Raw genomic sequence first — 123,729 nt, 5'->3', positions numbered from 1 at the left:
CACTGCTTTACTCTTGAAATAACAAGTTTGGGTTTCATAAGGCTGAAGTAGTGGCAATAATGTCCAGATCAGTGGACCACACGCATACCCTTGGCAGTACAAGAAAGGTCTATTTGCAGGAGGCTTTCGTAAGGTCACGGCAGCAAGGCCTCAACTAAAGTGTCTCAGTCAAAGCAGTGCAGACGCAGGGTCACCTGATGGCCAGTGCCGTCTGTTGCAGAGCGTACTTAACCCTGGATGAGTAGCTAATGAAGGGAGTCATCCAGAGCAGATTCACCTAACCTATTTAAATAGGCATCCACTCTCAAATGCATGGATAAGCGTGGAACTGCTGAGTGCTCCTAAGCCAAAGGTGCTATTAAGGGGACAAAATAACACTCAACAATATCCACAGAAGCTGTTTTGGTGTGCACTGAGCAGATAGTTTAGAAAACATAACGTAAAGCAAAAACATACTTAAAAAGTAAGATTGTTTGATTTTTCATTATTTCAGAGTAGGATATTAAACGTTTGACTGCCTGTGATTGGGATTTTATTGTTGCAGGGAGAAAAAAAAAACAAAGAAAACAATCTAAAATATATTCTATGTAAAAATGAAGCATTTTGGCAAGTGCATATTCACAGAATAGCCTGATTCTGATTTAACCACAATGACAGTAATTGACGTAAAAAGGTGGAAAAACATGCAGTAAAAAACTAAACAACATATTAAATCTGATCGCGCTGTAACGAAAAGCGAGCAGTGATAATAATAAGTTCTGATGGGGCCCTCTTATGGCCCATCGATTTCCAATAGCTGAGATCATAGAAAGCTGGGTGGGTAATTACACTGTGCAAGCAGAGGTCGTCTTGAGCAAATATCATTATCATCAGATTAGAATGAAAGGCTGGCACAGGGGTGAAGGGGACCCAGAGGAGAAGCTTCTCAGCACACATTTCTGACCCTTCATCTGTCTCAATGTCCCCACCTCCATGGGTCAGACCCTTCATCCCACCGACACAAACAAAGGGAGGGGGGGGGGGGCACGTCACCAAGGCACAAACATTCATCAGTGAGAGATAAGGCATATGATGAGAATGATACTCAGAGTAGCAAACAGATAAACAAGGGGACAGCACAAAATGGAAAGTATGCTTGGTGCAGAGCTGATGCAGGGCTGCTACATCAGCAAGCACCAACATGGACAACTGATTGGAGGCTGGATTGTAACATAGTTTTTCCTCTACTCATGTGATCAATCATTCCAGTATGCATAAATAGCTATTACAAATTGATCTCTTTCATTTGTTATGTTAAAAATTTACTCTTAAATTTCAGAAAATAGTGAAAACAGCTTTCAAATGTTCCCAGGACCCAAAGTGGCATTTTAGCTTGGTGAATGACTTAAGAATAATGAATTATTATAATTAGTACATGAATTCCATGCTAATCAACTAAAAGAATTGACTGTTCCAGAGCTAATTTAAGTATTGATTTCCTGTTTGTTGTTTGGTACATGGTTATGAAAGTTTTATGTACAACACAACATATGCATTGAAAATAAAGGCAAAACTGGCAGTGCATACATAGTTGTGATTGTAACTGTTGGTCTGATCCTATCTGTATAAAATAGCATAGAGAAAGAGTGAGTATAAAAATGTACATTTTCCAAAAGGTGCGCACATTAAAAGCAGAACTACCTTCCCTGCTCCCTTTCTCCCCAAGATGTGTGGTTCAAACGAAGTGTGGAGAAGTAGATGAATCATCCATAGATGATTGGGTGGGTGGGAGACCTAGCACCCTGGGTACTCCTCCATGGCCAGTCCCCCCAACAGGCAAAAGCAGAGATCCTGGGCAACCCGGCAAGAGGTTGCGAGTGCCACTCTGACGTCTCTATCTGCGCTGCTCAGTGAGGGAGCTGGCCCAGGCCACCTACATTAACATAAACAAGGCGTGCTGCTGGGGTCCACCTGTCAGGGGCTGTCACCGCCGAGGACAGAGGAGAGACGCCTCTGCATTAACCTCCAGGCTTATCTCGCTCTCTGTGCTCCCCACAAAGAAAGTGGGGATTAGTGCTCAGTCAGGAATTGCTTTTGGGTCCTTGTCACTTCTGCACGATTACTGAACTCTCTCTTCTATGCTCAGACTATTATTCTCATCCTACTCTGCCACTTTCCCAAAGGGAGGGAATCCCAGGGGTTTAAAAACAGCAACTCACAGGATCTGAGTTTCTTTGATTTTGGTGACACCTTTGGTGATAAGTTGTCACTGCAGTGATTTCTGTGTTTACATGAGCGAATGAAATTTATCAATATGTCAATTTTTATGAATCGTTACAAAAGTCTGCAAAGTCTGTGTGCATAGGGTTCTCGGTGATTCTTTCTCGCAGACAAACAAATTCAGCACTCTACCTCCAGTAAAGACTAAAACAGAGATGCACGAAAAATACCCAAAGTTAATTCGACCACATCCAAAAAGCCTTGGACCTGAACAGACCCAGTGAAAGAACACTGGCAGCAGCATGATTCTCCACCAATTAATGAATAACAATGGTCAAAGAATAAAAGAGTAGATTTTCCCTGCATTTCACACTCTCAGTCTCACTGGTGAAAACACATCATTATGACCAGTGAGCAATCATGGATCAAGGTAATTTAATTATGATTATACAACACGTTGTTGTACATTGAAATTAAAGATTATAGCTCCTTCATGCTACACACATAGAACACAACAGATTATTAAAGTTATATTAGAACAGGGTTACATACATATAAAAGAATTAAAACAATATATACTGTGCATTTTTTAAATTTGTGACTAGAGGAATGTAAACAGCAGTAACAAGCTGCTAATGATAATATGGTTTTCATCTTCACAAGTTTGAGAAATGTGGGAAACAGTGTCCATCTTTTTTGACTGTGGTTGAGCACCAAGCTTCATCAATGTTGATCTGGCTTGGTGGAACGTTTCAGGTCCACTGCTCTTTAATCCAAACCCGGCTTTATTTTCTGATGACTGTCTGTCACAGGTAATACGTGTTTCAGCAACAAAGCTGACACAAAAAATGCAGCAAAGTTTGAAGGAGCTTCCGGCCGCTGCATGTACACTCGCCATCAACATGAACTGCGTTACGCGTTACGTATGGACATACCGACTCGAGTGTAGTACAGTATAGTATACAACGGTACCCTACCCTGACCCAAAAAGCATGAATACAATTTGTATTTAGACCAACTTGAAGCCTGTGCCAAGTCTTGGTTACAAGGTCCTGTGAAGACCAACTTTATTTCAATAAAAACCTTCTACTGGAGAAAGTGTTATTTCTCCTGCACTGAACCATACTGCTGTACAAGTTTGGCATTTGTTTTACTAAACACTTTCTACCTTCTTACTGATCTTGCATCTGCGAAAGCAACAAGTGCACCTTGAAAAAAGTTTTTTCATTAAACCGCTGATCACGCGGTCAAGAACGAACCTTCACACTTTGCATTGCAGAAGTTTGACGTTCCTTTTCTTTACCCATGCTGGCTATTACTGCCTCATTTCAAGCCAACTTTTTCAGCGAGAAACACAAGAGTATGATAAATCACAAAACATGACTTCTTTCTTTGACAGGGCTCTCCTGAACTTCAGCTATAGAGTATGCAAAATTATTTTCTTTCTCCTCCATCACTGCCAAGCTAAAAGTACACCACCACAGCCTAAGTATTCATTCAGCAGATTCTTGACATCCCTGCGTTGGTGATTTCCGTGTCCTCCAGCTCCATGGAAGTGCGCACACCGGTGTCACCAACAATGATGCAGTGTGAAAGGTAAATGTGTTCCATGGTGAGCACAGGCCGAAGGTTGTCTGCTTCACTGACAGAAAAAGTAAAAAGCAGCAGGTTAAGTTCTTCCTCTTCTCCACCCTCCTCTTCTTCAGCCTGTATCAGTATGGCCGCATGGCTCCCGGCCAACAAAAGACTGCAGCGTTCTATGGCTGCAACATTGTGAGAGCCTAATCCATATCTCCAGACCTCAGGCCTAATCAAACAGACTGAATGTAGAGAAAGAGTCAATAGCTGCTTAATTACTAACGAGAGTAATGACAATAACAATCACATTCCTTTCCGGCTGACGTAATTAAGGGAGGCATGAAAGGCATACCGAGGGAGAGCTACCTCCAAGCAAGGCAGCAATTAGGGCAGAAGCTGAGGAGGCAGCTTGTGGCGAAGGCGCGAGATGAGCTGCAAACACTGTCTCAGCCTTGTCTTTCGTCTAACACCTTGTTCTCCTTTCAGGCATCAGTATCATCAGTTGGTGCCATACACTGACAGCGCTGGGCTTCATTATATCTGTCCTGCCCATCGGTGATGCGAACACTGTGTTGCTCAACTGGCTTTCTGCAGCACGTCGCTGGCGGCTGCCATGTTTAATGACCCTCCTCCTCCTGTATCCAGCACTCAGTAGGCACAGCGTGAGACGTGGGGAAACACTCAATTTCTGTAATGGCTTGAAATGGAGTAAATATCACTCGCCCCCCTGCATTTGTTACTCATTCAAGCCCCGTTATCACTTGCTGCCTAATTTCCTGGTGCACTGACAAAGGCAGAGGGCGTTTCCATGGAGAGGGAACCCTTGCGGTTTTCGTGCTTCTCTCAACTTGGCACTCTGTTCATTTCACAGCAATTATCCTGAGTCATTCCACACATTCTGCCACAGAACTCAAGGGAAGGACCTTTCAGCTAATTGCTTTCAAATGGAAATAAAAAATAATCACACGGCTACTTTGTCAAAATGGCTCCTGTTATGCAGCATTTGGTATGGGAAATTGATGTGGGATTCCTTTTAATGTCCCATTTACAATGCCCCCCGCTCTATTTCCAGATGAAAACCTTTCTTTAAATGCATTTGGGATGAAGTCCTGACACTGCATACACCACGATTCTTCAGTTTCTCCGAAACCAACATGTTTATGTTGACAACTTTTTTAAAAGCAAGGTCATTTGTGTTTTTTTACCCCTTATGTTTGGGTCTATTTTTGCTGGAGCAGCTCCCGTCTCTGTGGTGTGAAGTTCATTTGTCAATGTATATAAAGGCCAATATTTATTCATTATGAAATTAATATTTAATGATGTGTTTCATAGTTATTGACTTTGCTTTTACCTCCATACAGCATGCAGTTTTTTCTTTTTTGAAATTAATATTTATTGATGGGTTTCCTAGTTATTGACTTTGTCTTTACCTCCATACAGCACACTACTTTTTTTGTTTTGTTTATGTGACTTCTCCAAAGTCTACAAAGGACTTTTTTCCCTGCTAATATACAGTATTCTGTGCAGGAAATACAGATATAAAATGCAGTAATTAAACTGAACAGTCCAGCCACAGTATATCTTTTACTACATCAATTATGAATGAGCTGCCAACATGTGTTCAATATGCTTGTAAAACACAAGTATGTCTGCAAAATAACTAAAATATTTATTGAATTGCAGCTGCTGAAGTACAGACTGCTGGAAGACACCCAAGGGTCTGAAATGCTTCCAGCTATGTCAGTAATTGTCCTTAAGAGTTTAAATATTTATCCTATTAAATAAAATAGCCAATTGCTTTAATATAGTAATCTGTTTTTATTATTTTTCACATAGAGTTACACACTGCCAGTCAGCCACAGTGGCTGGTGGATTCCAAAATCCAAAACTTAATTTACAACCCTAACTGGGCCACAGCCATGTGCATTGGACATCCAGGCTTAGGCTCAGTCTGTGGAGATCTTATATATGTTCAACAACAAGAGCCCTCAATCCTAAAGAAAAGGTCAGGGGACCGGATGGTCCCAGCTCAACTCGCCTCGAATCTACTCGTCTTTTTTTGGTTTTCCACTGGGCAAATCTGGTACCTGGTAGGTGTTTTGGTATCACCTCCGTCGAGGTTCAAGCGTGCTGAAGCAATACCAAAAGGTGACATGAAAACACTGCAGACTACTGATTGGTCAGAGAGAATAGTCACTATTGACTGCATCATCATTGCGCGCTCCAGACGGGGTGTACTGAACAAACCCGCTATTTTTTAATTGTTTATTCAGAGAGTGTGAGATAGTAACTGTATTGATACTATCTGTACTTTATTAATATGATCATTATTAAAGTGTGTGGCACGTGGTGCATGCGGGTTATGGGTGTGTGGCGTCATGGCCATTTGCCATTGGCGTCACTATGACGACCAGCTACATAATTATCAACACATCTAGTAGATGTCACATTTCAACTGATGTGGGAAAACTCTGACTTGTTAGTGGCACTAGAAGAAAAGTAATTTCATGTCAATCCATCTGATAGTTTTTTGATATATTTCGCTAAAAAACAAAACTGTCAACCTCATGATGGCGCTAAAGGAAAAGTGTGATGAATGATCGCCAAAGTCAGTAGGCTTCATCTCTGGGGACCATTAAGATCTCTATAAAATCTAAACAAAATTCATCCAAAAGTTTTTCAGATATTTCACTCTTGACAAAAGTGGTGGACCAACCCAACGCCATCCTAGTCCTCCTTTTCTGCCCCAAAATAAGATTTTCCACCCAATTCCACAACTATTACACAAAACCCTGCTCTGCAAGCTCTGTCTAGCTGTAACTGAGGAATTCACCAGCAAAAGTATTTTTGTCAATACATATCAACCACTGTAATATGAACTGCAGGCAGGCTATTCTTTCAGGTTTAGCAAGCCTCACATTTTTTGGTGTTTGAAGGCAGGCAGGCAGGCAGAGTGGTGCTGATGTGTTGACGTATGGTGGGAGGCAGGAAGAGGCAGCTGCTGTTCATCTCCATGAGAGGAAGGCCACTCTGAGAGGATGAGTGGAGAGGGGCCTTTCAGAAGATCTCTGAGTCAGAGCGAGTGGGGAGGCATCAGGATATTATTAGGGAGGTGTGCCTGCTGCCCTGCTATTATGGCTGAAATAAATGCTTCTGCTGCTTTAGAGCGAGGATACACCTGCCCTGTGTTGTTTCATCAGGTATTACATGTGAGATATAAAAGCGATTTGATATAATTAAACCTATAATTCAAATCAGATTATAGGGGCTAATGACACTTTTGAGTTTTGTGAAAGAGACAAAGGTCATAAGGATGAAACCTGTTCACCACAGATGTAGGTTAATGTAGCTGCTAGCCAACAGAAAGAGAAAGATTTAAGAAAATGAGGAATATGGACCTGAATCTTTGTTTAACATTGACTGCAGTTAATTCTATTATCTTCTTGTGTTCAGGTGCAGTTTATAAACCTGAAACAGCTACAATATATAACAGAACCCCAATAAAAGACACCTAACCACTTTTTTTATTCTCTTGAATTCCTCAGCTGACTGAGGCTCTACAGACTCTGTATTATCTCGAGTGAAACAGCCACACTGCACTTAATCTCTAGTTTAAATGCACTTAAATAAATGATTGAACATATAGCGCGGGAACCGAAATGTCACTGATGAGCTCCTTTTTGAAGCTTTGTGTAAAACATAAAAGCAGAAACGAAAATGTTAATGAATTGTCTGAGGAGTAGAAGATCAGAGGAGCCAAACGAATTTCATATCACACCTAAAGACCTGGCATTTAATTAAAGTGGCCTGAAAAATGGCTGCCTGGTTGGCTGACAACAGTTTCTCTTGAAGCAAATTAAAGAAATCAATTACTGCCGTGTGAAAGTGTAATGCCAGCACACTGGAGCCCCACAGCGCCACAATGAGACACCAGGCCGAGGGGAGAGGAGCGAGGAGGAGGGCGCCTCCACTGTGCCACATCTGACTGGCTCGGCTACAGAGTTTATCACGTCAACCTGTTACAGGCAACAGAGCCTGAAAGGGCCCACGCGCTGGAATGAAGCCGCAAATCAGCCTAGCTGCCTCCACAAGCCTGAGCCTCCTCCACTCTGCTCCCAGCTCTTACTCATTCTCTCACCTTAATTCTCCCTCTCTCTGTCTCTCTCACACACACAGTACACACATATGGTACACATTTTACAGTTAGAGATATTTCAGGGTAATAATGGCCATTTACTACACACTGCATATTGCATGTTGGCTCATCAATGTTGCACACTACTAACATGTAAAGCATTCCTTCCAGGCTAATAGATAGCTATCTGTTAAAACCACAGCTGCAATGCAATTTGGAACATATACATTTTCTTTGCATGTCTTTCATTTATCACTCTATGTTGTTGCCCTGCAAGTCAGGAAGAGGCTCATTTTAGAAGCTGTTCGCCACCATCAAGCCAAAATTTACACGCAAACGTTCAGAGGAAATCTAGGGAAATATTGCCATGAAATGAGAACATTCATGTCCCCAGGATGAACATTCTGCACTCTGGACACTCTTACTGCCACCCTAAGAACAACTTGCACATCTTAAACAACAGAATAATCTTTATGTTGTTTGCTGCGTTTCATTTTGCGGGGTGTAATGATCACTGAAGACTAGGGTATTGGACTGCTGTTTGAAATTGGATACATTAATCTGTATTTTGCTTATAGTCAACAAATCCCATGAAAATACCAAAGCCAATGTTAGTTTGTCTCTTATGGAATAAATACTATCCCAAATATATTGTAGCTGTGTGGAAAGGTTTTGTAATCGAGAAAATGTTTTGTACTTTTGAAAATCTTCTGTAGCTGAGTCAAAATGTTTGAATGTGTATCCCAGTCCCGGCTATTCTCATCTCACCACGATGGTGGAACGAGCAACCACACGCCATCAGAGCAGGGGCGTCCCTCTCTAACTTCAAGAAGCTCTTGAAAACTCATCTCTTCCGAGAACACATCCTCTTATAACACCTCTAACTCCTAACCTAACAGGCACGTCCTGTGCTCTTCTTCTTCTTCTTCTATCCCCTACAATTATCTTGTATTGATTGCACTTTTTGTTAACTGTTTTGTTACTTCCTTCCCTAGGTATTTACCCCATTGATGTGATAGGTACTATGAGCTCTTACTAGTACTTAATGCTGCTCTTACTAGTATGTATTGTCAGTTGCAGATGTGTATTTGATGTTCTATTGATGCTTGTATGTTGTTCCTCAAATGTAAGTCGCTTTGGATAAAAGCGTCTGCCAAATGAGTAAATGTAAAGATCTGAAAAACCCAAAATTTACAGGTACGGATCGATTTTACAGGTACACAACAAACCTACAGTTATAAGTAGTTTTGGGACAGAATTTATTCAATAGTCTCTCAATACTTTCTGAAGACCCTACTACATTAGACTTTTTTTTTTTTAAGTCTGTTGATAAATATATATTTACCAAATGCAGTGAGTATTTGGGACAACAGGGTGTGGGATTTACTCAAAATAAACTACAGTGTCTGTGATGTGTTTTAATGCTTTTTGGATAAAATTCCTGAATTATAAGAATAGATCAAGCTTTGGATACACACACACACACACACACACACACACACACAGCACTTGTTAGTAGCATTTGTTGACAGTAAGAAAAATGTTAAGTATTGCTAACCTTAAAAGCTGAAACACATTTCATCTACATTCAAGGTTTCCTCACCTAAAAACATTGTGTGTATCCTCAATGCCAAAAAAAACGTTGATTGCATTTCCTACCTCATAAAATATGTGTCAAGATGTTTTTGTGTTAAAAACCAAAATTGTGGTCTACTTGTGGTTTTCAATTTATGGGTGCATTGCTACCTGTTTTCGGTGCATTACAGTCTCCAAAACTCAATATACAAACAGTCCTCTACACTCAGGGTGGAAGAGTATCACATTATTCGTGGCATGCATGTAAGTCCTTGAGCACATGCTAATAAAGCAAAAGATCTACAGTACACACAATTAAGAAACCTGCTCATAACATTGCGCCACAATGCCTAATGGGAAAAAACTCCAAAAGGTATCTTCACAGCTGCTACTGAGCAGGTGGACCAGGTGTCCTTAAGAAGCTGCTGACCCAGAAATACAACATGTTTGTTGGCATGAAAATGGTGTTCATAATTAAGACATTGAATATTACAACAAAACGGTGGCTTTTCTTTTAAGATATTGTCATTTATGTAACCCATATTGGTTTAGACACCAGTATCATGCCTGGTTATAAACATGATAAGTTGTAGCAAGGTAAGTCCTAAGGTAAAAGTACAAATAAACTCTTTTCTAAAAGTACAGTATAATCTATATTTATGGCACATTTTATGGTGAAGCATTTAGCTGATCATTAACTAGATTTCATATTTTCCACATTCCAATATACCAGTAAATAACTGCTGGGAACACAGCCTCTGCAAGCAACAAATAGCACGGAAAGAACAGTCATATTTACTCTAGTGAAAAGGAAAGCTATAGGTTAGCCACAGCAAGATTAAAAGATACCAGTTGCCGAAAGAGAAAATGATTACCTGCTGGAGGAAGAGCTACTGTATTATAGGGATATCTGCTGTCATATTCCTGCTGTTCAGTTTTTATACAGTATGTTATGTACCCTGTGCCATTCAGGTGGAATTGACTGCCACCCACTCTAAATGTTAATCTCATTGTTATCAAATCAACGTCAACACACATAACACGAGCAGCATTCACATATAGACTTGTCCAATGATACAGACAGACACTCAAGGTCAGTTTGAGTATAAATTCACTTTGATTAAGTGCTGATATGGACATTAGATGCTTAATGCTACCTAGCTAGCAAGCAACAATAACAATGGATGTGAATGAATGTGCTGCTGCCATCAGCCATTTATGTTCAATGGCAATGCTTAATGTAGGAAGTTGGCACTGAAGAAGTGTTTAGAGGTATAAAGGAGCCAAGTCGGAACAATACGTCTAATGGAGCATGTAGGGGAGTTCACTGGTAAAGAAAATACTTTTTTGCTCAAACCTGGAATAATGCATTTATTTTGGTTCACCTGGGGGGCTGCAGAAACAAGTAGTGAACACAATATTGACATATTCTCACCTTTTGAGTTGTCATAGTGAACTTGTTAGCAAACAGTTGCTTATTTAAGCATCTAGCAAAATTATCATTCATTTAGAGCTGCGTTTGTTGTCGGATGAAGAGAAGTCCAAAATTCACTCTCTTGTGGCTTAGTTTTTGGTATCTACCAGCTCTTCAGCTACTAAATGCTCCATTTTGTATGCTGGTTGGTGCTTAGCGGGTAGTGTACAGTAGTGTACACAACAGTGAGGTTCAGCGCAACACTGAGGTGAAACTCTCCATAAAGATCTGTAAAGCTGATGGAAGATTCAGGTGATAACTCTCTGTATGTTTTTCACTATGAAGGACCCCTTTCACATTGTTCTCACAGTTGTTGTTATAAAAAAATAAAGTAAAATCAGCAATAACACTATGGGGAAAAACCTGGTTAAAAGGCTCTGCATTCACAGGTTTACTGATTGAAGAAGTAAACAAATCTCAACAGTCAAAGGCAAGTATCAGTAAAGATATCTAAAGTGAAAGAGTCAATGTTAAATTACTTGTGCCTTAACATGTTCATCAACAATGAAAATCCTTAAAATTGGAGATGATGAAATTTGCAAAAATGTAGACGTATAAAAATAGAAAGAATTAACATCTCTAAAACTGGATTTAAGAAATGTTGACATGTGTATGTCACCAAAATGTATCAGTTGAAAAATGTTGGAAGTGAACATTTTGGAGATTTGTTTATCATGAATGTTGTGTCAGATTTCTAATGAAAAAAACATTAATTTGGCTGACATGATGTTTCCTCCATACATGTAATTTAGTAAAGACAAAATGCTACATAATGATGGAAGAGGAAATACAATTGAAATCTTATGCACACTTACATGTAAGTCCACACATAAATTGATGACAGCTGAAACGTGTGTTTTTTCAGGTTTACACAAATAGTTTGGATTATGATCAATATTTTATATTGAGGTCTTTCATTGCTGGCTACCAAAACTGATAAAACAACAAACATGGTTTTTCCAGTATGACGGCAATTAACTCTGTTGGACAGACTTAAACAGACTAAAATGTTGTGGTATTAAAGAGAAAGCAGTTATCTAGTGAGAACTATTTGAAAATACAGTGCATCTCCAGTGGAGCTTTCCTGTGGTTAGAAGTTTTACACTTGGACTTACTTGCATGTTACCTGATAATAAGCCATTCATGCATTAAAAGTTGGCTTGCTCACAATTCAAAACACATCGATCTCGGCACGCTGGCTGAACTTGATGGTCTACTTCCAGTCACAGCAGGGGAAGAAGCAGCTTGCTATTCCAACTCCAAAGTGAGCAGAATACAGAGGCAGTTAAGAACGTATTTTCACCTTTAAAGGATGGTTGTGTTTCTGTATTTTACATGTTCAATCAGCTATTCTGATTTAAGAGTAAACATTTTATGTGCACTGTTGAAATTCAAACGGTCAACATTTTGCTTGTTCGTGAGAGGAGTTAGTTTGTTTTTAACCTGACACATGTATACTCATAAAATACTGCATTTAAAAATGTCGTGATTTAGTAAAACCTTTCTGACTCCAAATGTTTAAAATAAATATTGCATTTAGGATGATAGTAGAAAACAGTACAAAAGTAAATTTTATACAAATCTGGACATTTCGATCTATTGCATAAAGATTAGAATAAATCCCTACAGCACTGAAACACTTACACATTACTTACATTTTCTCTGGCTGAAACTGAACAGCTTTACTCTGCATGTTTATTCAGAGACACTTTATGTAAAACTAAATAGGCTGTATCAACATCATGAAAACAAATTCAGATCTCTAGGGAGTAGTCTTAAAAGAGTTGAAAATATGTCATCAAATCTCTGCACACCTGAATGTGTGACAGGTGCATCTGAGCTTCAACAAAAGTTTTTTTTGATTAATGTCAGTTTATTGCTGGTATTATTTTTGTTTCAAGCAACCTTCAGCAGGTATATGGCATGACAAGGACTCTATATATACACCCACACACATATATTCTAGTTAAATAATAGGTAATGATAGACTTGTTATATTATGCCCATATTGACTGTTACTTCACAGCATGAGGTTATTCCACATAATGGTAAACATGCATTCAATAAATTGTGAACACAGGTGCTTGATCATAAACCCGTCTTCCTCTGATTGCATGATTTAACCTACATTTATTTACTGTATGTACACTATATGGAACTGTAGTGATGCTATGTTCCTATCTCTAAGGATTTACTGATATTCAAACGATGTAAAATCTTAGAGATTGACCAATTATAAAAGTTAAACAGAAATCTAAATTAACACTGTTTATTCAGGCTTGGAAATACCATGTTCCTAATGGGTATTACTAAAATACGTGCCCTGGCTCAAACTGTTGAAGTTGTTTTGGCTTTTGGTCTGGGGAGGGTGTACTGCAGTGGTTGTGTATGGGCAGCAGAGAGTGCTAAAGGCAAAAACCTCCCATTTCTTCTTCAAGAAAATGTGAGAATCCCCGTGGATATTCTGTGCAGGATTGAGAGGGTCAGATAAAGTTTGCTTGCCCCTCAAGTTCAGAGTGTGTGTGTTTGATAAAGTTCTCATAGCAAAGATCTGAGACTTGCACCAGTCTCAGCAGTCCAAAACACTCCAAATCTTGCTGACGGTGGACGATGAGCGGATAGAGTTAACATGGGAAAGCTAATGAATATGAATGAGGTAAATGAAAGCTGATGAATGTTATCCCTTATCTCCATAAAGATTGGACAATTCCCTTGAACCTCTGCCAAGGACACACACAATAAAGAACAAATTTGAAGAGTTAGCTTGTCTAGAAATGTGATGGATGTTGATAAGGTTACATCACAATACAGTGATACAATATCTGGATGAGAATTCTGAGTATGATCTGAGCTGAAACACTGAGGAGGGTGCAGTTCACTTTTTAATAGTTTGACCATAGTCCTGGAAAAAAAATCAATGTAGATTTTTTAACAATATCCTGGGGCTAATATACACATTAGAGTTATTAAAATAAATATGTCTCTTAGGGCTTTTTCTTCCCAAGAGACCACTGCTAGCTGACGAAGACATATACACTCTCATTTTCCTCTTCATTTTCCTGGTGTCAGATCAATCATGCACCATCCCAACTCAAGGTGAAAACCATCAAAGTGTCATTCCCCCATTGTCAATGATTCACAGGAAACTCCAACACACAGACGGGCAGGCAGACAAACAGAAAGACAGCATCAACAAGCGAGTTAAGAGGAAACAAACAGCCATGATGCCCGGAGAGATTAATCTGCTTTACTGCCAGTTCTCAAGAGCAAAACAGGGGGGGAAATTCACTGTGAACACAACTCCCGGCCGTAAAATTGGCTCATAAACATCATTGGGCCCCATACAGAAAGTGCTGAGATAAAGTCTGTCCAATCTACGAGATAAGTTGGTTGAAACTTTGCTCAGAAACTGTTGGCTTCAGAAACCTCAGGTGAGATGCCAAGAGGTGGATCCTCTTGTAAATGAGCGTTTTAGCCGGAGGATAGATTCAGTTAAGATCTGTCAAGTGCCTGTGTTCACCATGTTGTGGACTGCAAGTCTCTGCCTCCTCTGGGCCTCGTCCATCCTTGGAGCTCCGGTAAACAAACAGAGACAGAAGGTGCTGCTGATCTCCTTTGATGGTTTCCGATGGGATTACGACCGGGATGTGGACACACCAAACCTCGACAAAATGGCCAAGGATGGAGTCAAAGCCCTGTATGTCACACCTCCTTACCTCACTGTCACCAGTTCTACACACTTCACCCTCTTGACAGGTAAAGTGTTTCATTTTCTACAACAGTGCTTCCAGTTGGCAGGGGATCTGCATATCATGGCGGAATAGGAATCCGCTCTGAGTTTACTTCAGAAGGATTGAAAAAAGCCAAGGGAAAAAGGAATTAGTTGTAATTGAATGTCCCAGGGTCCAACAGCTTTTATAGCTGAGTAAGATAATTATGCTTGGATGACTGAGGGAAGAATTCTGTGCTCCCTTTCTTATTTTGACTCTCAAATCATCAGTGCCAGCTAAAAGAAATTTAACTTCCTTGAAATTAAATTCTTCTAATCTCCGAAGTTGGTCATAAGACCTTGTCCAAAAGCGTCATGCCACTCAGCCCGTTAAGTTGATAGAATTTTTAATGTGAATGTGTCACAGTATGAATAATGAATGCAAGCAGACTGACAGTGATTCTCCTCTGTAGGCCGCTACATTGAGAACCACGGGGTAATCCACAACATGTGGTTCAACACAACCACCACTGAGAAGAAGCCTTACTATCAGACTCAGTTTGTGAATGAGTGGTGGGATAATGGGACTCTGCCTATCTGGATCACAGCGCAGAGACAGGTCTGTGCAGCACAATTTCCATCTTATCACTGTGAGAGACTGTTGTGCTGTTTACAGCACTAGAAACCATTTCTCTTGACAAAACACCTTTGAAAGCCTGCTGAATAATTTCAGGTAGATCACTGCAGTTATATTGCAAATGATTTTGCAGGTATAGATGTTAACTGCATGCAAATGACAGCTGCTGTATGTTTGCCTAAAAGCTTCAGCTGTAGATTTACGAAAATGAATAAATATCTAGCAACTACTGCTTATGTTGCCCTGTGTGTCGACCCACAGTATGAACAGATGAACCCTGGGCACGCTTGTAAACAGTACAGTGCACACCCACGTTTCATATTTATGTGTGATGTTAATGTGCCTGTTTTTCCTACCATTCCAGGGCCTAAAAGCTGGCTCTCTTCACTTTCCTGGCACTGCTTCCAGTTACCAGGGACAGGTTGCTATGGTGCGGGAAGTGGAGCCACTGCTTTACAACTACAAGAACGAGACCTTTTGGAGGGAAAACACAGACAAGGTGATGGGCTGGTTCAGAGATCAGGATCTGGACTTTGTATCCCTGTACTTTGGTGAGCCAGATGGCACAGGCCACAAATACGGCCCAGACTCCCCAGAGCGTCGGGAGATGGTCAAGCAAGTGGATCGAACAGTGGGCTACATTCGACAATCAGCTGAAAAGCACGGGCTAAACGACCACCTGAACATCATCATCACAGCAGACCACGGCATGACTACTGTGTACCGCAATGGTCTGGTGGAGGAGATCACCCTGTCCAAGATCCCGGGATTCTCGTTCAGTGACCTGTCCTTCCACCTGGTGGACTATGGTCCTTCTGGGATGCTGTTGCCAAAGCCGGGCAAGCTGGAGAAGGTTTACAATGCCTTGAAGGGGGCCCATCCACACCTCTATGTGTACAAGAAGGAGGAGATGCCAGAGCGCCTCCACTTCGCCAAAAATGATCGTATCCTCCCCATCATTTTATGGGCCGACCCTGGATATGTGATCAACGGGGTGAGTTGACAGATTACATTTTTTAAATTCATCTTTCTTGCTAAAGAACTGGTTGTTAGAGAAACCTGTGAGACTACAGGCAATCACTAAGAGGCTGCGACAATGATCAGACATGTCAAATCACATGTTTTCTCTGACATCATGGACTTGGGTTTGGCCGGACATTAAAGATGTTGGAACGTTTAAAGCCACAGAGAGACGTGCAGCAGCATAGATTATAGATTTACCTTTTAAAGTAAATAAATACCTCAGGTCGCCATTTCTGCCCCATCAAATTGCCCAGTGCAGCTTTAATACAGCAACAAGATGTGAAAACATTATTTTAACTTTTAAGACCACTAAGAACAAAAGACGCTAAAACACTGACACTTAATGCTGTAATGATATTGGTAACTTATTTACTAGATAGTAAGATAATTAGGCGATTATTACCCGGTGAACTGGTTATATGGACATCAAATGACAAGCACTGATTTACTGATACAGATAAATAACCAGGTAAGCAATCTTTACATGTCATGCAGTTTATTCTAGACCTCAAGACTACAGAAATACTTAAATTATCTGTTGCAATTTGCTCATAGGAAATGGTGAAACTGGACTATTTTCAACCAGAAACAAGGAGGTAAATTCTAATCTTAGAATATTACAATTTTAATCAAGTGGATATGCACATCCTCAGGATAATCCAGGCCCGGCTGATGACATGCAGTGCTCTCACATGCATTCATGAAGATATTCGAAATTAGCGTTTTCATTTTTCATCTCAGTCACTCCACTGTAACTTTGCACATGAATGTGTCAGTGCAGAGAACCATCAATTCATAAAATAATTTAAAGACTAAAATAATTAAATCATAAAATGTTTTCAAATGCTGAATATGGGGAAAATAAATAGTCCTATAAATCCACTGATGAAACGGCTTATCTAAAGTGTATAGGTCACACCCAACCACAATCACGACTCTTTGTTGTCTCCTTTTATAGCCACTTAAAGTCCGTTTAGATGATCTCAGAGAAGGATAAGCACGTTTACACTTACATTCTTTATAAAGTAACCAGGTATTCTACACAGTGATACTTCTAACACATTTTGTTTGTAGTAAACATAATACGCTGTATATTCCTAAATGATCAAAGCACTTTATGAAAATGGAAATTTTAGAGATTTCACAGGTTGATAGCAGTCACAAAGAGAAAACAGGCTTTCATCCTACAGTATGGAAAGGACACGTTCACTTGGCCAATACCTCCCTCTGCTGACTAAATACGAGTAATATTTATGTATAAAAACGAGTAGTCCAAGATGTGTGAACTCTGTTGCTGATAAGGTCATTTTCTTAAAACCATTGCCTTAAGTTACAATTTAATCTAACAAACTGGGTCATGCAAGTTATATTTTCCATTCCTGCGTGTCCTTGCAGTATTTTCCAGTTCAGTTCAACAAGGGTGAGCACGGCTTTGACAACCAAGAAATGGACATGAAGCCCTTCTTCAGGGCAGTGGGTCCAGCATTTCATAAGAACCTGGAGGTGGGACCCTTTGAGACTGTGAACATCTACCCCTTGATGTGTCACATCCTGGGCATCCAGCCGGAGGTCAACGACGGCCACCTGAACGCCACCAAACACATGCTGGTTACTAGCGCTATTACTCCGGGTGAGTTTATATCAGACTAATGAGTCTCTCCCCATGGCCTCGAAAGTGTGTCGCTCCAACACCTGCTCCTTCATTACTAGGCCATTAATCTATCATTTCTGACTTCACATATGTCTACATCAGACATAGAGCTAATTTTTTAAATAGATTTTAAAAAAGGAGGTCTAAAGATCTGATGCCAAGTGTCTGTTATTAAATAATTAAAGAACAGAGCTGGCAACATTCTACATTTTTCATATTGTTAACAAAAGCCATGAGGAGACAAAAGCCAACAATGTTCAATATTTTCTGAGTTTCCTACCCTGTTTGTCGTAATCAGCCCAAAGCCCATTGGTTTCCACTGAAGAAATACATTTTTTTAAGCCTCAGTAATTTTCTCAAACAGCTGGTCACTGTTGTTTTCAGTAAACTTTACTCAAACAGAAATTAATTGTGTATTTGCTGGGGACTATTTTCATCAGCTAGTGGAATCTTCTAGTGAGTATTCCCAGCAGCACGACGGTGTATGTGGGGCTGAGTCAAAATAAACTACAGTGTGTGTGTTCATGGTAATGAAGGAACATGTCACCCCATGCAGCAGTGAGGCTCACTGATGGGTTTTTAATAGTTTTTGGAAAACAATTGCACAGAGGAATAAGATAAATTTGCAATCACACACACACACACACACTCAATACTTCTTAGTAAAATCAATTAGTTGTTGGATTCGCATGGGATTCCTTACAATGCTAAAAATAGAGAATATTGCCAGGTTCATTATTAAATCTTGAATACAGTCAAAGTGAATCTCACACGATCATCCTTCTGATATAGCCAGGCTGTATCAAATCAAAACCAGACATTGTCCAGTCAGTTCCATCTACCTCTGATATCGACATGATCCCTTTGTTAAATTTGTCTTGACTGACCCTAAGTTATCTGCAAGACAATGATGACACTGATGACTGCAGTTTACAATTAACAGGATCTTCTTGCGGCAAGCAAAGATCAGAACATACAGAAGAATTTTAAGTCTTGGCCACACAGTTAAGAAGTTAGATGGAATGTAAAAGCTGCTATAGCACCATCATTTGGTTAGTGGATGCAATTTTAGTGCCTGAGTAGAGTAGAGAGTAGCGCACTTTGGTTGCTTTAGGTTTTGCAGTTTTGGAAAGTCAGATACTTTTAGCCAAAAAGCAGAAGAGTACAAAAAATCACATGGGGATAAATAACATCCTGTTGATGCCCTTTAAAGACATTCACTATCAGAATAAAATTCCAGGATTGTGCAACAACCCTCCAAAAACACATACGTGGAATGTAAATGTCTGTATTTTCTGTTTAGTTTCAGGTGAAGGTTTAAATCTGCAAAATGTCTTTATTGGACTGGCTGCAGTGGCTGGATTTCTTGTTGTAGTTTTTATAGTGATGACATCCCACAAAATACTCAAGAAAAAACACAAAAGGTAATGAATGAGTAATTAAAAACTGTATGTATCTGTTTGTCTCCTAATGTCACAATATGGCAATTGCATTCATAATCACTCTTTGATATGTCCATTGTTTTACTGCAATCATATCATCGCATAAAACTCATTTTCAGCAACGTATACAATCATCATCAACAACAGAATTTTTATAACAATAACAATATGTTCATTGATTTGTCTGATACCATTCTGAAAAACAATAACAACAACATTTATGTCCCAGTCCTGTCCTCTTGAATTTCCTTTTTTTTTTTTTTTCTCCTGTGTTTCAGATCAGGAAGTTCAAAACATATTCCAGAAGGGGAAAAAGCAAAACAAACTTCATTTTGATTATCACAGAGAAAAGCAGAAAGCTTCAGTCTGAGAAACAGCTGCCTGTGGACAGTCCTTCTGACTCATTCTGCTTTATTCCATGTGGGGAAATGCACTCTGTGAATTGCACAAGGAACCAAAGAGTTGTTCATAACCGTTTTGCAAATTATTATTTTTGTTGAAAAATGTGCAATTCAAATGAACAGAAATGGGGAAATAGAATAAAATTAATCAAATAATTTATCAAGCCAGTTTTTGTTTATTTTGTTTAGTTTTTAGTTGAAACTTCTGATGCAGTGTTTGAGTGAACACTGTTTGTATGTATATTGTCATCTGCCAGTTTTACAACATGTTGGAATGATAGCAGGTCTACAATTAATTTTAATATCTTAAATATCTACAACTACCTATGTAATTACATGTTGGCCTACTTGTGATTTGTTTAAAACTGTGCAGTTGCCTCGAATAACATCATCCGAGGAGGCCACATAAAGCAACTATTTATCGGATAATTGCTATTGTAGAATTTATTTATCAGCCTATTTTAAAACCACAATCAAGAAGAAAAGAAAAGTACGAAAAGAAAAGAATACGGAGATAAAAGTAAGATAGGAAGACCTTAGTCTATAAAATGTGTTTTAGGTATGATTTGAGAGAAAAAAGTAGCGATTATTATGTCCAGGCCTCCACTTTCACTTACAGTAAATGCACCATGGATGAGGTGAACATGTTTAGATCAGAGGACGGTGGCTGCCAAGGGACATATCTAAGCAACCGCGTTCTCAGTTGCCCGCCTCTATTCATGTCAAGTTTGCACTGAAGCACTTCACTTCCGGTTAGGGCTTTCAAAATGAAACTTTGCTAGGGTTTTAGAGTAGACGGTTAAAACTGTGTATTTTTTGTATTTCTATTAAATATATATAATATATAAAATTTAGGCTTATAAATTACTGGAAATATTAAGTTTCTATAAGCTAAATGTTCTAATTAACGTATGCTTTGATCATCGTAAGTCTAAATCTTATGGCCAAGACTACTCCCTTACATTAAATGACAACTTCAATCACTTTACTTGCCATTAGGAATGTGTACATACATATACAATTTGCATTATTATTCAAATTTAATCAGGCTATCATTTCAAATCAACTCATTTACATTACAAACTCACATAAATATTATATAACATTTTAATTGAATGTATTTGCTAACAAAAGCTAAAAACAACTGACATTACTGAAGTTAGCTGAGCTCATTCTTCCACAAATGCAACTTGCATGATATTTTTATAGTATATAACATTAATATGAGAAGTTGTCTTATACTTAAGACGTGTATTTTAAACATCTTATCTGGGACAACAGATTGAAATTAGACTTATATTTTAACTCTGGCTTATTTAAGTGTTATTTTCTGCTAATAAATGAGCATTGTCCCTAACAGACTGATCTTTTTATATAAATAAAAATAACTAACTAAACTAAATGTATCAGAGTTGACTCAAAAATATATAAATTAAATGGCACAGAAGCACAACAAGAAAGAACAAAATAAGATTAAAGTAGAATCAGAAAAAAAAAAAAAGAAGAATCATGGACAATATTCACACAGGTAAATTCACAAATATATAAGATATAGACAAACTATACACACTATGTGCAATCAAATATCAATCCATCACTTTCATTTTTCACATTAGTAACTTCACCTCCATTCCAAATTTTCTTTCAGAAGTCAGAAATTGCACATTTCCAATGTTATCTGTGCTTTAGCTGAGACTTTTACTTTGAAGGAAAGACAATGAATATCCGGTCCTGTTCGCGCGTAATTGCGCTACGCTGGACGCGCCTCTGGTCTTTTGATAAAGGATTCTTACTCGAGGTGAAGGCAGACATGGAGGAGCTCAGCGCCGTGGGAGAGCAGGTTTTTGATGCGGAATGCATTTTAAACAAACGACTGAAAAAGGTCCGAGCTGTGAATCATTGTGACTTTTATTCGGGTGTTTTGTAGCGGCTGATTTTTTTAAAAACGTACTTCCGCTCTTGGTTTTTCTTTCAGGGAAAGTTGGAGTTTCTCGTGAAGTGGAGGGGATGGTCATCCAAGTAAGTACAAGTGGTGCTCAGCCCGAAACAATGAAAACAACAACAACAACGTGTCGCTTGTTGCTTTTAGGAAACCTGGAAGCTAAACCTTTATTTTTCTTTGTTAAATCACCGAGTCCACACTGCAACACAGTGTTTTTACCGGCGGTTTTTCCCAATACAGCTCCCAAATTCTGCATTTACATTTGCCTTCTTTTGTTCATAACACCTCAAATTTGGGAAGTTAGCGGAAAGCCGAAGAAAATTATTTTTAGGCTATATGCGTTTGATCTCTCTGTTTTATCATTCTTCTATTCAGATAATCGTGTTGTTTATTCTCGACTTTAAACGAGTTTTATTTGTGTGTGTGAGACTCGAAAACCAAATTTGCGAGGGCTGTTTGCTATATAGATCTTTAACTACCTTATATAATGTTAGGTTCGTTGCATAACTCAAATTTCTCCAGTTATTTTGCTATGTTTATATTCTGACGCTTGTAAGGCTCCGCTCTACCTTCGTTTCTTGTCACTTGCCCTTTCTGTTCAGTCCACATTGTTGCTCTAATCCACCGTCAATGCACACTGCTGCCTGCCAGCTCCATGGCTTTCTGTTAGAACCACATCCTTTGTGTGTGTGTGTGTGTGTGTACGTGTGTGCAGGGAAAGGGTGGGGGTTGATTATTTCACTGGTGGCTGCTGATCAGAATAGGCTATTCAACAACAAGTGATGAGGAGAAAGGTCATTACACATGCAAGTGGCCTGTTATCAGTTTTTAAGTTTTCTTTTCTCCTAAATGTGTTCAATTTTTTTTTAAGACACTTGCAACACAGCTCATTGTGCACCAACACTCAGGAAGGGAGCCAACAGATGCTGTGATTTTTCAAATCTATAAATAAAAAGTATGGTGCAGCTAAAACAAAGCAAAATGAGATTAATATAGCAATAAAACAGCTGGGGCTTGTCACATGGTGCAACGGGAAAAACAGTTATTTTTGCCATCACAAGCACAACAAAGTTTTTACTTCCCATAAATATCAGTCACTTCCATGACCTGAAAGTGTTCTTCCTTCCTGGTGCGTTCATGCTTTTCTACAAAGATGAACAGTCTGGCGTTCACCAGCACAGTCATGCTCACTGTGGAAAGAACAATAACTCAAAACTGAATCTGATTTAGCATCTGTGGGGGAGGCAAGTTGTAAAGTACCTTCTGTGATATTTCAGTGAAATAGCCAAAGTTTCCCAAAAATTCCCCACATATTTCTGTAACAGCCCCAGAAAATGTTTCAAATTCTCACCACACCCCACCAGCATGCAGTCCTCTTTTTAGCTTTGGCAAATTGATCGCAAAGCTTGTTCCATTTCATTCTTGGGAGAGAAATTCAGTGCCTGCCTACTTTCTCGCCTCTGCACAGCTGGGCAGCCGCTGCGTGTGCTGGGCGTGATGGTCTGTTTCGCTTTCAGATGCTGTTAGACGAAAACCGCCACTTTCAGTCAATTCACATGGGTTCAAATCATTTACACTGCAAATCAAGTTTTATGTTACGACTAATATGTTAGTTAAATGTTTGTTTGATTGTCTAATTAGATTATACATATCTGTGGAAACAAGCAGTTGAAAATAGGTTCAAAACCAGAATTATTTTCCCCCCCATGTAAAAAGTGTGATGGGAAATTATGACTCAGTTTAGTCACTTGTTAAGATTATTTACAAGTGTTTTAACTTCTCTTTTCTATAAAGTGCTGCATTATACTGGTCTCTTTGTCTAATTTATAGTATACTTTTATTTTTTATTACTTCTTTTTGTTCTCACCCTGTTTTGAGCTAACTTGAATCCTGCCACTCCTTAATAATATAATATAATTTATGTCAGGTAACATACAGGTTGCCTATAGTAAGTTTATGGCTTCTGGAACAACTGAGTCCTCTGCTATCTAAATTTGGAGTCACTGCTGAGGCTGGAGGGTCCATATATCCTTGCTGGGCCACCGTTCCACTGTACTTTGACAAACACGTGTGACACTCTTTTACAATCAATTTATTTCAGACACAACAGCTGGGAGCCCCAAGAAAACATCCTTGACCCAAGACTGTTAGCTGCATTCAACAAGAAGTGAGTGCCCTTATCGATACATTAGCACACTAACACACATTAAGTGACATGATTTAAGAGACAGTCTTGTTGCATCTTTCCCATGTAAAGGCTTTTTGCAGTTTTTGCTATGATCTTGATTTCTTTACATCACATTTTAAAATCTAACCTACTTAATAAAAGTTAGATGCAGTTGTAATCCATATTCAAATGTGCTATATGGATATACAGTATGTAGCGGATATATAAATTTGTTTGCAATCATCCTGATCATCTAGTTTATGTTTTAATCATACTGACAAAAACTTCAGACAGAAACAGTAAGCGAAAATGTGGAGGTATAGCATTACACAATGAATACTCATTAAGTGTTTGTTAAATGTTTTTAAATAGAGAACAAGAAAAGGAGCTTTTGATGCGTAAGAAAGGGAAAAGGCCAAGGGGACGACCACGGAAAATCCTAGTAAGTATAATCCACAGCAGAATATCATTCTTTGATGGCTTAAGAACACGGTATCTAATTTTTGCTGTTAAATTTAGGAAAATGTGCCCGAGGCTCCAAAGTCAAGCAGCTCTTCATCTGGCTCATCATCTGGATCGTCCTCCGATTCCTCATCCTCGTGCTCCTCCTCTTCGTCGTCATCAGACGACGATGACGACGATGACGACGACGGCCACGCTACACAGGCAAACCCAAGCATCAGAACACGAGACCTTCATCCTGTCCCTCAGAAGAAGGCGCAGATTGTCGTTGCAAAACAGGAGCCCCCAAAGAAACGAAGCAGGAAACCTCTGCCCCCTGACGTGAAGGAATTTCAACAGAACAAGGGCGCTCGCAAAATCCCAAAGTCACCCAAAGATACAGATCTTCCAGGAGCGATCAAGAAGCCTGTTCACCCAGCAAGCTTCACCTTTATGGGTTTTCACCGGGGCTCGCCTAGGGATGCAGTGGGTGGTCAGAACAGGAGCTCTCTGACCCCGGGCGGGGCTGTTAAAAACCCCATGACCTCTGTGGGATCTGGCAGGTCAGTACAATCTGCTTCCCCCTCCCTGAGCAAATCCAGCCAGAGCAAGAATGTCACTGAGGGTAAACTGTCAATGTCCAGTATGAGCAGCGGGACAAGTCTGGATTTAAAAGCAGCTGCTAGTAAATCAAAAGGGGTAGCAGCGTTGAATTTGAATACATCCAAACACCCCATTCAAGGAACCACTCAGCATACACTAAGTTCCCCCAATGGACAAAAGAAGCCCCAGGCCCCTGTGTCAACACTGCAGCGGATACCCAGTACTAAAGCAGTGGCTTCGTTACCATCTAAGAATGCCACCTCCAATCAGGGTCCTGGCCTTCAGCCCCTCAACCTTCAGAACAAACTGGTGCAAAGCAATGATGCTCCTGGAAATGGCACTACTCCAGTCTCAGGCCTGAGAAATGCAACAAACCCAGCGAGGAAAACTACAGCCACACAAAATCAGGAGTATAATGCTCCAAGGAGTCCAGCAACCCTGGGACGACTACTGGCCAGAAAGAGCCAGCCTGGAGCAGACAAGGTCAAGGAGGCACCTGAAATCCAGACCCCCAGAGTCCAAGGCAGGCTGGACGGCGTGCAGAAGTCCTCTACAGAGGTCCAGAGTCCGCAAGAGAGAGCGGCCTCCAAAGACGGCAAGAAAGCCAAAATGAATGACATGAGTACGGGTGAAGACGAGAGCAGCTCAGACTCCGATCAGGATTGTTCCTATGCTGGACAGGATCGCTCTGTAGCGGTCCAGAGCCAGGACTGGAAACCCACACGTAGTCTGATAGAACATGTGTTTGTAACGGATGTCACTGCTAATCTAGTTACTGTCACAGTCAAGGAGTCGCCAACCAGTGTGGGTTTCTTCAGCATTCGCAACTACTGACAGGACCCCAGATACTGCAAACCAGATGGGCTTTGAAGCGAGCAGAGGGGTTATGGGTTCGGAAGGAATTAGATAAACTTTTGGCTGGAGAATTCCCGAGGAATGCATCAAGGAATGGAGGTTAATTTGCTTCATCTTCTTTTAGTAAAAGACCAATTTTTAGGTTAAAAAAAAGTTAACAAAAAGGACAGAAAATCACTTCTTGATTGTGCTTATTTATTTGTCTACACATTGTTGAAGAAATGGCAGTGGAGAAGGACAATGCCCACAGAGATGCAAGAGGCAGCATATTGGTCTTACCTGATGATAATATCAAGTAGATAAATCTTTGTGGATCATTGAGTCCAAAATTGCATTGTTGCTGGGGTTCTGGACAAATGTATTCAACTTTTAAGAAACATGAGAAAACTCCCAACGCTCTATGAATGTTGCTGAATCTATGCGAAATATTAACATTCATATATGTTGCTCTGTGTTTCTCTGATGATGAAATAACCTGTTTTGTTATAACATCCAACACAGCAGATTAGAGGAATATCTTAATGAAGAAAGGGTAGGCAGGAGCAGGAGCGTCTTTTATGGGTAGCAGACATTTAGTTCATAGTGTCACTGTGTTGAATCCATATCAGTCAATAGCTAATGTAAGCCAGTTTTTGATTCTTAGTATAGTATTATTTTAATGTTTCATAAATTAGCTACCTCTTTTTTTTTTTTCACTGTTTTGCTATGTTCTGTATATTCATTTCTCTCGGGATAGGAAAACCTTTCCCTCCAGGGTATACCATCATTGTGTCTATATAATTGTTTTTATATAGTTCTACTGCTGTATAAACTTGTTAGTACCAGCGAGCAGCAGACAACAGCTTCATTTTCTCCACCAGAACAACCTCCGAGGTCCACACTGTTGAACTGTACGCACCATTGTCGCCTCGAAAAGAAGTTTCATTCCACAGTGCAGCCAGTTTATCGGCGCAGTTTTCCCAAACGGACAGAAGCATGCGGGGAATAAGATAGAGTATCTCTGTCCCTTCCCAGCGTGATAAGACTCGGCCCTGGGTGAGGTTTGCTCTTCTGCCTTTGCATCAGTTCCGTCCTTCAAGGTATTCACCAGCAACTTGAATCTTCTTAGACTTGTTATTAATATGGAGAATAAGTGCTTGCGTTGACATGGCAGGATGATCATGGACAGTACACCTGCTGGTGCTTTTCCCTCAGCCTGCCAGAGCTTTCCATGAGACGTTCCGATCGCTGACAGCAATTGGTTTCAAACCACTGTGGTAAAGGTTGGGTGTGGACAATAAACTGTTCGGCATTGTTTGTCGCTGACCACAAAGCACCAGACTTCATTCTGTCTGTTGCAACTGGTGTTTCCTTTCCAGTACATGAATACCAGGTTGTTTTTTGTTTTGTTTTGTTTTTTTCCCTTGCAGCTGCAGACATCTCATTTCACCCACCTGCATGGGTTCAGGAGCTGCAGGCCCGGCCTCCCAGAGAAAAAAAAAGTCTTTATCTGATGTAACGGAAAAGAAACCACAACAATGTGCGCTACTTTCTGCTCCCTTGAGAGGAGTTCTGCAACAAAGCACTTCGACTGAACTCTTCTGTCTAATCCTGCTCTGCAGACTGTGCCTTCCTTTCTCTCAAAGACTAAACACAAAGGCATTACCCCAAAGATAGCTAGAATTTCAGTTTGTTCATGAAAGGAGTACCCCTAGAGCATAGCATGGAGACTGGAACATTTTTGGGTTCCTGTTCATATTGTTTTGAAGGGAAAAATCCCTGCTTGAAGACTTAACACAAATGTATGGAACAAATATTTGTTGCCTTATTGCAACAGTAAGAGTGGTTTAGGTTAAAGGTATAAAGGGAGTTTCCAATCAGCAAAAAACTAAAGGAGTGCATGTCATATTACAGGTGTTAACTGGAAAAAATGGTAGTACACAGCATTTGGTTTCTTCTTGTCAACAAAGCTCCAGCATTTATCTTTTTAAAAGTACATCCAGCGTTGGGTAAAAATTAGTCTAGTCGCAAACAGAATGTCATTCATCGCTACCATGTGATAGGCTATGGGGTAATGCAAGGTGTTTATATATGAAAGTGTTTTTTTATTGCATCTACTTTTTTCTGTAATTGATGAAAAGAACGAACTTGGCATAAATGTTTCCAGTTGTGGTCTTCTTTTTTAGATCTACTAACCATCTCAATGTTATGTTCTCTTTACAATATATTTATTTCAGATCAAGAGCCTTTCAGGGTAGGACAGTGTCATCAATCATTGTATTGTGCCACCTGTCACATTAACAAATAAATGGTACAACCTTTTGTTTGACTTGTTTTTTTAACGTAATTTATCAAGCAAAAATGCCATTTGCTGGTTCCAGCTTCTTAAATGTGAGGAAGCCCATCCTGTTTACTGAATATGTGGGTTTTGTCTGACAAAATGAGCAATTTGAAAACACCACAGTGGATTTAAAATTATTTTACATTTTACAGACTAACCAACCAGTTAAATAAATAAACAGATTGACAATGAAAGTAACTGTTAGTAGCCCTACCTTCAGCAGGTACGAAGCTGATGATGTTTGCTTTTCAAAAAGGTGTCACGGACTTGTAAGGGAGTGGTTTATAATGCTGATCAGAAATTCATCAACATTTACAAGATGTCAATACTGGATTTGATCTTTCATTCTCTCTGAAGCAGTGCAGCTGTAGTCTTCATTAGAAACACTGCTAAATAACAAGATGGTAGAAACCCAGTTAACATGACTTTCTATCTCTTATCTGTGCTGCAAAACTATCCACTTTGACTCATGGTCACATGTGCTGCAACAGCCACAAGATGGCACTGTTGCACTCTAAGGTTGAGACACCCAGGAGTGCTTCAGTTTCTTAATTAACCATAATTATATAATCTGTTAGTTTACACATGAGATTGCAATCCATAAACTCAATGTATTTTATATACGGACAACAGAAACTACATTTTCTGACTTTCTCACATTTAAAGCCCCCAATACAGTAATACAATCTCTAATAATAATAACAATAATAATAATTTTTCACTCAACAAAGGCTCCAATTTTGAGTTATCTACAACCACAGTTTCTAATTTCAAGTGCTTGCCAAGAGAAATGTAGATGTCCTCCATTTCCACTGCATCCCCCTCTGATGATCTTAATAACATTTGAATCCTGTACATGCATCTGGCATGCCAAAACTTTCACTCTAAGTTCAGTGATTCAATTTCAGCATCTCATTCCATTTGATTTGCTTTGGGTCTATGTGAGAACTGAGTGATTGTACGGTTTGGCTGTGCAATACCTTGTGTATCCTGCCCACAAACTTGGGAGTATTTCACTGTTCTCAGAGGCAACCACAGAATAAGTCAGTTCAGTGATTTGGCACTTAATTGTTCAAATCAAATAATCTCTCAGTAAACACACTGACAGGACAGAGGACAATACAGCCAACTTTTATTGGATCAAGCTTCAGCAATCGGAGAATCCGCAGTTTTTCTGTACCTCATATCTCAGTGAATAAGACGCATGCCTTTGGTGTGAGAGACCCGGGTTCAACTCCCCACTGTCACCCATCCACCATTGTGTCCCTGAGCATGGCACTTAACCCTTAGTTGCTTCAGAGTTGCTAGTTGCTATCCTCTGACATAAATAGCAATAGTCAGTCGCTCTGGATAAAAGCATCAGCTAAATGAATAAATGTAAGTGAATCGCTTTGGCTTTTTTAAACTGCTCTGGGAATTTCGAAAAGGCATTTCATATACTAAACAATTGATGGATTAATGCATCATATTGTATAATATGATAATGCAAAATAAGAAGTAACTATAACTGTCAAATAAAGGTACACATTTTCCCAGTGAAATGAAGTGTAGTAGAAGTTTAAAGTACCATAAAATGTAAATACTCAACTAAAGTGCAAATATACCAGAACTGTACTGTAAGTACAGTACTTAAATACATAAATACAAGTAGCAATACAGTCCACTGCTGGTGAGGAAAGTTGTGTAAGAAGCTCATTTTGAAGCATTGTTATTGTTCTGCTGAAGAGACTAAATGAACAAGAAAGCCTGCAGTACCTTTCAACACACACACACCCCTCTCCCTCTTTCACCACCCCTGTATTTACACACTCTTAAAAACACTGTCACAAAGCCTGACTAACTGACAGAAGTTATCATTACACAAAGCGCTCGATTCCATAATTTATAGAGATCCCCGTCCCAGTCATGTGGAATTCTCCCAAAATAAATTCAAGTAAACACTTACGCGACAAAGAGGCACTCACAGTGGCCTGGTATGCATAAACAGTATGAACAGTGTGACAGTGTAATCCCAACCCCACCCCCCCAGCCCAACACACACATATATACCCAACAGCCCAGCCCAGCGCTGACTTCAGGCCGGGCCTGGAAATAAGCCTAAACCCCTTCTTCACCCCCAGTGCCGATGCACCAACCCCAACACCGACACCCACCCCAACCCCACACCTGACTCCTGGCAAAATAAGCCAGACTCCAATTCATCTTCCATCGCAATAACACACACCCCAAACCATGTTGTTTTGAAGAGCATTCAGCAAGTTCATCTCCAGGGATGTTTTTGTTTTTTTCCCCAGGACATCTTATTGTTTTAGCAACACAAGATGCCGTAAATCAATCAGCGCTTTGCTTAACTCTGGCCTTTGTTTAAAAGCCACAAATAAGCTTTTTCCATGATGCATTGTTTAAAGTAAGCAAATGATACAAAGGATGCAACCAAAGACACGATTAGGGTAGTATAGGAGCTTATTTTACTGACCTTTTCATTTGCAGAAAAGATGTTACTTACATTTCAAGGCAGACAATCATTTTTATAAATAAATTAATTGTAGAAAAGAAAGAAAAATATTGTCAAAAAAGGTTCTCTATTCTCAGAAGTACACATTAGTGCTTCTTGTAACTCTTGCATTTGGCCTTTTTATTGCTTTGTGATGGCTCCATACCAAACTAGAGCAATAATTTACCCACTTTTTTAGTTTGGCACGGTCCAGGCTGGATTGACTGATATGGGTGTTTAAAGGCCGATACTGATACTGATATTTAATTTCCTCTGTTTGTATTTGTGTTTGGACTCCTCTCCACCTTGCAACCAAGTGGGACTGGTTGGGTTTAAAACGCCTGGGATGGTTGCTATTCGATTTCAAAGGGAATGTTTAGAAACCTGATCTGACCCTCCAGCGAGCATACCTTCTACACCCACTCTCCCTCGCCCCTCATTCTAAATCACTCCACTGGAGCAGTGTAAACAAACTTCAGTTTGCTCTCTGATATTGAGAGGTTAAGACAAGCGGCAATCCTCCACTATGACAACACAGCCTCAGACAGACGATGTCATCTGTCTTACCTCACTCTCCATCCATCACTACGCCGGAGTCGACATGTCTGACAGTCCAACTCTCGCTTTTCTCGCTGGCACAGGCCTCCACATCTGTCACATTTTCCTCCAAGCTTACTTTTATTACACCACATGAACTCCGCCTCCTTCCCTCTGAATTCATGGACACCTGACGGGCAAGCAGGCAGAGAGAAAACCTATTGATTAGTCATGGTATCTTATGTCATCCTGGCTCTACAAACACTTTTTCACTTGCCACTCCGCTACCTGTAATACGTGAGAGAGCAATGTCCGAGCCATATTGTGTAAAAAATTGCTAATTTGAAGCTTCTACAGAAAGAGGTTTCTGGAATATAAATATAAAGTAACTGAATGAACGAATCATAACTAAAATCAGATTTTGTTAATTTAAAAAAAAAAAGTGTACGTCCTAGCCTCATGAGGAGCGTCAGCAGGGGACCCCTAGAGGATTTAAAGAAATAGTAAATGTTTTAACTTACAAGCACACCCAAGATATTTTTATTCCATTCTCTAACTTTAAAACTAACTCTATTGAAGTTCACAAGCAACAAATATGGTGATTTTAAAATAAAAGTAATATTTTCACATTTTTCCCTCATTCATTGTCAGCAAAAAGTGGGATGCTACAGCAAATTTTTACTATTTAGGGAAATCAGACAAGACCGTAAGCCCTTCTCAGTATTGGCCTGAAAGAAAAATAGATGGGTGGAAATTTTACAATACAATGTTCTTGAAAGTCCTAATATGTCGTTCAAACTTCAAGTAAAAAATGATGAATTATAAAAATATTTCTGCCTCATAAAACTAGGTAGAAATGGCACTGATTGTATAGTTGACCGAATATGTTTTTTCCCATGGAGTCAATAGGTAGTAACACAGTCCTGGTAGAGCGGTAAGATGTTCTTAGACATCAAGAACTATACTGTCTATCTCACACAGTTTAAAAAGTAGCAACCAGGCCTAGTGTTTTGTAAATGGCAAAATGCAGTTGCATAACATTAGCACAGCAGTGTCTCTGGATGACATCACAGAGGGGGAAGTGTTTCAACATTAAAACAATTAAAAAGGACCTAAAACTGAGCCTTGACGCACACCAAATGATATGTAATACTTATTAGACAGGCTAAACTCCAAACCACAAAATCTCTGCTACCCAAGTAGGTAGGTTGTTTTAAATTTAACCCATCTAGAAGATTTGTGGGATTTAATGTATCAGTGATTATCAAGCACTACCACTTGTTTCTTGGCACCTAAATTCATTCAATTTTCTAAAGGGACAATGACACAAAGTTAAAGCTTAAGAAAGAATCATGGAAGAGCTGTGGTTACACGTTAGTAAGGCCAAGAAAGCAAAATTGTGCCACGAATGAACCTTCACATACTCACTGATTCAATGTTACTATAAAAATACTGATTAATGCAAATCTCAGTGATCTTGTGATCTTAAGTATATGAGCCAATGTTTACCTCCATTTTATGACCCACATTAGTAGTTTGTCATTAGGGATGACAGTGTTACAGACTGATATACTGACAAATATGAGGATGGACTGCCATGATGATTTATTTAAAAAACGATAACATTTCCATTAGCCTCACTTTGTTAGTGCTACTTAGCAAATGTTAGTATGTTAACACACTAAACTAAGATGATGAACATGTTAAACATTATAGCTGCTAAACACCACCAAGTTAGCATTAGCATTTTACCTAAAGCGCTACTGTGCAGCCGTGAACAGTCACTGGCCTAGGTGTAGATTCCTGTTCACTAACTGATTTACATACATTATGCTGTAAATCATTTAGACATGGCTCAGATATCTCCATGTCTGTAACAACAACACTGATGATTAAATAATAATACAATGTGGTAAAGCACTGTTAAGAGATAGCAGAGAGAACAGGAGAAAGTCAAATAAAAAGCAAGAAAGAAGGTAGTACGACAAAGAGTCTTAGGAGTTATTGTACAAAAGCAGTTTTTGACGTGAAACCCGTTTCTCTTCCAGCAAGGCGTTTCTTTTGACACCCACAGGGCAGGAATAAGGAGGAATCTCCCTCTGCTGTGAAACTGAGGTAACAAAGTCAAACTGTATCTACCAGACAGAAGGTGCCAGCGGGAAGTTTGCCCTTCTGATCTTTGTATAATCTGCTCTGGGGAGGACACAGCTACTCTCCTTACTGCCTTCAAAGGCTTCTCTCCTTAACTTTCAGCCTCACATCCTAATCTGATTGAGAAGGAGAGAAAATATTGACTATTTGACAGGACAAAGCAGTGTAAATATTTGAAACCATTGCTATGAAGCACTAGTGGAAATGGAGCTCAAATATTGACAATTTAACCAAATGAATTTAGAAGCAACAACCTAAAACGCAGCTTTTAGAAAGCATTTCAACAGATAAGTTACAGGCTAATTCAATCACAGTTATAGGAGTTTAATGTCAAGTTGTTCTGCTAGAACATCTGCAAGCCAAGTTAGAAAAGTCTATCCATACAGATCTTTCCAAGCTTGACATTCACAAATACTGCATTCATTCATTCAAACCTCTGGTCAACCCACATGAAACTCCATAAAGCCAGTGGCACCAGGAGAGGCGCACTGATAAATCAGCTGCAGGCCACGAACAAGGCCCGGTGCCGGCGGACCTGTGTGCAACAGGACAAGTCTATCGGTGAATTTCACAGGTCATTACTCTGGCTCCAGCCATCGCAGCCTCCAGTGGCTCTGGAGACGGCCAGCTTTTTCTCAGAGACAACAGCTTACTGGGCTTTGTGCTAGCTAAACAAGCGTGTCTGTCTCACAGCAGTAGATTAATGTCTAGATAGAGGGTTCGCTCCTCAGGGAGACCTGTAGAGGAGCCATCCTTCAACCTTTGGAGGCCATTACACAATAACAAAATAACAAAATCTAAAAGAGGGGCTCATTGACTGAACCCTCCTCAGGGGCTACAGAGAAGAGGTAGACAGAGAAAGAGGTTTCTGAATTAAGTCTCACCAAAGAGGGGAGGGATGAATTTCCTAAAAACCAAGGGGAGTACATAAAAAACAGTTCTTTATGCTGTGCAAGATCAAACAGCTGATAGCTGATGGATGTAAATGACCAGAAAGAATAAAGTGAAAGTATGAAAAGAGAACCATCATTTAGGGCTGCAGCTAATAATTATTTTCCTGACTGATGAATCTTTCACATTTTTTTCTCAATTAATCAATTTACCATTTTGTGCCCATTACAATTTCCCAAGGACAAAATTCCTGTTTTTATTTGACAAAACAAAGAAACAAAGATGTTGAATTAAATTTTATTTATAGAGCGCCAAATCATTACATAAATTATCTCAGAGCTTTTCATATAGAGCAGGTCTTTATTGTTTATAGAGACGCAACAATTCCCACGCTGAGCGAGCACTTGCCGTCAGTGGCAAGGAAAAACAATTCAGTTTACTATTTTGTCTAATGATGACGAAGAAAAGCAGCAAATCGTGAGGTTGGAGAAGCTGAAACTAGATAGTGTTTGCCTTTTTTGCTTGAAGAAATTATCTAAAGGTTCAATTGATTATCAAAATATTTGCCAATTAATTTCAGCCAGTTGACCAATCAATTAATTATTGCAGCTCTTCAGCAGTGGCTTCACATTGCTGTGAGCCATTATGCAGCACAAAGACCATTTTCAATGAGTGTCATCTGTGAGAAGTTGTGTGTGGTAAACACACAAACCCTCAGCCCTTCACATGAATGACAGTAAACAACACAGGATCTTTGGCTCCCAACTCACACACACACCCCTGAGGAGAAAGGGGTCACACAAACACAGCATCTGACTGGCTCTTAATTTGTTTAAAGCAGCCCATTCAAACAAGATCATCAACAGAGAGAAAATCTCGTTTCCAAGGCTGTCGCCATGGCGCAAGCCGTGTTGTTTAGGAAGGAGATCAGGACGCCGGTGACGACTCAGCTGACTTCCAGCACACACAGCTTCACAGAGGCGCCAGGTTGTAATTAACACTTTGCAGATTACGTTTACAGGACCAACATGGTCTGCCTGAGTTTTATTACCGCCTGGGTTGTACTTCTGCCCTCCAGGGACACAAAACACTCTCTGTTTGACATTGGCCTATCCTGTGTGAGAACGTTTGACAGGTTTTTATCGTGGCTGTTCACTGTTCTTCAGAGATAATGAGAATCTCCCCGTGCTTCTGCCAGTTTTCCAGCTATGACTGGATGAAGACACATGCCGCAGTCTGACAATATTAATCTATTTCTGTCCCGCTATCTGCAGCTTTCATTCATTTATTTGAGCTCACGCTGTTGTTCTAACAGTCTTATTAGAGGAGCAGTGAAACTAATCCATTTCTTGGCAGCAGGTGGCACACAGCTGGGCAGTGAGGAGTCGCAACAAAGTGGCTGTTATAATTGCAGTGTAATCATTTTCATGCAGTTCCTCGGCTTCTTCTCAGACGGCAAGCGGTGCTTCAGGTTAACATTCTATGGTAATAAAAGCAGCCATTAATGTGACAATGACCTCAGAATATGAGGGCCAAGTCATTCAGCTTTCAGCAAACATGCCATTTAATGCAGATTTCTCACAGCCACTAAAAAGGAATTGTCTTCAAACACACACACACAGACATGCGTAGTGTTAATGCATGGAAAATTTAAATGTGAGGTGTTAAAAGAAATCCTCTAAGGTCCCAAGAGCTGTTGACCAAATATTTCGAAATGTTGTGTGCTAATATTAACCCTAGTTAACATGCTGTGCATTTGTGTCACAGCGGTGTGGCAGTTTGTATGTGGTGTCCATCATCGCTGAGACAGGCAGAGGAGGAACTAAATGACTTACACATTCAGTGCAGCTATGGAAAACATCTGCACACATCTGCACCACTAGATGGCAGATATCCCCCCCTGAAATACTCTCCAATGCAGTTTCATATTGTTCAGAACACAGCGGCTGTCATTAATATTCCTTCAATGACAACTGAAAACTGATGGCACCCACTCGTGTCAGAAAAGAAATTCACAGGATGAAAAACAAGACATGCTTCATAAACTGAATCGACATGCAGTACATTACCACTGAAGCCTGTCAACAACTGAAGCCTGTCAACAACTAACTGTGGTAAATACTACTGAGAGAGTTCATTATAGATCAGAATAGAGAGAGGTGTCAGTCTCAATGGAAAAGGCCTGGGTTTCCCATTTATCTCCCCAAACCACACTCATGTGTCCTAAACACTTCACACTGAATTAAAGTGAAGTGGAAACCCGCACTCCAGACTAGCAGCACTTCTTTCCACTCCATGGCTGGGTGATAAATCTGTAGACTTCCATCCTCTGCCGCCTGCCTTCCTTGTTCCTCTCTTTTATAAGCTTTCTTCTTCTCTCTGTGTAGAGGCAGCAGTAGGTTGTTTTCCTTACAAAAGCATGAAGAAAAGACTGAAGGCCAGAGGGTTTGAGAGTTTGAATCTGCAGCAAAACTGAATAAAATCAGCACAAGAAAATGTCCTTGAGCAAAAAACAGTACCTCACATTTATAAATGCCGTGTAGAAGTGCAGATGTACACATTACCTATTTTATCTTGTTGTTAACTAGTACACAAACAGAAATGTAAAAACGCCAATTTTCAGTTTAAGGAGGAAGTACACACTAAACTCTTTCGTGACAAACAATAACTACAGAAATGCCTCAAACACCAAATCTATGTAGTGTGAGTATTAGACCCACAAGGTCAAATGTGAGATACTTGTCAGTCAGGTTTTCCTTTTAAGTAACTGTGATATACACAATAAATAAATGTATCTTTGTGAAATACAAATTTGCTTAAATCTCACTGCTGAAATCTGGGATGATGCCTAAAGTAGGGACCCGTCCTGCCCATAAAACATACAGTATTTACGTGACATGTTTGTGCAGCACCTTGACAGAATGCAATTATATCAGCAACCCACAGGCGTGTTAATGATGGTGCTCTGTAATCAGGATGGAGACGTGAAGTTGGTTCAGTCTCAGTCTCTGGTGCTAGAGGGGTTTTGCTCCTGATAACCTTTGTTTTATGAACTTTTGGGAATCCTTATGAGCAAGGCTGCCAAAACTGTTGTCGCAGGCATTTATAATATTTCTCACTCTGTGACAACCACATAGTTAAACTCTCAGCAGTGATGTGCCATGTCCGATGTCCTTTGGAAGTTTCTGGTCAAACTTAACACGTTTATCTACTTCCTTTTTCCCCTCTTCACTTTTTGTTGCAACATTACCACCTGCCCCTGCAGCAAAACAGCACATAGTTAGAGTAGTCTGTCAGCAGCATGAGTTATTCTAGCAAGCTAAAACTGGGTAATCACTTAAGCTTACTTCACACTACACGATTTTTATCCCGATCGGCGAGCTCGGCGACCGTCAGGCTGTGATCGGGAGTAAATCAGCGGTTGATCGGCGGTCGTCAGTCGTTATGTGTGAACTACTCAACGGCGCATCAAAACGGCTCCCCGACACATCACTGCCACATCGCTGACGTCTGCCAGATATCTAGCATGCCAAATATCTGGAGAAGTCGTCCGACTCCACATCCACATCCAGCTAATGACAGCAGGCAGCTGGCGGAGCAGGCAGCTACTTTTTCACCGCAAAAAACACCTTTTACTCACCTCCAGCTCTCTCTGTAGCTCAGACAATCCCTGCTACCTGCAGTGTGCTAATCCATTCTTTCACCCATATTCTTTGTCTTTATAATTGGTATCTTTATAATAACAAACAACAGCTGTTTCATATGTAGGTTCGCGTAATTTCCCGTTTCACATTTCAGGTGTGTTTTCTTGACAAAACATGGTTTGGAGACCAGCAGTCTGGTGACACAGCCGCTGTCAGCTCGTGTACAGTCACCTAGTGTGAACGGCACAACGACTTCAAGACTCCCATCACAAGACGGCAAGTTGTGTAGTGTGACGCTGAAAGTCGTGTAGTCTGCACGAGCCTTTAGGCGGAAAGGATGACATGCAAGCTAGCGAAAGGCCCATGATGCCAAGCAAGCACAGCTACTACCCTGTCTCAAAGTTTTAGAAGGGCTACATTTTACAAAAATCTTCAGTCCTTCGTACAGCATCCATCCTACCAGAGCGGGACTCCCGGCAGACCTGGACATGATACAAAGACACAGAATGTGGCTGCCAACACACAGAGTAGTGATGCTTCTCAAGCTCCCACATATTAAGCATTCTAAATTCCTGTATAACCAAGTTGAACGTCTTTGAACAACACTTGGAGTGTATCCATGTACTGTTCAATGCCTAGAGAAAAGAGAGAAAGATTCAGCTGAGCCCATCCAGGAAAGCTGCCAAACATATCCCCATGTTCCCAAACCAGACACCTCACCCCCCATCATCCTAATGATGCCAGGAGTCCCAAGTAACGTGAATTGTCCTGAACCATCCTGAACCAAAACCTCTCGCTAAGTATGAAGACCTTAAAACAAGATTCTAGTTACAAAACAAATCCAGCAATATGGGAAGCTTCCAGCTTCCAGCTTCCTCCTGGATATTTGGTTGCTTCTCATGATTCTTTCTTACTAATTTTACATCCTGTTTTTTTTGCTTTTATTAACAAAAAGGTAGTGAATGAAAGACTCATTTGAAGGAGCGATCAGAAGAAATCTCTGACTTGATTCAAACCAATGCTGTGGTTATACCGTGGACCATAAATGTGTATGTGTAAAAGGAATTTGTCGCATAATTATTATAATTACACAATATAATTGAAAATCCTTTAGGCACTGATTGACTGAATGACTCTGACCATTAATTACACATTACAAAAACTTACATTTGCAAATCTAGAAGTGTGTACAACTCTGGGAAAAACACTGCTGTCCAATTCCAAATGTGATGTGTGATTAAACAGCTACATGCTGGTTTTTAATCACTCTGCAACCATCCTGTAGAGATCTCCTTTGGACCTCAAGTTTGATCCGATATCATGTTGTTGTTGGTATCAAGTGAATACTGAATGGTATTTTAGGAACATGAAAAAATATCAACAGAGCAACACTCCTTGGTATTGCTTTCTGTTATTGTCAGTGAGGATAAATCAAAATGAGGCAGACCTGGAACCAATTTGCAGAGATCCTGCTCTATGTCTGAGAGTCTCAAAGACCTCCAGAAATGATCTCTTTGGATACTTTACATCTGATCAAAGCACATGTGAAAGAGAGTGAATTAATAAATAACCTTAGGTGGTTTGTTTATTTCTGCAAGATGACAGAACGATAGGAAAGACTTGGCATGCACTCGGAGAACGGGTAAACCTGAATATGCTCAAGGCTTGAGAGGTGCCAGTGGAGTGGGGGGTGGGGGGGGTGGGGGTGGGGGGGGGGCAAGGAGGGGGTGCTTTAGAGACACAGGAGAGGAATGATGGACGGCTCACACGCCAGCCATTGTGAGAAAATGATAGCAAGGTGCCGCCAACTGAGGCAGTGTGGCAGCCAGCCAAAGCCCTGGGAGAACAAAGGCCCAGGATCCTTGTGTGTGAGTGAGTGCTGGCCTGCCCGCGGAGCCCCAAACCTTCATATTTACATGCGACGCTCAAGAGTTAATTGCAGTGAATTCCTGTGCTGGGTGCAAAGTGGGGGTGGGTTTAATTTTACATAACAAACAGTGTTTCTACTCATTCCTCTCCGTTTCCAAGGAACTTGAACGATGCAAAAAGGCTTTTGCGAATCACACAAACAAAACTCTCAAATTATTAATTAGTTGTTTTTTTGTTGGGTTTTCTTTTAAAAAGAAGCAATTTTTAAAGTTTTATTATAAAGACTATTATGGTGCAAAAACAAATGGAAGCAGTAGGTTAATATCTACTAATATTTCGTTTATATAGTTGGGGTTATCATGGTGCATTTCGTCTTATAAACTACAATGGTGGCTTCCCCCGAGAAAACATTAAAGTTCCACACATTCCTCCAATTACCCTGTGTGTTTGGGAAAAATATTTGTATTTGATTCAGCTTCTCTGAAATGTTAATGTGCGCGCTTTCAGCTGCAGGAGAGCTAAGAGGCCCCTTTAACAAACTAGACCTCATCCTCACAGTAGTTGATGGACAGGAGCCAAAATGTGTCAGGGTTGCTACAGTTCCTGATCTTTCGTAAACGAACAGTGCCCTCTCGACTCTCTAGACTTGGCAGAGCTGGCCCATACACATCAAAGTAGGGTCTGACCTTGCATACCAGATGCGGTTTGGATTAATGAGCTCTGGACATCAAACAGCAGGATCACCCCCCCAAGTCATCAAACCCAGCTTGGTGAAATTTACAGCTTACAAAAATGCAGGAAAAATCAACATCAACCTTGCCACGCATCTCAGTTTGAACATCATGACCAGGACAGGACCATGATATTTCAAAAGCCTCCAATTATCTGATGTGTGGGAGAGCACAATGAACTGGGCCACATGCCAAACAGCATCCTTTACCAAACAAATAAAACTTTTGACAGGACATGTCTGCCTTTACAAACTGTTCATGCGGTGCAGCAACAGACGCTTCTCATAGTCAGTGTTGACTGATTTCTTTTACCTAATTTAGCAAATAACGTTCAGAAGGCACAAGTGTTTAGAGCTCTTTTCAACGGCCATACTCAAAGGTGGGGTGAAAAGCCCCAAAGTCACAGTTACATTTGAGAGGCAGGAACCAGAGAATGTTTGGCATTTTGTCACACTTTTTGCTTGAAAAATAACGATTTGGTTATCACAATTATTATTTTTCTGCCAGCTAATACACTAAACATTTCAGCTCAACAAATAATGAATGGTACTGAGCGTCCAATAGACCCCAATGGCTGACTGTGAGCTTGGTGTTTCAGAGCCCTTAAACTGCTTTGTGCACCCGATATTCTGCCCTCACTATGCATGTAGGTGCACAGCTATGCAGTGAGCTAAAGTTTGCTTTAAACAACGATGGACAACAGATTCTATGATAGTGATTACAAATCAGAAAAAGATGAGTTAGGCCAAAGGTACTGTTTTGTTTTGTTAAACCAGTTTCCTTGTTACTGTACTGTAACTGCAAAATTAGAAGACCAAAGTAGAAACAAGAAACAAAGTATCAAAACAACATTAAATCCTCATGGGAAGTACAACACATTAATTAATCTAGTAAACATCCACAAAAGTAAAAGTAAAAAGAGGAAAACAGTCAGCCGAACAGTGAATAAACAGTTACTTACAAGGTTGTATTAGCAAAACATTACCCTCAGACAGCTGGGAAAATGCTAGCTTGGTTAGTCGCAGAAAAACTAAATCACAAAACAGCTATAGCAAAAAGAGTACAATGCAGATAAAACAGGAATTTGGGGAGTAGATTAAAGATACTTGTGAATATTTGCTTGGTCACAGATCTGACAAGATGGTGGATGTAACAATGTCAGTTAAACAGGGACGGCTATAGAGCCGTGCCAGTACACATAATTGAAACCAACTGCTGGTGGCAGAACACCCCAAGGTCACACTCGACAGGAGTACAAGTATAATTTTGTATTTGACAAAAAGGAGGAGGAAGAAATGGAGGGGGAAAATGAGGCTTTAACCCAGCGACAGGTTCATATCTGAGCTGTGTGAACAACAGAAACAGCTGTTCCAACTGGACTGAACACCTGCCTTCATTCAGGGACGTTCCCTGAGGCCTACAGCCACAGCTGGACATCTGGACAGTGAATGAAAGCAACTACTTTATATTTGATCATATTGACAGATGTACGCAGACAAATCGCTCAGGTCATTAAAAGCAGGGTTTGTCTTTACTGACAAGCTGTGAAATACTAATGAATTGTAAGTTAAAATGAGTAAGATTTGCATTTGTGCGTGCTTGGTCGACTTCTTTTTTTCATCCTTCTGAATGATGTCCGATGCAGGAACACAGCAGACACAACACAAAGTGTCCTAAATATTTTGGAAATGTATAAAGGCACTCATCTCATCTCAAGTCCACGGTTTTATAGACCATCTAAAGAAATTATTCAAAGTAAATTCTTGCTCTTTGTAGGAAAGGTTAATGACATGAAATCAGGAGAAATGAAAACTACTTCCTCAGCAATTGTTCTGTAACTAAGAACTTTAAGAGAAATGCATAAATCATTATAATTCCAGTAGGTTATTATCTAAACTTTAATATTGTTAATGTCCTTAATTTTCTGCCATTTTGTCTCAAATGTGACTTTAAATGCCTATACATTTTGTACATATACACCCATTTTCTTATTTACTTTAATGAAGCGTACACTTACATCTGCAGCTCAAGTCTTTCTCAACAGATGGAGTCACGTCTTTACTTTAGTCATGTGATGACAATTTAATAACGGCGGTATCACAATGACAACTGAGCAAAACCCACCTGCTGAGGAAGACCATGGCATACAGACAAAAGCAAATTTCTTTGGTCATGTCTGTGTCATGTCACCATATTTAACAAACGTTTCCCACAGATAAACTTAACATAGTATCGTTTGAAATTCCAGAGCTTGTCTAGTAACGCCAAGAATTTGAAAGACGTTTGAGTTTGCAAACAGACTTTTTTTTTTTTCAGAAATAATGAACCATTTCACTTCCAAAGTAAAGACCTTTTTATAAGATGCAAAACCGAAGCAAGTGGATGAGAAATAGCTGCATTCTCTTCCCTTTTAAATTAAGTTTGTGAAAATAAAAATACATCGTCTACTTTGAATCTGTTCTGTTTAAATGATGGATGAGTCACACAACAGAACAATTTCTCTTGCCAGTCAAAACTTTCTCTGGGCTACCAGCTTTAATCACGGCATAAAAGTACAAAGCTTTGTGTGTCATATTATTATGAAGCTGTGGTCCAAGTAAAGTGGTGAACTCGTATTGAGAGCTTTCAAACCTGATCATTACAGCACATCCTTTCATGTGCTGAACTGTTTAACAGCATTATTTGAAATTTGTCATTTTCGTTGAGTAAACACCACTCGGCAGTCTGACTCTAACTAAACTAAACTTGCACGCTCGGCTTGTTAATGTATTCAGAATGAACGTGCCACAAAGGCTACCTTTGGTCTATTAATGAGCCAGTCAAAATTATTAAAACTAATTTTATCATCTGTAATGAAAAATGAACAAATTGTGTTTGATATTGTTGGCAAAACTAACAAGGAGAATTCTGCTTTGATCAGGAAAATATCTGAACCCTGTAGGAGAATTTAATCAGCAACAAGGTTTTGGCTTCAGAATATCTCATAGAAAAAAAAGAAAGCTGATTAGGTTAAGGGGGGAGGGGGAGTAGAGAAGCAATAAAATGAGCCCATACCCAAAGAGATCATTAAGTTAATGGATTACTGGTGGCTAAAAACATTACACTGCAGAGATCTGCGGACAGCCGAGGCAGACGAGCACCACGCTGAGCGACGACGCTGAGAGCTGAGAGCCAACTCAGAAGTGACGAAGGGCATTAGCAGCCCTGCATCCTCCAGTCTGCAGCTGGTATTAGCAGGCACCGAGCGCTCTGTCAACACGTATTACTCCACACACAAATCATCTGACCGGCGTCAGCAGTTTGCCTGCACTACAGCAGGAACACTGAGGGGAAGACAGATAATAACTTTAGAAAGGAATAACTTGCGTTTCTCAGATGTGATAAGAAACATGCGGCAAAAGCTTGAGAATATGGTTGTAGAAATAATCAGACAAGATCTTAAAGGTTTACAGTGGGCTGGATTCACAAGCAAATAGAATAGGCTGGGCAGGACAACTGTTACTGTTACAAAATCAGGTTGAAATATGTTAGAAAGTAGAAGTTATAAGAAATTATTATATGATTTTTCAGGGCCAGCTGTTAGCTGTCCAGCCTTTTATCCTTCTGGGAGCTTTAACACCCGACTTTGAGGTGGATATCCATGGAGCTTGTAAACTGTGAAGCCGGACCATCATGAGCTTTACGCAACAGGACAAACGGTATCGTGGAAAAGACAAGAGGATCACTGTCAAACACCGAGGATCCAACACACATGCATACATTAAAGGCTATTTAGTGTGTTGTTGGTGTTTAAGCTGTGGAGTGGAGATCTTCGCCTTTACATTGCTATCTTGTGACAAGTACAGGGATTTGTCTGCTGCATGTGTACGTGCAGAGCTGGCTCTGAGGCTAAGGAGCATCATTACGGACTAAACACAACTCAAACAAAACACAGGCTTTCTGGTGCCCCACAGTCTACCCAACTGAGGCTCTGGAAGAACAGAGGGAGGGGGAGTTGTCTGTAGTCAGTGAGAGGGGGAAGCAGCTACGCAGAACTCAGACGATTAGAGCAACTAATTTATTGAAACTATTATTTTTTACTTCTTCAAACTTTTACATGACCCACCAATGGCTCCGTCTTTACAAACTCATGTTGATCGGCCAACTCAAACCCACAGTACTTTAGATTTCAGGGGTAGATCCTAAAGTTTCCAAAAACAGAAAAATGTCAGTTTGAATTTTGGGGAAGTGCTAAAAAAATAATACACAAGACATCTACAATATTTCCTTTTGATATGATGGTGCGGCCGTTAAAATTATGGTATCATGTGCCTTTAATGAAGTGTTGGAACCAGCTGATACAGAACATACATGTAAATGTGATGCTGGTGTAACTGTGGAAAACTTTTTTTTTTCTAAAATTTAAAAGAAACTTGAGGGAAGAGTTCAAGTAGAAATGGCTATTATGTGGTGTGGTAGTAAAATGAGAGGAAGGTACCTGCCAAGATGTGAAGCAATCACTGATGTTTGAAGCCAAAGGATGTGTGTTACACAGCGGTGGAAGATCTCAGTAAAAGTTGCATTACCACACCGTGAAAGTTCAAAATTACAAGTCCCGCATTCAGTTTCAAATGACTAAATTGAATGATTCAATATTAATAGCAAAATGATTGTCAAAATTGACATGCAGAGCTGACATATTGTAATATTGTTAATGATTCATTACTATGTAAACAGCAGTGTAATGTTGCAACTGGAGGAGGTGGAGCTCATTTCAACAACTTTATACATTATTCAATCAGTGGTGGAGAATAACTATGTCAGTGAGGTACTTTTTCTGCTACATTATACTTCTACACCACTACATTTCAGAGAGAAATGCTGCACATGATCAGTTTATAAAATGATGTATTGCTATAGGTTCGACCAGCCAAAAGTATATAAAGTAGTTAAATTAGCTTCACTTCAACCAGCTACAACAAATTTGGCTTGCATGTTTATACAACATTACAATAATCCAATAATATTATATCACTGCTGGTTATATAGTACAATTATTTTTGATTCTTTACGTACAGTTTGCTGATAATACTTCTGTACTTTTACTTCAGTAAGAATTTAAATTCAGGACTATTTCTATTATTTTCAATATTGGTATTGCTTTACTTGCTGTAAATAAAGTTATGGATACATCCTTCACTGTTTACTTCAGTCTGTAACACTGTCTCGCATAAATGTTCTTATATTATAATTTTTTTGTTTCCATCTTTGCTGCTAATGGCTCATTGTTGTGCCTTTTCTGGACTCCACTTCAATGGATTGCTTGTCATCCCTCAATAAATTAAGTTTGATAACTAATTGCAACTCTTGTCTTTTTCTGCACGGTCTAAGCTTTAATGAACAGCCTATAGGTTGTCTGATTTACATGAAAATAGCAGTAATTCAAATGTATTATATTTGAATGCTTTCTTAAAGATTCAATAAAAAGACGTGTGGAGCATCAGCCTGTACTTCTCTCTGTGGAGTACAGATCTTCTCCTGAGCTCATCTCCTGCTGGGCTGCAAATGGGGAGGAGGGGCTGTGCAGATGAAAGAGTGAGAACTGTTAGCAGCTGTTGATTCCTTCAATCACTGAATCTCTGCTCCTTCCTTTATCAGCATGTAATGGGTCTGATGTATGACTGACAGTTTTATAATGATTGGATAGTGTTAACTGGAGGCCAGGAGAGAACTGCTGACCACATGTTGTCTATAAATCAATAATTTATATTGGGTTATTGTCTAATATATACAATATCCATCAGAAATATCTACCAAATACCATCTAAATTCTATTGACTGTAGAGTTTCGTAGTGTTAAGCCATACATTGTTATGCAGAGTAAACCAGACATGATGGTGCTGTGTATAAGTGCTTGATTGTAAAAGTACATGATGCCTGAACTAGCATGAGAAATGTATTTCTGTATTTCTGCGCTCTGTGGCAGGTGTCTTAAAAGTATCCAATCATTCAGACTGGGTTTGAGTGATCAAAACAAGGAAAAACATTTACAGTCATTTCAGCGTCTTTTATTGTACGAATATAAAGAATAAATAGCACATTTCCTTAATTTACAGGATAAAACAAGTCACCGATACACGGCAGTAACATTAATCCACATTGAATTCTGAGGTTGATCTGCTTCATCCAAATATGGAAAACAGCAAGTCCTTAGGTGGCTCTATGCGCCATATCTCCATAAATACAAAATATATAACCAATATTCTCCACAAATAAAGTAGGCTCTGGTTAGAATAATACTGACTTTGTACAGGGAGCTATATATAACTGCATGTCACCGCATATACAGAAAAATACATTCCTACACTGGGTAGTGCACGTGAAAAAAGAATCACCAAAATAATGAGCTTATAATTTATCTTTTGAGTCTTTTTAACTTGAACAGGAGCATTTGCAGTCTTTGATGATCGGGTACTGAACCGGTATCCACGCGCATTTGAGTGCCCCTTTCTTCGGTAGGCATCTCCATCTCAGTATCGTCAGGTGGGTCGAGTTTGCAGGTTTACACACCATCCCCTCCGGAACCGAACACGACCTTTTGCTCAGGCAGCTGCCCACCCGCACGAATCGCGGCCAGAACCTTTGCCCAAGTCGGTCCACGTGTACACGACCGGGCAGAAGGAGTACGCCCACAGCCACTGCTGCAGCCGCCGCTTCAGTTTCTTACTGGGCTTGTGCTTCTTGCCGAACTGGACGTCGAAATCCAGCGCTCTGATTTCTTTCGGCAGTACTCTACCGGGCTTTTGGATCTCAAAGTCATCGAGCTCGTCGTTCCCGGTGTATTTGTCCTCCACGGGCGGTAAAATAGACAGAAAGCGGCTGTTAAAGTCTCCCAGGACGCTCTTCAGCTCGGTCTCGTTAAGGTCCCGCTCCTTGGGGTCGAAGACGGGGTCTGGGTCCTCCTTTAATTCCACAAGTGGCAGACTGTCACTCGGGATGGGGCGGAGAAGCAAGTAGTGCTGACAAATCCCCCTGTCCATCAGAAGTCCGAGGGAGAGCACCAGCAGATACATGGCTACAGAATGATCCATGTCCGTCCAGTGGTGATATCAGTGCGCACAGGGAGCTGCTAAAAGGCCACTTTCTTGTGCGCAATTACGCGTGAGCGGTATCCAAACCTGCGTCTTGAGTGTCCCTTAAAATTCAGTTTCCCATGATAAAAATCCGTGAAAGAAATAAAAAAGTTCGTCAGTTGCGGCATCAGTGGAAACACTTTTTTATGACAAGCTGCAAGGCAAAGCTCAGATCTCTCCTAGGGCTCCGTGCGCGCGGGCTCGGCATGGTGCTCGCGTTATCTCCTCCACAGAAAAGCGCTGAGCGTCACCCGCGACCTCCGTTATATTCTCCTCACGGTGCGTGACGTAATTCGTGCGCCCCTCTTGAATGTTGGGTTTGTTGTCTAGGAGGAGATCCCCAATACCTCCTTCTTCCACCGCACTGAAGGGGGTGGCGGAGGGGGAGGCGGGGGTTTGCCGGGAGAGGAGACGCCCCCTGTCGGTTTTCCAGACTTCCTTAAATAAGTCTCACAGTGGGAATGATTGTGGAAGTCTTTCATCTGGAGAATCCTTCTGCTTGAACCTCAGTATAAAGCACCCAAAGGTTCCACAAGAGGCCCCGCAGCATCCCAGAACATCCAAAACGTCTTGTAAAAAACAATAACTTGGAACAATAACTATAAATTTTGAGGCACTTCCATTTCCATTCCAGCTTCTCCATATTGTTATCATTTATACCACAGTTCTCCACTGCCTTTATATGACTGCTATAGTTAACAATTTCTTAAAAAAAAAATACAATATGATTAATTTATAAATGTACAATGTAAGTATATTGTAGTTGAAATCAGCTCCCTCACCACATTAATGTCAATGCTGCTTATGTCAATGGATCAGAAATAGTAATCCACTGATAATGTAACACTGACAGTGGCCATACTTTCACTTGATTACTACATTTTTACGAGTTCTACTAATAAGGAGTATTTTCACATTGTGGTATTACACTTTTATTGGCCCCGCCTTTCGCCCGATGTCAGCTGGGATTGGCTCCAGCCAATGAATCCTGTACCCAGGATAAGCGGTTGGTGATGGATGGATGGATGGTATTACACTTTTAAGTAAAGGATCGGCATATTTCTTTCACCACTGGTAAAAAAAAAAAGTGTAGTTTAATTTAGTTTAGACAACAGGCTTCATTTGGTTCAGAGGTCCTGAAAGCTTTTAGAACACAGAGAGACCACCACAGATGCTCAGATCTGAAAGTTGCTCTTCTTTAACTGGGAACTTTTTTGGTAATTTAAGTCAAATTTAACACTAATGACCACAGATTTAATCAAAGGCAAGGATCAGCAAAAATCAGCTTGACGCCAACCTGATTTTTATTTTTAGATGCAAAAAAATTATTGATTAAAAAAAAAAAAATAAGAGGGTTCAAGGAGTGTCATATTAAGACATTTATTTTTCAATTAGCATAAACTTAAATATCTAGCCATAATAATTTAACTAAGTCAGAGATTAAATCTCCTTTAAGCCATTGATAAGCAGCAACCTGCCAATGGGTCAATCAAACTCATGCTATGCAGCCAAACAATGTTCCCACTAAACTTAAATTATTGTAATGATCACAAAGTTTTTTAAAGACGCCAAATATGTCTGGCTGAAATTTGTGGATATGCATGTAAAATGACTCGCAAGACATGTAAAATATGATTTTACTTTTGAAAAAACTGACTTTAAAGTCTGGGTTTTGAACATTTCACTCAGTGTAAACATCATACTACTTCAATAAAGAGCTGAAACAAGCTGGTACAGAATATGATACTGTCAAACAAGATAAGATCATCAGCTACCTGAAAGCACCAGAACTTAAGGGGACACACACAAAGAGAAAGCTGTACGTTAAGGAGATAAATTTCACTTGTTTCCATTTTGTTCACATATTTCTTGATGAAACAAGACACACTGCAAATGAAACAAGCAAAGTTTTTGAGGAACGGCACAATTTACAGCCTGAAAATGAGATTAAGTACACTTTTTGCAGTGTATTTACTGCTTATGTCCAACTGAAGTGGGACAATATTTCTGCCTGTAACGGTGCCACAGCGAGCCTCTCAATAAGGCCAGCCAAATTAGCTCCCAAATAAACAACGCTCACTAACCAGCAGCCATGGAAAGTATCACAATTTGCAAACCTGTCTAAACTCATGCTCAGAGAATCATTCTTTGAAAAATAATTTAATGGAAGAACTTAGCCAGCTGCTACATCAGCCATAAACCATCCGCTTTAGATAAATGCATCTCTGTTTCATTTTGAATGAGCTAATTCACACAAGCACTTGAGCACACGACTCATTTAGTTTACGGTGAAATGATGGTGAAAAGTCTGGAAAATGTCACCTTTATATTTTTCATCTGACCGGCACGTATCATAAAGTATCACTCCCAAAAATGCCTGACAGATAGGATAAATCCAGAGCATTCACATGCAGGATGGCTGCAGGGTAAACTCCTCACACATAGAGATACGTGCAAAACTAACTTCAGCCTCTTAAACAGCATTCAAGAAATCATTGACATTTAAAGCATAATGCCATTAAAGATGAAGAGCAATCACTTATTTTCTTTTTAGCAAATTTAATTTAAGCAGTTGAACTTACTTGCTGTGCTAAATCGCACGCTTGGAAGAAGTTTCTAAATGAAACTGGCATGTTAAATAATATTTCACACGCTGGAATATTTCATTTCTAATGTGGCTGCATGGTCCAAATATGGTTCTCATTAAGTGTCATCAGGATTGCCAGGCTCATTTAACGCTGAGTTGTTTTTGTTTCTTCTAATCCCTTCCTACTGTTTTACCACAGGAACATTTTGATAGTGAAATATTCCTGCTTGAAAAGACAGGCTACTTGAGACAGACGCCTGCTTAATTGAATAGTTTTTTTTATTCTTGAGTTAACCAAACACAGTTCCCTTTGGCTAATAAACCGGCCGATGTAATGACCTTTTTTTCGCGGGGTCTGGTTCTTGAGAAGACTTTTAAACCTGCGCTTAAGGATATGCGTTCAAAATGAATCCCCTTGTTCGAGCCGTGCACAGGTCATTGTAGCCTTCCCTGCTGATTTCTCATTTAGTGAGGAAAAGCAGACTTCTCTCTTGGCAGACACCTTCAGCGCTGGTACCAAGAAAAGGCACGCTCAGGTAGAAACACACACACAACAGAAAGGACTCAATGATTCTGATATCTTTTATCCATGCAGGAGCAAACCACAAAGACCCGAGGTATTTAGAAAGTCTGCTTCGGGAGTCATTTCTTGATACGAAATCATCCAAGCACAGTTTTGAGGCGTGATATCCTTGATATCTGCAGTGGTTCCGTGCAGGGGGTTATCAATGACAGAGAGCAGCTCCAGTGTCATTCAGAAAACACAAAGCACCTTTTACATGCTTTATCTCCCTCTGCACGCTGTTTCACACCTTGGGCTAATTGAGGCCACGTTGCCAAGCTGAATACACACTGACATGAAGTGGGTGCTATTCTGTTTACTCTGGCACTCGGGAGGTGTGCAATTTGCTCGTTTGTTTAGCACTTTTTTCCATTCCTCTGCAATCCAAGAGCACACAATCACAATAATCACTCCTGCTGTGAGCTTAATTAAAATTAATTGCTACTCTGACCACTGACCATGAGCTGGGTGGGAGATTTACATTCTTGCAAATCACACTATTTTGGTCCCATTTCAGAAATTAAGGACTTTGTTACCCATCTATGCATCAACCTGAAACATGAAAATCCAACTGCCTTCTGTTTAGCGACTTATTTTCTGAAGATTGTTAAAATGTTCGTGTATAGGTTTCATTTTATTCATATTTTTAAGATTTCTAAGGCGAGGCAGTAAGATTTTTTTTATTCAAATAACAGTTTTATACTCTTTATAACTCTGGACCTCAAATAATATATTATTCAAATGAGCCCTTTATGTTGAATCTATATAGAGTCATCTTCAGGTTGTACAGAACACTCGGCTTTTAACAAGCCCTATAATTAGCACATTTAGCTCATTTTTTCCCACAGGTTGCAGAGTTGATGCTTAAAGCCTGGTGTGAGTGTGTGTTCCTTCCATTCCTCCATAAAAGTTTTCACAGACAGAAACTCTGCATGCAAACAAAGTCATTAAACCAAGCCTCAGAACAAAGTACACAGCGATTACTCAGGAGACTGAATTTGTATTTAGGTGTACAGGTGACAGACGATCAGTATAATATATGTGAAAAAAAACCTATAAACGTGATAGTGCTCCTCTTTGTTAGTTTAGGGATTCTTCGGGAGAAGCTGAAAAAACATTTTTCTGCCTTCAAATAACCTACAAAACTAAAGACCTTGAGAGATTACACGGTTGACAGGATTCAAATCTGCACTGCTAGTCAGGTATTAAGAGTCACACAATTTAAAGTACAAGTACACAAATGGGTCAACTGGTGGCATTGTAACAAGTATTTTGGTTGTAACTCCTGAACTGTGACTTCTTTTAAATGTTTTCCCCTTTGGCTCATTGTGCGTACTTATTTTCCTTTCTGCATAATCATTTTTCCAGTATCTTGAATTTTATTGATAAAACATTGGAGTTGATCTAAATAAATAATTCAAAATTTTACACACAGTGTAGACTTCCCAGATTACAACTAATACCAAGAATTTTGATAACCCACATTATTTAGCTGTTAAAACACATTTAGATCCAACATTAGACCATGAAAAAGTGCTGCCCCCTCGTTAATTTCAATGGGACCGCTGCATTGGCTCAGCAGGGGTGCAGACACGGAGGGCTCCAGCAAAAAAACAAAAGTTTGTCCAGGAACCTTTGCAAGCCACTGCGGTGGGCGATGAAATACATGCAAGCCCACATTTCTGGTAGATTCTGTTCACCTGCAATTGTCGATGACAATACAGAGTTGTAACAAGTCTTACAAACTATGCTGTTTTACATGTTCTGATAAGCCTGGAGACTCAGATCTGTTACTCAAACTGGACTTCTTAGATCATATTTCATCATGTCACTACCTGAAGCAACACGCCCCCACCAACAAAGCCATTCATATTTTTTAACGAGGGGTTTTCTGTCAGTGCCCACTAACGTGTGGGATGGACTTTTGGTTTCAATCGAAAGCACTACCATGAGGACAATTTTAATTACTTACTTACTAATGATTTAGAGCTTTCAACCAAGTTTCACAGTCTTCATTCAGGAACCAGAGTTGGCTCCGGGATTATAACCAAACTGTCCATTTTCATTTACTTGACACCTCTGTAACACCTCTGTCCAGGATTTTAATAGTGAAATTTTGCTGTGACACACAAGCAAAGTCTATGGTGAAGCTACGCAAAGAGGAAAAAAAAACAACAACTTTTAAACATTTGATAGTAAAACCTCTATTATCACAACTGGTGACAAGTCTAACGTCACTGGCAACTGTCAGATTGTAACATCTTGGATGTTCTATTTTTGGAAAGTGATTTAAGTTTATTGTCAGTGTCAGATTATTGTCCCGTAGATGTGGAGTCCATTAATGTCCACTTGCAGGTACAAACAGTCTCACTGAGAGTCAGTTGTAATTCAGGATCCTCATCGGCTTGCACTGGTCAAACCTTGGTCAGGACTAATACTAACCTGACTACTGACCTGGACTAACTATAGTCCAGGTCAGTAGTTTAAGATCAGCCTTTATTTTACTGGAATCAAAGTATATACTTGGGTTCTTGATGGATGATTCAGCACTCCATCAACCAGCAATGTGATATGAAGCCTGCCGTCCAGCAGAGACACACAGCAGGCGTCTGCTGCAGCTAGCAGGGCATTTAGCGCATTTCAGCGGCCTGCCGAAGCTGAGGCGTTGATACCCACATGGCGATCTGGCTGGATTCCTACAGATCATCAGAAGCCAAAGCTGCAGCCATGCCATAGGCTCCTGTGAATGAGCGAACAGGCCAGGAGTCAGAGCGTAGTGGTGGTGGCTGTGGGGGGATGACGGGAGGTCGCGGTGTCTCCAACCCCTACAACACAGACGGCTGTTTGTGCCATGCAACCCCCCCCCCCTCGCACCCACCCCACCTTGGTCTCAAACTCTCAGCTCCTAATTCACACTTCATAAATCAAGATGACCTGTCCTCATGTGAATTCATCTCTCTCTGTGGTGGATAATAGTGGTGCTATTGTTCCATCGCGAGGATTCATTTCAGTGACATAAACTATCCCCGGGGCCGATGTACAGCCTTGATAGCTATAGCAGCTTCTGGATGTCCACACGGAGACGTCACGGACTGAAATTGCAGTCCTCCATGTCAGGCCATGTCTGGTTGGTTATATTTTCAACTCCTCTGGCAGCTAAAATAGTTCCAAAAATAAGAACACTAATTGGCCAGTGTTTATTTCTGTATGGGAGAAATACTCTAAGTGTTTTTAGCAGGTTGTTTGTGGCACGATGGTTTAACAGTCGGGGCTCTCTGGGAGGTACGGCTCAGTCCACTGAATGGAAAAAGAGCCGACTCTCCCCTTTTTTTAATAAATAAGGTCTTTTATACAAAAATTGGTAATACAGTATAGTTGTGTGTGAGGCTGGCAAGGCAGCGTGTGACATCATGAGTGTTGACTCATGAGCAGATGAGTGATGCACACTGAGCTTTTTGCCTCCTCTCAAACTCATGTTCAGTGCCACAGAAACAGCAGTAAAGCCTCTCTCTACTTCTGTCTGTCCCCCGTCTCTCTCTCTCTACAGCTTAGGGGGATGGGTGGGGGGGGGTCTGGTAATGAAGCAAGTGTTCCTATGTGTTGCGAGGGGGCTGTCAGCTCTACACACAGCAGACTTCTGTCACCTGTTGCCACCAGCGGGAGGTTCGGGCGACAGGCGTGGAGCCAAGCCTGGCGGCCAGTGGCAGGGCCCTGGCTCCACCTATAGACAGCTCAGCGGGGTGATTTACTCTGCCTCCATGCCGAGGTGTCTACGGACACTCGTGTATACAGTTATAGCAGCAGCGGCATACAGCCAGGCCAATGTCTGAGTTTTTACACCACTGCGTCTCATGTTGACATGAAACAAAGTGCGGCGTTCATTTTTGGATAGTTTGGCACAGTGACAAAAATGTAATGGATGGCACAGCTAATTAGGTCTTTCTTCACTGAATTAGGTGGGGATAAGAAACTCTGCATTCAGTATTGAGTAAGGACAGTTATACGGTTCGGTCTTCTTCAAACTAATTTGTACGGCGTGTCGGCGGACCACATCTAAACGAAAAAGTGTTAGCTGTAACAAATGGCCGTGCCTGAAAGCGGCCATCATAGCCTCGTCCTGGTTGCATCACACTGCCTCCCTCTACAATAACTTGCGTGTGCCTTAATGCAATGAAACAGCACACTTTTAGCTCTCCATGATGTTGCACTTCTTTACACACACACAAAGTGACAACATGGTTCGTTAGTTGTTCGAATAGTGGTTAGAGAAAACTTTATATCCTGCACACCTCCTTACCCCCACAACATGGCCACGCACTGTATTTTACAAACAGATGTTTCAGATATATCTGTATGTTCTTAAAAAGGCAATCAAAGGGCCAACTATACTGTCATTTGACTATAACAAAGCAATTTTTAAGCGCTGTTTGGTAGATGGGAAGTAACCATTTGCGGCCAATACGCATTTGATGCATACTGACAAAGTCTGCGCTTGAGGAGTGGATTGCTTTTGGTCATGCAGCTGCCTGATGCTCTCTGTGATTCTGTTGTTGCTTTCAGCATGAGCTGCAATGAAAGACAAAGTGTCTCAGTGACAGTTGAGCAGAGTTCAACTTCATGCAAATAAGCTCCAACGCAGTGCAGCCATGGTAAATACTGTAAGATGACTGTAAAAATGTCTGACGCCATAGCGGATTTCCTTGCACAAGGTGAGTAGAGTCGAGGCGAGTCGAGCTGGTACCATGCAAAGGAAAAGGGGCTCTCCTGTACACATACCTGGCTATTTACAGGGACATCAATAAAAACAAGAAAGCAGAGATAACGTTTTCAGAGATTGTAGGGGCCCCTGGTGTGGTTTTTTTACAAAGACATGCCTTTGTTAGGAATATGTTTTGTAGATAATAAAATGGTGTTATGGTCTAAATGTACCTAACATTATTTAAAATGTAATGCCACTTCCTTGTGCCAACAAGTTACAACAGGACGATGCTCACAAGAGACAACTACTCTGATTTACCACAAAAGTCAGTGTGAGCCCGCAAAGTCTTTCAGGTGAGGCTGGCTGGCTTTCTGTGGCGCAGAAAAGGGAAACAGTGCAGCAGTAGATGAAACGGAGAAATGAAGACTGACAGCAAGAGGAATGGGACTTGAGTTGGGAGGGGGGGTCTGGGGTTTGGGCCTGGCCAGCCGCTGCAGTAGCAGTTAGTGGTGCAGTGGAAAGGGTTAACACGAGACAGTAAAGTGAATCCAGATGTGCGGTTATTATTAATATCTCTGGCTGATGAATGGGAAGGTAAAATTACAGGCGCCAGCCAGGGAGGCCCCGTGTGTTGCCCTGCCACCCAGGCGCTTCCCAGCTCACCTCCACAGCTCTGGCAGCCGCAACAGATCGGGGTGAGACAGTCAGTGGGGTGAGGCTGTCAGCGGACCTCCACGTTGCTTCATGTTTCAGATAAGCCAGAGGCAAAGCAGGCAGGTAGATGGATGGGTCACTTTCCAGCGGACTTCATACGTCCCTTTTATCTCAAGTCAAAATGGACTGACTTCAAACATTTAACTAAAAATAAGTTTCTGAAAGACAATCTACGTGGTAACATGCACATATTTTTGGATTGATACTTAACTACTCAATATCTTTAAATGTGACCCATTTCATGCCACACTGATATTCTGTGTTTATGACGGAAACAAGATTAAGAAGATAGAACTAGAAGTGAAACTGCAGTAGTAGGCGATTACTGGGAGAATAAATCTTTTTTTTTTTTGTAGATTTACTCAGAGAGCAAAACTCAGAGTATATCTACCAAAAAATATTGCCAACTGATGAGATTAATTGACACAGAAATGCTAATCATTTCCTGGTTCCGTCCGCTCAAATTTGCAGTTTCTCTCTGTCTTTTTAAGCCAAATATATATGCAGTTTGAACTGTTAATTAGACGAAACTAACTATTTGAAGCCAGTTTGGGCTCGGAGAAATTGCAATGGGCATTTTTTTAAAATTTCCAACATATAGCCTAAATTACAAACCGATTTATTAAAAAAAAACAAAAAAAGACCTGAATCACCAAATCTAGAAATTAATTGTTAGTTGCAGCCTAGATAGAACAAATAAACTTTGAAACTCAGTGACTGAATTCATGAATTGGAATAAGAATATAATTAGGGCAGAAAAATCTATTCTGTCCACTGCTTGTATGGCTCTACACAAGGTGACAGATAGCTAAACAGATGTCTTAGACACTGAAATGGTTATGTTCTGGGCTGTTTACTTGTTTGTCTTCATCAACTTGCTTTCTTACAGTGTTTTTCAACAACTCTGTGAAACTAAGCGCAAACACACAAAAAAGCTATTAATGTAACTAAAGACAGCGTAGAAATTTACATGCTGGAATTAAACAGATGGCTGCACTACACATGGCAAAAAGATAATGTGATGATCTATAAATCTCACCAAATATGAATTTATACAACATATGCATCGATACTTATCTATAAAGTCAAAACACGTAATGTAACTCACAATCAAAACTTCTCCAGGGTTTGATAAAGGTGGATGCCGAAGATAAAACATAGATGTCCTGAATCACCTAAATTTTCCAAACCAATTGCAAAATGGCCGGTCTGAACTATGACCCTACCCATGTGATCACAATTAACCAATACAGCAATGACATTCAGCTGACAGCAGTCTTAAAGTAACCACTAGGAGGTGCTAGTTGCCCTTAACCTGCATGTAACATAACACTCCCCGCCTGGTATTAAACACGATACCAATATAACAAAATCAATAAATGATAAATTTAATTAAAAAGGCCATAATTCACAGACAGTGTTTGAGCCTCTGTGACAACAGAATCAACATGTTTGTTTGACTATGAGCTGCTGTTGAATTGAACCGTCAGGCAATTCTGTGCGTCTTGATAGGAAGGAACCTATAATCACTTTATTGGCTCTATAAGCTTTTCACACCTCCTCCAATTCACACCTCAGTCAGCCTCTCGTGTTGGTTCAACATCTAACAGTGTTGTTGCTGTGAACTCAAATAGTCGTGGAGACAGACAGACAGGATTTCATACCATTTCTGGCAGGCAGAATCATTTTTTTTCCTCTCTCTTTCCCTTTCATCATAAAACGTGACCCTAAGTCAGTAAAGTTTCTGTGTCCTGTTATTCACAAGGAGCTCTGCTGGTTTACATCAGGAGTTTCTCAAACACATCCACAGAGCCACAGACCCCTACTTTGTAAGAACGTTGTGCTGCAGACTTGCAAGCAGTGAGGTCAGCCTTTTTCTCTTTTTATTTAATTTTATTTAACAACATACTTGCGTTTACAGCTATCTGCAATTGTGTGACTTCAGTCAAACCATGGATTTCAATAGTTAAAGTACTTTGTACTCCATCCTGGATAATTCGGGAAAAATTACAGTATCAGAATTACCGTATTCCATATTTTGCTCAGCAGTCAGCCTCCAACTTTCTTTTGGGGCTTCCAGCCACACTACAGTCGTCCTTTTCCATCTCTATAACTGAGCTTCAGGAGTATGCTCGTCACAGTGGACGCATTTGAAGACTTTAGTGTCATGTTCCCATGTAGACATGGCAGAAATGTGAGAAAGTGATTTCATCGTGGGTGTCAACGCAGTGGCTAAGCAATATCTTATTTAACAGCTACCGTTTTTTTGACCCACAATCAAAACAGAAGTTACACTCATGCAGTCTGACAACAGAAACAGAGCTATATTAATGTGGACACCTGCACCGTGTGTTCAGCTCCACTGACACAGAAAATCATAAAGAGTCAGTGGTGACAGATAACTCTACCCTGATGCTGGTCCCTTCATGCAGTTACTTTCTACACTTGCTTATCCTGTTCGGGGTCACGGCAGGCTGGAGCCCATCCCTGCATGCAATGGGTGAGAGTGCTGGAAAAGCCTTGTCTGTCACTGGATGATGGAGGTTGTACCAAGTGAAAGAGAAAGAAGACTCAGACAACATTTTTATTGGTTTATTGAGACTGGAGTTGGTGTCTTGTCTCCTACCTACAATCAACACCAGGGTTTTTTCAGCCCATGACCGTATCTTTGCCCATCTTAGCCATGCGACAAGTTATTTTCACATTTAGGTGTGAGGGTTTGTTGCAAACTACTAGGAATAAAACCCAATTTCACACATAATCTTTGTTGTTAAATAGATTATTCCACATTATGGCCGATGCACTTAACCCTAGGTGCAGACAATTGCACCTTGAACGCATTAAAAAGCGTCAACTGTCATTGACACCTTTTTCAACTTAACACACTTTATGTGCAACATTGTCTCTGCAAAACTCAGCTACTTCTGTACTTCTATCAGCTCTGATTATGTGGTGCATAACGGGAGATAAATGCGGCTGTAGCTGCTTGTTAATTGGTGGCATATTTTGCTGACAGTGTCCAAAATCTCAGGTAAAAATCATGGTCTCCAAAGTGCTTTTGACTTGTGGTTTGTGGTGCACTTCTGCTGCAAACGTTTATACAAAATGTCAGAAGCTGTTTAAAAGAGCAGAGGCCTGACAGAGGAATAAAGTCTGGAAGAGGAGAAGGTGCCTGGCTGATGGAGGATGGAGCACCCAAGGAGACAGAGGGGAGGGTGTAGCTGAGGGTGGTGGGAACTGAGAAACAAACGTAAATCCAGTAGGGGAGATTCTGACTGGAGTCTGGCTGGCCACAAGGGCTTTTGTTTTAACCATCAGACACATGGCTGCAGGGAGGGAGTGGTGCAGTGGTTGTAGGTGGGATTTGGAGGGGAAGGGGGGGGGTGTCCCTCTCGGGTTGCTGCTGTCCCCAAGCAGTCCTGTGGGAGCTCTCCCAGCCAGCCTCTCTGTCGCTGTATCCCCCCCCCCATCACCACCACCACTACCGCCACCCAGCATGAGGCCCCCACCATCTCTCCACATGACAGCCCAGAAGACAACCTCACACTGGCTTTACTCACACTCCTTTGTGCATTTTCAACACAGGGATACCAGACAAATTATGCTTAATGACCGGCGGTGGTTGCCAGAGGAATGGCTGCTTTGTTGCCAGTGCCAAGTGTATAAATGTTAGGGTTCAACCTTATACAGCCACCCTCAGTCCCACTGAGCAGATGTCCTGTTTGTTGCTGGAGTTAACAGTCTGGACCGAGGGGCTTTGGTCTGCATCCTGAAGACCCCGAGTACATTTCCAAAATTGCTGTGTCAAACCTATACCTTACCAAACCTAACCTAAAGTCTCTCAGATCATCCAACCAATGCCTGCTGGATATTCTCAGAGCCCAGCTTAGTATGAAGAGAGATGGTGCGTTTAAAGTGTTTGCGCCTAATCTTTGGAATAGTTTCCTCTTCAGATAATACAATTCAATTGACAAATTTAAAACCCAAGACGCATCCCCTCCCTTATCTTAAGTGATGACTTTGCACTTTAGTTTTAAGCCTTTTCTTGTTTCGGTTCAATCTAGTTGTTCTTATGCCTATTACTATGCTGCCTATTTGATGTTTTGAGCTCAACTGTTTTAATGTGGAACACTTAAGTTTTGTTTTGAAAAAACATACTAAAAATAAATTTTACTTATTTATAGAGATAAAAAGCAGTCCAGCCGGGATGGTGGTTGATGGCTAATGAGAACCAGTTTGCAGAACAGAAATCAAAGGAAAATCTGTTCTCTAGAACAAAACAAAGCTAACATATAAAGTTTGCTTTGCTTCTACATACCTTAGTAGGCTGTAGATACATTTCCTCCACTCTATGATTAGAACCACCACTTAAAGTAGCCCCCAACAAATGCACTATTTACTTGTGTTTGGTAAACATTTGTTAAAAATGACAGTGGCTAGCAACATACTGAGCCTTATTAAAAATTAGACTTTGTGAGACGTTTTTAAAAGATAAATGTCTTCAGCAGAAAAAATCCTGGTGCTGAGTGCCACAGACAGGGTACAGAAGTCAGCAACAATTGGTAGTTTTGGTCTTCATAATAAATAAGCAACAAGAAAGAGAGAACACCACGAACTTCATCCGTTGAGGATTTCAAAATGTTCTTTTGGTCAGGAGATATGAGTCTGCAGAAATTAGGTTCAAATCAAAATAAATTTCAGAAGCAATAAATGCATTTAATTCACTTAATTCAACATACTCCTTACCGTAAGTTGTAGTGTGTTTATAAAGTATTTGCACTTACAGTTATGTATTGAACTATGTTTACGACAAATATACATTGTAAATATTTCTATATTTCCTGTACTTAAACTTCAGAGCAAAACAGAGAAAGCATTGTAGAGTTTCTGCTGTGCAGAAAATGTTGCAAGCTCTGATTTATCTCCAGTGGAGTTGAATTACAAAGCGACTTTCAAAACAGGAAAATGTTAATTGATTTCTAATCAATGTAACCGAGCTGTGTGGGTAAGGCAAATACTACAAGCTAGGATTTCGACTAATTCCAGGAGACTGAAAAATGAGGAGTGGCAGAGAGAGGAGACTTTTTAAAAAGCTGGAGTCAGTCTGATTGCTCCCCAGGGAGACATTTCCACCCCAGTGTCCCACAAATGACATGTTTGTATGTAACGTAATATGCTTTCTTTAAGAGGTGACGCTTTAGTGGGAGACACATTCTTCCCAAGGGCCCTGCAGTCAAACACTGAATATGTGTTGGTTGTTCTACTTAATCTTATTTTTGTCAAACATAAAAATACTAGTGAGATATCATACCTGCTCAGGTGGCTGATTAAGTTTGATTTACACCCCCTGCCTAATCTCAGAATTCCTGGATAGCCTGCAAGAGCATGAAGAAGTTACCTAATTGTACATTTATCTGTACGTGCTGCATGTTCAAGAAACAAATTAACTATTCAAAGTGGAATTTAATCTGATTTATGAGACACTTTCCCCCCCAAGCTATCAGACTCTTAAACTCTAATTCACCCTCAGCACTGCTCCAGTTTATTTCTGTTACCATTTTTCATAATTGATTCTTTATTAATGTATATTGTCTGCTATGTAACAGAAGGGAGTTACAAAACCCATTTTCACTCAACAGCTTGTTGTATTGTGACAATAAACCCATCTACCTACCTACTTAACTTTGTCCCCTTATTTAGCATTTATAAGCCGTATAAAGAGATTTAATGAAGAGTTTATTACACTGTTAATTAACTGTAACTCTTCCTATGGATACATAAGTGGAAGCTGGTGTATAAACGTATGAAGTGTAATAATGTTAAATATGTCTTCATATGTCTTCATTCAATTTAATTATGACAAAACTGTACATTAATTTACAATTATAACACAGATGTCCTTATAATTGCATACAACTAAGGCTGTAACTAACATGTTTTAATAGTTGATTATTTTCTTGATTAATCGATTACAAAATTGTGAACAATGTTGATTAGTAGCTCCCAAAGTCCAAGATGATGTCCTCAAATGTTTTGGTTTCACAGATATTCGCTTTACTGTAATAGAAGAGTAAAGAAACCAGAAGATATTCACACTTAAGCTGGAAAGTTAGATTTTTCTTTCTTATGAAATTACTCTGACTATCAAAATAGTTGGCAAATAATCTAATAGTGGACAAATAACTGATTAATCATTGCAGCTCTGCATACAACATTACAGTGTGTCTTGGACCATGAATCAAACTGCTTATAAATGCTAAATAGGGGGACTTAAAGTAAAGTGTTACCCTGATTTTTTTCAAGGGATTCTTGTGGGCAAATTTATTGGACTATGAAATAGAACATCTGTGTTGCACACAAGTAAATTAGCAGGCAATTTGTACCAATGAGATCTGTTTTAGTTTAAATTAGACCATCACATAAACACAGAAAGAAAGGCATTTTCCACTGCTTCAGGCTGTGCGCTGTTTGTTTTTTTAAGCATTTTTCTCACGCAGAATGAAATGTAAAGACACCCAACATGGCACCTCTGGAGCACCACAGCGGACACCAGTTTCATTCGTGTATTTTGGCCCTGATGTGGCTGCAAAACTGACTTCTATTGGACAGTGCCCAGATGCATACAGAACAGAACAGATGCATGTTTGAATCTGATGTACTTCAGACAGAAATAAAAGGAAAGGCATATGGACACACAGCAGATGATAAGAAATAACAGGACAGAAGAGTAGTTTGCCTTCACAATATGCTTCCAACAAACAAGATTTGCTAATGTTTTCATTACATGGACACATAAACAGACAAACATTTAACCAAGAACCTGATTAGATCTAGTCTGTCCTGTTTGTTGTTGTTAAATTTATTGTCGAACTGTATATCTGTCTGTCCTATTTGTGAGCACAGAGGACAAAAAATGTTTGGTCTGGTAAATTAAACTGAATCTAATTTTGAATTTCGCATTATTACATTATTTGATATTTGTTACTCTAGCATCCGTTTTCAGGAGGCTTGGAATTTAACATCAGCATTTTGTACTTAATGTGAAAACATTAAAATGTCAAACATTTTGCAAATGTGATTGTAAGATCTGGGACCAAGACCAGAACCACTATGACTTTGCTAAAAAGCGTGTTCGACAAACGACAAAAATGCACCGCACATTATTTAGCATTCATAGGGTTTCATTAATGAGATTTATCAGTTCTTCTCTGTGCTATATAAAAAAAATCCATATGCACTGAAAGTATAAGAATCACCACAAAATGAATTATATTTAGTGTCTTATTGTAAATTAAGATTTATTGCACATACAGGAGAAGATAAGCAAATAAAGCAGTGAGCACGCTCATGCAGTGAGCAGCTTTATCTTTACTCATATTTAGAGAAAGTAAAAGGTGTTTGCAGCTACTCTCCATCATTACTCCAAAATTTAATATTCAAATCTTCTGCCATGTTTAAGGATTAAAAATTAGCACTGAAACGGATAGTTGGATAGTTGGTTTTTTTCATTGAGCATTAAATGTTAGGTCTATCAGATGTCCAAAAATAGATAAAGTTGTCCATCACAATTCCCAAAGAACCCAAGGTGACGACTTCAAATTGCTTGTTCTGTCCAACCAACGGTCCAAACCCAAGATATTAAATTTACAGTAAACAGCAAATCTTAAGATGAGATGTTGGAATCATTTAATCTCTGGTTGTCGTCCACTTTACAAATGGCCTAACTCAATTTGTCAATGAACTAATCAATTAACGGAGTGATTGTTTCAGCACTAGATTAAAGCACAGAAAATAAGTCAGAGTTGTTCTCTGTGCTATGCCGTCATTGTCTTCTTGTAGCATTTCTGATCGGCTGCAGATAAATGTTTCTTTGGGGAAAATCTAGATTGATAGATGGTCTGCCATGTTGTGACATGGCAATTTGGCATGGAATGGTGCACTGTCACCAAGGTCCAGTGATCAAAGGAGTCACAGGGGTCAGCAGGACAGTTCACAGTCTTCACACCCATACCAGCCCTCCTTGAGAATCACTGCATATTTTTACCATCTAATCCCCTGCAGTGTGAACTCTGGAGGTCTGACTACAGACAAACCATTTCTGAAAGTCCCCTTATTTAGCATTTATAAGCAGTATATAAACAATTAAAATATGGTTAAGAACCCATTATAATGTAGTTTTAAGCAGGTATAAGTGGGTCCTCCTGTGGGCTGCCGTATATCAAGGTAATACATGGTAATATAGTAAAACGTAAAAAAGAAATTAAATCTGTCCTCATGGGATAAGATATTATTGCTGAAAAATACTGTACATTCATACAAACTTAAAGGGTCTGTATATGAGATTGTGAGCATTAATATAGCAACAAACCACTATATCTTAACATCGAAAATAGGGCTGGACAATAAAACAATAGCAATAATTATCGCAATATAATTTTTTTCAATAACAATAAATGTTCAATAAATATTCAATAAATATTTGATTTTATTCACTTGAATCATAAACGAATTAGGACTTAATTTTTTATTAAGACGGTTATTTTGTTGAGAAAAAAGCTTTTACTTAATTTTACTCATGCAAGCATACGTGTTCATCATAATTGTTTTGAATGTTCTACCTCAGATTTGTGAAGTGATCCACTGTTTGGCATCAAGTGTTGACCATAAAGACGAGTTTAAACCACAATTAACCATCAACTTTCCCTCAGTAGCAAAAATCAGCCTTTAAACTCAAAAGAAATAAAAATTTGATTCTTATCGTGATTATTATCGATATCAAAAGATATGAAATTTTTTATCGTGATAACATTTTTGGCCATATCGTCCAGCCCTAATCGAAAATCATTAGTAATGGTGTCCTGCGCAGAGAATGACATCACGCTCCCTGTGTGTTACGTGCGGCGCTGTTCTTTGTTTTAGTAGGCAATCTGGCTGCGCGTGTGTGCACCATGCATGTTAGTGCATGTGAATCACTGTAAAGCTGTTGGCTTTGAGGACAGCGATATAACGGCTGGTTCTTTTCTCATACACGAGGCTGCTTCTGGCTAAACAAAAAGGATCTTACTCTTTAACAAAAAAGGTCCATCCCTGTAGGTCCTTTCTATAATGTTTTCAGAACAACAAACTGAGCCTGTCAGAGGCAAAAACAAGCACCTTTAGTTAATGAACTTTGACACATTTGTCCCCAATGATTTACATTGCAGCAGACCAAAGCAGAGTGGGTGATTGCTGGAACAGTGAAAAGATGAACAAAGATGGTTTTGATGAGTTTTATTTTGTTTATGTATAGTTTAAAATATGTGTATTTTACGATGATCTGTGAGGATCTGGTGGGCTGTTTGGGTCTGAGATGCTGGAGCGACATTTAGTGGCAGTGAATGTCACATACAGATTCTTTAAATGACCTTAGCCGTGTACAACTACATTATAGTGTCATGTAAATATACTGCTTATGAATACTAAATAGGGGGACTAAAAGTAAAGCATTATTACTGATTTTGAAGCTGTATTGTTAAATTCTGTTTCCAACTTGATCATTTCTTTCTATTTCTTTCTAGTATCTGTAGGCAGTGCTCATTTCTTGTTGATTATCACAGCTCAGTTCAGAGTATTTTTCCCAGGAAGACCTACCTGACACCTGGTATTTACAACTACAATAAAAAACTTTAATGAACTGGACTCTCATCAAATTGTGCTATTGTCTGCTATTGTAGTAGCAAAACAAATATTTGCCCATTTTAAACTGTTGATTATTCGTCTCATTTTGTTAGTTTTAAGTTAAGCACACGCCATTAACCTGGCAGAGGGAGGTTGTTCAGTAGCTCCGTCAGATACAAGCTGTTTGGGGGATCAAAGAAATTCTCAGCCAGCATGGGTGCTGTTTGACTGTGAAAACTCAACGTTGTGCCCCTGAGTAGAAGGGATTCACTGTGAGATAGAGACGAAGAAGGGATCAGTGGCCTGCCCAGCTGAGGCCAGGGAGGGAGGGGGTTGAAAGCAAACAGCCTACTGCCAGTGTGATATATGTTTAAGCCCAGTGGGTGCAGAGCATAGACACCCTACTTAAGATCTTTAACTCGTCTCAGCAACCAGGATGGTTGATCCCTGCCGACTCTGTGACCCAAGCTGGTGCTTTATTAAAGAAAAACAGAAGCTGTGCTTAAATGCCCATATGAAGGCAAAGACGAGGGCATTTAAAAATCTGTTTAATTTTGATTCTTGGCTACACATATAAGCATGTACAATGTGTTATTGTACCTTTAAAACTAATTTGAGACCCTATGAGAGTTTCCTGGTTAAAGTTATTTTATTGATTCAGTCAATACATTCCTCACTGTCTTTGAAAGGGTTAAATTATGTAACTTCTACTGAGGGATTTTATTGCCAAAAATGTACTACCTTTTAAAAATAATGAGAAAAGAATGTGCATACCAAGTGAAAAGGGCATATTCAAAACCATGTGGAAGTTTCAATGAATGTATGACTTCTGGATGGAATTACAACACTCAAAAGGATATCACTGGGTGATACAGATAAAACCCTCTCTCTTAGCATCTGTAATTTCACATTGTGAAATCAGTATACCATGATATAGTGAATTTTCTGGAAAATCAAATCAACAATTTTGTCTAATATTGTCAGTTTAATACCCAAACAAAGTGATTGACACTGAAATCCTACAAAAACACAATATTGCCCACTATAGTTGCAGCACTGTTTTATAACTGAGATGCAACACTATTTTATTAATAGCTGTAAGAAAAGACAAAACAAACAAAATAAAGGCTCAGTAGAGTAAAAAAAAATGTTTCAGTAAATGTATAACTTGTGGGCTGGCATGAATAATCATTTAGGATATGGTGTATACATGTGATATTTAACCAAATTGCATCAGCTATTTATGGTAAGAAATGACTGATGGCCAAACAATAAAGGCTAATTTTCCTGTCAATCTGGAAAAATATCTTTTAGTCAAAATTTGACTACATTTTGGACTAAATTCCTCCAGAAATTCCCTTCACAATAGGTTGATGCAACTTTAATGTTCTCCAGTCAGTCCGTGTAAACTGATGAACTGGAGGGGTTAAATTGACTGGAACGATGATGCGTCTTTATGATAAATATGACATCAATCCACCATCATCAGCTCCATCTGTTTTTACATTCAGCCCAACATCGCTCTGCTCCGTCCAGCTGCACTGACCGAACTGTGCCGTGAAAATCCATCATAGCGTCTATGAACATTTATTGCTCCTATTCGGCTTCCCAGACACTGAAGTATGAAAATAGTGGCTCAGAGACAGAGGCCCGGTACCTGACCCTGAGAGTGACTCACAGTTACAATTTTGTATTTTTTCCCTTCTTTCAATGTCAGTCCGACGCCGGCTGAGGTCTGCAAGTAAAGATGGGGGGGGGGGACTGCAATTTGCCATCCTGTAACAATTAATTAGGAGTCACTCAGATTACCTGAGTGAATCAATTGAGACTCTCCCACAAAGAAAGAAGACCAACTCAGACCACCCAGATGCCTCAGAGAGCACTGCTCTTTATGTAAATCATTTTCAGAACAGCAAATAAAATGATATGTTGTCAACTAAGGCATTAAAACACCAGCATATCTGTCCTGAAATCTTTTACATCTTTTTTCTTTTACAGCAGCTTTCAGATCACTGCTGATGGCCTGATGTTGAATGTTTGAAAAAGGTAATATGTGCACGGCTTTGTGCAAATATCCATTCTTTTCTGTATAGATTTTTAGTTTTAAATTAACAATGGCACTCAATCTTTGGGCCTCTGCAGAGTTTGCAGGTGAATGGCAGCAATGTAGATCAAAGTTATGACAGTCATAACTTGACAGACAGCAGATCCACATGCTGTACTTCTCCACATGTGATTTATTTAATCTTGTAACCCATTCTCCGCTGCAACAAACAGGCTGATCAGGTGAGGACAGACAGGGAAGTGCTGACGGTGAAAGCTGAGACTGTGGCCAGGTTGTTTTTATTGTTTTTCTGATTCTGCTTGGCGGAGAGCCTGATACGACTTCTACTTCCTTAACATGGCAGAGTAAAGTCTGCGCTTACTGTATTATACTTTATCAGAAAGTATTTTTAGAAAATACATTCAGTATATCTGACAGAGTTTTAGTCCTCTGAATGTCAATCTTTAAATATCAAGTTAATTACAACCCTAAATGTTAGATTTGTTCCAGTTCTTTTGTGATATAGTTTAAAAAGGAGATTATCTATCTTATTTATGTGAAGACTCTGGCAGAGACTCTGTAAACTGCATAAAAGACAATCACATTTTAACGTGTCACTGATGACAGATCTGTAAAGATACAAGGGTCGGCTGCTTTTTTGCTCAAACAGATAAGATAAAAACAACATGCCTTTTACAGTAGATTCGTACCTGTGGGTTTGTAAAATCAATGAACTGTATTGCAAGTAAAACAAATGTACTATTGTGTATGTTGTGTATGAGACTTTATACTTTTACTCAGACAGAAATGTTGAATCTTTAACTCATTAATCAGGCAGCTGTAGTTACAAGTGCTTTCAGATTTCATTTAAATAATTGTAACTGTATTACAATGGGAAATAGTTGAATTAACTACCTCCAGGACCAGCAAAGAAGTTGAAAGGCTGCTTACACAGTAATGCATGAATATGACTCTAAAATGCATCCCTCCTTCAGTGAATATTTCACTTGTGTATTTCATAATAGTTTAATTGTCTAAGACAATACTGACCGATGAACAATATACAAACAAAAGCTAGCATTGGCAACTAATTTCATCTCACTATCAGGAAAGTGTCTGTACTTGTATTTGAGTCAAATTATATGTTTTCCCATTGTAGTATAACTACATTTACTTAGGTCAAGGATCTAAATACATCTTTCACCACTGAGTTAAACATAAAGGTGCAATATGGCAGCTCTAGAAATAAACACTGCATGTTTAATGATTGATTATGAGGATCCGCTATGAGAAACTTTGTTTGCCACTACATTTTGCAAAAAGAAAGTGCCATTGGAACTACATTTAAAACATTAGAGCGAGAGTTAGAGCTAGATTTAAATTATAACGTACCTTTGAGAATATAATTTATAATATTAAAAGGAGGCATTTTATATTATATAATATATAAAATCTCTCTTCTGATAAATTTAACCAGGTGACAGTCTATTGACAGTGCTGTCTATCCATGGCAGAGGACTGAACAGTGGCACTGATTATGAAGCTGAGGTATGGTCTCTGAGGAGCTGACAATGAATGATGTGCTGCCGGTCATTCAGACACTCGGAGATTGGCGTCTCCAAAGGCTTAAGGAGCAGGAGAAACACACTGGGGTCAGACTAAACAAAGCCCTGTCCACCCCAGCTTCTCCGGGGACTACAAAGGGCAAAGCTGCTCCTCTCAATCCACTTCGAATACAGAGCAGCGTTCAGAGCAGGCGGCAGGTAAACCACTTAAAGAGTTCAGATTATACGGTAACGCGTATAATCAGTGCCCTATATTCTTCTGAGGAAATGATGAACGTCCTGTCACTTCAAAGATATACTTATCTGGCAGATCAATGCTTGTTTAAAATAAACATTACAGGTCATTATAGTAATCGAGGCAAAAAAAAAAATGTTAGTTAGAATAACAAAAGGAAATGGAACAGAAAGAAAAAACACTAAACACATTTTTTGTCAGCCCAAAAGATCAACACATGAGGTGAATCTGAACTCTGGAGTACCGCCTTTTTCCCCCCCGACGCTGTTTTTGGAACATGACTAAATGAATTCCTATTTCAATTATTGACAGGTCATTTAAAGGATTTTGAGAAAACAACTGGGCTCATTTACAATCAGAATTAAGTTCCTTCTGAAACAATGAATTTATGTCAAATCTTCTCTCTGTTTTATATCATTGTAAACTGAACGTTTTGGACTGTTGGTCGAACAACAAATCAAGCTGAGGATTGAAGTCGATTAATTGGTTAGTCAACGAAAAATTAAAAAACAAATTCATTAATAATGAATATATAAAATGTTTGACTCCAACGTTCACATAATGGCAGCTGTGGAAATACATTTTTTAAAATGGCACATGTTTCATGATTTAACGTAGCCTGTCATGACAGAAGATGATCTTCACGTGTCCATGTTTAAAGTTTGATAATCTTGGACAATGGTTTTAACATTAAGGTATCAGAGAGCGGGGTACTGAACCAAAAAAAAATAATTTAGACTGAACTTAATTCAGTCTATAACTTATGCAAAGTTGTTGACAGTTGATTGAAATTTGAGAACGTTGGTATCTTGTGTGAAATAAAAAGGGCATTACAAAAAAAGGGCTCATACAGGGGAAGGGTATCACCATCGGGCATCTTATTGGCACTGGCATCAAAAAATGTCAAATGATCCGCAGCCCTTGCTATATATCTAATGCAAGAAGGCAATGAATAACATTATAATTATGATCTAGTCTGAAAGCCAGAAAGTTATCAGTAACTCAAAATTAATAGAGTGAAGAAATATGCTGTTTGAGATAAAAGGGCTGCTTTTGATCTAAGATACAGCATGCAACAGTGAACATGGAATAGGCTGATGTTATTAGACTGTAGTCTCTATCCAAAGTCTATTTAAATTTTGAAGCTCAGATTTAAGATCAAATCATCCCATGCTTCTTGTGAAGATTGGTATTCAAAAGGTGAAGTGTTTCCCTCTCACGGTATTTGTACAATTCAGCCGGCTTTTGTGTGTGTCTGTGTGTGTATCCTTATTTTGAAGCGTGTGTGTGCGCCGCTGACAGTTTATTGCAGCAGAGCTAAAACAAACTACATCATGTGGAATCATCCCCGCATAAGAACCATGGCACCAGACTCATCCAGACAAGCCTAAATGGCAAGCTCTGTGAGAATCCAGTCTGCAGCTTGAATTCCTTCCAGTATTTGTGAGACGGCTTAATAACTGTAGAATTAAACTAATTACAAACACAAAGTTAACGGCGGCAGAGCTTATACGTGCCAAGCTCAGGAAACCCTGAGAGTCTGGACCTCTGCCTATCTCCTGATTCCAAAAACACGCTAACAAAATAACCGGATTAAATTGAGGTAGATTGAATAATTTATGTACACAGGATTCATTTTGTTAACTCTGTTTTGTTTGTTGATGCAGAAGGTTACGGTACATTGCTGAGCCCACGTGAAATCAATTCAAAAAAATATTTGGAGATATGATTCCACTCTGTCACTAATGCCAAACGCAAGTGTGCAGTGTAGTAGATCAAGACTCATTTTTCCAGGAAAATGTCAAATGTGTTGCCATGGCTGCAGCCATTAAAACACTTTCAATTCCTGCCAGTATATGTGGATTCAAGGGCAAAGCCGTAATGAGCAGTGGCATTAATGATACTGCAAGATGTGCTCCCGCCACATCCCGGATTACTGCAGTTAACTGGGTTTGTAATGGGGTAGTTTCTCAGGCACGCGTCCGAGAAGAGCCGACGAAGAGCAGGATTTAATCATATCTAAGTGCATTACTGGAAAGCAGCAAGAGGATGTGCAGTCATTACTGCTGCTGCATAGAAAGATCAGCTCAGGCAAGGTAGAAGGGAGCTTCATCTCAAGTCTCAAAGTGAGCTCAGTGGTCTTCCAACAGGTGAAGATTGCAAATGTGCAGCCTCAGGTTGTAATTCTGACATTTCACTTTTGCTTCTTACAGCTGAACCACTGCATTGTGTTTTCGAAAACCAAATTAAGGGATTTCATATTTTGCAGCAGAGCATGAATTATATCTATTACCAGCGACTTGATAGTGCGGAGTGAACAACAGCGGAATCATAATAATAACAGTAATATTGTCACAGCCATTGTGTGACCTTCCCCAGCTCCCACATTGTTTGTGAAACGCGACGGTATGGGGGTGACTGGCCCTTTGATTCTGGGATTCAGTAAATCAGTCTGCAGGCTGCAATGAGACATCTCATTTGAGGTATTTGTGTATTTTGGGTTTATTGGTCCCAAAATGCTCCCTATCCATGTCTGACCAACACAACATTTTTTTATTTTTTTTTTACTAGGGAATACACTGTTGAGAAGTTTATAGAAGAGCACTTAAGTTCACAGACGGGTTTACTGCTGGCTCCGTGCGCTTAGTGTGAAATAACAAACATTTCTCTTAAAACTGTTTCACTGCTCAATAGAAAGTGCAGGGTTACTGAAACCCAAATAGCAGTGGAGACACAGAGATTCATATCACACACAATTCATGAAACACTTTTTCTTCCCTGGTGTATACAGGTACTGTAGCACAATGTCATTCTTGGCTAATTTGATAATTATGGTGTTGAATGCAACATGCAACAAACCACAGATTGAAGGGCTACCTCAGGCTGAAAAAGATATTTTAAGAAAATTAGTTACAAAAAATGATATTACCATCACATGATTACATGTGGAACAGTAAAAGCATATAAATATGCTGACTGTAACACTCCAATTATCCTGCTTTTATATTTTTATCATCTAATCTATCATCTGTATCTGTAATTACGAGCTAAGGACCATGGATTAATGGGGGCCAAATGGTGCTGTGATTGAAAATTCATTGTATGCCTGACTAATAATTTAAAGAAAATCAAAATGGATAATCCATCATAAAAAGGGACCCTCTGTGAGGTACTTGCAGTATTTGGTTATTAGCCCACACAGTTCTGACACAAACAATCTGAGGATCTCAACTTTGACTACCTTTACAGCAGAATTTAAACACTTCTTTCTCCATTAACTTTTATCATTGCGATTTAACAAATCAGATGGTTCTGGGTTTATGCTCATTTATGTTATTTTAGATTAGGCAGGCTTAAGAATGAGGACTTCAGGGCCAGAAAAGCATAACAAAAATTGCAGGAAGTGTGGATTAGACTGATGCGCATGTATGGGTCGTTTTGAGTAGACACGACTTTTTATTTTTATATATATATATATATATTTTATATACACACACACACACACACACACACACACACACACACACACTTCCAAACAGAAAACTGTCCAAATGTTGTACACAGAGGCATTAAATATCTTATTGTATATAAAAGGGCTTTGAAACAGCGTCACTGATTGTCGTAAGAAATTCAACACCAGGAACGGGTCAAAAGTTTGTTTCATTTTTCAAAGAACTTCACATTGTTTTACTGCAGGTCTATTCCTCTGCTGTTTCTTGAGGGGTATTAGTATGATTTAGTCTAATCCAAATAATCACTGAAGGCAAAACTGTGCTCCAAAAAAAAAGCACTTAAATGGTGCCAACACAAATCATGCTATTTATCATTCCTTGGTAAACATGTCTTTGCATTACATGCATTTTTAACCAACACCCTTATTTTCTGAATGCTTTACACCCTCTGCCATTTAACACATTTCGCATATCAGCACATACTTTGGTTTTATGTGTATGGTTAAGCAAAAGAAACATAATCTGCTGGAGGGGTAATGACATAATGTGAGGTGAGAGATCCTGGAAGTTTTTATTTAGTCAGAGTGATGAATCAGCTCAGGAGCCAAATCGGCAATCACACACACCTAGCGAACCAACACTTCATGAAGAAAATACACATTTTCAAGCAAGTGTTGGGTGTTAAAACACATTGTAGGATACATTTTGCTGCTGAAAGTTCCTCTTCTGAGGAGGAAATGGAGCATGTTGCACTTTGGCTTATCATGAAAGACAAGAAGAACTGTCCTCTGGTGACAAAGAGCGTAAAAAAACTGACAAAGCTCAGAGAGAAAGCACAGATCATTCCTCTCAGTATCCAAAATGAAACGCCTCACCTACTTTATATTCAGCCGTTCATGCTGCTTTGTTTCAAGCTGCTTGGCTGACGGCAGGTCTGGCCTGCTGATTGCAGTGATAGACATAGTGGAATCTGGCAGTGGCTGCCAGAAACCACAGAAGAAAAAGGAGAGGACCCTCAGTCTGCCGTCGGTCTGTGCCGGCAGGGAGAGGTAAACACAAGGAGTCCCTCCTAGGTATGCAGGGCTTATGTTGGCCCAGAGAGGAGCTGCGACTCAGAGGAGGTGCCAGTCTGTGGTATGCTCAGTAGAAAACACAATTATTTTTAATGAACGAAAAGAAAACAGCGCAAAACAAATAGCTGGCATTAACCGTGCAGTCTCAGCAACACAGCCCATGAGCATTACTGTTATGCAATCAAATCCATACTAGCACAGACAAGCTCCCAGTGCTCTGATTACCACTGGTACCACTGTTGCTCTTACTTTCCACATCTTTTCTAGCTCCTCTTTCAGCCCTTGGTATTTCTCAAGCTTCTCGTGTTCCTTCTTCTTGATGTTGCTGTCGCTTGGGATTGCCACATCTGTCACTGCAGCCTTCTTCTGCTGTTTGTCGATCAACACAATGTCTGGTTGGTCTGGATCTCTGGATGAAGTCCCACAGGATCTTAGCTCGGTCATTCTCAACTATCTTAGGAGGTGTCTTCCATTTTGATGTTGGGACTTCCAGCCCATACTCATGGCAGATGTTCCTGTACAGTATGCTAGCTACCTGGTTATGGCGTTCCATGTACGCATTTCCTGCCTGCATCTCACACCTTGCTGTTATGTGCTGTACTGTCTCAGGGGCATCCTTGCACAGTCTGCACCTGGGGTCCTGCCTGGTGTGGTAGACCCCAGCCTCTATTGATCTTGTACTGAGTGCCTGTTCTTGTGCCGCCATGATTAGTGCTTCTGTGCTGTCCTTCAGTCCAGCCTTTTCCAGCCACTGGTAGGATTTCTTGATATTAGCCACTTTTTCTATTTGCCTGTGGTACATGCCATGCAGTGGCTTGTCTGTCCATGAAGGTTCTTCATCATCCTTGTTCTCCCCCTCAGGTCATCTTCCTTGCAATGTGGCCTTCTGGTAGTTCAAGCCCCTCTGTTCTGATCATCTTCCCTCTCTTTGATACCATGCGACCACACTTCAGTCCGAACGACATCCCAATGTCGTTGCTGTAGATCCTGGTAGTGTGGATCAGTGTTGATGGCTCGCTCATTTCTGGCATACAGCTTCATGTCATCCATGTAGAGGAGGTGACTGATGATTGTTCCACCTCGGAACCGGTATCCGTAGCCAGTCTTTGTGATGATCTGGCTGAGGGGGTTCAGTGATAGTGCATCACCTTGGTATATGCCACAGTTGATGGTGAATTGTGCAATTGGCTTCGAGTTGGCCAGACTTGTTTTCCACAGCCCCATTGAGTTCTTGATGAAGGCTATTAATGTCCTGTTGATCTTGTACATTTACAAGCATTCCAGTATCCATGTAAGTGACATTTTGTCGTAAGCTTTCTTGTAGTCAATCCAGGCAGTGCACAGGTTGGTCTGCCTGGTCTTGCAGTCCCGAGTCACTGCTCTATCAACCAGTAGCTGGTGCTTGGCTCCCCTGGTATTACTACCCATTCCCTTCTGGGCCCTGTCCATGTATTGAGCCATGTGCCTACTCCTCTTAGCCGCTATGATGATTCTGCGTGGTTCGTTTGTGCTGCCAGGCGCTCATGGAGTGCAGTTAGTTTCTTCAGCCAGTAGGTTTATTTTCCTGGCTTCTGATTCTCCCTTGTATCTCTTTAGCCGGTCTCCAGAAACTCAGGTATCGACAGCTTGTTGTATTTCTTAGGTAGCCCCTTGTACCTAACCTCTTTATCTCTTTACTAACCTCTCTTTGTGTTGCCTTGGTCTTGGCCTCTAGCCTTCTCCACGGGGGGTAATGCTCCTGAGCTTGTGGTGTTCATCTTATAGCCAGAATCACTGTTGCTGTGGTGTACATCAGCTCATTTGTCTCGTTTATTACTTTAGTAGGGATAGTATGTAGTACTGCATTCACATCTTTCAGAGGGTACTCTGTCACTTAAGCCTAGTTCACACTACACAATTTTTAGCCCGATTTGCCGCTCGGCGAGCTCAGTGACTATCAGGCTGTGATCGGGGGTAAATCAGCTGTTGATCGGTGGTCGCTAGACGTTATGTGTGAACTACTCTATGACACATCAAAACGGCTCCCCGACATATTTCTGACACATCGCTGACATCTGCCAGATATCTAGCATGCCAAATATCTGGTGGAGTCGGCCGACTCGACATCCACATCCAGCTAACGAGAGCAGGCAGCTGGCGGAGCGGGCAGCTACTTTTTCCACCGCAAAACACTTTTTACTCCACTCCAGCTCTCTCTGTAGCTCAGACAATCTCTTCTACCTGAGTGTGCTAATCCATTCTTTCACACAGACTTTATAATAACAAACGTGTGTAGGTTCGCATAATTTCCCGTTTCACATTTCACGTGTGTTTTCTTAACAAAACGTGGTTTGGAGACAAGCGTCGGGTGACACAGTAGCTGTCAGCTCGTGTAGTGTATTGACCCCCTGTCACCGATCAGTCACGTTGTGTGAACGCCACAACGGCTTCAAGACTCCTGTCACAAGACGGCAAGTTGTGTAGTGTGAACGGCACGGCCATCGGCTGACGCTGAAAATCGTGTAGTCTGCACAAGCCTTTAGACTTGGCAATCTTGGTCGGGGTCCAGCTTAGTTATGCGAGTTGCCCTTATGTTGAGTTATTCTGTACCATAACAGCTTGTTGTCACAATCTCTGACTGTGGTGATGATGATAACATCTCCCCGCTGACCTGTCGTCCTGGCTCCTCCTTGCCGTAGCATATTTGTTGTACCTCATCAGTCTCTAGTTGTGATAGGAGCTGCTGTTTGCAGATGTTAGAACACTGAGCTAGGAGTTGTTTCTTTGTCAGTGTTGATGATGGGTTTCAAAGCATCCATATATCCCAGTCTCTGCATATAACCCCTCTCACCGGGATTGCATCAGTCAGTGGCGTTAACCTCTGAGCTATCCAGCTCGCTCGCGCTTTCTCTCTTGCTCTCTCTCTCTCTTTCTTGCTCTCTCTCGATATATATGTATCTCACATGTTGGCTTTAAAGTCACCATGATCCCAAATGTACAGTATAAAAACCTCATACTGACAGTCATACCAGGTGGGTGCCTGAGATAATTGTGTGTGTTTGTATAAGAGGACATTCATTAACCAGGTTCAATATAAGTCTGTCTGCCAGGAATGAGGATGGGAGAGCTGTTTCAAAGATACAGATAAATAATCTTAGAGGTTTGTTTGTTGTATGTTACAGCATTAGGATGACAGAGGTATAAATGGCAGCTGGATATGCAGAAAGCAGTATAGTTCTTTGTTTAATATAAAGTAGGATCTATACTCGTGTTTAAGTGCAAGAGGGTATTTTTTTTAAACCATGGCCTTCTTGTAGTTTCCTAAATGCACACATAGATCATATCTAAATTACACCGCCTGAAGACAACTCCCTCTTTTATAGGAAACCACTCATCTGAATAACCACTTAAGCTTAGTACAGTTTGATGAATTATCATTCACTGAGGTTGAATTACCTCCAAATGTTCAGTGTTTGATTTACTCGGTTGAAGACTGGCGAGAAAAATACAGCTGTGCTACAGTTACTAATGTTGACATCCAGCTGTAGTTGGTCGACTGCAATGAAAGCTGCATTATGTAACATGCGTAGCCTGGAGATAAATGTTAGGCAGGCATCAGAACGTTATCAATGGTATTATCAATCCAAGTGTTTCTCTTGTTTAAATAACTTTATTACATTTAATCCATCTCCAGACAAGCTGTTATTTTTTCTCTTGTTTTTTAGTTGCAACAATGGTGCTAGAGAGGTTGAAAGTTTTGTAGTAGAAGTTGAAAACGCTGAAGAACTGAGCCAAAAATGTCTATGAAACTTACTAAAACAATGTCTATAAACAGTACAGTTCGTACTTTCATTATGGAAAACTACAGAGTGAAGGAAAGCTAAAGGTTTACCTTTTTCATTTAGTCAAAAACACTTGAAAGGAGAACAGATTGTCACAAACTGTTACATGCACTTCATATGAATGTGCCTATTATTAGGGATGCACATTTAATGAACAATTTGAAGTTTAGCACCTAATGCTTGGTCATATTCTAATGTTTGTTCATCCTTTGATTAGATATTCCTTAATCTAAACCAGGAAACTTGTCTAACCTTGGACAATATTTTATTTAGTTCTTCATAATACTGACGCACATGTTTATACCCCACAAACAGATTATGCAGCACTACGAGTGAGATTTTTGCTGAATTCTGGGAAATTCTGTTAGATTTCGATTGACTACACATAAGAGACAAAATGTTGAGATAAAGACCAAGCAGAAAAGTCTGAGCCCGTGTCTGGCTATTTTTGTAGTTCTTCCAAAACAGACAATCCAACGAGTACGACCACTTCACGCAGCCAGGTGGGTGTACGTGAGAAAGGAAGTCCCAGCACTCCCCCCCCCCAATTCTTGGCACAACTACTTCCAGCTTTTTGGGTTTGTACAAAAGAGCGCAACACCATGAAGGCCTTCGAAGATGCAACTCGCGTGGTTACCTCGATTTGAACGAATATCATTCATTCATGACCAATGTACCCCATTACTTGAGATGTTAACTGATGTACTTACACCATGACACTTGTGGTTTGGAAGCAGGAATATCAGACATCACAGGGAATAACAGGATTTTCTTTCATTCTGTGATGGACAACAAAAAAGGAAAGAAATTCAAGCACTGAAATTGGTACCTCCAGTTTTTCCTCTCTATAAAATAAGGCTCACGTTGAGCTTTCATGTGAATCTGCATGCGTAATGGAGCAGGCGGCCTTCCACCAAAATATAGCTGATTAGCACAGTGGAGTGTACAAAAAGAAGAAAACACATAAAAGCCTATGCAGGGTCAAGGATTCCCTTGAGTCCACCAATATCTCTAATAGTAATCTATTAAAAATCACACAAAAAAAACACGTTGAAAAATAAGCTTCCAAGCAGAGCCATTATTTTGTTACCTCTGGCAGACAGAGAGGCACCTGGGAAATCTGAGCTGACGTTAAGGGGGAGCAGCAGTCCAGCAGAAAAACTATATCACTTTCTTAAGCTAATTAGCCCTGTATATTACCAATCAAAAGAACCTCACTCTGAAACACAACGGCCAGCCAAGAAATATATTTGTCTTCCATTTGTGAAAGACTGGCAGTGGAAAGACTCCAGGACTGAATATCATTCACCCAAGACATTCCAGGGGATAAAATGTTGCATTAATCTAAGAGTCTGATTTTTGTCACTGCTGCTACTAACTTTGTTGAAACTAGATTTCACAATTTAAGATCGAATCAGTCAGTTCACATGACATGGCCACTGTAGTGAAACTTTGTTTTTTTGGCATTGTTACATTGGTAACTAACTCACCGTTTGCCGAAAAACGTAGATTAGGCCGGCTGATGATGATGTTACTCTTAGTTAGATTGGTTTGTTTTTTTATTTGTGTCATGCAAGATGTCCTACAAAACTATTTCACAAAACGTACATCTTCCAGTAATACATATACACAGACTCACAAAAAAACGTGCAAAAGGAAAAGGATTACCGCATTTTAAAGCACTTCTATATTCTTTCAGATAACAGATTTTAAAAAACATTTCAGATGAGCTGTACTTTGCTGTATACGGTTTCCATTAAAAGGCCAATAGAAAACAAAATAGAAAAAAAAAATTCTACAGCTCCTTAAACAAACTCAATTTTCTTCTTCCAGACTGACACATCGTCCAGTTTCAACATGATGTGGTAAATACATCTCAGCTGGGCACATGCTCTTTAGATAAAATCATATACAACATAATTCTGTCACATTTTTATATTTATTAATCCTAAATGTACACAGTTTTGGTTTGGTTTCTAAATAACCTCAGCCCATTGCTTCTTGCTATTTATATTGACCAAACCCATAGTTATTCAGCAATGTGCACAAGTCTCCTGACCAGGAGCCAATAATTTGTTTATCCCATATAATTATCTTTCACGTCTGCCTGCTTTCTTCTATATTGAGTAACCGGTTCCATAACTGAGCTATACATGTCTTCCAGCGAGCCTCACGTGGTGTTGTGTTAGTAATTGCATTTCTCTAAAAATGAAAACTTTGTCTAATAAAACAAACGGTAGAAATAAGGAGTCTGAAAACATTTTCCTTTTCAAATTTTCTGCTGTTCAGTCAAATTTCATATGTGGGACTTAAGCTTTCTACTGAGCTTAAACAAGAAACATGCTAATGAATTATCTGTGTTAGCCATTTTACTTAATATTTTCTTATATTTTTCACTTTATTTTGAAGGTTTTTCCTCACCAAAAACAAAAACCACTGAATGCAATAGAGTGTAGAATTACATGGCTTTAGATGATAATAATGTAGCAGGTAATTCCCAAACTGGCTTTATTTATATCATCCAATATAAAGTATAATTAAAGGTAAATTGTCTCATTTCTGATTGAAAATTGTTAGTTCTATTGTATGAAACAGACTGTTTTCCCCCTTGATGCTGGCTGTATCCACCTTTATTATGTACGGACATTTTCTTTAGTTTCCCTAATTATATTGGGATGTCTTTTTGATAGTGTGTTTTTCCATTCTAATTATAGCATATAATTAATAGTAAATGATTCAGTAGCACAGCTCACCTAATGTGGACTTTCTCTCCTTAATACATCTATATCTCTCTCGCTCCAAAAAAGTGTAATTAGCTCTGCTCTTATGCATTAATTCATGCACTTTGTGGCACTTGTGTCAGGTGGAAAATTAACTTTTGTTGACGCACTTATTTTTGAAGGCTTGTCCCTGATGTCCTATGGATTGAACCGTACCTCATTTTTATGTTGCTTAGGACAAAATGAATAAATGTAACTGTAAATAGCATATTGACCCATGAGTCAGACCAACAAATTGAATTTGAAAATATGATAGGACACATTCTTTTATAACAGCATGTACCTTTATCTAACACTAAATATTGCTGAGTGTGTATTCAATATATTGTTAAGTCCTCAACTGTAGAAAAGTGAACCGTTAACGCACCATCATTGCTAGAAGTGTGATTGTCATTGTTTGTTTTTCTTTAAATCCCAGATTTAACAAAATAATTAAATTTTATCTAAACTCCACAGGTATTTTAAGCGTAAAGATATGTTCATACAGCAAAAGAAACGTGGAAGCTGTTGTTGATGTAGTCCTTCATAGAGTTTACGGTTTTAATACTCAACAGCCAATGTACAACATCCACCAGCAGAGGGAGTAAAAACATTAAAGATCTGTCTCAACTGTCAAATGGTTAAAGTCTGGTTCCTTGGTACCTGCGGTGCCTTGTACTGCCTTGTATTTAAAGAAGGAAAAACCTTCATCTGAGAAAAACAGCAATACATCCATGAGCATAAAGCTGCCTGGAAAAGCAAGTTGTTTATACTCTGCCTCTGACTGACAACCCTAAAACAAAATCTCCAAAATGTCCAAATTGTACGTACATTTTACTATTTTTTTTTAAAGAAAACTACCAAGCTGTTTGTAAAATATAACAGCTCTGATTTGTCAGTGTGTATGTTATATAAACAGTTTCAATACTACAGCGTAGAATACCATAAAATATGAATAACTATGTATTCGCCATACAAAAAAACATTTAACATAAGGAAGTGTTGCATGTGCATTATAATACTTGGCCTAGTCTTCATCACACATCATTATTATTTTGGGCCAACAGGTGCCAATATTGATCTTCATCTCTAAACAGATAATATATAATCAATCTTTAAGCTTTTCAATAAATGAAGCTCAGTGAATAGCTGCCATTCATTCATGACTGGTCTGTCGTGCCCAAACACTGTCTTCATCAGTATCACTGATATCAGTGAGAGAGAGTTCGTCACTTTCCATTTTCTGGTGCTTGTTCCCTCACCTTTAACGTTCTTTCAAACTCTTCATGCTTCTTTGTTTGTGCAGTTACTGCAAATTCAACTACAACTTTAAGTTTGCTTTGTTGGAGCTTGGGCTCCCCTGAAACACAATGTTTTGATTTAAATATAACCGCAGCAACAGAGTCAATGTAAAGATCCGGTCAGGGGAATAAAGCCACCAGCAAAGTGACCTCATAGGAAACAACGACCATCTTCTTCCCTCAGGAAACATCTGGGACAACACTTCACTTTCACAAATGATCAGCAGAGAAACAAAACAGGGCAGGGGTGGGAGGGCATGTCAGGGCATGGGGGGAGGGGGATAAAGGTCCCTGGACTGATTTCACTCTTAATAATAATCAGGGGGATTATGGGAGAAACAAGGAAATGACTGTAATTCATTGTTTATCGGCCCTTTAATTAAAAAACATCCACCTCTGATGGAGATGATGCAGTTTAACTGATGAGATGTGATGCTCTGAAGTGATTTCAGCTTTATATTGGGATCCAATTTCAACTAGTTGATTAATTTATTAATATTCAACATTGTAGACATTTGATGTTCATTAATTATGTCAAAAAAATAACACCAAACTTCAGAGAAAAGTGCAGGCTTTAATAGATTAAACAGATTAATGTCCATGGTTTTGGAATGACGTTCAAGTAGCACATACGGCTGTAATGTGCCCACGTGATTTTGGTCATATAGTGTAACTGCCAACAGAACAGCAGCAGCATACCAACAGTCAGTGGTAATACATGTATTGGTTGGCATATGCCACTGAAACTACAGATGTACAGTGTCAAATCACTTTAGATCTCTGTCACTTTCTAACCTGGTGAATGTTTCAGTGCACTTGTGCAGCTGCAGAAGCCACGTCAGCAATGTCAGACACCAACCTTCTCAGGATCTGGCTGTCTGCTTCCATTCACTGTTTTGGTGGAAAGAAAGACGCCATCACAGGATCACCTGTTGGGGAAAGAAGTCACATTCTTGCTGACCCTTCTACATTTCACACTTTGTCTTATAAATGTCATGGAGGGGTTCCTCCTTCAGAAAAACACACCTAAAATAAGCCTTTTGAAGTTCACATTTACTGTATATTGATTATTTTGTAATGCAGAAAAACAGCAAGCACATATGTTTTGGCTGACGCCTGCTGACGTGTGGACGCTCCAATCATCACAGTCACCAAATCAAACATCTGTCTTGTCATTCGAGAAATAATTCAAGCTCAATTGTGAAATATCCTTAAACCTGCTCAGCTTACCTCTCTAACCTCAACTCAGCAACATAAGAAACACGTAAATGCTTTCTTGTATATGAAAACATAAACTAACGGCATACGTTTATTGATCAAGTAACTCGAGAAACTGCTTTAAAATCTATGCAACAAATGAAATATATTTTATTCAAACTGTGACAGGACTCTTTTCTATACTTTGAAAACAGTGTTCAGTGATTTTAAACAACCTCGCCCAAGCTTTTGGGGGATTTATATTCCAGAAGATAATTGATATTGGGCTCTGAGTCAAGTGTAAGGAGAATACATGTAGCACAAAAAACATACCTGCTCATAGTCGAAAGTTATTAGCTTACCAAAAGTAGCAAGGATATCATTAAAGAAGATTAAAACAATGGTACAGTCAAGTTAACCTGCCAGCTTGGCTAACATTAGCAGTCTACTGCCAACAAGTTACACACCTGTTTGTCATCTGTCATCACCTGTTTGTCGAGTCCTACTGCTTTTGAAGCTAACCTGTCACATTAAACTTGCCCAGACAAGTGTAATTTCTAGTGGAGGGTTTATTTTGGGACTATTATTTGTCACAGACAGCAACAAACACAAGTTAGCCAGGTAAAGCTAGCTAGCATGCCACAGCTAACGTTAGTTAAAGTTTATATTTAAACTCATAGCAAATGCCAAGGCTGTATGAATGAATCAATCCCATCACAAATTACACAGTTACTCTATACATTAGTACATGAACATGTTATAAAATAATACAGTCGATAAGTTACACTTACCTGCAGCAGCACCTCCTGGTCAGGATTTGTGAGGCTATAGGGTCCTCCCCACAGAAAGGGGCTGTCTTTATTTGTGCCTGTGCGGGAATGCAACAGTACCTAACTAGCCTAATAAAGAGTTTTCTTCAGATATTTACATTGTAGTGTCCAAGTATACTCATATTTACTATTCTGTGTTTCAATAAGATTGTGTTTGCACTGCAGCAGTTGTATTACAGATGTTTTGAAGTCATTTATGAAAATATATGTGACTATGATGCTGAGCAAATAAACTAAAAGATTTCTGTTTTCCTGTATTGATGTGGAATTCAGACCTTCTTGAAGCATTAAAATGCATTTTGTTTGGGGTTCTCCCGCTGCAGCAGAGAAATTTGCTTTGTAAATTACACTGTGCTCCACTTTGAGAAAAAAATCAATACCAAAGAGAGTGGTGGGATGTGCATTTACTCAAGTACTGTACTTTCTTAATCGACTAATTATGATGTTTTTTTGGATTAAGCCACCCTGCAGTATATAAAGCAGCTAAATTCAGCTACGCCTTTACCAGATGCAACATTCATGATGCTTACATTTTGTTATAATAATTATAATTTAATGATAATATATTCTGAAATGGATCATTCTGCATAATGTGAACTTTTACTTATGGTACTTTAAGTATATTTTAATGCTAATACCTCTGTACTTTTACCTAATTAAATATTTCAGTACAGGACTATCTGAGTACTTCTTCCACCAGCTGTAGCATCTTTGAGCGTAACATTCCTAATTTCTTAAGGCTTGAAGGGCTCACTTTTTGTGAGCTGGACCACAAGCTGTTAAAGAATTTACAATGGGCAAGTGCACCCTATAGATACAGATAGTGTGTGCTAGTGGATGTGAGATGCAAATGCATTATATACTTTACAGTGCAAAATTTCAAATAAAATTTTATTAATTTCAGTAACAGCAATATTACACAGTAATAGCTTTTCATGACCAGATTAAACCAGATTCACCTCTATCAACAGCAGCACTGAGATGCTGCCTGCAGTATTTCTTCAGATACTTTATCTTTGACTATATTCACCCATAATAAATCAGCATAGAGCATCATAACATGATATTTGCAAGAAGCGGGCAACATTCCTTTAAAAGATTTGTCATTTTCACTTCACTATAACAAATTAGTGAATTTCACTTGATTGAAATTGACAATAGGAAGATAGGAAGATAGATAGACAGTAAACATATTTAAAAACGAGGTAAAGTGATGAAATCCTAATCAAGATGCTGCAATTTTAACTAATTATTGTTTCACCACATTGGGCCCAAACTAATAATACAGTACTTTACAGTATTTTGTAAAAACATTAAACTTGGCTTCAAAAAACTGTTCTATGAAAGCTCCTAAATCCATGAGGGACTGGAGCTTACAGTGATTGCACAGGAAAGATAATACAGTATTGGTTAATGCACCATAAGGGAACAGATTGATTTCACACCAGCCTATTAATGAGGGTGACCGGTCATGCCCATCAAGCCTGAGTAAACAGCATGCTACGACGACGAAGTAGCAGACCACACCATGCCCCAAACAAACCCCATACAGAAACATCAAATTTGATCATACAACATCCAAATAGCTCCCAAAACTAAAACAAGAGAAATAAAATTGAGCCCTTGTGCATGAGCCATTGTCCCGTCAGTTGCATTCATTTCTTCTGGCGGTAGCTGTTGTAATTGCTGCAGGCCTTCTTCATGTCTGTTAAGAAACCTGGAACCCCACTCTGTTTAACAAAAACACACAGAGAGCGTTTATCAGTGAGCGTCACGAACACATGTGCCAAGAAGACCCACCCAGGACGGGCAACGAGGAGAGGAGCTGTTGACATCAGCCCGCAACACATCTGCTAACAATAATGATGGAAAACCATAAAGCAGGCGGAGAGATGGAGCTCTACAAAAGCCTGTGAGTGAACCCTTTTAACACCCTCTTTAAAGCCCTCGTCTGAGATCTGTTTGAGTAGGTCAACGATGAATATGTGCACATTTTAAAGATTGTGATGTGCTGTTGGGAAATGGTTTCTTCACAACTTCCACATGTCAGTGAAATGTATGACTCGAGTCTGAATTGATTATATAGTTGAAATATTTAAAGCAAATGTTTAAATTTAAAAGCACATTTCTCTCTCTGTGTTTTGGCCTCCTGTCTACCAGGTGTTGGAATAGATAACTCTAGCCTGATGTTTAAATGTGGACAGATTAAACCGACCTTTCATTTTCCTATTTTCTGCTGTCTGACAAGAGAATTCTGAGTTCAGCTGGTTAAACAAAGTGAAGGGGATGATGGAGAACAGGAGAGAATGGTTCAGAGACACAAGAAGTTGGCTTTGATGCACACAGCTTTGTTCAAGAAAGAGAACAAATGTAACTGCTTTCCTACTGTTGTGGATATAGTCTTAGAATAACATGTGTCATAAATCAATACTCAATCACTTAAGTCATTTTTCCCTTGTGCAGCTAAGGAAGCATAATCCCCACAGGCAGTTCTTAAAATCAAATAAATCCCCTTCTTTGCTGAGAAATATCTCCAGACGAAGCTGATTTACAGAAACTAAACACGTTTCTTAATACTGTAAAAGACGCCAATGTTAGATGGAAAATTAGCAGGTCACTCTATTCTTAATTTTCTTTCAAATCATGAGAATAAAACTGTAAGTGTTCAGCGTGGCCAGTGCCCCTTACGCTACTTAATGGGTTATTCAGGTTAAAAGACATTGAATGTTTTTTTTTCTTTTATGTAAAACTGTAAATGTTTTATGCTTGCATGGTTTGTACATCTTGCTGCAAAATGGAACTTAAAATACAACAAACACGCACTCACCTTAGCTGCCCAGTTCACCAGCCAGGTAGGAATACTGCCACCGGGGTTGTCGAAGTAATTCATGAAAACTGAAACAAAGCAAATGTTCATTCTTGATATTAATCAAATACATTTTTTATTAAAACGTTTCCGTTAAGAAATGTACATTTTTAACAAGTTTCCTGAGCTCAAGATGACATTCTCAAATTGCTTTATTATAACTCATCTTTATCATTAACAAAATTAACGGCTTTTACTGAAAATCAAACAATGCTTAACTTTAATGTTTACGGTAACTCTGGAACAAAGTTTAGATCTATTGAACATGAACTTGATTATTTTATGTTTTTGCATATATTTGCCCTCTCATGATGTATACTACTATTGGGAAATTTTACCGGTAAATTCATATCAGAATATTGATTCACGCCATATAGCCCAGCCCTATTCAAACATATTCAATTTACAAAAGATATAAAACTTTAATTTGAACCTTCACCTTTTTGCCATCTCTTCTGGATAAATGACATCCGATGGATTGTCATATTACTACATTATTATTTTATTCTGTCAAAGCAATTAATCGGCTAATCATTTCAGCCCTGCTTGATATCAATTCATGCACAGTAGCAGTAGTATCATTGTATTTCCTCGTGTGTTACTTTTAGTTCCACAGGCTCCGTCGCTCTCCAGAGCAAGGCTCTGCTTGTAGTCTTTGACCCGCAGCACGCTACTCTTCTCTGCACACTGTGTCTCTGGCGAACTTCTGGCCAGGATCACCCAGATCTTCCTGCCTTCCACTTCCAGGTCTCTCCGCTCCCTTACGTACACATACTGAGGTTTAAGCTGTTAGGGAAGACACTCTGTGAAAATATCCTGTAGGGGAAAACATGCTCTCTGTTCTAACCTGACTTTCTAAGCCATACAATACATGTTCAAATGGAAAAACTTTTAGAGTCTGTGTACTGAATGTATTTGTGTGGACCAGAAGGATACATCTCTGTTTGACAGAGGGAATGGGTATTTTACTTCCCAGTAGATTGCAGTCTGTCCATTGAAGTCCTTCTCATACAGCTCTGAATAAATAAAAAAAACATTAAATAAAGACATCAGCTATATGTAGATTGATACATAGTACACATGCTTTAATCTCTGAGGAAACTCCGTTATGTTTTGTTTTTGTATGGTAAAGTAAGGATATTTTCAAGGCATACACTGGTAATTACTGCCACTAACCAACCTGTATCCGAGAGATCTTACTGACTAACAGAGGAATACATTTAACCAGTGATGTCCAAGACTGAGTTGCACCAGCTAAATCCTTTGCTAAGTTTAAATTTAAAGTAAATCAAGTAACTGCTAGCTAGTTTCAGACTTGTCATTTATTAAAACAGGTTAGACCAATAAAACTTATCTTAACTAGCAAACACTAAACATCTATAGGGCTGTCCAATCAGTAGCAATCAATTATGCAAATAGGATGTCACTATAGCATCACAAGATAGCACCACTTGTGTTTTAGGGGCAGAAAATATATATATTTTGAAATGTAGGAGATAAATGTGTGTATTTTGGGGATTTGTAATTCAAAAGCTTTAGAATTGGCATCATTATTAAACAGCATTTATCAAGTTTCAGTTAAGATATGTCAGATAAGACTCTGCTACCACCACAGACAACAAGAGTACGCTAAAAAAAGACACCCTACTTTGGAGGGAAAATCTACTTAAACTACTACTAACTACACATTATGTGATTCCATATGTGATGGATTTTTGTTTCTAACAGACTAGGCAGCTACAAAACAGAATACAGACTACAGCAACAACATGATACCTGCGGTTTACTGTAGAGGTGCATGAAGAAAAACATAAAATGTTAAGGATTACTTCAGTGCATAAAACCATGCCTGTATGCAGAACATTATTTCAAGACAATAAAAATATCTAAGAAAGCTCATGGAAAAGGCTATGGCAACAGAAGGCTACAAACAAGTTTATCCATGGTGAATTTCAGCAACTTACTAGAGAGCAGAACTAATGACATTTAAATATGAAGACTTGTTCTTAAGCAGGAGAGATGAGGGGAAGTTGACGTGGATGGCAATGACAATGACAATAGTCTTACTGTTGTGGCGTTTTTTTTTACCTTTCACATAGTTATCCCAATCTTTCCGATACGTCAAGTCCATGTAGACATCTGCACACAGCTCTGGAGTGCAGGTGGTGAGCACACCAAAGACTTTGTACTCATAAAGTCCAGTTTCCTGAAAACAGCACATGAAAGTTCTCTCTTCCAAAAGCAGGCTACATGCCACACCCACAGTCTGTGACTAATCCCAAACCACACAACCATGATTAGAGCCAATCTGTGCTGGTTACACCCTTTCTCACTCCAAGTGAGGAAGTGTGCCGGATTTGATTCGAAAAGTATAGAAAGAAGGTCTGGGGATGCTTCTCTCCCACTTGAATGCAACAACCATGACACACACTTCTAGTCACTGATTTTGGGGGCAAATATATGTCTACTTGAAGAGAAAGTAAAGTCACTCCAAGCTCCATTCACAAAAACATCAGTTTGTGGTTACCAATGCTCCCTTAAGGGAGAAAGGGAGGTCCATTAGGCATTAGCATTCTTTAAAACTATGTTTGAAACTTTTGCCTCTGTGGGACAATCTAGTCCAGATTTCAGATCTCAAGGTATAGTGTTTTGGGATCTGGACCTGGTCTAATGTGGTCTACGTGCGAAAAAAGCAGTGAAATCGTCCTTTAAAGCATTTTCACGAATTGAATAAAGGTTTCATAAATCTGAAACTGTGTTTGTTTGAAACCTTAACCTCTGAGGAATAATCTAGTCCAGATTTGAGAGCTCTAGGTATAGTGGTTTTGGATCTGGACCTGGTCTAATGTGGTCTACATGCGAAAAAAGCAGTGAAATCGTCCTTTAAAGCATTTTCAGAAATTGAATAAAGGTTTCACAAATCTGAAACTGTGTTTAAAAGAAATTTTCGTCTCTGTGGAATAATCTAGTCCAGATTTGAGAGCTCTAGGTATAGTGGTTTTGTATCTGGACCTGGTCTAATGTGGTCTACGTGCGAAAAAAGCAGTGAAATCGTCCTTTAAAGCATTTTCACGAATTGAATAAAGGTTTCACAAATCTGAAACTGTGTTTGTTTGAAACCTTAACCTCTGAGGAATAATCTAGTCCAGATTTGAGAGCTCTAGGTATAGTGGTTTTGGATCTGGACCTGGTCTAATGTGGTCTACATGCGAAAAAAGCAGTGAAATCGTCCTTTAAAGCATTTTCAGAAATTGAATAAAGGTTTCACAAATCTGAAACTGTGTTTGAAAGAAATTTTCGTCTCTGTGGAATAATCTAGTCCAGATTTGAGAGCTCTAGGTATAGTGGTTTTGTATCTGGACCTGGTCTAATGTGGTCTACGTGCAAAAAGCAGTGAAATCGTCCTTTAAAGCATTTTAATTGAATAAAGGTTTCGTCTGAAACTGTGTTTGGAAATAATCTATTCCAGATTTGAGAGCTCTAGGTATAGTGGTTTTGGATCTGGACCTGGTCTAATGTGGTCTACATGTAAAAAAAATAAATAAATAAAAGCAGTGAAATCGTCGTTTAAAGCATTTTTAGAATTTGAATAAAAGGTTTCACAAATCTGAAACTGTATTTAAAAGAAACTTTCGTCTCTGTGGAATAATCTAGTCCAGATTTGAGAACTCTAGGTATAGTGGTTTTGTATCTGGACCAGGTCTAATGTGGTTTGCATGTGGAGAAACAGCAGTGAAATCTAAAAAAGTGTTTCAGACAGCATTAAGGCTTTGCCTAAAATACAGCTTTCACAGCAGTAAGAAGTGCAAAACACAGAGAATCGGTCGCTCAGCATCTTAAATTAACTTTCACCTCAGTTTTCCTTAACTTTTCCCTTAACTGCCGAATCGGATGCTAACTTCAGCGTCGTTTCAGTCTGCTGTATTTAGCATAAATTTTATTTCAGTCATTTTTGTTCACTTTCCAGTCAAAATGAATTAAAAGCTACTGCCTTCATCTGTATGCCGACTAGAAGAGTGGGTCCTTCTGATTTCATAAATATGTTCACCCAGGTTCGACAGGGTATTCATATGTGCCCAAAGGAGAGGCAAGATTAAGTCGACAGATTAGTTTTAGGAGCTTGGTTTGACTGGTGTATCCGGTCTCTGAGCTCTCGCTCAAATTCCGGATTGTCCAGTGTCTGCTGTTAGGGCAACACTGTGTACATGTTGAATAAATGCAGAACATCAAAGAGAACAATCTCAAATAATTGCTGTGAAGGACAAGAACTCGGTGATGATTCTGACGCTACACGCTCTGCACAGGAAATCTGATGCAGCTAATGTCAATCATGACTGTAGCAGCCGTGTTCCGGTTGTAAAAGCAGCAGTGTTATTAAACGTTTGTACCTTCTTATAGAGCCGGTAGATTTTGACTCCCATCGTCTCAGTGAAGAGCTCCCATCCTCCCTCCAGCTGCGGTTCGTCCAGCTCCCGCCACGCGCTCTGAAACTCCTCATCTGTAAACTGCAGCGACATGACGGCTCCTCTCACAACTATCTGTCACAAGCAGAGAGTCAAACACCAGGCTTCCGATCACAACTTTCAAAATAAAACAGTTGATGGTCGACGTATGCACAGTGCAGCATTTCTTTGCATTGTTTCTATATCAGTCAGAGATGGAAAGTCTTATAGTACAAATACAATAAGATTTTTGAGATCCTCTAGTAGGGCTGAATGAATTTGAAAAAATGTCTAATTGCGATAATTCTGACTGATACTGCAATGGCAATATGATTTGTGGTCTTTGAGGGAATGATCATTTTTTACACAAGCCTAATTATCACATTTATTCATTTAGCTGATGCTTTTATCCAAAGTGACTAACAACTGCTATATATGTCAGAGGTCGCATGCCTCTGGAGCAACTAGGGGTTAAGTGACTTGCTGACATGTGTCTTATCCACTGCCCCATCACCCATATTATTCTCATTTATTCTCTATATCTTATTCTCATTTTCATTGAAAAAACATGTAAATGATTATGGTGTGATACATATCAAACAAAGATGTTTTTTTTTAAGTCTGTTGAATATGATGTGTAGGTCAGCACATCTCTGCAGCATGACAACATTTAATTTAAAACGGTATTTTGACATATGTTTTGCCTTTAAAAAGACGTGGACTGGCCGTCCACCTCAGTTGTCAGTCTTTAAAGTTTGAGCACTGAAGGGGTAAAGCCTTGTATGCGCATTATATCAAATGATTTAAATTGTATGTACTTCATGTAGCCTGACAGGCAACTGTTTGCCCTGTAACTTTTGAACTACACCAACTAACTAACTAAATTTCCCCAAATTAAATACATCTGCATGCAAGTAAGTTTTACTCTTTTGTTTCAAATATTTAAATTATTTATTTTTCTGTATTTCTGGCATGGTATGAAACAAATCTAATATAATAATGAGTCTTTACCTTCCTTCATATTTAACACGCTCCACTGTCAACTCATCTAAAAGGATTTTTTTTTTTTCAAAATAAAAGCGTCCAAGGAACTGAAAGCGATTGCCACAAATGCTCGCAGCAAAAGGAGAAATATTTTGAAATGCACAACCGGAAAAGGTATATTATACTAATTGTTCTGAACTTTACGCTTCGCTTCAGCCACCGATACTTGAAATAGTTGTACTGAATGGGGATGGCAGTCTGACCAGCGGCTCTTAACCTGAGGAGTTTCTCATGAATGGGAGTCAGATTCCAGCCCGGAGAGAGACGCTGTGTGTTGTTCAAACATAGACTGTAGTCTATGCCTTCAACACAGAAAAGAAAACAACGTTCACTTTTAATTAGATCAATCTGACTGAATATTTTATGAGAGACAGGTTTCACTGCGGCAGAGGAGCATTGTGGAGACTCTGCGACATGGAGAACGGCTGTGAGGTAACTAAACTCTCTTCTTTCTTTACAGAGCTTTGTCGAGCAGGTCAAGTAGATTCACCAGAAATGACAAGCTAAAGCTGAAAATTTAGAGGATTTTTTCAAAACATTACCTAACTTTAATGTTAATTACAGCCTAAACAGACACATGTAAAACACCTGTCAAGAATAGTAAAACAACAACAACATCAAATACTTCTTATTGGCTTTTATTGTTAGAGCTTAAACAGTTTTACAACTCTCTTCTGTTTCACCTCTTGAACCCTTCCCCCCCAAAGTGATAATTTTTCTTTAAATGTTCACAGGCACAAATTCCACTTAATGTCCAAGTAAGTTTAAAAATAAAAGCTACTTTTGTCATCAGGTTTTCACTCTACCATCTGCGCATCTTCCCTCACTTAACAACAGAAAACAAAAATCCACTCCAAGGTAGTCATAGGAATTACAAACCTTTTCCAAATGTTAGTCTTTTCCTCCAGTTTTACCATCCTTAACAGCCTAACAATACACACTGACAACCTCTCATCGCAGGTTGTGTCTATGAGCTGTGAGCAGTTCAACCTGAGACTCTTTGCTTTAGCAGTGTTTTAATAAAATGGCAGAAAATTGTGAGGAATGCACTGTATAAATTTGAATTCCTTGGTGTACCAACAGTCCAACACCCGAAGAGATTAAGTTTCCAATTCCACAGGAAAAAGGAAAACATCAAACCCTCACTCACATGTGTACTTGGTTATCCGTTGTTATTATCTTTACTCTGTCGGGAATAAAATCCTGTTGGGGAAACAGTCGCTCCTTTGTTACTGAATCAACCAATTAAAAACCCACCATGTGTCACTTTTAGTGTAAAATGTAAACTCAGCCCAGCTCGGAAATTATTCTCCAAAATACAGGTGGCATAACCTCAGTAGTAGTTATGGCGCCTGAGCCCCTGTGTGGGAACCACTGGTCTAGTGTGTTTTAAAACCCTGACAACAATGGAAAGTATAACTGAAACTGTACTGCTGTTTTTTGTCACTCAGAGTCTGAATCACAGCTTTCCACGCAGCAGATAAGAGGGGGGGGGGGGGGGGGGGGGGGTGAGCGCTTGTGAAATTGCTGGTGATTTCGAAGCTCCTCGCATTTCACAGACCAGTTTGTAATGTCATATCCTGCGCTCTCCAGGGAATGTCTCAGCTCGTGCGGGCTGAGTGGTCCTGCGTCATTCAGACAACTCCTCTGACTTGGCCAGGAGGTGGCTGGGATTGTGCAAAGAGGTCACTTTAAAGCAGCGTGTGGCGCTGAATTGTGAAATGTGGTGTTGAATGCTAACAAAAAACATCTGCAAGGTCTCATTTTCTCCTGGAAAATTGCGTTGAGCAACAAGTTTGACTCTTTGCATTTTCACTGCTTCCTTTTCACTTAATAAATGGTTTCTTTCTCCACATAGACTGGGAGACCCTAGCAAGGGAAAGAGGTAAAGGGGGCAACAACGAGGAACCATCTTGGTTAACAGACTGCTCCTTGATTCTGCAATGCCAGAAGAAGCAAATAAGGACGCCATGAGAACGCCAGTGACCCCTGATAAGGCAAACAACAACGAGCATCCTGCAGCCCCCGTGACAACGGTAAACATCCCACTGGTCAATGAAGTCCAGCTGACCGCAGCCACCGGCGGGACGGAGCTGTCCTGCTATCGCTGCACCGTCCCGTTTGGTGTGGTGGTCCTAATCGCCGGCATCGTGGTCACCGCCGTGGCTTACAGCTTCAACTCCCACGGATCCACCATCTCATACTTCGGCCTGGTGCTCCTCTCGGCCGGCCTGGTGCTCTTAGCATCCAGCGCCGTCTGCTGGAAGATAAGACTTGAGAGGAAGAAGGAGAGGCGAAGGGAGAGCCAAACCGCCCTGGTTGCAAACCAGAGGAGTATTTTTACTTGAACTATCTGTGTCTGGATGACACACATCCTGGTTTTCTGCGTCTGAAAAGGTCTGATTTTAAGACTGAGTTGGAGAACCAGCTGTGGACAGATGCTGTTCAGCATGTGTTTGGATCTGACCTATAAAAGCTTTGACCGCAGATTCTCAAGGCCCAGAACTCAAAGCTTTGAAGACATTGTAAGGGTTTTATTTGTGGGGCATCTGGTGAGCTGGGAATGCTGCCAGGAGGAATGTATCACAATTAAGATTAATTACCACTGTGCAAAGCGATGTAGAGGAAGTCTCCCATTAATCTGCTGTTGGATGTGGTGGCTTTGATTGTAATGGGAGGGATTGTGGTTTGAAAAGCCCAGGAAAGGAGAGGGAAACTGGAAAATCCAGGACAATGATTCATGCCTCATTTACTGTGCTTCATCTTCATATAACATATCTGTTTATAATGTCTGTTCACCTCACAGGGAATGATTATGAACTGCCTGTTATGGAAGTACGGTACTAGATGTGAGGATTTTGTTTAAAATCTGCCAATATATTCTGTTTAGCATGTCAGATTAGATTAGTACATGACGTTATATATATAGAGAGAATATTTAACCTTAAATATATATTCTCTTAAGGCACTTTACTCATTCATTATCATCAAGTATTAAATGGCATCTATTGACAAATTAAATAAGTGATTCCTCCACAATTAGAGTACTATTGCCTATTTTGGCAAGTTTGGAACAATCAAAATTAATATTGTGTTGGGTAATGATCACTTATTGTCCAGTGTACTTCCATACTCTAAAAAAAATATGAAATGCAGCATATGTTTTGTTTTTATATAATCATTTGCATGTAACAACTGTTACCAGGACATGATGAGATTTAATAAACTCATTGATACAGAAACATGTAATAGTTTAACAGCTGGGAGGAAAGAAGGTCAGTGTTGATTAGAACCCGAGTGATGCTGGATTGTTGGGACAGAAACCAATATTCAAGAGTTAATGCAATAGTTCAGCATTTTGTAGCCTACATGGCTGTTGTGTAAAATAGTTCTAACAGAAACAGTTACTATACGTAACCACAAATTGTTGTTTTCACTTTTTTAATTTGCATACAGATCAGAAAAGGATATGTAACCTAGTGAGCCATAGAGGTGTTACAGGTTTTTTTCCTCTAACTTTGGACGGAAGGGAATTGATATCGAAAGAAGCGAAAGCAAATAAGCTTATTTCCCCAAATGTTCCTTTTTCAAATTTCAGAAATATACATCTGCCGAAATTATGCAGATACACCAAATGTTTTACCATAACCACATAAAAAACAACGTTTTGATAATAAATATTATTTTGATAATTTATTAAATTCAATCAAGAATTAGGAAGATATTCTGAGTGGAACATTTTACAGATAAATAAACTTGTCAGCGCTCACAGATGGACAAAGTATATCTTCAGCATTGCTGTACAGAAAGCCATTGTTCTTACTGGCAGACATTTACACTGATTACTACAAGCCATTGGCACATGCCAGTGAATTGTTTAGGCTTTTAATGTTTACAGGAAATCTGACTCTTGATGAGTTGATGTCAGTGTTTGTATTCTTTAGAGACAGTGTAGGGTAGGAGAGGTGATGAGTTTATATTATATTAACATTCAGCTCTTTGCTTTCAGTGGAGAATTGAAAGGAATGTTTCTTTCTTATGACATCCATGGGTGTGCCTGAGCCTTCACACACAAGTTAACAGACTCTGCCTTATGTTGATTACTTAAAATAATCAAACTGAATGTGGTAAAAAAAAAAAAAAATTGAATTGTGATATCGTTAGAGTTCAGTTAAATGAATAGGTTTCATAAATGCCATCAGATATCACAACTAATTAAACTAATTAAAGTCCGTTCACTGATCTCTAATGGTGTCTTATCACGCAGATTTCGATTGTATTTGCCAACTTGTAGAAATCCATCTGCATCCATCCCAGCACAATGTTGTTCTAGGCATTGAACATTTCTTTCCATAAACATTGTTCCCATTTAGCACCAATTGAAATCCCAGATATATTTCTCTTTAGAGATGGTCACTGTGTCAGATCAGGTGACCAAAGTCATAATTTCTTAAACAAGAGACATGGCAGAGCATACACTTGATCCTGATGAATCGTAGTTCACCGTTTTGTAACGTGCTTAGGTTAAAGGAGGTGGATCAACAACAACATGTTAATGGCACCAAAGAGCGCTCCATTGGTGAAATTCTAAACTTTGCCAAACAGTTTGAGAGAAGGCAAAAATAATAATTTTGTCAGGATGTTGTGAGGCATCCCAGATGCTGCTTTGGTTGTCATTCATTCCCTGTGACACACCCCATGTGATATAATGAGCAATTGCTGTGCTTGATGCTTAATTTCATTCCCCTCCTAAGTATGTAGCTCACATGATAACAGGTGTCCTTATAACTGCTGAAATTCCAAACTTCATTCATGTGATAACATCCACTGATGATGGTCATGAGATGAGAGAACCTCTAGAAATCATTTTGTCAAATTAAAATCAACCTTTAACCTCATTATCAAAGTTAAACATGTGAGTGGCTAGACACAACTCAAAAATGTTGTTTTTCTCATAGTTTAATTCAACTAACCCTTTAACTGGCTATATCCATTCTACATCCATTTTTTTAAAGTCTAGAGTTTGTTTTCCCAATTTTTAGTTGCAGAATTGCATTGTATGTTATATGTTATGACTGTGTTAAGTAACACTCTTTATTCTTCTTATACATTGCCTAAATAATCATCAGTTAATTTGTCTGATAATTAAACATTTCTCCAGATAATTAAACATTCCAGGACATAAATTCCCTCTGGTAAAAGGAAGTTGAACTCTTCTGTTTGACCCTGTTAGGTTTAAAATAGCCTGGACGTGGAAGTATATTTATAGGCATGCATTTGCGTTGCTATGCATCCCTGTGACACCAGACACTACAACTAAATGGTTTTCTTGCGCCAGAAGAGAACCTACAACACACTTTATCACTTTTGCGAGATCACTAACACACACGCAATCAGCCATAGGGTGGTACTGTATGAACTCTGAGATCAGATCAATAACCCATTTATGGGACACATGACACAGTGAGTCATCTCCTGCTTGTTTGTCAGGTTAGAGGGAGGCAGGCTGAAGGTGGAAAAACGGGTGACTTGATATGAAGTTTGACAGGTGCTCCCCGCCAGCGTCTTTACCCTCTTTACACACTGCTGGCACCTCATGCACGGACTGTGTGCGTCACTTTTTGTGCCTCACGCGGTTGTCATTCCACTCAGTGCCACGTAGTTGGGTTAGTTTATCAATAAACAGGAAGTACTTAAATTCTTTAAGTGGAATTAGTTACATCACACCAGAGAAGTATTCTATTACAAGTTTTAAAAGTACTTATTGGTGGATGAAAACCTTGTATCCACTTATGCGGGTTTAGATCAGATAAGGGAGGGAGACAAGGACAAAATTTATTAAAGACAGGACAGAAGGACGGAATAAAGGAAATAAATAAACAGATAAATAATCAAGAAAGACATGAAGGAAAGAGGAGGAGTAGAAAAGAAAGAAATCCGGAAACATGGGAAGGAGAGAAGGAAATGAATGATGAAAGAAAGAAAGACACAAATCAAGGAAGATAGGGATTAAATAAATAAGAAAAAAATTAAGAAACGCAGGAAAGACCAAACAAGATGAAATTATAAGGAACAAACGTACAGACAAAAGTGATATTTTCTGTCATGTTTAATGTAAAATCAGAATTTGCAAAGGGGACACAGTACACTATCAACAGCCTTCAGTTAAATATAGTGGATTGAAAAGTACAAAAATTCCTTCTGAAATGAAGTGAAGGGAAAGAAAGTCTCTTTTAAAATGTTACGTACCAGAACCTCAACACTGTACTTACTGGTAAGTATAGTAGGCTACTATGTACTTTCATTTCAACCTCTCTTTCAACAAAAGAAAAGCAAAACACTGAACAAGCTGAAGTCTGAAATTCCTGACTTCAACACAACTGATTGCACATTGTTCAAATCCAACACAATTAAACATAATGAGTTCAGCATTACAGGGATCCTGGTCCAGTCAGTTCAGTCAGTCTAATAAAACAGCTGTGCAGACAGAGCATGAACAGGCCCAACAGACCTGACCTGACAGCTATGCGACCCAGCTGCCTGGCTTGAAGTGACATTCGGTCATTTTCTGGAACACAGAGAAGACAAAATGTTTCAGAGACTTGTTTTATTTGACCTGGTTTAGGTCGTCTGATTGTTAGCATTATTCTGCAATGCTCTGTTGCCGCAGAAGGAACTAATGCTGTGATGATAAGATCTGTTCCAAGAAAGGGCCAAAGCTGAGTGCATCATGCACTGTACTTTGAGAGCAAAGATACATCTATTGGGCGTCACGAGATGGAGAACAAAACTAAACTCTAGGTAATCCTTTTCATCAGATTGTTTTGCCACTGATTCATATGAAAAGTTTCATGTTGCTTCAAAACCCACAAGTTAGTTGTTAGTTATTTTCCCATTTTTCCACTTCTGTAGTGTGCCACTGCAATTGTCAGAGGTTCTTTGAAGCTGTAATAAAAGCACAGAGGTGCTTTGAATTAAATATGAATGGCTAACTAACATGCAGATGTTTAGCTGGTATATTGTTTACCAAGTTCAACAAAATCAAATACAATATCTTTACTGTCACACAACCATATACACAAGTGCAGCAGCTGTTGAAAATCTTGGGTGCAGTTCCAGCGTCACAGAAGTAGGAAAGTAATAATCATTCAATAAAAATACACTGTACCATGGACATACATCAAACATTAAAGGTTGAACAATAAAAGGACTAAAAGCTGCACAATGAAAGGATACACTGGACTGCTCCATGAAAATATAAAAGGTGTTATGTTAACTGTAAGTGACATGTATTGGGATATTAAGATTTCAAGTGTTCATCATCACAGTTTAACGTGTTAGCATGTTACCGTTTAACGTGTTAGCATGTTACCATTTACAATATTTGTTGAGACATTTCCCTTAAAACCACCAACGCAAACCGCATGGTGACACATGTGGAAAAGTCAGTGGACCACTGGAGTCATTAGGATTTATCCTCTGAGGAACATGAATGTGAACATGAAACATGAAACTTGCATGGCACTCCGATCAATAGTTATTGAGATATTTCTGTCTGAAACAAATTGGTGGACCGATCGGCCGACATCGCCATCTCTAGAGCCACACCACTAGTGTAACAAAACAATCTGTTGACATTGTAATGTTGTAACCTGCTTCAACAACTAAACAGGGACAATGATAACACATTGAAGATCTGCTCTGAGGACTGTAAACATGAACAACAGCTGCAGCAGCAGCAGGGATGTGTTAGTGTCACTGCTGCTTGACAGTACACCGCCCACTGGAAGGAAGTTAAACTCCAGCGTCAGATCTGGGCATAAAGGTGAGCCAAGCTGTATCTATGAAACGCTTCTCAGTCTCACGCACCAGCTCAGCTCCTTCCTGCCCAGAGAGGTGTGTCTGCTCCATGATGCAATAAAGAAAAAAGGACTTCCTGAATGCATAAACACATTAACTTTGAAAGTCCCAAGACCTAAACCTGTACACTGTGGGCCTATACTGTACATTTATCAGTCTATAAAATCAAACAAACAAGCTGCACTCTACTGAATACATAATTATTTGAATTAAGTTTGCAGCAAAAGCAACGGCAATTTGTCTTAATAAATATAAGCTGTTTAAACGAAGGGCTAATTAGTGCTAAGAGTCTTCAGCCATGCTAGTGACTCTGTGAGGCAGTTATTAGGCACAGCTGTGCCTTCCACCACAATGGCAACGCAATGGCCATGTGAACATGCTAATGTTAAACAGATAGAGCTGAGGCTGATGGGAATGTTTTTGGTTTTATAGCTATAAAATTCTGGAGCTCACCAAAGTGATAACAATTTACCCTAAGGGGGACGTCTGCCAAATTTCATAACGATTCATCCAATAGTTGTTTAGCATATCTGCCATCCCTTCAGGACCTGTAGTCCTCCAGGACCCTGAGAAAGGCAGGAAAGATTGTGGCCTACCCCTCTCACCATGGACCTTTTCAGATTCTGATTGTTTCAGATTTCAGCCTGGACCACAGTGGTGGACCGACCAACCCATCAACATTGCATATCCCTAGAGCCATGCTGCTAATAACTGTATATAGTTCAAACCACGCTGATTACTTTAGCCAACGAACAGAAAACATTGCCACTATCAGCAGGAAGACTCTTCCTCAGGTCTCTAAAATCCATTCAGCCCACTGAGGATCATTGTTGGCCTGAAAATGATCTTGTTTCAATTTTGACACACCTTCTACAAGGCGTTTATGTTGAAGTGCAAAACCTCTCCATTTAACATAATAACAGCCAGCAGTATTTTACTGTGTGACAGTGGCAGTCACTAACTCTGCACGATATGCTCTCTCTTGGATTCTTTCATGTGCTGCCAGTGGTTCTTAGAGTGTCTGAAGTGTTGGCTGCCCACAGTCCCAGAGGTACTGTCGACTCGCTTCGCCCTCATTCCACCACATAATAAAGAGAAAGCTCTTCCTGGCCAGTTCCTCCCATTTTTACAGTAAATCCCACTTCAACAGGACTGTGACATAATCCTCAATACAACACTCCAAAAATCATTATCCTTCAAAGTTTTACATGAACTTGACTAAATATAAAATTTATAAATCTTAACCTTTCAGTTAGCTGCTCTCAACAACAGTAATAGCAAATAGCAAATTGTTTCAAAAGCAACAACTGGAAACCATTAACAGCTACTGAAAACAAGACAAAATCTATACTTGACAACTAACTTTTAAATGCTCAACGTACACTGTAGTCTTTATGTAGTCTTTTAGCCTCTTCTGCCTCATTGTTTAGTTTTGGTCCAGTCTTAGTGCTCTCATCAGCCATGTTTCCAGCCGCAGCATTCAGCGTTTTTTGCTAAACAAGCTCTAAGAACCCACTGTAGGCCTACACGACGTACCAAACAGCAGACAGACAAAGTTAGCGGTGAACATAGTGGAACTAAAAAGCCAGCTATTTCCCTCAGGAGATGGTGGAGACCAAAACAGAGCTAAAAGAGGACTGAATACTGGACTTTCATCAGGTGGACAAAAAGACAACTCCAATGAGATGACAATGTTTCTCTGTGTCTGGATGTGTGCTTATATGCTAACACTTTGGTCTTATCAAACTTGGTGGTTGCTAATATGTCAGGGCTGTCTGCCAGAGTCTGCCAACTTCTTGTAGAGTTGTTCTGCTCCCTAGTGGCCAAAGGAATAAATTAATGCAGATTTGAACGTTTATGTGCAACAGTAATTTAAAACAATACTGTCTATAATGTGTCTTACAGCGAGCTACTGTATATTCAGATTTTCTTTAAATTGATTTTAAAATTTGAGTTTCTTTTGATTCAAAAATAAAATCATCATTGAAGACCAAGAAAAGTATGACTTTTAATCATTAAAAACATCACATATTCCACTGTCTGATGTCATTTCTGTTTATTTAACTGATTAGAAGTGTCCACACCCATGATCTGCGTGCTCATAAACTGCTGAGACAGCAGATTAACTTTCAAATAAGCTGCTTTGGTGTAGGTGCTTTTATTCTATTACTTTCTTATCCCTTTGCTATTGTTATTGCAAGGACCTGCCACTTCCTAAATATACCCAGGCGTGTAATACTGTCAAAAACTGTCCTTTGTTACATTTTCCTCCATAAGAGCAGAGATTTAGAGAAGCGTATAAAGCTATCAGGAACACATTTCACCGATATCTGATTTACAGATGAGATTTTTTTTTTACCAATTAAATGTACTACACATCACAAGAAGTAGAACAAAAGTTATTTGTTTAAAGAAAACAGGGCTTGTAAGAACATTTTGTATGAATGTTTTGTATGTAGATTTTTGGACACAGCATCAGCTTTTCTTTGGAGTTGAATTCAACAATTTCATTCACTGCTACGCCACATCAGAATCCTCTTTCTATAGTTTAAAGTTTGTAGTCAACAGCAGAAGAGGAAGAAGAAAGAGGTGGAACACAAAAAAACGACAGAAAAAAAGGAAAGTTAACACTCTGTTGTCAGTCTCATCATGCATCAAGAATGATTGCGTCCATATGTGTGTGGGAAAAATCAGGACCAGTTGCTTCACTAGGACTAGGACTTTTTAATTTTATTTACAGGCAGTTTGTTTGGTTTGTTAGGTTTTTCCCTAGACTGTGATTAGTGTACTCCTCTGACGCACATGCATTGCAAAAGACGAGAACATTGCATACATGGCCAATAAGCTTCTTGTTCATCCTCCCACAAAAGTACAAGAGTGATACTGTAGATGGCTGAAAAGAAAATATAGTAAAAAGCCTGTTATTATAAAGAATATAGATCAAATAAATGTCTGACGAGAGCATGTAAAGCAACTGATTTAAAGAAATCTGTGTCAATGGGCACATATGATGTTGTTTTAAGCTCCAGAGGATAAATGAGTCTCACTTCAGTGGAACATCCAGAGCTTTAGTGTAATAATGATGTGATCTCTTTATTTACAGAACCTTTCTTGACATCTAAAATCAATGAGATTAAAAGACAGGTCAACATTGATCATTTATGGACAACATTTATCACAGAGTTCTAGAAAGTGTGAAACCAGTCCAATTATGTTTCTAAACTTTGAAACAGTGAAAAAGATCTTTTCTGAAGACACCAAGGCTACAATCCAGATCATATGGAGTTAAAAGTCCAGGCCAGCATGAACTTTGTCAATCCCCCTTGTCCCACTGTTGAAGCAGTAATGAACATCACATGCAGCCAAGACATCAGAATATCCTGTTATAACTGAGATAATCACTGCCAGATCTTAGAGGGGTTCTGATTAGGACACGAGTCTTATCGAAAGTGGGAATTTCCATATTCCCCACTGTGTGTTAGACAGGAGGGCGGGAAATTATATACTTAATCTACTAAATACTGTGGGTAGTTTTCCAAGATGTTTGGGCCAACCTACCTGCCAGGTTCCAAGTGTACCTAAAAGAATACTTTATATTTTGTTAATTGATAATATATCATTTTTTCACACCTGCTTAAACTCAATTGTATAATTCTTCATAGTTTGAAAATTCATCATAAGCTTTGTTTATAATCATTCCCTATAATCTGGAGCTGTCAGATAGTTATAAATATTGTGCTGTAAAAAGTACAATATTTCCCTCTGAAATGAGCTGGAGTAGAAGTTTAAAGTAGTTTGAAATTTAAATACTCAAGTTAAGAAAATGTACTTGTACCACTAGAGGCTAAATAAAACAAACATCTTGCTGTAGTGTACTGCACACAGGCACATCCAGTATTAACTGTCACTCTATAATTTCGGAATTTGGTGAAAACGAGGGAGAGGAAATTGTTGTGCACGTACAGGAAGTGCAAGTTTTCCTAACGTTTATTAACAAACTCCTCTCTCCACCTGACTCACGTTTCCACCAGTCTTCCTGCCACGGCTCACCTTTGCAATTGTTTTGATCATTTAATAGTTATTGGGCTTCAGGAATTTGTCACTTTGTTCTGAAATTTTTAAAAACAAACAAGTAGTTGATTGATCGAGTAAAGGCAGAGACATTGATAATGAAAACAACTGTTGCCTTGAGCATTTTAGAAATCGCCTTGTGCTCGTATGATTTTCCTTTGTGTATTTTTTATGTAAATGTTTAATGTCGACTTTGGCTACAGTTTTCCTCACAATCAGTAAGAATATTTAAGACAGGTTGGGAGACAGTAAAGACACAGTATCTGTTGTTTTCACTGTTGTAACATGTATGGACATTTACTGCTACAGGAGCCTCTAAATAAAATATGCTTTGGACCTCCCATAGTCAGATTTCAGATTTTGGAATGAAGAGGGAAAGAAAATAGTTTAAAAGGCATGTGGTATAAGTCTCTAGATGACTTTCCATAAAACTCAAAACGTATTTTGTCAACCTGCAGCTCATTCTTGTGATTATAAAGTTTTTACAGTATCTTCTTTGGTGTTTCAAGGACAATCTTGGTGACTATAACCATTTATACACCCTTGTCTATGAATTAAGTGAATCATTTGAATGGCTGAGGGAGGAAAGAGAAGGTGTGTCTGACTTTCCCGCAGAGGTCATTTAACAAACACAATGATGTCATGGGAAGTAGCTTCTTCACAACATTTTGTTTCCTTTTCATCTGAACAGCTGAGCTACTTTGTAGAGCTGAAACCTTCCTGCCTGAGCCTCAAACCTCCAACTCACTCCACAAACTGTTTCCACGGTCTGTCCAACCTCCTCACACAGTTTATGTACCCAGATCTGCAACACAGTGTGTATTATTGTGACTTCATGATCAGGATACATCCAAAGCATTCGTTCTGGAAAAAAATTCTGCTCAATAGTTCATACTCACATATACAATAAAGAATTACATGCAAACAATCCCACATCTGTTTCCAACAAGTTTCAGCTATAGCCTGAAGCTTTGCTTTCCTAATTGAATTTAAGCCGCTCCCTGCGCAGAAATCACGTCAGCTGTTCTTGTGTTCAATAGTGCTTTTCAAGACAGATTCTGTATTTTTCTGGCAAGTGACAAGTTTGATTGTCCACTTAGTTTAATTGTAAATTTCATGTACTCAGATCATTAGGAAGCATCTTGTAGTAATTGAGTCAGAACCAAAAATATTGAAGCTGCTATGCAGCACACTGATGGAACCAACTAAATGGGTCTTAACTTACCTATAGCCCCTTTCTATTCACGGGGGTGGTGATGGTGCAGTGGATAAAACGCATGCCATCGGTGCGAGAGACCTGGGTTCAATTCCCCACTGTGACACATCCACCAGTGTGACCCTGAACAAGACACTTAACCCCTAGTTGCTCCAGAGGCGTGTGGCCTCTGACATACACTCACCTAAAGGATTATTAGGAACACCTGTTCAATTTCTCATTAATGCAATTATCTAATCAACCAATCACATGGCAGTTGCTTCAATGCATTTAGGGGTGTGGTCCTGGTCAAGACAATCTCCTGAACTCCAAACTGAATGTCAGAATGGGAAAGAAAGGTGATTTAAGCAATTTTGAGCGTGGCATGGTTGTTGGTGCCAGACGGGCCGGTCTGAGTATTTCACAATCTGCTCAGTTACTGGGATTTTCACGCACAACCATTTCTAGGGTTTACAAAGAATGGTGTGAAAAGGCATAAACATCCAGTATGCGGCAGTCCTGTGGGCGAAAAGGCCTTGTTGATGCTAGAGGTCAGAGGAGAATGGGCCGACTGATTCAAGTTGATAGAAGAGCAACTTTGACTGAAATAACCACTCGTTACAACCGAGGTATGCGGCAAAGCATTTGTGAAGCACAACCTTGAGGCGGATGGGCTACAACAGCAGAAGACCCCGCCGGGTACCACTCATCTCCACTACAAATAGGAAAAAGAGGCTACAATTTGCAAGAGCTCTCCAAAATTGGACAGTTGAAGACTGGAAAAATGTTGCCTGGTCTGATGAGTCTCGATTTCTGTTGAGACATTCAGATGGTAGAGTCAGAATTTGGCGTAAACAGAATGAGAACATGGATCCATCATGCCTTGTTACCACTGTGCAGGCTGCTGGTGGTGGTGTAATGGTGTGGGGGATGTTTTCTTGGCACACTTTAGGCCCCTTAGTGCCAATTGGGCATCATTTAAATGCCACGGCCTACCTGAGCATTGTTTCTGACCATGTCCATCCCTTTATGGCCACCATGTACCCATCCTCTGATGGCTACTTCCAGCAGGATAATGCACCATGTCACAAAGCTCGAATCATTTCAAATTGGTTTCTTGAACATGACAATGAGTTCACTGTACTAAAATGGCCCCCACAGTCACCAGATCTCAACCCAATAGAGCATCTTTGGGATGTGGTGGAACGGGAGCTTCGTGCCCTGGATGTGCATCCCACAAATCTCCATCAACTGCAAGATGCTATCCATCAATATGGGCCAACACTTCTAAAGAATGCTTTCAGCACCTTGTTGAATCAATGCCACGTAGAATTAAGGCAGTTCTGATGGCGAAAGAGGGTCAAACACAGGATTAGTATGGTGTTCCTAATAATCCTTTAGGTGAGTGTATATAGCAATTGTAAGTCGCTTTGCATAAAAGCATCAGCTAAATGAATAAATGTAATGTATTCATAATTATGTAGTCCTATTTTTCTGTGCCTATAGATTACATTCTCTCCTGCACTTGTTTGTTTGTTATTTACTTAAATCAATAGGGGACAACGTATTCCACTTTTTTTTTTTTTTTTTTATTTATTTTATTTTAAAAACGTATTCCACTTTAACAGCATTGAGTGAATTTTCGTTACTTTATTCTACTTTTCTCTTCTTTGTGTTTATGCCACACTGGTGCCATGGCTCTATGGACGGCACTGGTAACCGGCAGTTCCACCACCACCACTTTGGTCCCAACTGATATAACCCAACAACTATTGGATGGATTGCAATAAATTTTGGTTTAAAAATTCATGTTTTCCTTTAGAATAAGTCGTAATAACTTTGGCGATCTCCAGAATTTCATTTTGTCCTCCCACAAAACTAATGACATAAAATAAAATACAATTTTAGCTGTGTTTTGTGTTTGGTGCTAATTAACAAATGTTAGCATGATAACATTCAAAACTAAGTTAAACCTGCTAAACATCAGCATGTTAACATTGTTATTGTGAGCACGCTGAAATGAACATACAGCTCAAAGCAACACTGTGTCTACAGTCGCTAGCATGGCTGTAGACTGCAAGGTCTGCAGCATAAACAAAGACTTGCCTCTCCTGTGCATTTTACATATTGATAAGAGTAACATGACAATAACAATCTGATTTATCAGAAAGTCAGCGACAGTGTGAACATAAATACAGAAATACTGATAATGCAAAGTTATATTTGGCGTTTGGCGGTATGGCTCTGTTCTGGGATATCCCTGCTCATCCACGCGCCTACATGGAAAGCCGTGAGGCAGGGGAGAGCAGCTCCCTGCCCATCCATGGAAAGCCCGAGGCAGAGAGCGGCAGTAAAGAACCCCTGTGCAGAACAGAGCAGGTGTGCAATTTACATGTTTAATCAGATACTAGATGGGCACTGAAGCATGGTCTTAGGCCAGGCCAGGTAAGATGAGGGTTTGGCATTCGGGTGATGAAGGGAAAGGAGGGAAGCTCCACTTACATCTGGCAGATTATTGGAGGAGAACAACAAATGTGTTTGAGGAAGTGGGAATTTGACTTGAGAGATGGACAAAGAGGTAGATTGTGACAGTTGGAGCTGTGGCCCCATAAAGCAGCAGGTCACCACCCTGGATCCTTGTCCACAAGGGAACCAGACCCTGCCACGGCCTCCTTTTATCCTCCTGGGCAAGTGTAAACAGCATCACTGTGAGCCCCGGTGGGGGAGGCGTGTTTCGATGAGACCTTTGTTTTTTTTTTAACAGCCTTGGAAATTCCTCTGTGAAATTCCTGGGAAAGAGTGAACATGCTGCTGTGACGATATACACTAGACAATGGCGTGGAGTCAGTTTTACAGCTCCCCTGCTGGTTTAAACTGGGTGTGAATGTGGGCTGCAACACAAAAAGCACAGAGACATTTAAACCAAGACAAAACTGTAAGAAAACACACAGAGTCTGTCAGGGAAATGTATCATTCTGGAAGTCACCAGAGAAAAGTATCTATCATTTGCACTGAAACCAAATCTTAAATTAATGCAAATGTATTCATGATGAGTTTGGAAACTTTCCCATGTTTTCTTGTTCAACTGGTGCAGGCATGTTCTGAAAATGCACCAGTGGGAGTTTTCTTTTTTTCTATTCTGTTCATTATTTTAAAATAACATAAAACATATTTTTATCAAGCATTTGTGATTCTGACTGAGGAAAATAATTCCTAGCACCCAACAAGCTATTCATTTAAAAAAAATACTTTATTTATATTGCCTTTTTTCCAAACAATGAACAATTTTAAGGTAGCTTCATTAATGCATGACACACATGGTCAATACATATGCAGTATATTTACCTTAACACAGAAGCTAACATTGTGCTTATACATGCTTATACATAAAAAAAAACAGGAAAATAAGGTGGATACAGGATATTGAAGGTGCATATAACCCACTTCATTCAGCTGAAAGCTGAATGACACACATGCAGGCTGGTGGTGGGTCCTTCGCGAGAGGAAACCATGAACTTTGGGAGGAGCAGGTTCCCACACCCAGAAGAAGAGACGCAAAACGCTCTAACACAAACAGTCCACCACTCAGGAAGGAAAGGGCTCTCTTTGGGCCCTTATCAGATCTGCAAGATCCTCGGTCCGTCTGTCACCCACTGCTGTCCGAGAGGTGAGACCCCACCCTCCTCCAGTCTTCTTCTTCTTCTTCGTGTTTGAGATGAGGTCACTCTTGCACGTCATCATCAGACTCAGGGGAGTTTGATAGAGAAGGAAAGTTGAACTGATTTGACAACTAAAAAGGCTCAGTGCCATCCACATTGTTTTGTTATCTGTCAGTCTGGGACTTCTTCTCATATTTCTGTCCATTATGACAATCTACGATGATGATGTTGTAATCACCATATCCATTGTAAAGATTTGGGGAGAATACATTTTTTGTCTGGAATCAAAAATGACAGCGATCAACCACATGGTGGTACCACTATAAGCATCTTTGTATGTAAAACTGAAAGTTTTTTAACCCCTCAACATCCACTTTTCTCTTTTAATTTTAAGTTTATTCATTCTTGTTGACCAAGCCTGCTTTATCACATTCAGTATCATCTTTATGAAATTTACTCTGCATGAAATATTCAAACCAAAGACTTTTACAGCTGCTATTCTTAATGTCTTGTGCAACTTTTATACACATTCCCCCAAAAATCAGCCTGACATATTAAGTAACTTGCAATGGGATCAGACCAGCCGCAACACCACATTTGTTCGGTGCAATGAAACATGTAATGTGAGAGATGTAAATTTGTTCCCGCTACAGTAGGTGTCTCCTGGATCACATTTTGCCATGATCACACATATACATACATACACACACACACACACACACACACACACACACACACACACACACACACACACACACACACACACTCACAAGGTGAAAACAATACCAGCCATGCTGCGGCTGGTAAATATTATATAATGTTCAAAATAACAGCCAGTTCTGGCCAAGTCCTTCTTTTATGGGATGTAAAAAAGGTCACAAGTAAATATTGGTTATATTTCCACACTCTTGGTTTATATAAAATAGAAAAAGTGTAATTCTTCATCTGCCTGCAGCTTCAAGTTTCTGACCGAGCTTCGGTTCACAGCGCCGCGCAGCAGGAGCTTCCATCAGCTGTCTCCTGGTTGTGTAACAGCACCTCCTTGCTGACCTCATGGCGCGTCTGCAGTAACTCAAACAGTCTGAAGACACAGTGGAGAAAAAGTATCACGTTCACCACATCGCCTCCCTGCTCTCACTGCCCTCTAACCTACAGGCCAGTTCAGACTGAATAAAATATTCCCCTTTGGCCCAGTTAAGGAGACTGGATCAGTTCCCACTTAAAACAACCTCACTGGTGGATGTAACCAAAACAGTCTTGTTGTGTAACTGTGACTAAGAACTTTTCTTTTTCAGCTTTATTCTCTCACTTCTGTAATCTTAGCTTTTACCTCAGTGTAACTTCACATGTTTTTCTTATGATGACAAAGGAAACCTAAATTCACACATTTAGTAGCCTATAGATAACATTCAGCTACAACAAACTAACAAAGTTACAGTGTCACTGTTACTGGATCCCCAGTAGTTACAAATATCTGGGAACTCTGATTGATGCTATCTTCATATCACAAAAAATACTGACTGAGTTTTAAAGAATATCATGCAGAAATATGGTGCTGACTTTGGTGAACCTCTGACCTTTCCTCAAGTGCCACCCTGAGGGACACATTAGCGGTTTTAAGGGAAACGTTTCGACAAGCGTTGGATGGATATATATATATATATATATATATATATATATATTATTTTTTTTATTTGAACTTAGCTGATTCTCTGACTTTTCATTGAGTGCCATTATAAAGAATCTAAATTCCTCCAATACTTTGATTTATGACCAAAACAAATGCAAAGCATTCCCATCAGCCTCAGCTGTAATATGTGTTGTGCAATACCTGCTTAACAACATTAACATTCACGTCACGTTAGAACTAACTAACCAAAATAAGAAGAATTTGGATCTTTTGCTTGTGTAAAAGCCATAATGTCACATAGTCCTACATTTACATCTTTACTTGAAGAAACAGAAATATGTATTGGCAGCAAAATGTACTTGTAATGTAAATCATTCAGAGCATCATATTCATCAGCATTTTGAGATCGTCAAAGTTTAATTCATTTTAACAAGTCATCTGTATGTTAAAGATAAAAGAGAATCAATCCCAACATTCATTGTTTTTCTGTCACAGAAGCTGTTTATCAGACTTTTTATTCCACATACCGTATACTATCATCCACAAACTATAAGACTTGAAAACTGAATATCACAGATGTTTCTCTGTGTAAGTTCACATCGCATGGCTGCAGTTTCGTGGCTCGTTTCTTGCTCCTCATTTGTTTTTAGGATAGTTGATGGTGGGAGAGCAGAGCTGAGGTCAGGATGTGCTTAATCACTGTAGGGAGACTCGGCTTCATGCTGAAAATGAACAAACAACCTGCTGGGCCTTCATGCCTGGGAGACAGAGGAATAATACAAAGCAGAGACAAACTCTTAACATTCTAGTCTCGCAGTCTCAAAAGGCTGAAGGCTCCGGCAGGATTTGTCAACACATCCTTTCCCATCTCTCCCTGCTGTCCGTCTCCAGGTCCCACTGAGGCTGCCGGACTCCCTGGCACCAGCGGCTGGCGCTCGGGAAGATCTATCTCCAAGATATGAGCAGGAGCAACTCCACCCAAGGGGCCTGGTATACACACAGACAAACCTATTACGTCCTCTGAGCTTGTCTTTCCCCGAGAACACGACAACACAAACATCCCCAGGACAGAAACACCACTCTTCCTCAGACTCACTGCTTTTTTTAGAGCTCTAAATCTTTGGTTAAACTGACAATCCATACACACACAAACTTAGGATTTTCTTTGTCTTTCACACAATACAAACACATGTTTCTTTAAACTTTCTAAAAATGTCTTTTCCACAGTTAGCTTTTTAAACAAAAGCACGCATAAAATAAAATGTTATAAGCATGTTTTGACACACATGCTGAAGATTTAATGATTTATGTTATAGGGACTTGGGTTTTGTCCCCAAAAGGAAGGCAAGCCCCCAGTATGTGAGTGCATAAACAGATTTATGTTCCCACAACATGAGTAATACATGTCCACACAGACACACACACACACCACACACACACACACACACACACCACACACACACACCACACACACACACACACACCACACACACGCACACACATTTAAAAAAGAAGATTGAGGTTGTTTCTTGTTCTCTAAATAATTTCTGGAGAGGGTTTGCTCTAAATGTCTGTGAAAATTAAAGTTCATATAGAGAAGTTTGGGGGAAAAAACATGGTTGCATTACCACCCGCGCAAAGCAGGCAGCTGCACTTGGGCCCCAGAGCTTCCAGGGCCTGAATGTACCCCATTCTTTCTGTGTGTCAAATGGTTTGTACTACTTTAATTGAAAATTAGTTTGAGAATATGCACAATTGAAGCATCACATAATAAGAGTCTTAAGGGATTTGTACCGATGATTGCTGCCTGGCTCCTCCTAGCCATGATGTTTTAAAAATGTGACGTTTTTAAACCTCAGGCTGCTGGGTCCTTGCCTCCTGGACCTCAGGCTGCAAGCTGGCTTTGGTCCCGAGTACAAGAGAGGACAGGAGATATCGGGGACTGGAACAAAGCTTGTGTTTGTTCTCCTTAGATTAGCTGATCATAGAGTCACTTTAAATTTTCAGTACCAGAAACATTAGCTACTACGACGACTGTCATACGCTCCATTGAAAATGCCAGGTCGGCTGTTGTTCCTCTTTTAATACTTGCAATGGAAACAGATCCATTCAGCAGTAAAAACTTGGAGGACATTATAAAACATCTGAAATAATGATAAAACTTTTTTATTCATTTATCTTCAGGCGACTCAACTGTTGTAATGGCGTCTTTACAGGTCTCTCTAAAAAATCGACCAGAACGCTGCTGTTCCAGTCCTCGCTAAGACCAAAAAATGGGATCTCTCCACTCACTTAACTGTCCTGGTTTGGTTTATTTTTTATTTAACTGTTGCAATTGTATTTAAATGTCTTTTTATGTTTCTATGTTGCTTTTATGTTTAATGTAAAGTAGGCCTACTTCGAATTGTCTCGTTGTTGAAATGTGCTATTCAAATAAAGTTGTCTTGCCTTGCCACAGTCAACAGACTAAAATATACCTCAGAGTACTGGTTATTATGTCACAGTTAAGGAGGGAAGAGGACCTGTCAACTCCAAGAAAACACATACAAGCTAGTTCAGTCAGCACAACTTTCATCAAAGACTAATATTGCGGAATTGTAGACAAGGCAGTATGGCTCTGTTCTTGGATCTCCCTGCCCATCCACACGCCTACGTGGAAAGCCATGAGGCGGGGAGAGCACCTCCCTGCCCATCCACACGCCTACGTGGAAAGCCATGAGGCGGGGAGAGCACCTCCCTGCCCATCCATGTGCATACATGGAAAGCCCGAGGCAGAGAGCTGCAGTAAAGAACCCCTGTACAGAAAAGAGCAGGTATGCAATTTACATGTTTATTCAGATACTAGATGGGCACTGAAGCATGGTCTTAAACGGGCCTGGGGCTGAAGGCCGTACTGTTTATTATCAGGATGTAGCCTCTGCTGCTCTGTGTCGCCTGGGCACAGGGGCCCATGCGCACTTGAGGCCCAAGCGAGGGGAAGAAAAAACTGTTGAATTTTTTTACATTTTAGATATTGACACCATGTATAACCACTAAAAAGCACGCTGATATATTTTTTTTATCTAAACAGATTTATATTATTGGTCAACCATAAGTGTGGAAAGCACGTAACAACCCGCCCCTAACGTGGGTCATGAAATAACCCGGCGCTGGGGGGCAATCAACGAAGATGCTTGCGCCGATCGTGGAAATAGCAGCACGAGATGGGGTTCATGGGGTAAGGTGAGCTCGTTCAGCAGTGATCTGCTGTGTTGTTCACTCCCAAATGGGGAAAAAGTTCACAGAGAGTGAATCCCCTATTCACCATCCACAGGTGATTTTAGCATTATGCTTTATTCAACTAAGAAAAATATATTTGTTGGTGTCTGACTGGAAATACGGTGATTGTGTGCGTGAGAAAAACACAGAGCACTGTTGTTACATGTTAGCACTGCTTCGGAGCTCATCTGTCACTGTGAATCTAAACTACAACAGCTGGAGGGAGAGAAGCAGGCTGTCATAAAGCTTTTAAGTGAAAGAGGGCTGCCTTTACGCGGCGACGATGAAGTATTTACTGTATGTGTTTGTGTGTGAATTATGGAAGAATGTGATTCATAAAACTGGATTAGAGGTGAGGCATCTGTGTTTGCATGATGTGATTTACAGTAAGCAGAGACATGTATTGATATTGTGGTTCAGGAAAGCATTGCTGCAGTCATGTGGTGTAAATCCTGTATGATGGAGGATGTGTAACGTTACAGGTGTTAATCATCCTGTAGAGCCCGGCCATATGGGTTTGTGGGGGCAGATGCTGATATTAAAGTGAAAAAGAGCAGATTTATAAACTGATATTTTAATTTTGAAAATGATTTGGATAGTAGGCCTAGACCCGTTTCCTGTATAAACTACTAACTAGTACTTAGAACAGGCTGATATTGAAAGCTGTTCTGTAGGTGTACTATAAAATATTTTCCTAACTGTATTATGTTAAAATTGCCTAAGATTACAGTCTCAACAATTGAACATGTAAACAACTGCACATCAATAAATATTTGCTGCTGGAAAGTGCAGAGAGAGAATAAGCATGTGTATTTGACCTTAAATCTGCCATTATAACTATTTCCTATGTAGCATATTCATATCTAGTTTATCCCATTACCAGCACTCCTAAATTATATCCAAAGCTACAAGAAACCATTTCTCAACCACTACGTGACTGTCTTCAACTTTGAGATTTCACACCGTTGCACATTTAAAAGAGGAGCTGGGTAACTTTCTTTGGCAGGAAGCTGTGATAGGTTCAACTCACGTTTATTTACATGTCCCGTCTGGGTTTGGACTGTAACTACAGACTCGCAGCTCGCAGATATATTTAGAAGAAGTTAAATGCTATAATAATAACCGCTCATTGACGTTAGCGCTCATCCACTGATAACCACTGCATTAACTGGATTTTTGGCTAATCTAATTTAGCAATGGGCAGCATTAGCTGCTGTAAGCGATATTAGATCATTTTTAAGTAGCCTAAATCAGTAAGTGACGAACTAGGGAGAAATGATAGATAGAGAAATGATGACCCTTCGCTAGAACTGCCACACCTTCAGAAACAAATCTACAATCACGTTTGTCAACAGCATAGCCTCCAACACTCAACTACTGTAACATTAAACATACTACTGTGACCCGGGAGGAAACGGGGAGAGGGCACTAGAAAAACGGGGGTCTTCAGGCTTATTTGGGCTAGAAGTGATAAGTGCTATTTTTATTATTTAAGTAATGTATTTCACGTGACAAATGACCAACTCATCTGAACTCTTTTGTTGGTTCTGATTGTATTGCTCAATTCTGGTTAGCCTTGTTACTTTGTTTTGTGGCGCTGTTATCAATGAGAGTTGCAGAGCACGTGTGTGGGTCGGCGGATGAGGGCCCTACAAAACGTTGTGCCCACGGGCCTCTGACTTTTTAATCCGGGCCTGTGTAGAAGGGGTTAATTGATCCGCTCTATCCACATCTCTCATCCTCTATGTTATTAAAAGCACACCACGCTAACGCTAACTTGGCAAAGCTAGATGTACAACGAGCTAAATGAAAGCTGTCTGTAGTCTAACTGTTCACATTTATTCATTTAGATGACGCTTTTATCCAAATCGACTTAAAATTGCTATACATGTCAGAAGTCACACACCTTGGGAGCAACTAGGAGTTAAGTGTCTTGCTCAGGGACACAATGGTGGATGGGTCACAGTGGAGGATTGAACCCCGGTCTCTCACACCAAAGGCATGGTCTTATCCATTGGGCCATCGGCATCCCTGTTAAGACTAGATTGCCATGTAGCTTCAATATGCACGTTGTTACCTGCAGTGACAGAGGGAAGGAGGACAGGAGCTTTCTATCCGCGCACAGCGACAAGACGCCCAGAGTGCAGAAGTGTGGCAGCGCATGTTAGCATGTTTGTTTCTATTCTGCCAAATTCATTCCCCTATATGCTTCCAGTAATGAGATATGCCAGATCGGCAGCCTGAAAGGTGGAGCTGGGGTGGTGGTGGTTTATGAGCTTTGCATAGGAAGCAGCGAGGACAGGCAGGTAGGCTACGGCAGATTAAATAGACGCCTTGTCTGGAATTTACAGAGGAATCAGCTGAGCTGTCAGCTGATGTGCTGCTAAAGATGGCTGATATGCTGGAATGAGCGGAGCTTGACTTTGTTGCCTCTCTGAACTAATGCTATTCTTTCTTTTTGAGCAGAAAAATAGTTTTTTGCACACAATTTGTGTATTGTTAGAAATATCACCAGTATTTACATAATATGCCGAGAATCTATGATTATGTTTACGGCACAGAAAACAAACACACCTTCATTATTTCAGATTTGTCCTTATGTTGCATATCTTTGTATTAATTTGTGTTACTGGGACCATGTAGTATAGCCCAAAAAAACGCACAGAGAATGAGAGGAACAGGGGGTAAATTGGGACCTAGCAGCTCATTTATGCCACAAGGCCCTCGAGCAGGTTAACATACGGCCATAAAAAAAAGGGGGGTCTATAATCTTTGCAAAGACCGGCATCACTTTTTGTTGAATGTAAGAATTCAAGGAGGGTGACAAAGTACTGTTATTTAAAACATTCAGTTTAAGTTAGCTTTGTTACTACAATTGGATGAGTTATATGTAAACCCTTTCTTTAAGCAGTTTATGTTTCACTTTACTCCTGTTGGGAACCATTGTTTTGTCATCATTGTACTGTAGTACTGTATGTTGCTTGTACTCCGCACCATGTTGACATAATCATAACATTTGAATCTCTGTCTGAATCTGGGAATGCCCGAAAGGGAAATCGTAATTTCCCTTTAGAACTGTGATAAGCCAGTGAAGATGCAACCAGTTTGAAAGCCCAATCCACCATTTGAAGTGTTGGCAAAATAATAACCAATGGAAATAAAAACACAGAGCACACAGCAACATAACAGTAAAATTTCAATATTGATTTTAGACATCCTCACTCCATCACGTTTTAATATATCTTGTGTAGCCTCTTACAAAATCTGAAGAAGAACTAATTTAAGTTGTAAATTATATCAACATGTATGAAATTAGAGTGAAATGTGTCCCGCAGGAGTCTGTTAAATTAAATTTGAGTGTTATAAAGCCTTTTTGAATGTCCTTGTTATGACATGAAAGACAATCAATCATCATGAGTGAATAGTAATACGCGTAATGAAAATATTCAAAGTGGAAAAGATGCTGTCATTGCTGGCTCCAGAATGCAGAGTGCACTTTGACTTGTCCAGATGCTAACTCTTGGAGTGGAACCAGGATCAGTGACGCACAGAGGTCATAATTTCTCACTGACAGATGATTTCTCACTGAGGTCGCAGGTCGCTGTATGTTAGGTGGAACTACACCCCTCCCTTCATAAGTTCTCATCCTGAGGCCAGAGGAGCTGTGTGGAGTCAGGATCGGGGTCAAGCCTTTTGCTTCTAACATCACTTTCTTAAACATGCAGAGGGATTACAGTCTTAACATCAAGAGAGGAGTGAGCTCATTCTGTGCCCTGCAGATGTAACATGCTTTATTTCATGCTCTGCCTGTTTATGTTACAAATACTTTTTGTCCAGGAAAAATCCAGTGTGCTGCCCTGACGGTTCTGTTCTCCTCTTGTGTAGATGTTGAAGGTTGATTTAGTCTCTTTAAGTTTTTATGATTTATATTTGTTAAAGATTCAACCCCCGAAAGAAAGATATTTTTTCTAAGTAACATGTTGTAAATGACACCTGCCGAATACAAATGACAGTTCAAACCCCTTCAACTGCTCAGATCATTACAAACATATAACATATAAACACATTTAAAATTAGTAAGGTCGATTTATTGAAATGTGTATAATAAGGTGCACATGGCAGCTTCAGTATGTCTGCTCTGATTGAATGATGCAAATAAAAAGAAACATGTTTGTGGTTTGAATATTTCACTTTTTAGAGCAACTTTAATCAAGAATTTCCAAAGATTATCACTATTAAGATGAGTATTTTAACTTGAAGGAGTGTATTAGATTTGTTTGTTGGGAAAGTTGAATATATTTCAAAACAAACTTAATTAAGAATATTAACAAAACAGGGTCAAAACAGGCCCTGTAGAAAGCAACTGCACAGACAGACTTAAACGTTGAATGTACTGATTTTTACAGTTTACACAATGAGTTAATGTACTTCACTGTGTTGTACTAACTGAGCATGATAGCAGACACACTGATGTAGAATGACACTGACAATTAAAATTGTCACTTTTTAACTTTTTTTTGTTGTTGTCTGAGATTGCTGTTTGACCACTGGGGACATGTCCCCACCACATTTTGAAATGGATTTAGCCTCCATCACGTTTTGACAGCATTTGTTAAAAATGATCTGAAAATATCTTGCACCATAAAAATATTAACTAACAAATGAAAATGTTTTGAGAAAGGTTCATTTACACAATAAGAATGCAATGCACTTTAAATATAGAAGAAACAAATGTGCATTGTTCCAAAAAACAAGCTGCTGATTACTGCATTATATTCTGTTTAGTGCTGGGCAACGATTAAAAATTTTAAATCACGATTAATTGCATGTTACGAGTAAAACTGAATAATGAATTCTAAAGTAGCATATTGCGCAATTTTACTATATACACAAAAGTGTAATAACGTGGTTTTCAAACACTTTAAACAAATAAGGTGCTTTTTACCAGCAGTATTCCCTTTACACAGTAGCAATAAAATATTTCTTGTAAATCTCAACTTAGACATTCATGTAATCAAATCAAATATTAAAGTTATTTGCCTGCACTGCCAGGGCATTACCTTTTATCTAGCTTGTTGAGACAAGTTACCATCAGAGTCCAATGTTCTTGTTTTTTATTTCTGAACAGGTATCAGGTATCTTTTATCAGGGAGCAGCAGAAACAGTCTGTTCAGTAGGGTTGGGACGATGTCTACTAAACTATTGATGGGGGTGTAGTGGGGTCGGTGCATGTGTTCACTTGCACAGACTTCACTTCGCGGTGGATGTTTTACAAGCACAGACCAGGTAACGTAAAGCAACATTGAACACAGGGTGCAGATGTTGGTTTGGGTTGTTTGAGTTGTTTGATTGGCTGCGTCATTAAAAAGCAAGCGGCTGCCACTGCTTGTTTGGGTGGGTGATTTGTAGGCTGATCAACATCCTGCCCCTCCTGTGACCCATGGTTTGACTGTATGTGTATTCAGAGCAAGTGAAAAACGGACTTTCAAACTAATAATAATAAAATAAAAACTGCGTTAACGAGCTATAAAATAATTGTCGGCGTTAATTTGTTAATGTTAACGCGATAATAACGTCAACGTGCCCGGCCCTAATTCTTTATATTTTTATATTTATGAATTGTCACCTGCTTTTTTGTTTCCACTATATAAATTTGAGCACAAATGTTTCCATAATGCAGGAAATGAAGTGTTTCATGCTCCAATCTTCCCCAGAACCCCAGCTCATTTATTTCGGAATTTCCTATTTCTTGAAAATAGTGTTCTCTGAGCCCTTGTGTCCTCACCACTTTTCAACACAAAGTGACGCCCTTGTATTTCACCTCTATCCACTTTATATATTTATTATCATATTTTTTTCCATCTGGAGCCAAGTCTCCACTACCTTTGCAGCACTGCATTGTAGGACAATAATGTAAATACATTGCCAGCACACTCAAACACCAAGTGTATACATGCTGACTTTTTAAATTTTTCCATGTCAGAATGCCAGTATGAGCTATTGCTTTATTTGTGCTCTGTGTGCACCCCCCTCTCTTTCTCCTGAAGTGTTTGTCTGAGTCAAAGTTTAGCCTCCAGCACTGCTTGTTCTGAGTCTACCTACTGCTAACATTGCTAATTGCTGCCCTCTGCTGCCTATCAGTCGCACAATAATCTCAAATAACTGAACCACAACAACAGGTCGAGATGACTTGGTAAAACAAATGCAACTGAAACTGAACACAATCCACACAAACACACACACACACATGCCTGCAAACCCACACGATCACGCAAACATAGCATGTATTGTCATGCATTAACAGAGATTATAAACCGAGGTTTGCTGTCCACAGTGATAATCCCAACTCTGATTCCCTGGTAGACCACAGCAAAGACTCTAACTCCTGGAGGAAGAAGGCTGCTGTAATCTCTATACATATTTTGCTGTTTTCAACAAAATGATACGAGGTCATAGATATAAGAACAAAATGTCTTTCACCTTGTCCTGTTGAAGTCCTCTGCTAGTATGTTAACATTTTTCTGAGTGGCTTTTTAGTCACACTCTCTGGCCCCTATTTAGCCAGATGGCTTCCTCGGTCAATCCCCACTCACAATCAAGATTAAGATTACACCACATACACACATGAACATGCACTCAAATACGTCACACACACAGTAATTAATGTTCACTTGTTTACAGATGATATAACACAGAATCTGTCACAGTTGCTGAGTTACAACTAAAGCCTAAGTTATTAACGTGGGGGGGGGGGCATGGATCGCAGAAAGTCAAGGTTGTAGGAGCGGCACGGATTAAAGTATTTTTACCACAAAGCCACGTATCCACGACGGTCATCTGAAACAGAGAGGTGAGCGACAGAAGCGAGGCAGAGAGGATGGAGGGAGGGAGGGAGGGAGGGAGGGGGAGGACAGTAGAGAGACAGATTGAGGATAATAGAGAGGGAGACAGCCCTGTATTCACCAGGCTTGGTTAGTGTTTCTCAGTGACTACCAGCCGTCGATACATTCTACCTTCCTCTCAGGCCCCTGAGGTGCTTGTTCGTTGAGGCCTCAGGGCCGCCCAGCATGCAGGTGACACCATGAGCTTTCTGGAAAACTACCAGGAGATTGATCCTGTCACTTTGAACCTTTGCATCCTCATTGCCAGCTATGTTATCTTGCTCCTTGTTTTCCTGATATCGTGTATCATGTATGACTGCCGGGGCAAAGATCCCACCAAGGAGTACGCTCCGGACCCGCAGCCCACTCAGTCTCCCATCAGGCTGGTGGTGATGCAGAGCTCTCCAGCTCCGATGGGACGGTGGGACACGGCCAACATGATCACAACCTACCACGAACCAACACACTCGGACTTCAGGGAGAAGAAGAGCACTATGGTCTGAGCAAGACTCAGCAGACTCTCTTTTGTATATACTTGACACTTTTTTTGTACGTATGTTTCTTTTTACATCTCCTTGTTTTTTTCTGGAACAATGCTAGGATTTGATCTACATAGGACCAGACTTGCACGGTAAGGGAGAGTGACTTATGTTGATGTCTTTAAGGGCTGTGTGTGTATGCACATGAAATCCCTCTTTATCTCAAGGATTTTATGCCAAAGCAAAGAAGGCATTTCTGATGTCTCGTGTTGATAGAGTGGGAGAGAGGTTTAGGATTAAGTTTAGGAAAACATATAAAGGCGTGGCATAGAGGAGAAATTAAGTTAGTGTCTGAACATCTGTGGCTCTCTTCAGACAAACAAACTTTAAGCAAAGAAATACTTATCACATCTTGACTTCTTTGGACTTTGGTGTTCTTCTCCAACATGTAGGCCTAGATAAAACTGTTATCTCTACTTTAACTACTGTATCGAACTCAAAGCATTGCTCTTGATCGGCTGCCATTCAGGGATTAATGTTCAACTGCTGGTTAAGTCTCGATGGACAGAAACCTCTTACACAATTCGAGGAAGTGTGATGCGCATGGATGTAGGTTGTCAAAGTGGCAGGCAGCCAGGTGAAAGCTCTCAGATCAAGGTCCTGACCTGCAACGTCTAGATTCTTATTTTGATGCGTGTCTCTTTAATCACCCCGCCCACACAGCAGGAACAAGATAATAATCCTTTGATCAGTTCGGTGCTCCACTCAACTGCCACTATACAAGCACAACTATGGCTGAAAGTTTACCTGGTGTTTATCGTAAAACATTTCTACGGGGATGATGAACAAATAAGCAATGAAAAGAAAGGCTTGAGCTTGAAAGCTTTTCCTTTGTCTCTCATATCGCACATATCACTCAAGTGCAGATATGGTGTATTAAATCTGTATAAATATGCAAACAAAGTTTTGTGTAAACAAGAATGAAGCACATGATAGCGGTGTTTAAAGTAGGCTACAGTTGACATAAAGCAGCAGCCGTGTACACGGCCCTTTCCTCAGGTCAGGATGAATATACCGACCACTTGTTGAAAACTTGTTTTGATCAATTTCTTCTCTAATGCACTTATTTATTCTCTCAGTAGCCTTTGCCACGACTGAACTCTTATTTGGCATCTGCGTTTATGCTCCTCCCTGCTCCGTCCAAACTGTTTTATATGCCAATCATTGTAGAGCGCCATGCTGTAATCGACTGATTGGCTGGCCTGTCAGAGCAGAGGGTCTGAAATCAAGGCAGGGTTTTTTCCCCCCAAGGAGCAGATTTACTGAATTATCTGGATAACCGTGCTGAGAGAAACAACAACACTGACTAAAAAGAGACTGCCAGGTTTAACTCAACAAAGCCTTGGAGATAAGTCATTGAACCCGCCTCTTGGAAAAGATTGGATTGAGTGTTAGTCAGACAAACATTTCCTGGAGACAAGGCTCTTCTGGAGGCCAAAATAATCTTATTGGTTGAGTTTAAAGTCAGTGGGTGGAGCCTGAGATCCAGCAAAGTAATGAAACATAGAAAGCAGGAAGCTAGCTAGCTAGTTAGTTAAATACAATAATGTCACCATGCAAGTTGAAAGTATGACTGGAATCTGTCTGAAACCCAACAAACGTGGACGCCTCATGTTAACCAGAGTTTGTTCTTCAAGATAATTAAAATAAATTTTATAGATATAGTTCTATTCTATATAATGCTCACATCAACTCGACAATCATAAAACTCTCTTTTTCTGATGACATGAATGCTCGCGAGTTGCAAACACTTTGCTAATAAATCAAATGTGGAGGTAGTCGATGTTTATTATATGCATACATGCATTCACGTTTGCTTGAATCTGGTTCTTTGACTCTGCCCCCTCAGGTCTGAGGATCCATTAGTAACGTTTTCAGGCTCTAGAGTACCTGCCTTCTGAAACAAATGAATACAGAAACTATGTGGCCTAGTACCTGATTATTCAACAGATTGTAATTACAGCTTTGAGTGTGAGCTGCCAACACTCAACAGAAATAGATCCCATTGCTGAGAACTCTCACAGTAAACATGGAGAAAAACCGGGATTGAGCTCAGTGTAATCTGCAATTTCTGAGAAATGTGCAAGATATGAATCTCATTCATAAAATAGGTCAATGGTATAAGTCTGTAAAGATTAGCAAAAAAGATGCTCAATATGTTTTTTTTTTCTTTATTTCTCCTACATTTTGCTATTCCAGTAAAGACT

The 123,729-nt window shown here is 39.7% G+C and overlaps 5 protein-coding genes and 1 long non-coding RNA gene across 7 annotated transcripts; 3 read left to right on the top strand and 3 right to left on the bottom strand.

Moving 5' to 3' along the window:
• Positions 1-14,454: 14,454 nt before the first annotated feature.
• LOC119894764 (ectonucleotide pyrophosphatase/phosphodiesterase family member 7-like) lies at positions 14,455-20,287 on the top strand. Its single transcript, XM_038707432.1, has 6 exons — positions 14,455-14,717; positions 15,144-15,289; positions 15,672-16,301; positions 17,726-17,960; positions 19,285-19,405; positions 19,702-20,287. Exons 1-6 carry the CDS (start codon positions 14,483-14,485, stop codon positions 19,757-19,759), a joined length of 1,425 nt encoding a protein of 474 aa, XP_038563360.1. The 5' UTR covers positions 14,455-14,482; the 3' UTR covers positions 19,760-20,287.
• Positions 20,288-21,597: 1,310 nt separating this feature from the next.
• Positions 21,598-28,133, top strand: cbx2 (chromobox homolog 2 (Drosophila Pc class)). Its single transcript, XM_038707422.1, has 5 exons — positions 21,598-21,706; positions 21,800-21,843; positions 23,868-23,933; positions 24,306-24,375; positions 24,453-28,133. Exons 1-5 carry the CDS (start codon positions 21,635-21,637, stop codon positions 25,809-25,811), a joined length of 1,611 nt encoding a protein of 536 aa, XP_038563350.1. The 5' UTR covers positions 21,598-21,634; the 3' UTR covers positions 25,812-28,133.
• Positions 28,134-30,610: 2,477 nt separating this feature from the next.
• On the bottom strand, positions 30,611-84,273 carry LOC119894743. Of its 2 annotated transcripts, XR_005442974.1 has the most exons (4): positions 84,039-84,252; positions 82,846-82,979; positions 78,701-78,769; positions 30,611-31,373 (listed from the first exon to the last, which is right to left on the bottom strand). It is a non-coding gene; the product is annotated as an uncharacterized LOC119894743 (long non-coding RNA). The 2 variants fall into 2 exon arrangements; XR_005442973.1 differs by lacking the exons at positions 30,611-31,373; positions 78,701-78,769 and having other exon boundaries at positions 82,605-82,979; positions 84,039-84,273.
• On the bottom strand, positions 46,495-47,817 carry LOC119894737 (noggin-like). Its single transcript, XM_038707398.1, is given in 2 exon segments — positions 46,495-47,092; positions 47,095-47,817. Coding segments are annotated over 2 exon segments (657 nt in total). The 5' UTR covers positions 47,540-47,817; the 3' UTR covers positions 46,495-46,880.
• Positions 84,274-84,950: 677 nt separating the features above from the next.
• Positions 84,951-91,498, bottom strand: LOC119894727 (phosphatidylcholine transfer protein). Its single transcript, XM_038707387.1, has 6 exons — positions 91,332-91,498; positions 89,032-89,149; positions 87,880-87,959; positions 87,546-87,717; positions 86,905-86,972; positions 84,951-85,807 (listed from the first exon to the last, which is right to left on the bottom strand). Exons 1-6 carry the CDS (start codon positions 91,458-91,460, stop codon positions 85,733-85,735), a joined length of 642 nt encoding a protein of 213 aa, XP_038563315.1. The 5' UTR covers positions 91,461-91,498; the 3' UTR covers positions 84,951-85,732.
• Positions 91,499-92,609: 1,111 nt separating this feature from the next.
• tmem100a (transmembrane protein 100a) lies at positions 92,610-97,594 on the top strand. Its single transcript, XM_038707377.1, has 2 exons — positions 92,610-92,861; positions 94,288-97,594. Exon 2 carries the CDS (start codon positions 94,373-94,375, stop codon positions 94,775-94,777), a length of 405 nt encoding a protein of 134 aa, XP_038563305.1. The 5' UTR covers positions 92,610-92,861; positions 94,288-94,372; the 3' UTR covers positions 94,778-97,594.
• Positions 97,595-123,729: the final 26,135 nt, after the last annotated feature.

Source organism: Micropterus salmoides, unplaced genomic scaffold (genome assembly GCF_014851395.1).
Source record: "Micropterus salmoides isolate LMB-PRFRI ecotype aquatic unplaced genomic scaffold, ASM1485139v1 Ms_hic_scaffold_10, whole genome shotgun sequence".
Lineage (NCBI taxonomy): Eukaryota > Metazoa > Chordata > Actinopteri > Centrarchiformes > Centrarchidae > Micropterus > Micropterus salmoides.
The sequence above is the reverse complement of the archived record's forward strand: the minus strand, read 5'-3'. Positions and strand labels throughout refer to the sequence as shown.

Bases quoted from the DNA above. Each gene is read 5' to 3' on its own strand.
- LOC119894727 (XM_038707387.1), bottom strand. From the start codon at position 91,460: ATGTCGCTGCAGTTTACAGATGAGGAGTTTCAGAGCGCGTGGCGGGAG. The intron at 89,150-91,331 runs GTACAAACGTTT...TGCTGTTTTCAG, and splicing joins TCTACCGGCTCTATAAGAAG to GAAACTGGACTTTATGAGTA. The intron at 86,973-87,545 runs GTAACACACGAG...GCTTTGTTTCAG, and splicing joins CGGAGCCTGTGGAACTAAAA to TTTTCATGAATTACTTCGAC.
- cbx2 (XM_038707422.1), top strand. From the start codon at position 21,635: ATGGAGGAGCTCAGCGCCGTGGGAGAGCAGGTTTTTGATGCGGAATGC. The intron at 21,844-23,867 runs GTAAGTACAAGT...AATTTATTTCAG, and splicing joins TGGAGGGGATGGTCATCCAA to ACACAACAGCTGGGAGCCCC. The intron at 23,934-24,305 runs GTGAGTGCCCTT...GTTTTTAAATAG, and splicing joins TTAGCTGCATTCAACAAGAA to AGAACAAGAAAAGGAGCTTT.
- LOC119894764 (XM_038707432.1), top strand. From the start codon at position 14,483: ATGTTGTGGACTGCAAGTCTCTGCCTCCTCTGGGCCTCGTCCATCCTT. The intron at 14,718-15,143 runs GTAAAGTGTTTC...TCTCCTCTGTAG, and splicing joins ACACTTCACCCTCTTGACAG to GCCGCTACATTGAGAACCAC. The intron at 19,406-19,701 runs GTAATGAATGAG...CCTGTGTTTCAG, and splicing joins CTCAAGAAAAAACACAAAAG to ATCAGGAAGTTCAAAACATA.
- tmem100a (XM_038707377.1), top strand. From the start codon at position 94,373: ATGCCAGAAGAAGCAAATAAGGACGCCATGAGAACGCCAGTGACCCCT.